This window comes from Vigna unguiculata, chromosome 1 (genome assembly GCF_037176805.1).
Source record: "Vigna unguiculata cultivar grain cowpea cultivar isolate G323 ecotype 2 chromosome 1, ASM3717680v1, whole genome shotgun sequence".
NCBI classification, from domain to species: Eukaryota; Viridiplantae; Streptophyta; class Magnoliopsida; order Fabales; family Fabaceae; genus Vigna; species Vigna unguiculata.
In genome coordinates this window covers 34,327,029-34,471,207 of record NC_140792.1, presented here as the reverse complement: position 1 = coordinate 34,471,207, position 144,179 = coordinate 34,327,029, and the positions used below count along the sequence as shown (strand labels likewise).

Here is a 144,179-nt window from a genome sequence, read left to right as displayed (position 1 = left end):
ATAATGAATGAATTAGGTTGTCCTGAGCCCGTGATTTTTCCCATCAAAGGTTTTCCACATTAAACGTGTTCATTCTTCCATTTTCTTTATTTGTGTATATATTGTGCATCATTTCTAACACGTTCCTTTTCCCTTTGTCTATGAAAATGAAACCTATTTCACCAAGAAAATAAAAAAATGGAGGTAAGAAATATGCTTAAAGAAATATCTACAGCAACACGGAAGTGAGAGTGCATATGAATGCACTGAATCTGTGTCACGTTGTCCATCTTTTTATTTCACCTTTATGTAATGGAGAGGCCATTAGGTTACTGAATTTTACTGGGATTCTTATAGTTAAAGTTCCATTGTGCTTTTATAATGAATATAAAAATTAGATGCACTTTTCTGGTAACTTCTGATACCCCACTTTGCAAGATGCAGTGGCAGCAAGCAAGCAATGGAACAGGACTTAATTTCATAACATATTTTTCATCCGAATCCATTGCAGGAATAATAACAGATGTATTATTATATGTGAATTTATACCAGTATCTTTATCTAACATTTAATTATTACACTACAGATGCTCATAAAGCCATATCAATATTCTCCATTTTTCATTTCGTATTTAATATTAGTCTGGGACCGTTTTTCATGTTGTTGAAACTTCTTTTAACCTCTTGTTTCAGACCCATCTAAATTAGGTTGCTTAGTGTTCCTACTTTCCCTATTGATTCTTTTGCATTTGGTTTAAATTCACGTGAAGACAACATTTCGACAAAACTTTTTGTTTGTTTCCATGTACTCTACTTCGTTAATGTCAATTCATTATTGTTCATTCTTATCCCTTTTTTCAAGAATAATTAATAGCTAATGACCTTGCACGGTAGCATTTAGACAATTAGATTCAAATCTTATACCTCAAGCCTTTTCGGAATATAAAACATCATTTTATGCCATAGCCTCAAATCTTCTTCTCCCCTCCCCAATCTTTATGAGCTTCCAAAGTGTTGTGTTGTTCTATGTATGATATGATATGATATGATATCTCACAATTTTTAACACATATGCATTAGTCTTGTTACCCTCCTACATCAAAATTTTGGGAATGAACGAGAACAAGGTTCATTGGGGAGGATTGATTCAACAAAGTCATGGACTAAGTGGGGATTTTAATTCTGAGTTTGGTAATCATTATTGTCAATATTTTGATATCAGACAGGCCTGGAATATGGGACCACTTACGGTGGTTGGAGGAGAAGCTACAGATCAGTTGCCAAACATAGGCCATGTCAAATCATCTGGCACCATTATCAGCCGTTTTGAGTCACCAGCCTCTGCGTTTTATGCTGCAGAAAACTGCATGGGATTTGCAGAATATGATTGCCAACTTGGTATTCAATCTCAGTTATGCAAGATTAATGACTTGGAATTCCCTCTGTATCAATCTCCCAGGGAAAATCTTTTCTTGGATTCAACAAACCAACCTGACTCCAGCTACGATTTGTCAAACACCTTGCAGTCAATAGTGAAATCTCAATTGAATAATAACCAATGTCGTGTATCCCCTGAAAAGTCCAATAAAATTTCATGTGGGAATTTTCCCACCACCAAGTTCCTCCCAATTGAACAACAGAAGTTGTTCATTGATGGTGTCATCAGGGGCTCCTCATTTCCTAACAAGGGAATTCAGGATCGCATGGTAAGTTTTCCTTTTGGCAAACCCCACAGGAAAGTGTTGCCATGTGTTCATTACTGAAGATTCTTTATGAAGTTAATTTCCTTGTTTGCAGGTTGGTCGTGGATCTTTTAATTTACCCGTTGCACATATGAGATTTTCTTCTCAGATCGAGAAGTTGTCTCCAACACTTTCAGCAGGAAGTGTGTCCACTGTTGGAAACTCTGCTTCTAATGGGGCAGTAGTCTCAAGCAAAACACGTATCAGATGGACTAAGGATCTTCATGAGAAGTTTGTTGAGTGTGTGAATCGCCTTGGAGGCTCTGAGCGTAAGTAACTTGACTAAATTTTCTAATTGGCTATGCATCTGTGTAACATAACATCTGATAATCCTCTATTGCTGCTTGATTATAGAGGCAACACCAAAAGCTATATTAAAGATGATGGACACAGATGGTTTGACTATCTTCCATGTCAAAAGTCATCTGCAGAAATATAGAATTGCAAAATTCATTCCAGAGCCTAGCCAAGGTGAATTCTAGTTTGTTATTTACCAGTTTTCATGTTTGGTGCTTGAATTTACTCACATTCATGTCACAAATGATGAATAGATGTTTTTGTTATAGTGCTTTTCAAGGCCGAAAATATGAGCTTTTCTTTTTCCCTTTGTTTTGATTCTTTAATTGTAGTTGAGACTTAAATAAACTAATGTAGATTGAAGAAGTTCCAATGCAGAATAACTGATTGTTCTCCTTTAGGATATGACTGATTGTTCTCCTTTGCGTTATTCTTCCCACAAGTTGTTCATGATCTTTGTTTTTCTTCTATTCTTTCAAATATCAGGTTAACACCACATACTGAACCCAAAACTTTCTTCTGTTTCAGGGAAATCTGACAAAAGAACCCACATAAAGAATGTGCATCATCTTGATGTCAAAACGTAATTCTACTTATTATTTCCTGTAATAATAGTAATTTCGTGAAGTTGCTTAGTTCGTTTTATAATCTACTAAATTAACACTGTTCTTGATCTTCAGAGGCTTACAAATTAGAGAGGCACTTAAGCTTCAATTAGATGCTCAAAGGTGTCTTCACGAACAACTAGAGGTATATCCATGCTATGTTATCATTTTTTCTGGCAAATTTTAATTAAATATGATAGTATATGCTCTTGTTCTCCAAACTTTTAAGGTTCTTACATTGTACTGACCATTTCCCCTCTTGTAAGAAAAACTTGAATACCGGCCAAACCAGCTGAAAGTTTCTTGAATCTTAAGCATTGAGTTTCACTTTTTTTACCTTTCAACCAGCTTTAGATTGAAGAAACGATGCAGAGATTTTAGTCACAGAAGAACAATGAAGTCCGATATCTCACATACTTATAAAATAATGCATCATTTTCACAAACAAACTTTTAGACATCTATATTTACATTTTGGCCTTTTTTCTGATTCAAGACATACCCATTTTGGCATAGGTGATGATGTGAAATTGCAATGTCATGTGCTAAAATGTGGATAACAGTTAGGCACATATTTTGAGGAATTGGATGCTAAAACTAATGAATGAGAGGGGATATTTTGATTCTCTTAACACTCTTTCCTCACTTGAAGTTTTCACATAACTTATATTCATGTTGCAGGTTCAGAGAAAATTACAGTTGAGAATTGAGGAACAAGGAAGGCAACTAAAAAAAATGTTTGACCAGCAACAAAAGACAACTAATAACCTCTCAAATACTCAGGATTCAGGCACTGATGAGACAACAATTACTCATAAAGATGGTGAAGTTTCTGTTTCCTTCTTCACTTCCAAAGCCTCTCCAAGCCAATAATCTGATATGGTTATGTGAAGAATAACATTGTTGTTTATCCTACAAATGCAAACTCTCTATATGAAATAGTACATAATTTAGAGTGATTATATTATATATTATTCTATAGAAACAAACAAGTAGCATTGTATTACAGTAGCTTTACCAGGGGAGGAGGGAATAAACTTTGTAAGCAGAGTCTTCTGTGTTTTTTCAGCAAGGTGCCATTGTTTTGCTCCTTCTGTGTTTCTTTGTTCTTTTGTTTTGAGCTGTTACATTCTGTGTTTGGCTGCTAAAATTTAAGAAGCAGAAAAGAGTGATGTTTTCTTTTCTTAATTACTGGAACCTACGAATTTGTTTAAGTCAAAATTTTCAGGATAATCCTAAAATATATGCAATCCAAAATTCATCTTTTTTTTTTTCATAAATTAAGTTGAATTTGGATAAATCAATTTTAACATTTCTAATTACTCTCATTGTATTAAAAATCTTTTTCCAAAATATTAATAGAAGAGATTATTACTTTAATTTTCTACTCTCTTTTTCTTCTTTTACTGAGTTTGAGCCTACAGTATGAACTTTTTATTTGTGTTGAGATTTTAGCCTTTTGTTTAAATGATCTGTTAAAAGTGAATAAGTAAAATAAGAAAGGAAAAAAAAAATGAGTGAAAATTTAAGTTGTTTACATGTAAAAGAAAAATGAGATGAGATGAAGAATAAGTGAATAATTATAATTGATTTGATAGAATAAAAAATAGATAAGAATTTGATTATTTATTTAATTATCGTAATGCTCTTATTTAGAAAATTGAATTAAACACAAATGTGTAGAACACTAGTTAAGATTTTTTTTTTAATCAATACAGAGAAATTTAATTATAACGTATAATCTTAAAATTGCATGACAAACCGATGTATTTTTTTTTTCAAAATAATTGGTTGTGAGAATTGAAGATCTAGGCCTTTACAATATATTTATGATTCTAGATTTTTTTTTTGTTGATTTTTGTGTATTACTTTTCTGTTGAGTTCTTAAAATACATTATATTAATATATTAAAATTTTTAATACATTTTAAAATATCAAAATTAGAGTTTATAGTATATTTTAAAGACATGGTAAATGGACAAAACCAAAATCTCACGATAAATCTAAATTCTATTTATATGTATCAATCAATATTTAAAAAATAATAATGAATTAGGTAATGAAGCTTAAGAAAAACCTTGTAATTGTGGTTATTATTCATGAGAGGAATGCTAAAAGTATTATAAATTAATGATAAAAAAAAAGAATATATTTAGCATAGAAAACATAAAAAGGGACGTATTGTATTGTTAATTAAATTGGAGAGGCTTAGAAGAGAACCTTGAATAGACCGGAATCTTGAAGCCTTGTTTTTATTGAATCTTATTTGTTATGGCCGTCCTTCTTTGGCATTTCATTTTTGGACCTTTATATATATATTTTCTTATTGTTGCTAACCATTTTCTTCTCAAGGTCCCAATAACATTTATCAATTTCTCACATTCAAATTTTATACTAAAATAACTTTTAAACTTGTTTAAACATGGTTTTACCTTTTTTTAATTTATCTATATTTAGTCCTTTTGGTTTCAAAGTATAATACTTTTAGTCTTTCAAATAGTGTTTTATATTAAAATAATTATTTACATAGTCTTCGAAGAACAATAATAAATTTCAAAATTAAAAGAGGGAGAAAAATTGAACTTATAGTATTTTACAAAAATTATAAGCATATTATGTTTGCAAAACTTAGTACTTCAAATTTAAAATATTTTATACTAAAATTGTGTCATTTTGATTTAATTTTTTTACAATGAAATTGTATCAAATTTGTATGTTTTATTTATTTTTGTAAAAAAATAATTAAACTATCGATTTTGGTAATTTAAAAAAAAAAATTGGACATTTGATGTTTTCATTATAAATTTTTCATTCAAAGTTTTTAAACTCTTGAAAATGATGTTGAATCGTTTTTGTTCTAAAGTTTCTTTCACTTTGACTCACTCACATTTACCTTGGACAAACTAGCAGTCACTTGCACACATAATCCAAAGCCTTTTGTTTTAATACATTATACTACACAAATTACAGTTCATAACAACATTCTAAACGGTTATTAAATAAATGATATAAAACATTAGTGTAAATAAATGTGCAATGTTTTAAAAAAAATCTATAATTTTTTTAGTAAAGAGTTAAATTATATAAATATAGATATAATGAATTCTTTGTCTTTTTTTCCAAAAGAAGAAAAACATAAAATAGAACAAAAAAATTATAATTATGTTGTATTTATACCTTTAAATTAAAAAAAAAAGACATTTTTTTCCTTTATGTTTTCTCGTTAATGTATATATTTATATACTGTTTATATTATTATTTTTAATTAGGTTAAGTATGTTTTTAGTTCCTGAACCTTGATCCAAAATTGAAATTTGTCCTGTCTGAAACTTTGATACATTTTGATCCCTAAACTCTAGAAATGAATAAATATAGTCTTTTTAACCCAATTATATCAAGTTTTTTTTAGGTATCAAGAGTATTTCTTGTTGGTATATATTGAACCAGGAATGTGTAAATTACTTATATTAAATTTTGGCATTATCTATTTTACATAAAATTGTATACTTATTATTCTATATACTAATATACTATGTTGTATATATATTATTTTATGAGTTTGGATAATGTATACATATTATAGCTGCAATTTTATGTGTTATTATTTGTCTTTTTTAGGTTAATGCACACATTTCACCTTACACAATGATAATATTTATTGATAAATAAGATTTTAATAAATTATGAAATAAATCATCTTTAATTATTTAAAATGATATATATATATATATATATATATATATATATATATATATATATATATATATATATATATATATATATATATTAAAGATCATATTAAAAAATTAATTATAATTTATGATTAGTGATATTATAAAATATGTCAATAGGATTCTTCTTATGTTTTGCATTTGGTTAGAATAATCTATTGAATCGTATAGTTTTATGGTCAAATTATATGATAAGTGGAGTTGAGTATACTTTAGTTAATATAAGTGTTTTATATTATTAGATTGAAGAATTAAGATATCTAGAACATGATAATTATTATATGATCAAAATGATAAACATGTATTATTAATGAATATTTTTCTATATAAATTCTGACATTTCTAAAATTAAAGAATGAAAACTATGAAAAAAAATCTTCATGATAAGGCATTTGATACTACTTATATCTTTAAAATTTTAAAACAATAGTGTTATGGACCTTTATTGTTATATAGTCACTACAAGAATGCGCGGTTTTAGCGTCGAAATTATGGCGTCGGATCAGTGTAGGACGCAAAATACGACGGCCAGACCCACGCAAAATCGACAGTAACCAAAAAGTTATTTAGAAACAAAAATTATATCTTCGTAGAAATGAAAAAAATATTAATTTTAGATTCTCATCGGTTTGGCCGACGCAAATCAACAATAAGTTGCGTCGGATGGCCCACGCATAACAAATTAAATTGTTTGCGTCGGCTAGCCCACGCATATACTACTGAGATAAAAAAAAATTAAACTTTAGGTTAACGTATAGAGGGAAAACATCAGATTTCACTTTTCCCCCTTCCGCTTTCCCCTTCCCTCGAGTCAGCCTCGACATTTCCCTCATTCTCTGTGGCGTACGTTTTCTTCCATGAGTGACGAAACTCCATCGAGGCAAGTGGGCGACAAGAACAATACTCCAATGAGGCTAGCTTCTTCAAAGACGCCACCTGTTGCGAGGAGGCGAGGTTTTGTTACGATGCGAGCTGCTCTCACAAGACGAATGTTGTGACGAGCGTGGAGGTTTGGGCGAGAAAGGGTGCGCTGACGAGCTTCGTCGCAGATTTAGGGATTTTCGTAAGTGCGGTTTACGAATTTTTGTTCGAACCCAACAGATTTTTGAAGCATCCAGGTTAGTGATTGTATTCTTGTTGATTGAACTTACTACATTGTTGATTGAATCCCTATTGATTGAGTAATTTTTTGGTTATGAGATCCAAATTAGGTTTTTAGAATAAGCTTTTTAGGTGGACTTGTCTTCTGTGGATTTTAGACTTGTAGATTTTTGTGCGACTGTAATTTGATCTAATTAAAGTCACAATTTATTTAATTTTGTGTTTGCAATTTCGGTTCTAAATGATTCAAATGATACCCTGAATTATTGTTTGAAATGTGTTTGGATGCAGGTTTTGGTATTGTTGGATGCAGATTTTGCGATGTGCCTGGAAATAAACATTTGCGTGGGCTAAGCCCACGCCAACAATTATAAGGGAAATTGTTTGCGTCGGCTAAACCCACGCAAAGCCCTCTATTTTAGATATTTTATTTCAATCATTCGTGGGCTTGGCCTACGCATAGGGAATCATTCGTGGGCTTAGTCCACGCAAAATTTTGAAAAATTTTCAGGTGTTCGTGGGCTTGACCCACGCATACAAACTTATTATTTTATTTTTTATGTGTTTTCGTCGGTTGAGCCGACGATAAACAAGCAGCAAATGTTCGTCTCCATTTGGCCGACGCAAACGAGTTTTGCATCCAGGAGATGGGCGTGGTCCATGTTACCGTCGCTGGACCGACGAGATCATGCTCTTTTCGTCGGTTTTACACTAGTAACGTCCGATTTTGGCCGACGAAAAAAACCTACATTCTTGTAGTGAGTGTTTAACTCTGTCTTTTCTATCTAACGTAAGACTTTGACTCATATTTACTATTCTCGACATATGATAGTGTCAAGAATTTATTGAAGGCCATGGATAAACCATTTACTAGAGCACATTGAAAGTGTTCCTTAAACAATATACACATAAACCCCCATAAGAATTAGACATTTAATCAAATAAAATCAACTATATATTTAATAATCAATACAATTATTAAACCCCCAAAGATTCAGAAGAGTACTACCTTAAATGGGTAGATGTGAGGGTGAAAGGTACCAACTCTACGTTTAATAAAGTAAAAACCAAAACAAAAGGAATACAAACCTTAAACCAAAACAAAAAATATCAGTCAAAAGCAGTATTCCATAGTGAAAAAGAGAACTGCGAGTACAAACAAGTGGTAGAAGATGAAGAAGAAGAGTGAAGAGAGGTGAGAATGATGAACATAAAACAAAGTCATCACGAATGAGGTTAAAGTGGAGTAAGTGAAGAGCACGAGAGTGACGACAATGAAGACAAAAAAACAAACTGAAAATGAAATCCTAAAATTACACTTATTATGTCAAATTAAAATATAACTGACATGAAAAAACAAAATTACTATGTTGTATGTTGGTATAAGTGATCTGTCATAGTATATATCTCTACGCTGTATCATTTTAACTAAAACTCATAATAAACTTGTAATTTATTATAAAATGGTCACCGTTTCACATCTAAAATTATAATCATCATATAAGTTATTATAGATTATTATAGAATTATATTTTTCCACAAGCGATTTTTGTTATTGTTTTTCTTGACGTAGTGAAAGAACTATTTATTTGTTCATATCATTCTAGTTACACATTCAAGTTGTAAGAATGACCTAATCAATGTATTATTTATTTTAATATTTGATAACTAAGTTATAATCTTATCTTCAGAAGACGTATAAATAAATTAGACATATATAAACTATGATTAATATATTAGAGGTGCAAAAATAATAATGTTTCACATCAGATATATGAACTGCAGTGTATATGAAAAAATGACTGGAAGGTTGGAGGGTACCGACCTGTCCAAAGTAATGCATTGTTGTTCTAAATGCTTATGAGTAGAATAAACAATTATGGTTGTTTTGCATCAATGAATTAAGAATGTTTGTCCATAGTTTCTCTGTGATGCTACAATGCTTGATACTTTTCATAGGTCAGAATGTACTTAGACAGAAACCATGTCCTAATGCATTCAGAAATTCGCTTTGTACGAGGACACAACTATGTCTGTATACATTCTTAACTTTTCCTCTCACTGTTCATCCCTTACATATTTTTATTCTCCCACAAATCCTTTCATTTTAAATAAAAAAACTATTTGAAGTCTTGTATAGGTAGGGACTGTTAATGCCTTTTTCTCTTCTTGCATATAAATGAGCATCACAGAATTGGAGTAACTAAATTTGGGCAAGAGTTTAGATCTTTTAGGTTAGGTTTTGAGAGTGTAGAGAAGCATGTATCAGTGTAGTTCCCAAATGTATGGAACTGATTGGGAATCCTACATGGGGATTACCAACCTAACCAAGGTTGTTGGATCAGAACAAGTGAGTGTTCTTGAACCAAAAAACTCACCTTTCAACATTGTCACCACTCCTCTTCAAATTCAAACCCCACAAGGCTTTTGTGCAACTGCAACAAAAGGGCTGGTGAGTTTTCAAGCACAACAACATGTTCATCAGCAGCAGCAGCAGCATCAGATTGAAGTTCCTGCTTGGTGCTTTGAGTTTCCAAAGACAACAACAACAATTGACTCTCACATGCTGAATATTCGCCAAGCCTCTGGGGATAACTTCACCACCAAACAAGATCCACCCTCATCTCAGTTCACAAGCCCCTTGTGCCCGGTTGCTGAATCTTTCTTGTCGTCCAGCACTGGTGCAGATTGTCCTTCTTCTTCTGAAAAATATTGTAAAATTACTTCCTATTCTGAAAAATATAGTAGTATGCAGCCTGATGGTATGCCATATTACGATCACTTTTCCCAAGAAGAAGATAAACTACTGAGAGATGATGCTGCCACGGATGAAAGGCCCCTTGAAATTTCCTTTCAGAGAAACCAGGTTCTTACTTTTTCAGTTTGTGGTTAGTAGTTTCTGATTCCATTTGAATATACATGATTTAATGTGAAAGCATCCTTCTTTTTTCTCTCACAAAAAAATGGAGAAGATGTAAGATGATGGGGTCCTTCACAAGGTTTATGACTAGGAAGAAGAAGGATCCTTTTAAGTATTTTACAATCCCCGACCCGAGTCTTCGGTTTGAAGGAGAAAAAGAGGCTCCATCATAACCCTTTTTTTTTTATCTTAGTTTCGTTTAGAGAAAAAAATTATCAGTCTTCCCTTGTACAGAAATTCATAGGCATGATCAATCGTTGACACTCAAGTTAATTTTTTATATATATGATATCAAACGGAAAACCCATTCATATGTTCTTAACTTAGTTTTGATGAACCCAACGCTTTTGTGTAGGATTTAGGAACTCCAACCAATTCTCTCGGATAGTAAACTCATCAAAACTTAAAAATGGATCATACAACAGACCCACATCATTATCTGCTAGTTTGAAATATCCCTTTTTTTGTTGTGCTGATGAGATTTAATGTCTTATATTAGTTGGAATCATGTACAAAGCCAAAAAAGCAAGCTCCTCATAGACTTTGTGGGGTTGCCTGTGTAACTTCTAGCAACTCTGCTTCTAGAAGAGGCAAAAGAAGAATAAAATGGACCAACGATCTACACGAGCCATTTATGATGATTGTTAACAGTCTTGGTGGTCCAGAAAGTAAGTTAACCATTGTTTACACTTAAAGTAAAAGACAAGAAAGAAACATCATGTTACCAGGTACTTAATTTGTTCATTGTTGATCGCAGAGGCAAAACCTAAGGCTATACTAGATATGATGAAATCAGATTTGCTGTCTATTTCTCATGTTAAAAGTCATTTACAGGTAAAATCCAATTCCAGTGATCAATTTTGTTACACCTAATTGTCTCACTAATGTTTCTAACATGTGCCTTGCAGAAATGTAGGTCTACAATAAACATGCACAAAGCTTTGCAGGGTAAACTACTTCTGAAATTCCCTAAAATATCTTTCTTTTGAACTGTACCATTGGTAAGCTCAATTGGAGTGAAAAGAGAAAGTGGAAATTGGAGAAATGAAATTTAGAAATGTATCTGGACACACCTTAAGTCCGGATACATCTCATTATGATTTCTCCTTTTCTGCATTCTGATATTTGAATATTTCTACCAAACACAAACAACCCTACAACATTCTTTGCTTGCTCTATGAATTATAATTTCATTCTTATTGGGGTAATCTTTCAGAAAAATCCGAGGAAGGACAGAGAATGGATGGGGTGTCTGAGCTTCAAGTGAAAATGTAACAACATTACTTAAACTACGACAATCTACACTTTTTGTGTTGTGATACTTTTCTATATGCAGTATAATAGCAAGAGATCTTTGAACTAAAATATCAAACAGTTAATCTGCTTTCTTAAATCTGCAGCCACATGCAAATTGAGGAATCAAGGCAACTGCAACTAGAGGTTCGGAGGAATATCTGCCAACAACTAGAGGTAATACATAGAATTTCTTTGATGAAAATATCTATTGACACATGAATGAAAATTTTTATGAAACTTAAACTTACCCTTTACTATGTTGTGCTTGTTTCCTAGATGCAACGAAATCTGCAAATGCTAATTCAACAGCAAAGCCAGCAATTGAAAGTAATGTTAGATTACCAAAAGAAAAAAACGAAACTGGACACAGAACTGGAAGCAACTGTCCCCTAATGATGGTTGAATTGTTTTGATAAGATACTCTATTTTTGCTGCCTTTTGTCTTGCAATAGACAATCGAACATGTAAGTGTGAGAAACGAGGTTTTGGCAGCAACTTCAAAATGTGAGCATGTCTATGTGCATTTTGTTCTGCACTTCCACACACAAATCTCACAGTATTCATTGACACATAAAGAGAGTTGTCACATAACTTAGAGAAAAAAACCGAAAACACTTTCACTAAGTGAGGGTCGTATATAAACACTTTGACACCTGTATTTATTATTATTGTATGGTTTATTTATTGTTAATTATCCTTTATATTGAATGTTTACGTTAATTAAAAATAAGACTAATTTAGAGTAATTTAGAGTATTGTCGGTAATGTGAAATCCACCTTTTAACATTTCACGTCTTAACTTAAACACATGTACATAATAATTATGGTTGTATTTCACAATTACTTTAAAGAGTTTAAATTGCACTGAATTCAATAACCCTTTCAATGTACAAACAACTTTAAAGATTAAGATTTTCCAATTTTAAAAAAAATTAAGATGCTTGAAATTGAAATTATTTTGATTTGAAATGTTATTTTTCAAATACTTTATTTAAATTATCAAGTCAAAAAAGGTGGATGGACAAATCTACTCCTCCAAATACTTGCACATCTATTCTTACAGCACCATTCATTAATACAAACAGAACTCTAATGATTTGATTGAGACGACCATTGTCTTAATTAGAAGTTCCAAGCGATGCTAAAGATAAGTTAAGAGTGATTAATTCACTTTAATAAAGAAACATTCTTTATAACTAACTTAATTAAGTCTTTGATAATTAAAAAATATAAAAAATTTAAGTATTTAATAAATGGAAAAAATAATTAAGTATTATGATTTATATTTTACATCTAAAAAAACTACATTTTTTTTAATATGAGTAATTGCTTCACCAATAATAAAAGAATATTTCATAAAATATTGAGTCCATGATATACCGTAAAACTAAATTTAAAAAAAATGTGATTAATCTTTTGCGATTATGTTATCCAGTTAACAAAATAACATAATAACTCATACAAATTTTCAACGGTTTCCTCTAGCACATGTATTAAAAAATTAACAATTCTTGTAATAAAATTATACAAGACCAATGAGACCTGAGCCTAACCACATAAGGCATTGACACCACTCTCAACCCAAAACCTTAAGGCAGTGGGTTTATGGGTCTTTATTCTTATATAATGCTCTACTTTCTCATTTCTAGCCAATGTGGGACTTAGACTCACACTTGGATTCCTAAAAAAAAGGAAGGTATCTTGAACTATAATAATCATTCACACTCACATAAAACAAAATGATTTATGTGGTGAAAGTGGCAGGAGGTCCTAGTCTTGGGACATATTGGGCCCAAGATATTAGAGGATTAACTCTATGTGTGGTTGGGTAATAACCCCTTGCGTCTACACTCTGCATTTGTTTGCTATCACATGAACTAGGTGCTTACTACTTTGTATGTTTATAACCTGATTTAACATTTACTTGCTTAATAACATGTTGAAAATTATTTTACTCTAGCTTACCCATTCTCTTTGTGTCTGTTCTCTTCTTTGACTTTTCCTTTTTGCGATGATCACCAAATCCTTGGTGTGAGCAGATGTGGAGACTCTGAGTGGTTGTGATGTTGACAGGGAGGATGTGGTGTAGTTAGGCTTCCTGGATCCTTTATTGCTCATTTGAGCATTTCTTCATTTGAGCAAATTTTCAGTTTAATCTAATTTGTGTTTAGATTCTATTCATGGTATTTGGGTTTCCATTCCAGTATAATTTATATCGGTGCCCTATTTTATACTATAAACATGCGACGTTCTATTTATTTGAATAATTCAATTAAATTGAGACGTTACAAACTTACCAAAAATACAAGAATAAATTATTTATATTTTAAATTTTTTAAAAGATTTTTGTAGGATTAACCATTCGTTTATTAAAACTATAGAAACAAATCAAAAGTACAATAACAAATGATTAAATTATGTTTTATATTTTTTTAAAAGATTTTGTAATTTTTTGTCCGTTAAACGAAACAAAACAAGTTACATTCTAAATCAGTTTTTTTTAAGAAATGTGTTTGATGAAAAATATTAGATTTAACTTATCGACATATTGTAGAAATGTTTTTCAAAAGTTATTTTTACTAAATCCTCTTTCCTTAGTTAAAAACGGAGTAATAACATCCGATATAAAAAAAAATAAAAAAATTGAAAGATTTACAAAAGATGTTTTTATATTGATTATTATGATAAACTTATATTAAATCCAACTTTTTATCAACAAAATCAAGGTTCACTTAAACATACTAATATTACAAGTTATAAAGTAAGTATTATTGAAATCTATTAATTTTGAATAAGCATGAGTGTTCTTTGGACTCAATTAGAGAAGATCACAAGTTGGATCAGACATGAATAGTGTCTATCTATAAATTGATCCGTAATAAAAAAAATTATGCGTTACTTACTTCCATATTTGTCAGATACTTGTTCAAAAAATATTCGTAAATTTTTCAAAACCTACATATATCCATGGATGCCACAGATATTTTTTAAAAATTCTTTTATAATTTTTAAAATAAAATATAAATGAAATTACAAAAAAAGCAATATAAAGTAAATTTTAATTTTATTTAAATTTTATTTAATAAAATATAAAATGATTTTAAATTTTCATTAAATTTAATTTAATAAAATATAAATTAAATTTTAATTTTTATAAATAATAAATATGGATAATATAATATTATACATAACTAATTTATAAATAGATATTAAAATATCGTGTTTCGTAGTTATCTATTGCGAATTTTATTGGTGGAGAGAAAAACATCATTTTTTTCCCACACTTCAACTACTTTAAAAGTACTCTTATCTCAATCTACTGAATTACATCATCTGAAATAAATGTTTTAAGAGTACAAGAATTTGATTTTGTCATAGTTATAATAGTTTCAACCCTATTTCTTCAGAGTCTTCTTTACATAGAGTTTGTAGAAAAGATTTAATGCAAATCCTTTAAAACTGTAGTGAAACAAACTAAAAGTCTTCTTATGTCTTGTGTTCGTGAATGTTGAAAACTTGTAAATGCATTAAATATTTTTTACTTAAATAGCAAACATTTATTAGCTGGTCACGTACATTTATGTATAGAACTCAATGTATTGGTAGAACTTTGATATTTAAAAAATCTTAGAACTTAATACATACATTACACAACTTTAATTTAAAAATATAATATTTACGATCTTATAGCTAAAATATATTATTTAATTTTTTTAATGCTAAAGATGTTTTCTATATTATACTTTAATATATATAATTTTATGATTCGGTAATTTAAGAATGACATTTTAATTTTTGTAAGGTTAAAATAAGTTTTTAATGAAAATAAGATATAAATAAAATGCGATGAGTGGATCTGATCTATATAGGAAACGATAAATAAATGAATGATATAATTAAGATGCAACATGAGTAAGTTTTTGGAAAGTTGGTCATCCCTAGTCATATAAATTCAAAAGTTTTGTAATGTTAAGAAACATTTCTAGTTACTCAATATATTTTTGAAAAATTATGTAGATATAATTAGGTAAAAAAATAAATTTACTTCAATATTGTTGAGTAACTTTCAAAATTTTAAGAATTTTTATAATTTAAAATAAAAAATAAAATAAAATAAAACTTGTAAAATTAAAGAGTGAGTAATTTTTTTATTGAAAGAATATAAAAAATGGAAGTCATAAACAAATAGAGAAAGATAAATATAAATATAAAGATAAATATTGACACATTAGAAATTATAATCTTAATCTAATCATTTTAATTTTGTTTAAATTACTAAGATAATTAAACATTGTGTTTGATCTTCAATAATTTTTAAATAGACGTAATTGTTTTTGTTATAGTAAAGGTAAATGCGTCTCTACACATAAAAATACATAACAGCAATTTTTGTTTTTTTAAGAAAATGACAAATAATTTGGTTATACATAGAAAGTATATTCACAAATTTATTTACGGTGAGGCTGGGCCGCCCACGGGCCTTGGAGTTTCTTCCAAGATAAGCCCGCACTGCATGTATAAGAGAGGCCCAATTAAAGACCTAATGCATTGGGTTCGGAGGTGTTGAGTGGAAGAAGGTGAAGAAGAAGAAGACATGGAAGATTTGAAGAAGAGAAAACTGGACGAAGCTGGAAACGGTGATTTTGCTTCCAAGGAAGAACTTCGCTTCCTTATTGAACCTCTTGCTAAACCCCAACTCGTTGATCTTCTAGCTAAACTGTGCGTTTCATATCCTCCATTTCACTTCTTTCCTTCTTCAACTTTTTTTTTCCTCGTCATCCTCTCCGTGCAATCAGTTTCCCCATGCTTTTTTGCTATTTTTTTTCGCTTTTATCCGTTGGTATTGCAGTTCTTTCCTTGAATTGTGTTAGGGTATTTTCATTTTGAATTGGCTCGTATGGAACTTGTATCTTGTGGTCGGGTCCATTGGGTGTAATATATAGTTTTTTTAACTTTGTTGGATTTGTGAGCATGTGGTAAAGTTTGGACTTGCAGGATTTGGCCTTAAAATTGTTGAAGCATGGTTCTTTAGGAATTAGTGTTGCGGGTGTTATTTCTTTAGGAACTAGCATTTTTTTTTTCACTATTTTCACCATATTGACATAGTCCTCGGAATAATTTCATACTCAATTTTGGTCCCTTTTTCTTAGTACAGATTGAAATATGGACAACCATAACAATTTCCTCCTTCTTGCATTCCATTAAGCTGTTTCACCCTCATTGCCAGATGCTTCTTCTTGTGGGGATGAAAGGTGGTGTTTGGCATATAATCTAGGCTCTAGTTGATGACTTAATGCTGACCCGGACCCAGTGCACTTTGTTGTCACAGTTCTAGAAAGGTGACCATCACATAGTGGGATTGGGGGAGGAAAGAAGTATATGGCATTATCCTTGCAAGGGGATAGTTTGTTTGAGGGTTTGAACCTTATACGTCTAGGACACAAGGCAGTGACCTTACTAGTTACTGCTGGTGTGCCAAGGCTTGTCATCTCAGGGCATCATGGTTGTTCATTGACAAATTTAGCATTATTATAATTATGACCATATGAAACAAAAATCGACTATTTGTACCTAAAACATTAAAATAAAATCAATAAATGCTTTGTGAAAATATTTTTTTTTCTACTTTGAGGCAGTTATTAATTTTCTGCCTCAGTTGTTCAGAACAGAATCCTTTTTTGGGCATTGCTTTATATGTGTGTGTATACAATGTGTAGTTGACATCTTTGAATTGTTGGTACCTTCTGCTTGCTTGGTGTGCTTTGCATAAAAAGGGGCCAAAAGAAATTGCTCCCACTTGTATGCTGTGTGATTGACCGTGTGCATGTGTGTTTGTTTTCATGTTGAGGCATAAAGAGGGTCCCAATATCCTTCAATTGCAGAAGAAATAAAAAGTATTGCAAGTGCAGATCCTGCCCATCGAAAGCTTTTTGTTCGTGGCTTGGCATGGAATACCACTTCAGAAACTTTGCGTGCTGTGAGTGCATTGGTGATTGTGTTTAGTGTGTCATGCATGTGATTGCTTCCATGTCACATGGAATGTGGCCAGCAAAATTTATTTTCTAGAGCGCCAATTTTATGTCCCTTTATTTCCAACCAGTTCCTTGTCTTTGGCTCAAGCCTTGAGACTGAAAAAAAAATTCTTTCTTCTCCTTATGTTGCCTCTTATACATTGCTTATTTTTTCAGGCATTTGAAGAGCATGGAGAAATTGAGGAAGGAGCTGTGATCTATGATAAAGTAACAGGGAAGTCCCGTGGCTATGGATTTATCACTTTTAAAAATATGGAATCAACTCAGCAAGCATTGAGAGCTTCTAGCAAATTAATTGATGTAAGCTTTACCCCATTTTATTGCTTTGGATCTTGGTCTCTTATATACATGAATCTGCAGTTTTGCTTTAGAAACATCATGGTAACTGAGTTTGCCTCTTTGAATTTCTTAACTTGCCAATCCCAATACATGCAAACTATGAGATGTATCAAGAAGATTATTTTGTATGTGGTTCTTTGTTGAGGGGGCTTATTTTCTGCTAGCAAACAACCTGTAATCAGGGTTTGTTCACTTTTCTCAATACTGTCTCATGTTGCAGAATCCAATTTACACTTACCTACCTTGTACTGTTGAGAAACAGTCAGGCCTAGTGACATTTTTTAAACATTAGAGCCTAAATACACAGGAAGATTATTTTCTTTATATTTATAGATTTTAGTTGTTTAGTTGTGTAGGTGCTGTCTGCAGCTGTCATTCCGACATTCCCCTGGTTGATTGTAGAAATTTGTGTTTTCAGGGAAGATTGGCTGTCTGTAACCTAGCCTGTGAGGGTCTAAGTGGAACAAGTAGTGCTCCTGATCTTTCCCTGAGGAAGCTTTATATAGGAAGCTTATCACCAGAAGTCACAAGCGAAATGCTGCTCAACTATTTTGCGAGGCACGGTGAAATAGATGAAGGTTCAGTTGCATATGACAGGGATACAAATGAGTCACGGTAAAAGTAGCAACAAGTATTACTTGGATACAAAATTTTATAGTCTTTTTAATTTCCATGAGAAAAGCTCGAATCCCTGAGAAAGATAGTTGTTAATTTGTTACCCCAGCTCACTTAAGTATGTATTCACCGGTGGAGAGCATCCAGTGTTGGTTTTGAAAAAATCTATTTGTGCTCACTGTAGCAGCCTAGAAACGGGTTGCCAGTAGTGGCTTTGATTATTTTTCTTTTAAAGAAAATGGTTTATATAGAGCAACGGTCATATATAGAGCTTTGTCTATACTATATATTTGCAACAGTCACAGAGCAAAAACTATATTTTAATTGTATGCTCTCTCAAATTATCAATTTCATATATATTTTTGTACCGATTTGTTCTGTCGAAGTCTCAATTTGAAGTTCCAAAATTTTGTTCTCTGAATTATCAACTTAAAAAAAATCATATTTAACAACCTATTTTATGTATGTTTTGGTAATGCTCTGAGTTGTTTGCTTACGGTAACGTGTTATTATTGTTTATTTCCAACTGTAGTGGCTTTGGCTTTGTCACGTACAAGACAGCAGAAGCTGCCAAGAAGGCCATAGATGATCTTGAAAAGACTCTTGGGGTAAGCAAACGCTTCATATTTTATATCAAGTCCGAGGTTAGCTGTTAGAGTGGGACCTGTTTATTTCTGTGCTTAAAAATGTCTTGGGATGTGACAATAAGAAATGAAAGATCAATGAAAAAGGCATCTTAGTTATACAGTAAAGGAAAAGTAATATTAAAAAATGGTGGTTTACACACTTTTAGGCTACATATTAGACTATAGGGTTAAATAAATTTTTCATACTTCCAAAATTTACCCGTATTGAAATCGGTTTCTCTTAAAATATTTTGGTGTTTTTGATTCTTAACCTTTAATAAATATGTTCTCTGGTCTTGATAGTAACTTTGTTGCTCTTAAACTAAGAATGTTGATATTTGCAGGGATGATAGCACGTGACACTAAAAAATTAGTACATCTACATTATTAATTTACAAATAACAGTATGAATAACTTTTAGGATTCAAATTAACATATTTATATTGGTAGTCAGAAATACAACCAAAATTTACTCAACCTACATATGAATCTGTTTTTTTTATTTTTAACCCTATTTATGACTAAAATACAAAGCTCCTATCATGTAGTATATTTAGAGGAGGTTCTTTCCCTAATCGGTAATTATCTAACTAGACAGTAATCTAGTATGATAAAAAACAATCTCATGTTTTGATTGCAGGCAGTTGTTATTTCCTCAAATGGAAATTGCAATTAATATGGAGCTGTATAAACTTTGGAAGTTCTGACATGACATGTTGTACTTGTTTTGATTGCAGGGAAGGAATATAATTGTAAAATATGCTGATTCCAACAAAGGTAAAACTGGGCAGCAGCAATTTCCCTCTGGAGTGGTTCCAATGGCTGCCTTAACTATGAGCACAGGCTATATGCAGGCTGGTAAAGCTCATGTAAGCTCTGGCCCCCCTATAAATTACAGTTATCCCCAAACTGTTGCACCATATTCTGCATCTCCGTATCCAAACCCTCACACTGTACCTTCTCCTTATCCAACACAAGGGCAGATTCCTTACCCTCCTCTTTCTGCAAAGAAAGACCAACATGGGTTTCCGCCTACCCAGCCTGTAGGAATGAACAACTACCCTTATTACTATCCCAAGCAATGAATGTATTTTTTAACTGAATGTGATGATTTTGATACTCCCTCTCTTTGCTTTTCTTTTCAAATCATTTTAGCTATTAGTTACCTCTCATCTCATAAGTCATCCCATCACCTGTTAATCAACCTCTGCTTCCTCTCTTTACAGCTTTTCATCTAGTTGATTTTTGACATTCTTATTCGTTACCTGTAATATTGATTAGAAATTTTTTATATGTATTTTTTCTTCTGAATATCTTGAACGGGAGCACCATTTTTTTTTTCTGCATTTTAGTTAACCCTTTGAGTTTGCTACTTTTGAGTGTGATTGCTTACATTTATAAAATTTTCAACCCTTCCTTTATCGACATTTGTTCACGAATCACACCACATGGCCACTGTTGCAGGGATGTCCTTCAGGTGGCTCCTACTTCGCAGAATCCATTCCCAGTCCTTGTTTTTGAACATTAATGAAAATATTCAGACGGGGAAGATATAAAATAGACATGGAAATGATTTATACATTCTGTAGTAAAAAAATGAAAATTTTAGAAATACTATAGTGACAAATCCTGAATGGAAAGAAATGAAAAAATAAAGATTATTTGGTCTTCTTTCGTCTTTTCTTTCAATCCAACCAAAAAGAAAAGTATCGTAAAACTGACAGATTTATGATATTTTCATTTGTAAATTATGATTAGGAGAGCTACACATGAGAACATATCAGAAAATTAAGTAAATATATGAATGATTGTATTGAGTAAAAAAAAAGAAATGGTTTTATTTATAACAAAAATTATAAAATAATGTTTATAAAATAATCAAATCAATCTTATTATTATTGTCATTATTTTATTTTAATAATAATAATTTTGTGATTTTATATAACATAATTATGATATATAAGAGAATGTTGGAATGTGAAAATCATCCTCTTCTAGCGTACAAAGGCTGGAGCTATTAGGATCTTTAATAAATCTGTTTTTGCATTGAATAAAAGGAGAATTATCAATTTTTTTCTTATCTTTATGGAATAAACTAAACTAGTAAGATAGGTATTACAATTTGGTGTTTTCATTTTGAGAAAAATTATCCATTGAACTCATGGGACAGCATGACTTCATGAAAAGATGTTGATACAAATTTGAAGTACTTAATACAAAAAATTGATAGAAACATTACATAAATTAAAATGGCCACTATATTTGAAATTAAATTAAGTCTATTATCAAAAAATTGATAGAAACATTACATAAATTAAAATGACCACTATATTTAAAATTAAATTAACATTTTTTGAATTTTGTTAGTACCACGAAAACAAGAATGATATTTATAACTAACCCATCTCCGCCGGAACATGAGTTGACTGTGGGCTTTGGCGTGGCTTCTGAAACACAGCAACATGGCAGTGGGTTCGCCCTAGCGGCGCCGTTGACCCAAAGATGTGTCTTCTCTTCTCTCTAACTTCACTCTCCACCTTTCTGTATTATCACCCTTCCAAAACGACGCCGTACCCACCATGTTCCCCTTTCGGAAACTCCACGCTCAGTGCTTCTTCTTCCTTCTTAAACCCTGCCAAAACCCTAGATTCCAGACCACCAAATCCGCCACTAAATTCGCCGGAAAAGCCACCGTAAAACAAGCCCAAGCCGCATTGCTCGAGTACCTCCACTCCACGCGCAGCCTCAACTTCTTAGACGCCGACAACATGTGCAAAAACTCGCCCTCCTTCCTCCAGGACCTCCTCGCCAAAACCCACTTGCACACTCCGCACGTCGACACCAAGCGCTCCATCTCGCGCTACCTCCGCTACCACCCCATTAACGAGTTTGAGCCCTTCTTCGAGAGCGCGGGTCTCTCCCCTTCCGAGTACGCGCCCCTTCTCCCGCCTCACATGATTTATCTAAACGATGACGTTCTGCTCATGGAGAATCACCAGGCGCTCTGCAACTACGGGGTTCCCCGCACCAAGATGGGGAGGGTTTTCAAACTTGCACCTCAGGTTTTTCGGTATAAACCCGGGGTCTTGATCTCGAAGCTTCGGGAATACGAAAACCTCGGTGTTTCGCGGAAGACTTTGATCAATGTGGTTGCTTTCAGCCCCTGCATTTTGGTTGGGGGTGTTGATTTTGATTTTGTTAAGGTTGTGGAGATGTTGAAACGTGTTATTGGAAAGGATTGCGAATGGATTGGAGAGCATTTGTTGATTAACAAGGGTTGTTGTAATTGGAGGGTAATGTTTCAGGTTTTGAGTTTACTTTCTACGGTTTTCAATGAAAAACAATTGTGTGATTTAATCACTCGTCACCCTGGATTGATTTTTGAGGAATCTGGAGGTTGTGTGTTATCCTTGATTGGCTTTTTGTTGAAATTTGGATTGTCTGTAAACCGGGTTTGTGTCATGCTGCACGAGTTTCCGGAGATTCGGGCTGTGAAATTTTTGTCCAATTTGAGGCTGTGTTTTCTGTTCTTGACAGAGATCAAGATGGAGGCTTCGGAGATTGGGAGGATTTTGCAGTCTCACTGCTTGGTGTTGGGATCCTTCACCATGAAGAGAACGATTACTTTGCTTACTAACTTGAATGTTGGAAAGAAGCGACTGTGTAGAGTTGTGAGGGATGATCCTGTAGTAATGAAGAGTTGGGCTTTGGGAAGGAGAATTGAGCCTCTGGTTAACTCGTATGTGGAGTATGAATCCAAGGCGCTGAAGAAGGAGTTCATGCTGAGGTTGGGGTATGAAGAGAACTCCAAAGCAATGAATGAGTCGATTAAGTTGTTCAGGGGTAGGGGAGCTGAGCTTCAGGAGAGACTTGAATTTATTGTTAATGCAGGGTTGGATTATGAGGTTGTCTGTAAGATGATTCGAGAGTCCCCGCGGATTCTTAGTCAGACCACGGATAGGATAAACATGAAAATTGAGTCTCTTGTGAATGAAGGATATTCAATGTCGGATTTGGCTAGTTTTCCTTCTTTCCTTTCCTATTCAGCTGAAAGGGTTAAGCTGAGGTTTTCAATGTATAATTGGCTAAAAAGGCATGGAGCTGCAGAAGCAGGGCTTGCTTTGAGCACTATAATTGCATGCTCTGAGAAAGCGTTTGAGAAGATGTACGTGAATCGCCATCCGTCTGGCCTTCAAGTATGGCGGGATTTAAAGGCACAGATTTCTTCTGAGTCTTAGTTGGTTGAAGAAATCCTGCACTTCGATTGTATTACTTGATGAAAGCAAATATGAGATAATAAATCCGGTCTTTCACTGAGATTAATTGCTTCGGATGTGGATAATAATGGATTAATCTTTCAATCTGGTTGCGGTTCTGCTTCAGATAATTGCGCATCCCCTGTTTTCACCATATTTTAAGGATGATTGAACTGCAAGTTTATTCATGGTGTGCGCAATGCAGATAGCCAATTGAAGATCAGCATGTCAGCAGGCATCGACTAATGTATGCAGGTTTTCATGAGCTAACATCTTGGGGATTTCTGATTGCAGATTGATGATATTTATCACACTTCTTGTAGATGGAAAGAACGTTGGCTAGATAGAACGTATGTTGTCAATATCACCTTCTTACCCCAGTTACATTGCAGATCACTAGGGTTTAATTTATAGTCTGACTAGATCTGTTCCTCAAGTATGAACCACACAGTGGAGCTGTTGAGGATGAGAAACTGTATTATTTCGCAATTGAAAATTAGATGACCAGGTTTCTGGGTTGAATAAAATTGTTGATATGATTATGTTTCCAGCCAAAGAAATTGTTAAGAGGAACATACATGCTCACCGTAGCTTGGCATTATGTAAAACAATATGCTTCTGAAATTAGACACTGCAAGTTTTGATATCTAGGAGTTGCAGAAAACCCACATGGCATCTGAGAGAATTTTGTCCCCTCTTCAACTATGCTGAATTATTATCCATATTAGAGCCAACCAAAATTATTTAGAACCTTCAAACACTAAGCATGGCAACTTAGCAAGACTATGAACTTTCTTAATGATGAATAGTGTAATCTTTAGATATTTGCTAGAGCCAATTGTTATCTTTTGAAAATCAGAAATTAAGGAAACAAGTGATCTTGAACTATATTAGTGACTAGTTTCCTCCACACTGATAAGTTGGAATTTCTGCCTTTCTTGCCGGGGCAAAAGTCCAGTATTTAAATACAAACTTTAAAGCAACCAAACTACTTTTAACTAACCACCGTTCAATCCTAACTTTAGAATCCTATTTTAGGTGGCTCCCTTCAATTGGCCATTGAATTCTAGGTTTTCAATTCTACACTTTTTTGAGCAAATATAGTGTCTAATTTGAATTGTCCTTTCATTAGATGATTAAAGCTTGGACTCAAGTTGGAACTCGTTAAATGGCATCATTACAAAGGGACAATAGCCCTATGGCGGCCCCAACTACCATGTTGCATTTATCATTTTGAATTTGATTTTGAGTAGGGGTTGAGTAGTATTTAATATTTTTTTTTTCTTTTACTGGTCATTTTAGTTATTCATAAAAAATCTATTAAATATTAAATACTTTATATGTTGCATATTGTAATTTTTCATTTTATTAAAACCTTTTATTTTTGTTACATTATGCTGTATCCTACGAACTTGGCGAGAAATTTGTTGGCTTTCTAGGTTGTTTTCTCAGTATTTAAGGGATTTATGTAATGTAATTTTTTAATTTTTTATCCAATTCAATCCATATTTTATTTAAAATGAGTCAATATAGTTATTTTTATTAAATTAATGTTAATACTATTTCAAAAGTTATCTTATGTTAATAATTTTGTCTGGACTTCTCTAACTTTTGATTCTCTTTGATTTTAGTCATTGCACCTTCATGATCACCTCCGGAAAGAATAAAAACATGTATGTTGTGTAGTAATAATAGATTGAAGGGTTAAAGAAGTTTATAATTATTAACATGCGATCACAGTGTTAACATCAATTTAATATAAAATACTAAATAGACTTCTTTAAAAAAATAGACACTGAATATTTGGTCCATAAAACTTACTAAACCAAAAAATTGTTCTTTAATTTTTCTTTGCTTCAATTATTAGAGTATTTTATTTTATATTAAATTTACAAAGTTTATTTTAAAGCAAAAGTACAAATATCACCATATTCAATAGTAAGGGTAATAATGTTTAATACATAATTCTAATTTAGTTAAAATTGTGAAGTGTAAGTTATATGTATACTTCTTAATTAATTCACTAGATAATTTGTAAGTTAAGCTTCAAAATCTGAGCCATATTGGGTCTCAATTAGAAAAATGTAAATTTATTAAAATGATTTTAATTTATTTTATTATGAAGGCTTTATAATAATATTTCAGGTATGTTAATATTTTGAAAGGGATGATACGATTTTTTTTTAACATTAATGAATATTTTTACTTATTTTTAAAAACTTGCCTAATTTAAATATATATTACCAAAATGATCATGATGTGTGAGCATGCATTTTTTTGGTATGGAAATGCTAAAAGTGTATGTATTGATCGTTGAATATGATTTGAAAGGTATAAGTATATGAAAGCGAAGTCTAACCAACAAAGTAGAAATTCCAAAAATATAATTCCTTTTAGTGGGTGTCCATATTATAATGATGCTACAAATTATAATTTAGGTTTTATAATGATAATAGGTATAAAATACAGAACTCATCAGTTATGAAATTCATATACATGTGTGCGGCAAAATAAATATTTGATACATGGCAAATAATATATATATATATATATATATATATATATATATATATATATATATATATATATATATATATATTCATAATAACTATTTTAAATTGAACTAAAAATTGTCAAGCTTAATGGCTTATTGAAATGTTTCTAGTAGTTGCAATGTCTTATAATTAACTTCTAAATATTGTAAGGAAACATGATTTTTGAAGTTAATATTTAATAAGGAGTAATGCTTAAATCCCCTTAATGGGTCTAAACCTAACGTGCTTGTGCTAAAGGAATACAATCAATATAAGTCACATTTTACTGGCAGACAAATATATATATATATATATATATATATATATATATATATATATATATATATATATATATATATATTTGAAAATAATAAAAATAATTTAAGTGTGAGTTTAAATCATAAAAATAATAAAGTTAAATATCATATAAAAAAATAATATACAAATTATCCTATAAGATTTTAGGTTGAAAGTAATATTAATTTTATAAGTGTGTTACGCTCAAGTCCATCCTAATGAATCTTGAAAAAAGTCTATTAATAGTATCTGAGTTCTTGGTTCATCTTGATAACTAATTTGAACCATTTGTGTTTTCGTGAAAATATGTACTCAAGTAGAAGAGAATCATTACCGATGAGAGATTGTTGAGAATAATTCAAATATGAGTCTAAATTCTATATAGGACATAAATAACAAAGTTGGACACCATATAAGAAAGAAGGCTCAAACCTATTATTTTAATATTTTGAATTGAAGTGATATCAATTTCTTAGTTCTCTTTAAAAACTTTTATATATATATATATATATATATATATATATATATATATATATATATATATTATAAAAATAGCTAAATGATTTGTTAAAAATGATTTATTTTTAAAGTCATGTTAAACATAATGATTCATTTTAATATCTTACAGTCATAGACAAAAAGAAAAATATAACAATCTTTAAGAAAAAAGTATTCTGAAAAAAATCAATACTATCCTGGATGTCGTAATATTATACAATTTACAGTGAATCTTATTTTCTGATCCTAAAAGATTTTCCACACTAAAAATATGAAAATCGTTAATCTCCACTATTTTACATATGTTTAATATTTTTCCAATTTTTAAGAGATTAAGTAATAATTTAAAAAGCAAATCTTACGGAAGAAAATCAATAGCCTCACTTTTAACATATAATATCACGAAAATCAATATTTTAGTTAATTCATTTAAAAAAAAAGTGAATCTTATTATAAATGAATGTGAATGTTGTATTTTAATGTGATCACTTTATGTGTATAATGATAAATGTAACATTTCATTTAAAAGATACATAGTCTTATGTGGCAAAAAAATTGAAGGCTGAATGATCCTATAAGAGCATGAAAGACTATTTTATTATAAGATTACTAGACATTCCTCTATTGTCCAACCAAATAAAATATCAAATGTCAAACTCTAAAAGCACAGTCTAATAATATATAGGTGAATGTAAAACTATTGTCTTTTAGAAAAGTTAATACTTTAAGACAAAGAATAATTGTATAGTAATGATCATAAATATTCATATATTCTTCAATAATTATAGAAATTTCGATAGTGTAACATAATTGAGGGAGGAATTAAATTGGGTGGTGAACAGGAAAAAAACAAAAACATTCTTCCATTCTTATTTGTTTCATGTTAGAAAAGGTCTGTGTACTGTATGTCTCATCGGGCCATCGATTACGTCCAGTCCTCAAATCCATCGAACAAGGCTGGGAGAGCTCGTACGAAGAAACATACCCACCGGTCGAACGGCCTCGCGGATGAACAATATAGGACTATCGGTCAATCGGGCGAACAAATAAACCATGTATATCTTAAGGAACCATCGGTCGATCGGCCTCGCAAACGAACCACGTTAGGAGCCATCGGTCTATCGGTATCACAAACGAGTATCAACTTAAAAGAACAATCGGTCGGTCAGCCTACATATTAATTACGCTTTACTCCACAACGGACCATCGGTCCTTCAGCCCCACACGAACAACGCATTAACTTGATAAAGGACAATCATTTGACCAGCCACCGGGTCAATCGGTCGATCAATCTCCTAAGGTTCGCGTAACGCTTTATATATGACCATCGGTCCATCAGTTATAAACGAATGATTCACTCGTTAAAATCAAGATATAACCAACCCAGTCAAGCGGCCATCGGTCGCACGGCCAAACAACACCAGTCAATCGAATTAATTAGCGTTAAACAAGTCAGTAATCTTGATTAGAGGATCATTGGGCCGTGATTAAGGAACCCTAATCACAGGCCCATACCGAAAACTATAAATAGGGCCCAAAGGTAGGTTGGTGAGGATCTTTAATTCGCATTTATTACGGTAGTTATACTGATACATCGATCGGTCCAGTAACTGACTTAAGCATCGGAGCCTTTTAGACAGGTACCCCGATCGTCCACCCAACCGATCGAGCAGCGCCGGGCGCTTCAATTTGTTGTTATCAGGGAAGACCTGTACAAGCGAGGCTTCACCGCGCCGCTCCTCAAATGCCTGTCGGAGGAAGAAGCGATGTATGTCATGAACGAGGTCCACAATGGCGTTTGTGGAATGCACACCAGTCGGAGGACGATGAAGGCGCTAATACTCCGGGCGGGTTACTACTGGCCGACCATGGAGCAAGACTGTGAGGCTATGATACACAGATGCGAAGGCTGTCAAGCTCATGGGAACGACGTTAAGAGAGCCCTGACCGAACTACATAGCCTAACATCCCCTTGGCCGTTCGCGCAGTGGGGTATGGACATCGTCGGTCCATTCCCTATCGGTCGAGCACAAAAGAAATTCATACTGGTCGCGGTAGATTATTTCACCAAATGGGTCGAAGCAGAAGCCCTGGCCAACATCACCGCTCGGCAGGTCCACTCGTTTGTTTGGCGGAACATCATCTGCCGCTTCGGCCTGCCCCACACCATCATCACCGACAACGGCCGGCAGTTTATCGACAAGAAATTGAAGGATTTTTATAAGCAGGTGGGGATATGCCATGTAACCAGCTCGGTCGAGCATCCCCAGACCAATGGCCAAGCCGAAACCATGAACAAGGTCATAGTGGCAGAGCTGAAGAAAAGATTGGGGGAAGCCAAAGGAGCATGGGTGGACGAACTGCCGCAGGTCCTTTGGGCCTACCGGTGCACTCCGCATGGGACGACCGGAGAATCTCCTTTCAACCTAGCGTACGGAACAGACGCCATGCTACCAGTTGAAGTAGGAGAGCCCACTCTTCGGCGGGAGATGCAGGACCTTGACATAAATTGCGGACGCATGCGAGAAGAATTGGACTGGACGACCGAGCGGAGAGAAAGAGCGGCAGTACGAGTTGAAGCATGCAAGAGGATGGTGGCCAGGAGATACAATGCAAAAGTCAAACCAAGGAGCTTCACCCGAGGAGATCTAGTGTGGAGAAAAACCAACGAGGCGCGCAAGAGATCGACACAAGGGAAGCTGGCTCCGAACTGGGAAGGGTCGTTCTGCATAATCGAAAACCTGCAAAACAGAGCCTATCGGCTAGAACACCTAGGCGGCAAGGAAATACCGAACACATGGAACGCCTCACATTTAAAAATGTATTACAGTTGACATTTTCAATAAAATGAGTGTTTCATTCAAATCCTACTAACTAACCGACGGGGCTCCCTACGGGACCTGGGCAAAAGCCTGACCGGTCTAGGCAAGGGCTTCCACGAGGAAGCCCTACTCGGTCAGCACCGATCCAAGCGATCTAGCGGGTAAATAAGTGACACGAACTGTCCATTGCGATCAAGGCACGACGCCCATGATCTAAAGGAATTAAAATTGAACGCGCAACAAAGAAGCAAACAGAAGAAAACAATGAGAAGAAATAAGTCACAAATCACGGGCCGATCGCCCGATCAATCGCTAATCGTGACACTTGCTCAAACACTAAGTTTACAAAAAGGATCAATGGCTGATCGCCAACATTATCAAACTACTATGGTAAACGGCCGATCGCCAACGATACCGAAGAATAAAGCAGAAGGTCGATCGCCAGTAAAAAACGACGAAAGAGAAACAAACCAACAGAAAAAAGAAAGGCTATGTGCCATTTACATATAAATGTTTGTAAAAAAATGGCCTAATAACCGATCGAGCACGATCGACCACGAGGCCGATCGGACTCGATCGGTTATGTCAAAATATACAATTAAATTAAAAAACTAAGAATTATCTGTAGGAGGATCGTTTACTTCATCGAACCGGTCGAAAACTCTTTCCAGCTTCCCATCCACCACCCCAAGTGAACATCAAACCGGTTGGGAAAGCAGCGATAATAGAAGACAGCCTGATCGACGACATTCTGGAAGCCCGTCTCATATTGAGCAAAAACTTGATCATCGGCAACGCGCAGCTCGGCCTGGTACTCTTTGGCTTTCTTTTGCCAATCTGTAACTGATCCGGCGGCGGCCAGGTGCTCGAACGTTAAGTCATTAAAGCGTCGTTAGAGCTTGCGAAGTTCGTCGGCCGCCTCCTTGGCTTTCAGTTGCTCCTCCTTCGCCCGATAGTCGGCGGCCTTAAGTAGACCGGCGCACTTGGCATGCTCAGCCTTTATGTCGTTCAGGCGATCGAACTGAGTCTTCAGGTCCGATGCGGAGGCTTTCACTTCTTGGAGCTCCATCTTCGCCGCTGCGAGCTCCTTCTCCAGGCTTTCCATCTTGCCCCGGTAGGCTCGGGGAAACTTGGTGTAAATTGCGGCCAGCCTGAGGGTCAGTTCCCCGGTCGTTCGCAGAGCTTCCTCTTCGGATACGTCCTTCAGCATGTCCTTGACGCGAGGACCCAAGTGGAAGGAGACCTCCTCGTCAAGCCGAACCTCGCCGTCGAGGAAGGCAGTGGCCAGCGACCCAGAAGCCTCAACCTTTTTGTTTTTCTTGGATGATCGGTCGGTGGGGGAGTCACCCCTCTTAGTCTTTTTTTCTCTATCTGCTGCAGCCCCGGGAACAGCAGAGCTGGGAGGCTTCACGACAAATCGGGATCTGATGACGACGCCCGAGGCATCGGTCGGAGCGATAGTAGCAGGAGGATGAGCTATCGAAGGAGCAGCGGGGACACTTTGGAGGGGCGCGACCTCCTCAGCGGCATCATCCTCCCTTCGTCGGGTCTTGGCGCGGGCCAGGAACTCAGCGTTAGAAAGCGTCGTTCGGGCCATAATATCTGCAAGCAAGAAAAAACACGTAAGTTAATTGCAACCCCTACGACGATCGAAAAGATCATAACAACTAACCATAAACCGCCCTCGACAAGTCCGGAGAGCGGAGGCATTGGATCAGCGGCCTCGGGGGGATCTTGTCGGGCAGGGTCTTGAGGACGGCCAGGTTGGCCCGCTCGGCGGGGGTCAAGCGGTTTTCTGCCTAGGGATCAGTAGGGAGAGGGAACGCCGTCCAGTACAAGGGGAACTTCGGTCGGCCCTCCTCATCGAAGATATACTTCCTGCCCCGGTCGGGTATCGCTACCTTGAAAAAATCGGTTTTGAAACCCTTATACGAGGCGAGGTAAAGAGTGAATAGGCTCTTGTTCGCCCCAAGAAACGAAACCCAACCTTTCGACATCGTGGGTCAAGTCTTGTAGAAGTGCAGGAACAGAGGCATAGTGACTGTTAGACCGACCGCTCGGCAAAGAACCTCGAAGGCCTGCATCGACACCCAGGCGTTCGGATGTATCTGGGTCGGCGCACATTGGATCTGACGAAGCACCGCCATCTGCCAGTCGGCGAACGGCACAGTCAGACCCAGATCGTTGAATAGGCAAGCATAGACATAGAAAAACTCTAGCTTCGCCGCCCCCTTGTCGTGGCAGACCCTCTCGTTACTGGCACACACCTTGACCCGAAGAAACCCATCCTCTACCTCGTCGCCAAAAACCTTGGTCCGCTCAACCAGATCCCCAAGGTCATTACCCGATCGGAATCTTGTCGCATGCGTACCGGCTCATAGGGGCCCAATCGTATCCCTGCACCTCTGGCAGAGAAGGATAGGAGAATCCGCTGAACTTGACACTCCCCCGAGCGAGGTCCTCACATCTGAGAAGCTAAACAAAGCAGAGATCGACCCGCCGCCCCCGGACACCTCGACCGCCCTGCCCGAAGAACCGTCTGAACTCGATGCACTGGAAGACATTTTTTACCTGTAGATAGAAGAAGACGATCAGTGGCTCGGGTAGAAAGAGAGAGGAAAGCGTGAAAATAACGACAGCCACACGTACCTATTTATAGGAAGACTTAGGGACACGTGGCAGCCCTAGAACCACACGATCATGCGCAGATCAACGACCCATACTTCGCGACGCTTCAAATCCTAACATATAGGCACGATCTACGATGTCAGATAACTGTCAGGGGACGCCATCGGTCCATCGACACTACAGTCTTAGTAAACCTTCTCGCTTCGCCTGCACCATCGCTCAAGACTGGGGGGCTTGTGTACGGTATGCCCCATCGGGCCATCGGCCACGCCCAGTCCTCAGGTCCATCGAACAAGGCTGGGAGGGCTCGTACGAAAAAACATACCCACCGGTCGAACGGCCTCGCGAATGAACAATATAGGACTATCGGTCAATCAGGCGAACAAATAAACCACGTATATCTTAAGGAACCATCGGTCGATCGGCCTCGCAAACGAACCATGTTAGGGGCCATCGGTCTATCGGTATCACAAACGAGTATCAACTTAAAAGAACAATCGACCGATCAGCCTACATATTAATTACGCTTTACTCCACAACGGACCATCGGTCCTTCGGCCCCACACGAACAGCGCATTAACTTGATAAAGGACAATCATTTGACCAGCCATCGGGTCAATCGGTCGATCAATCTCCTAAGGTTCGCGTAGCACTTTATATATGACCATGGGTCCATCAGTTATACGAATGATTCACTTGTTAAAATCAAGATATAACCAGCCTAATCAAGCGGTCATCGGTCGCACGGCCAAACAACACCAGTCAATCGAATTAATTAACGTTAAACAAGTCAGTAATCTTGATTAGATGATCATTGGGTCGTGATTAAGGAACCCTAATCACAGGCCCACACCGAAAACTATAAATAGGGCCCAAAGGTAGGTTGGTGAGGATCTTTAATTCGCATTTATTACGGCAGTTATACTGATACACCGATCGGTCCAGTAACTACTTAAGCTCGGTCGAGCATCTTAGACAGGTACCCCGATCGTCCACCCAACCGATCGAGCGAGGAAGTGGATTTCTTGGAGAAGTTATCTCAGTTGCGAGGAGAGGAAATTTCCAGAAAAGGAGTAAGGTTGAAGAGGTTCTTAGTAGACTCTTGGTCCCTACACCCGAAACAATTTGTTTCATGTGTAATTTTATATTTCTAAGAATTATATTCTCAAAAATATTATATCTAGAAAAGATATTTGTATATACAAGTTTTACAAGCATTTACTAGTTTTAGAAAAAGAAAAATATAATGGGAAAATGTATATTTTAAAAAAGGAAATAACTTTTTGAAAATAATATATATATATATATATATATATATATATATATATATATAAACATATTTTAGTAACAAATATTTATTCTCACCCATGTCTTGAAGAAAAAAAAATCAATTTTATAATAAAAAATCTTGGCATACTAAATTCAAACTTATTAATAATAAAACTTTAATTACCTTGTTAAAGATCTTACTACTCTAGAAATTAGTTATAAAATGTTAATAATAATAGATGTTTTGTCATTGGCTGCTATATTGGTAGTTGTTATTTAATTTAATCAAATTGATCTGTTTTTTTTTTCTTTTTAAAAAAGATGGCAAAAACACAATTCAAATTCATATCCTCATAACAATAAAGAAAGTTGTAATACAGAAGAGGTTTTAACCTTTTTGTGGCAGTATTTGGTTATTATTACAATAACTTAATACAGAATACTAGTTCAAAAAATATTATTATTTCTGACAGGTATTTATTACTATTAGAGACAAAAGTAATTAATTAAAAATAATAAAAAGAGAGAAAAATTGCACTCTATCTTGCTATCTTCCATTTTCTATTTTTCCACTCTTTTTCTGCTATTTCTCTCTGCATTCTTTCACTTCTTCCTTTGCTCACTGCATTCTCTCTCTCTCTCTCTCTCTCTAACCTAGTTCTACATTTTTCACTCACAAGTTTCTATCTTTAAGCTCATATTGCTCTTCATCACATAACTTCTCTGATCTGTATCTTCACTTTCTTTGACCCAGATCAAATTTTTGACCTTTTTTCCCTCTCTGTTTATGCTTTCCTTCTAGCCATTCATAAAAAACCGCTGCTCCCATCTGGGTTTATCCTCTTTCTGGATTTTTCTTATCTGATTTTGTGAAATGGGTTGTCTTTGTTATGCAGAAAATTGATTCAAGATAGGAGGTCAGCTTCATTTCTCTTCTTCTTTGTCTCTTACTTCATCAATCTCAATTCTGTGTAAATCTATAATGTTATTGCTTACTTTTTCTCGTTCTTTCTTTCTTTCCTTTTTTTCTATTCTGATGTTTATCTTCTTTTTGTTTTGATCCTTTTGATAAACTGGGAAAGTGGCTTGAATTCCTCTTTCTTGTTAGATTTCTTGTTGTTTGGAAGCAGAGCAGTTTATGAAGTCTGTTTTCATGAGCTTGAAATAGATCGAAGTTGAAAAACTTTGAAATATTTTACGCTGTTTACATTAAAATTGAGTTTTGTTATATCTGGGTTTCTCTTAGTTCTTGCCTGAAAGTGAGTCTGGCTTCATTTGTTCGGTTTAGGATTAGGTGATCCGCGGCGTGGTTCAGTTTGTTGGTAAGGAAAATGATTTCAATGCGATGCAATGTTTTCACTGTTTGATGCGTTTGCAATTTTTCTTTGGTGAAAGTTAAGATAACTTGGTCCTTTGGTTGGTTCTTCCGAAATTGGTTATTAAGAATTTCTGAAATAGTGTTTATGCATATTTTTTTGCTGATTATTGAATAAAGGAATCATCGAATTATCCTCTGGAATGAGTTTTCCAAACGGTGTTTAAGTTATTGGCTCACATCAGAATTCAACTGATGCATTCTGTATTTGATCCTTAAGTAGTAAAAAACTGAAGAGAAGTTATAATTTCAAACTTGGCTTCTGTTAATTTTGGTTTAGTACAAACAAATAATCGATGCAAGCAAGTGATACTCAAAACACAAAAGTGTATGTGATCAAGAATTGGTTTCAAGTAGCACATCACTCAGAATTTGTTTGAGTTATATGATCTTTGTTTGGCCTTTGAAGTATAGTTGTTTTATCTGCGCAGAATTTTGGTAGAGAAATTTTAGTTCATTTTTGTCAACAAGGGCTTTTAGCTATGGGTAGAGGCAGAGGAAAAGGGAAGAAGCAATCTGTTATAGCCGAGGATCCTGGAAGTGAAGAGGATAATAAAGTCCCAGCTTACAGAAGAAGAGGAAGACCTCTGAAGCCACTGACTGATGAGATTGAAGAAGTGGAAGTAACTGAAATTATAGAGAAAGATGAGGAGAATGTGAAGGGTAATGGCTCTACCAATGAGTTGAAAACTCAACCTATCACAATAAATAAAAGGAAAAGGAAGAGATCTACACAGGTTAAAGAAAAGATAGATCCCATGAAAGATGACAATGGCATCCTAGCAAAGTCAGGCCCTGATGATTCAATAAAGTCCACCGGATTCCGGCAGAACGGTAGCCGGCGTAAGAACAAGCCTCGCCGTGCTGCTGAGGCCGGGGTAGATTGCAAGTGAGCAGCAAGGTTGTGTGATGAAAGTTCTGTTCTGAAAAGCCCTTGGAGTTGATGGAGTTTTGTTATCACCAGAGACAGGGTTTGTTTGATTGTGTAAGGCTTGTTATGGTTGCTTGTTATTGCTCATTTTGTTCTTTGTAACTCCCATATGCTATTTCTGATATTAATTTTGATGATTCATATCAGACTGTGCTCTTTAGTCTTCTATAAAACTGTTGCCAAAAGAAAAGTCTGAAAAATTTTGTAGATATTATTTTTCATCATTGTTAGGCTCATAAAGGGGTTTGTTTCTCACTTCTTTCAAATGAACAATGTTCTTTTGTTGATAGATACATTTTGTTTCATCCACAAGCATGTATGTGTGTGATGTCAAGTAATGTTGAATGGTCCAATGGCACTTAAAATTTCTACAACTTTTGTGAACAATGAGCCTCAATGTCCTCCAATGTTGCATTGAAGTTTTCAACATAAAGGCTCTCACACGTCTATCTGGTGAACTAGTTATGATCAGAGATTGTGGTTTTGAGTGTTATTTTAGTTTGAGAGGAGGAAGAAGCATAGGTATGTGTAGCAACATGCATTTATAGAAGACAATGAGAGGAAGTAGGAAGATTAGAGCATAAGAAAGGAAGAAAAGAAAAGAAAGGAATGGGTACATGTGATGATTGTGATCGATCAGGAGTAAAGCTGAGAAAAGCATGATGATGTTGATATATAGGTATCCTTTTTTTGTAGAGAGTGAATCCCCAAACAAGGCCTAAGCTAGTGTTTGATCTTGTTGGTTGACTTGTTTGGAAGCTATAGACCTGCAATCTCTTTTATGAGCTTTGGTCTTGTCTTATTTCTTTTTCTCTCTTTTGGTACATAACTTAGAGTTCTGTCAATTCTCACACATGCAGGGTTAGGAAAAAGATTTTCGACACCAACAACTACAATTTAGTATAATTTTTATAAGTCAATTATTTGAATATAAATAACATAAATTGATTAACCTATATAATAGTATGCTTTACTGGTATACTTAGGACCTTCTAAAAAAGTGTTTGAATTGAATTAGAATTGAATAAAGTTTAAGCCCCGCCTAAAATGTCTTATGATAATTAAATAAGTGAAGTTGAAGTCAAAATCTTGAAATGTGTAGACCCACCTATCTTATTTGATTAATGGGTTATTGCAGGTGCAAATGAAAATGTGCATTTTTAAATAACATGAGGGTTTAGGGTCTGTAAGAAATTTTTTCGCATAGAAATACATAGAGTTTTTTTTTTTTTTTTCATTTTTCAAGCATATTCATTTCGCAACTTTGATATCATCATCTTAATAATAACGTAACAATAAAAACTTTCATTTATTTCATAAATATTCAAAATAAACAAAAACTGTCCAATTCAAATCATTTAAAATATATTTTAATTCTATATATCGTTCTTTAAAATATATTAAATATATTAATAGATACTGATTTTGATAATTTTAAATATATTACAAAAAATTTAAGGTATAACATCGATGTATTTTAATGAGCACACAAAATCACATAAAAAATCTCTAGAAAATATGGACTAGTTAAAAATCCAACTAAATTCTTTCTTAATACAACAGGTACATTGGGAATGAATACATGTTTATGTAAAGTCATATTTTCTTTTTAAACCTTAAATAGTTGTTTGACTTTTATTTCATAAACATGAGGTTTAATCTTCATCTACTTATAAAACTTTTTTAAGGCTAATTTAGTCAAGATTCTAGCCAAACTTGTGTTTAAATATAAACGTAGAAGACCTTTGAATGCAAGTTAACAAGCCTAAAACTTTAAACAAGTTAACAAGTATTTGATAAAAATTTAACAGAAAAATTATAAATTTTATTATTTATATTTACTTATTATAGATTGATTTACCACGTTTGAAAAAATTATTTTAACGATGTAATATTTTTATTTTGTTGGATAAACTTTCAAGAATTCTTAAATTGTTTTATCTAATAAATAAGCATTAATGTATGTTAGGTTGGGTTATAAAACCTGACATATTTGACCTGACACTAACACTAGACTCTTACGTACTTACGAGTCGATTCACTTCGTATGGTTTATGTTTACAATTTTATTTTATCATTATATATATATAGTAAAAGAAAAATAATATAGAGGTGAATAAAATAAAATAATATACTTCGAATTATATTGGTACAAAATAATAGACTAACTTATTAATTTTATCCTCAATTTTGAGGATAAAATATTTGATATTTTAATTTAAATTTTATAAATGTTTTTATTCTTATGAAATTTTATTTGATATTTTAATTTAAATTTTATATGATTATAATTTCTTTTTAAATATTTGATACTGAAAAATTAACTCTTCTTTTAATATTAAATATCGGATAATATTAAGTTTTCTTTACCGTAATTTTTTATTATTTTATAAAAGAGTTAATTATGTTTTTAATCTTTAAACTTTGATGCAAAATTGGAATTTGTTTCAGTCTGAAACTTTAATACATTTTTATAAATTTTAAAATGAATGGATATAATCATTTTAACCTAATTACACTAAATTTTATTGACATGTCAAACACATTTCCCAACAAATATTGAAGCGGAAACATGTAATAACTCAAATACTAGCATGAAACGTGTATGGCACATAAAAAAAGTTGAATGTAATTTGGTTAAAAGAACTATATCCACTTATTTTGAAAGTTCGAGGACTACAATATATCAAAGTTTTGGACATGACGAATTCCAATTTCGCATTAAAGTTTAAGACTAAAAACATACTTAACTCCCCACTCCGCCATCACACCATCCCTAATTGTTCGTTTGAGTTAAATATATAGGTATGAATTATTCATTTAATTAAACATTTTAACAACTTTCAATATAAAATAATGTATCTAAAATAATATAAATATTGTTTAAATACCTTTTTTGTTTTAATTTTTGTTAAGTTTTGTCAAATAAATTCTACTTTATTTTTGTGCTCAAATATGTCCCATTTTTCATCAAATTTGTTCAATTTGGTTCTTTTTTGCTAACATTATTTAAATATCATGAATAGTGACTATCACATATCACTTCGTGGATTTTTATTTTATTTTATAATTTTTTTAAATGTTCACTTGTCAACCCAACAATGTGTTATGTGCCACATGCCAAAGTCAATGTTTTATATTCAATTTAGCGCCTATATTTGTTATTTTTGTTCAATTTAATCTCAATTTTTCTTAACATGAACCAATTTTATCCCTCTCCAAATTAAAATCAAATTTAATTTTTATATTAAAATTCACATTTTTTTTATTAAATATATTAAAATTCACATCATTATAACTTTTATATAAAAATTAAATTTAGTCCCAATTTCGAGAGAGACAAAATTGCTCAAATTTAAACAACATTGGGATTAAATTGAACAAAAATAACAAATATCAAATACAGGAACTAAATTAAATATAAAACATTGGTTCTGACACGTAACACACGTGACTGAGTTGACACATGAACATTTAAAAAAAATAAAAAAATATTAAAAATATTAAAAAATTAAAAAAAGTATAAAAATAAAAATAAAAAATAAAAAAAACTACAAAGTGAAATATAACCAACAATATTAGCCAAAGAATTCCTATTTGAACAAAAAACAATTAAGATTGATTTAACAAAATTTAACGAAAATCGAGAAAAAAACATATTTTAACTTATAAATATCAATAACAAGTTTAATATTAAAATAAACATATTTATTCCTTTAGTTTGAGTGATAATATAGAAATTAACATATTAGGAAAACTTGTACGAAGTATTATTTGTGGATTATCAGACAAAATAAAAATTAAAACAAATAAATTAACTAATTTAAACACTGTTGCATATTTATTAATTATATTTTTTACTTTGACATTTGAGGTTAATTTAGATTTGGTCTTATAAATTTGTAAAAAGAAGTTTATCTTAAATCTAAAAAATTACATTATTTACCAAGTAAAAATTAAGTTAATACATTTGAAATTTGAAATTTTGAAATCTGAAGGTAAGTATACAGTTTTAAATTTACTCAATTACTTGAATAAATATGCTATTATAAAAATAAAATCATAATTAGTATACCCAAAATAATATTTACTTATCTAGGAGATTCTCTCTTTTGTGTCCACATTTTAAAATACCAGTTTTATCCTTTAAAATACAATTATTTATTAAATATTTAAAAATTGACCGTTATTTTTATAAACATATTTTTTCTATTTATGAACAATTATTCTCTCATCTTTTCTTATATACTTCACTTTATTATATACTTTACTTTATTTTTAATAAATATAATTTTATTTTCTTTATTAACTTAATAACATTATATTATCATCACCTAATAATATAATATCACGCATATTTAAAAAATGCATACACACAGTCACGACGCTAGTATAAAATAATGGGCTTAGTATTAAAAAATCGTTACTCTTTCTTTTGAGTAATATAAAAGAAAATATGTTAAGAAAACTTAAACGTATTAGTATTTCCGAGTTATATATTGTTTGTGAAATATGTAAAGCCGTCAAAATAGATTATAACCCACGAGCCAACCTGGCTCATCACGAGTTGGAGCCGGGTTGGGTTGAAAAATACAAATTTTAGTACAAGTTAAAAATAAATCCAACCCATTAAGAACCCGACTCATTTGAGTTGAATCCGTGATGAACCGGGTTGGCTCACCAACCCGCCAATAAATTTTAAATATTAAATTTATATATATATATATATATATATATATATATATATATATATATATATATTAAAAAAATAAAGCCCTAAACCTAAATGCTATAAAATTAGGTTTTGAACTAACAAGTACCATTATTGTTAGTACTGTAAAATTAATTTAATTATTTAATACTTAATCTTTTAATATTATTAGTTAATATTCTTTGTTTCTTGTTTTATTTTAGATGGGGATAAAGAAGATGCTTCAAGAGATGAAAATGTTTTGGATTTATCCATTCAAGACTCTAATACTATAATTTGATAAGTAACAAGAATGATTTGATGTTAGATAGTAATTTATATTTTTGTGATTTTGGTTTGTATTTGGAGTTTAACATAATTTGAGATTTTATTTGGATTGTATTGAAATTTATTTAGATTTTAATCATAATTATAATTTAATTTTATTGGGATTGAAGAAAAAAATTGTGTTTTTTTTTTAATTAAGTGAGCCAGTGAACCAACCCGTTTAACCCACTAACCCGTGGTGGGTCGGGTCAGGTTCTAATTTTTTTGGTTCGCTAATAAGTGAGTCGGGTTTGGTTGACCCACTAAGTGACTAACCCGTCGTGGGCCGAGCCGGATTGGATCGGATGACCCGTTTTGATAGTTCTAGAATTATGTTTACTGCTCTTAATTTAAGTTTTTAAATGTTTAATAGAATAATCCTTTTATTTACTACGTAATATAAAAAAATTATTTTCTTTATTTTATTATTATTAATTTTTCTTTTATTTTAAAAACTTTTTTGTTTCATTTAAATAATTTTTGTTATTTCTTAACCATGGACTAGGGTGATATTTAATTTTTTTTAGATTGCTAAGGTATTTTCACCTTATTATATTCTTATATTTGTTTTTCTTTGTACGATTTCATTCAATAGTCTCTTAAATTATTTTTAAGACATATTTTTTCAGTTTTTAAATATTTTTATAATATAAAATACTATTTTGATATTTTTTATATAATTATTTTTTCTCTAACTATTATCATACGTGTAATTTTATCATTATAATTGAATAAATAAATTTTATTTACCATAATATAATAATTTAATGTAATTGTCATGAATTTTTTTATATTATTCAATTTATTAATTTTTTTTTATCTTAACATATTTTGAAATTTCAGGATTATTTAGATTCGATAAGAAACCTTTTTGAAAATTTAGTTGCTAAAATATAAAGTAATTATATATATATATATATATATATATATATATATATATAAAAGATAACATAAATTATCTCTATATGTTTTTAGATATTGGTATAATGGGTTTGTCATACAAACAATAAGTATAATATATAAAAAATAATGATATCATAATAAAACAACTCTAACTCAATCAATTTATCACAGTAATAGATTGATAATTCGATTCGGTTCATCCTGATTTCATCACAGACACATATATAACCTTTTCAATAAGTACCATTATGACTCATCATAAACTTGTTAATAATTAATGATAAATGTAAAATTTGGTCTTATGTGATCACCTAAATGTGTGATTGATGTATCCTAAGCCTTTAAACCAAGTTGTTCAAATAGTGTTCTCCATAGTGCGTCCTTTTGTATATCTATCAAAAATATTTCTCTTGCAAAACAACTGCTTTCTTCTCATATTCTCAAGTTAATTTTTTTAACATCATGATTTTGTACCATCGGAACAAACTCTTTTTCAACTCATTCAATAATTTCTTAAGACATACATTGTAATAAATTTTTCATTTTGCTAAAAAAAATTACGGAGGAAAAATATTTATAACAAATTTTTCATTAATTTGCAAAAAAACAACGAAAGAAACAATTTATAGTTTCTTCATAATAAAATAACTACAAATTTACTATAATATATATTTATAGTTAATCTCTCATTAATCTCTCACTAATTTGCGATAAAATAATAAATAAATAAAATTATAATTTATTCGTAACAAAATAACTACAAATTTACTAGAAAATATATTTGTAGTTAATCTTTCTAATTAAAATTATACTAAAATTAATATAATTTTATTTATTTTTAATTTAAATATTTTAAAATTACTTTTTAAAACATCATCGTATATATTAAAATATAAATATTAATAAATAAATTAAAATATATAATAAAATAAGACAGGAAATTGGATATAAAATTTTAATTTTAGTAAAAGAATTATAAGTTTAAGAAAAATATAAATTAAAGAAAGAGATAGCTTGATATATACTTTAACTAAAAATGGTTATCATTTTTTATTTACTAAAACAGCCTAAAAAAATATTAAAATTGTTTTCTACTTTTTTATTTAGATTTCTCTATTTAGAAAGTATGTTTTTTAATTTTTTTGAAAGAGATGAACCAGTAAAGTCTTTGTGCCCTTCTCTCGCATTTTCAAACACTTCAAACATTCACTTTCTTCTTCTTGTCCTAGGTTTTCACTATTTCGGACCTTCATTTTCTTAAGGTTTAATTCAATTGCAGATTTCAATTACACTAATTCATTCTTCTATTATCTTTACTAACTTCTAATTTTCGTTTTTCTTCTTCCTCGTTTGTGTTTTCGATCATCCCCGTTCACTATCTATCCCTTCTCCTCACTCACACTCCAACCCCCTAGTTGTAGGTACGTAATTTCCTCATCTCATAAATTTTCCTTTCTCCTTCAATTTTCCATTTCCATGTCTTATTATACTCATCGTCTCAATTTCCAAGGAGAACACTCTTTTCAGTAATGGGACTAGGGTTTTTTCGATATTGAAGGTGAAAGAAGCTAACATCATGTATTTTAAGTTTTAGGATTTTCATTCAGAAAACTATTTTAGGGTTTAGGTAGTGATTGAATCATTGTTTCCATTATTGTGTTATAATCACGATGTTGAATAACAAATTCCAATTTAGTCTCTTCAGAAACAAATTGGATGTTTCCTAACTAACAAAGTTTAAGGGAATTTCAACCCATAATCTTTATAGTTTGGATGTTTAGATTTTGGATAATACATTTGAATCAACTGAATGTTTCTATCAAACATTTTTTTCTTTGTTTAGTTATAAATAAACTATTCACTATTAGGACAAAAAAAAAAACCCAAAATTTGTTTTGTGAAGTTCATATGTCAAGTTTCTATCATATGTGAAAATATGTGTAATTCTCTAAAAAGATTTCGAAGATTCCTTTTGTTCATATGTACTTATTTATTTAATATTAATTAATTAATGTGTGATGCTAATATGTTATTACTTTTTAATTTGTTATATTTCTTTCCATGGATTTTTAATTTGTTATATCAAAGTAAAGGAATAAAATATTTTGTTTAGAAAAGTATAAAGAAAAAAATGATAAATTCAAGGAACTAAAATTTGAATTTTATGATGTGTGACACCAATTTGAAGTGACTTTTATCTCTATTGAATTTTTTGATACAATGTTTTTGAGTAGATTTTTATTTTGAGACCAACTATAAGTACAATGAGACCTGATAAAGGATGGATGTTGCGAAGAAATGATTAATTTGGTAGTGTTATTGAGGAATTCAGAAATGACATTGATGACTTCATTCAAATAGCTAAAAGAGATCTGAAATTGGTTGATGTAACATGATACATATCAAGTCCATGAGGAAAATGTGGGAATAGTTATTGGGATATATCATTTAACGTTGAAGAGCACTTGTATCACCATGGATTTATGGATGGTTATAAATGCATGTCTTAATCATTGTATACTATATTACAAATAATTACGACAAATTAACTACAGATTAGTGAGAACAAAATTATGACAAATTAGCTACAGAATAACATGAACATAATTGCGATAAATTAGCTACGTATTTGTAAGAATAGAATTGTGACAAATTAGCTTCAGATTAGCGAGAACAAAATTGCGACAAATCCGCTACAGATTATCAGGAATAGAATTGCAACAATTAACTACGGATTAACGAGAACAAAATTGCGACAAATTAACTACGAATTAGCGAAAATAAATTGTGAAAAATAGTTATGAATTAGAGAGAACAAAATTGTGAAAAATTAACCACAAATTAACGATAAAAAAATCGCAACAAATAAGCTGCAAACTTATGAGAACAAATTTGCAAGAAAGTAACTACAAATTAGTTAGAATTTATAAAACTTTATGATTTCAAATAACGAGGGATTAAGGATGGATTAATTACATAATAACAAAAAATTATATCTTTCTTTAATTAACTACTTAGATGTAGCTTTAGAGCATTTCGTGACAATTTGATAATTAATCTGTCACAAAATTCATTAACGAAGGATCAACTAAGGAATAGTTAGAAAATATTTTGTAACTATAATATGAATTTTTTTTTGTAGCGATAGATTTTCTTTTTTTCATAATCATCAACAACCTTGAAGTTATTCCAATGTAAATAGTCTCCCCCAAATGTTGACGTAGAAAGATTGCCTTGGAATCCAATTGTTGAAACTCAATATTATATTATTAACAATTAACATCAAATTCATGAAAAGTATTTTATCTCACTTGAGATAATATTATTATAATAAATCACCTACCCTTGGACAAAATATTCACCACCAGTTTTTGTGAATCTTTCCTTCTGCACACCTAATATTCCTTCCTTTTTTGTTAATGTCTACTTACATTCAATCACTCTATGATTTTTAAGTAGGTCCACTTGTATCATGTGTGATTCCTCTCCAAAAGTTCTAGCTCTTCTTTTTGTGGAATGTTGTAATTGTTGACTTTGTATACTCTTGTTTGAAGTTTATTGGGTTTTGAGTCTACATAATTAATAATATTTGGAGTTCTTAGACTTAACAATAGATTAGTCTTAGCAAGAGATTAAGAGGGTTTGCTACAAGTGGCTTTGTGTATCTGTGTTTGTAATAATAAGGATTGAGGAAGAGATCGTATATATATATATGACCATTACTAAAAGAGATAAATAACGAGAAAAAGCACAAAAATAACATAACAAGGAGGAAACATTATATTAATTAACCTTGAAAAGAAAAAGATTATTGTGTTTGCGTCTATTATAGTTTATCATATATACACATCTTAAAGAAACAATTTTTTTTTTTTTAAATGTAAACAGTACGTAAAATTAACTTATTTTGGATAATGTCATATATCGTTGTTGTAAAGTTACTTTGTATATGATATGCTTTTACGGAGGAGAAGGTGTGCCAATGAATTAAATGCGTATATACCATTTTGTTTTTTCATCACTGTAACCATAACAAATAACAACAGTAACATAGTGGCTCATATTTTAGACAATATTTTTTCAACAGTAAAATGATTTTCTTGCCTCCTATCTAATTCACTTTTTTTTTATTCAACTAAAAAAAAAATCTTCTCTATTTCTTAATTATTTTTTTCATTTTAATAACTTAACACAATTTTCTTTTACCTATTACTTTACTACACACCATGTCCATCACTGATAAGGATGAAGTCAAATTGATTTAAACACGTGATACAATTGACACACAGAATTTCATTGAGCCCCACTGTACCATCACGGCGAGTTATTAAATTTGGTAACCTTAAGAGCCTTTCACTTGAGTGGATGAATAAGAGGAATATAAATTGGATTGTTCGGATCGGATATAAAAGTGAATTGTGTGTTGTATTTTTAAGAAATTTTGAGGTATTTGTGAGTGAATAGAAGTAAAATATATGGAAGTTTATTAGTAATTTAATTGATGTGATATATTAAAAAGATATTTTAATAGAGGTAAAATATAGATTATTATATTATCCATAATGTAATAAGTTGCATAAATTATTATTTGTATGAGTTATAATTATTTTGTTACTTTTTTTACTACTAAAATTGAAAGAAATAAATTATAAAAATTAATAAAATAATATATTTTTTTCATAGTATATTGTAATAAATATGTTCAGTTACCGAGTGGATCGATTCTAACGAACGAAGATCGTATCCGATGAGTAGGGAATTGGATCTGCACACAAGGGATCTAATCACTCTCTCCAACTTCACCCATTCCTCCAAGCTAATGTTGGATTTGATCTTGTATGTTGGGATTGGTTCCAACAATCACGGATATTAATCCTCTTAACCATGCTACATTGCAGCATGTGAATAAAACATAACCCAGGGTAAAATGATCTTCATTTCACTAATCTTTCAAACATGCTTGTATTACGTGAGATCGCAAAAATGATGTATCTCGCTAATCGTTGCTTTCGCTCGCCCTTAATTCAACGCAAACGAACGTCAAAATCACCTAATTCATCTTTTCTTTTTCTCTCAAACAGGAAATGAATTGAAGCGAACATAACATAAGGGTTGGGTAAAAAAATTCAATTTTCTTGATCTAATTTACTTCTTCTTCGATCTAATCTATTTTATTAAAAAATCCTAATCTATTTTATTAAAAATTCAATCCATTTAAAAATTATTTTATTAAATCTGAATTATTTAAAAATTTCAATTTGATCTACATTTTATATATTTTATGGATTCAATATCAATTTTCTAAATTTAGATTTTCAAATATGGATAATCCAAATTTTCAATCTAAATTTTTAATTGAGTTAGGTTGAAGGTCAAGATAGACTAGTCCAAATTTGACCAGTTGACACAATTCAAATTTGCTTGCATTTAATAAAATTTGTCCGATAAAAAAATTGACCAAATTCAATTAAGTTGGTCCTCGTTAAAATTTGGTCAAGTCCTCGTAAACTAAATTTGATTGTATTTGACGAAATCGAATCGGACTGAAATTTGACCATAAGCTTATTGTGTATTTTTACCGGTGGGGTAAATTATAAGAGTGATGAAAGCAAGAGTAGTTTTAGTTGATGTTGCGTCGTTATTAATGAGATACTGTGCAGACTCAGATCTTGTCTGTGTGGTGGTAGATAGAAAATGCAGAAAAGCGTTTTTATGAGAAAATGTGGGTGGTTTCATAATCTGCCACGATTCGTGATACTTAACCACTTTGGCATCTTATGTTGGGTTGGTATTGATAATTGCATAGTATGAAAAGTTGCGGATATATTGGTCATCCATTCATAGGACCTACTTCACAAACACTTGGCTGCATTCATGTCTCACTTTTACCATCGACTACTGAATAGGGTAATCATATACTCATACACCTTCTTTATTACGTACTTCTACCCACCTACATGCAACTCATTCAATATATCACTACATTTCCATGCATTTTTTAAATTATTTAAATCGTCTTCGCAGTACATACGTTGCATTGTATGTAGTTTCTTTACGTTTTATTCAATATCAAAAGGGCTAAAACCGTTAGAAACGGAGTATAAGTCTTATCTCTAGTCGATAGTAGATGAAATAGAATGTTCAACAAATTTTATTGGGATAGTCTTTTTTTAAAGAATGACACTGATATCAGGTTAAAAGTAGAGTTTAAGTCTAATTCAATTCCATAAATTACCGTGTAAAGTGATGTTTGTATCACACTTATATATATATATATATATATATATATATATATATATATATATATATATATATATATATATATATATATATTATAAAATTGTCTTATCTTTAGTCAATGTAGAACTTTCAACAAAATCTATTATTACATTCAAAATAATACTATGATTATTTTTCCGTTAGATGAGATTATTAACCAAACTTAAGTTGAAAAAAATTACTTGCAAGAAAACTTAACTTTTCGGCTTAAATTGAAACACACCCATAATTTGGTGTGAGTTGAATTGTAGGGAAGGTGTCTAACAATAATGAGTGATGATGACCTTTTTAATGCATGAGGCAACGTGAGATCTCACTTTCATTAGATATAATAGGTGAATTTATCGTATATAAATACAATTGTAATCTTATAAGTTAATTTCATAAAATTAAATTAAATTTAAAGTCTATTTTAAAAAAAAAAAGAAGATTCAGATTCTACAAAAAAATATTTTAAATCTTTTAGTTTGTATAAAAAATCTTATTCTTAAATCTGTATTATAATTTAAGACCACGGCAATATATTTGGTTTTATGAAATTAAATTAAATTAAACTTTACTTTATCTATATTTCGGTATGCAAACACAAATCATATCCTCTATACCATGTAGTGTGTTTGGTTTTTAAATATTAAGTCTCCCGAAAATAAATTATAACTTTTCTTAACTTTTCAGGTGTTAGAATATAATTTCTTAAAACACAATAAAACATAAAGAGAAATTAACATAAAGTTATAAATGAACGTGGTTTTGATTGATAACTATGAATAGATTAAAATGTTAGAAATAATAATATATTATAGGTTAAAGGATAATTATGGAATTTGTTGAAGATTAATATAAACCTCTTATTATATAATATTGTTTGTTGTTGTAATTAAATATGGGATTATATTTAATGCTGTGATAGAGTATGATCACTCAATCATTAATTCAGTGGATCCCTGAAGCAATGTAAGTTACGATTGAAGCTACATTTGGTTGTTTGTGTGAGAAAGATGTGAAGACAAATTTTGTCTGTTTTTAGACCCCATAAATGCTAAAAGGACATTGAAACACATTATTACATTTAAGTAAGAAAAGAGAGTGAAACATTTCTATATTGTGGCTAAGGGTTGCTCAACTAACATCTTGTATTTGAAATCATGTTTTGTGTGATTTAATGAACTATTACTTGAAAAGTATACTATGGAAATTGGTTTGAAATTAAATTCATTTAAGAAGTGAATGTTTGTTGAAGTTCCAATTTTGTCGGTTATTTAACAGTGTCATTATATGTTTTTTTTTCTTTTTTTCTTAAGTCTCTTTGTGTAATCTTAATATTTGAAAATTTTTAGATGTTTTTATAAATGAGTTCTTTATTGATTATAAAACAATTGAATTATTTTATTGATGATTTTATCATTTGTTTTGATTTGAAAATATAATTATATTGATTTGATTTTGAGCTGTAACTAAAAGAAGGAATGTAATATATGGATAATGATAAATTTTTTTTATCAAAGTTACAATAACTATTTCTATTATAAAACTACCATCATAATAAATAAATATTTTAACTACAAAATTTCACTTAAACTTATATAATTTATTTTAATTATTAATATATATTTTTAAGAAAATCAAATTTAATTTAGAGACGGAGATAAAAAAATATTATAAATTGAAAGAATTTCACTTAAACTTATATAATTTATTTTAATTATTAATATCTTTTTTTTAAGAAAATCAAATTTAATTTAGAGACGGAGATTAAAAATATTATAAATTGAAAGAGATAAAAGATGGTGGATTAAAAGATATAAAAAAGAAAGTCAAATGTAAAACAAAACAAAAAAAAGGGTAATTTGAAATAGTTTTAAGATAATTTTTTTTTTATTTTGTATTTTTCATTGACCTTATTAGGTAGCGACTGTTTGAAAAAAAAAATTAAGACTTTGTTCCTTTGAAGAGATGAATTTTGAAAAGAATGTGAGAATGAATTTGGATATATCTAAGTGTATGGATATGTGTGTTTTTTCAGTAGATTTATAAGGTAAAGTGAGTGAATTTGGAGATAAATTTTATGAGAATCAGTGAATGATTCGAGTAATGTGATAGACAAGACAAAAACAATTATAATAGATAAAATTTTAAAAATACCTAACTACCCTTCTAATAAAAAAAATTAAATAATTTTTAAATAAGTTAAAAATATTATATTTTAATTATTATTAATTATTATATACATATATATATATATATATATATAAACATATAAATAAAATGATAATTTTTTAAACTTAATATAAATAATATAATAATATATAAATGTAATTTTAAATTATATTCTAATGATATTCTGCCGCTGATTATAGGTAGAGTTATTAAGAGGATAAAGTTATTATGACAAATATTTAATAAAATGACACATTTATATTTAAGTTAACTTGGAATAGTTTTACGTTAATTAAATATTATAATCGATAAAAATTGAATATATCTTGTTTTTATAATAACTCACCTTTTTTTTTAAATCAACAAAACTATATATTGATTTAAGTTGGGTGTTTATATTCTATATCATGTATTTAATTTTATAAGATGAAATGTTTTTGTATGTGTGATTAATATTAGTAGACATAATTAAAAATATACGTGAATTAAAAAATAATATATTTTTTAAATTTGTTAAAGTTTACTAAAAAGTACTTATATTTTATCTTTTGAACTGTACGGACCTATGATGCACAGATACGATACGTGTATCGAATACGACACGTATCCGATACGTTGATACATTTATTTTTAAAATAATAAGACACGATATGTGATAGATACATGATATATGAATAATGAAAAGTGTACAATAATTCTTCAAACATAATAAATATATGATTGTTAATGTGTGAATCCAAATTTTATAATTAGAGACCAATTATTTTGGTAATCAAAACCTTGTAGCTAATGTTAGTGACCAATTTAAAAATCAATTTATCATTAAAATTATATTAATTATCAATTTAGATATTAATTATAATTTTTTGAAACTATTTTAGTTGTCAATTTGGTCAGTATATAGTGACTAATTATTTTTTGTCACTAAAATTGGTTACTATTCAAAGATTTTATTGTAGTGTATTACTATTTTATAAACTAGATACTTTATTGATAAATATCGTTAAAGTATCCGACACGTATCGTGTCGGATACGGATACGTGACCGAAGTTGAAGTATCGGTGCATCATAGATACGAACTCATTATTTAATAATTCATTATATTTTAAATTATATTCTTAATCTCATTTAGAAGCTGTACAAATTTTTTTTAATAAAAGTTTAATGAGAAAAGAAAGAATGAAGGTACAACATTTTTATTTAATTTAATTTATATTTTTTGATTGAATTTATTTTTAAGGAATGAAGAGAAAATAAGAAGATATGGAATATCTTGATGTACTTATTTAATTTGAATATTTTTATGTATAATTTTCCTTTTCATTATTTTTGTATTGATTAGGACTCGTTGACGTGACGGTTATGAGGGTACATGTGAGAATGATGACACAGATTATAATTTCTAACTTACAACTATTAACAAACCTAACAATACTTACGAACTAAAACTAAATAGTAGAAAAATTTTCTAAGTACACAAATCAAATTTAAAATATTCATAGAGTTTTTGGGATATGGAACTGTTTGGGAAAATTAAGTGTTTGATATTTATAGTGATGCACTTTGGCGTTACTTAAGCAACCCATAACGCTGACTTGCATTGTACAGTACTTCCAAAACAATGTAAGAGAAGATTGAATGGCATGAGTTTTTTCAATGACATTTAACCATACAAAACGTTAGCAGTACTATTTTGATATTTTCCTTTACTTTGTTGTGCTAGAGAAAATAGGTGCGAAAGGGAAAGACTCTCCACGGCGAGGAAAACGGAGGAGATCCTCTACGGAGAGGGTAAGAATTGCGAGGTTAGGGTTAATTATTATTGTTGTTGTTGTTAGAAGTTTTGATTCTGAAATTATTATGTACATGTGAAGGTATGTGTGTTTGAAATTTAGGAAGGGATGGGTAGAAAGATGCGTTTGTTTTATTGTAAAATTTGGGTGGATGGATACATCCCTTTCGTATGTAGAACCAGCTAGCATAGCGAGTATGTGACAGGGACAGAAAAAGTTGCACAAAACGACAGTTACACTTGTTAGGGCCGGGAATGGTTAAAACTTGAAACGTTGGATTTGGATGTGGAGGCAGTGAGGGAAATTGAATTGTTGAGTTGAGAAGGGAAGGGAAGAAAAAGGAGAAAAACAAAAGAGGGTACAATCTGTCTCTCGTAGCTGGCGCTTTACCTCCATTATTTTTGGTTTTGGACAGACAAGGGTGTGTTTGGTTCTCTGACTACACTCACTCACTCCTTCTCTCTTCTCAGTGTACCACACGCTGCCACTGCCCACTGCCACTATGGCCCAGCGTCAACTCTCTCCTTTTCCCCCCTACCCTTCCACCTCCTCTTTTGTCTTCCACTTTACTCTCCCACTACCACTCCTTTGAATCAAACACAATACTTTCACATTCACAACTTCACAACCAACCCCTATCTCTCTTTCTCTCTCCCTCTATCTCTCTCTTCTCTCTTCACTCTTCACTCTTATTCTTGTCAAACAGACCACAATGAATAATAACATCAATAACAATACACTTTAGCCTGTCACCACACCTCTCATCACCAACAATGGGTTCAGACGCTGCTGCCACCAAACTCTCCTCTTCTGAGTCCCTCAACGGTTTGAAATTCGGCCAAAAAATCTATTTTGAGGATGTGGGTCTGGCTACTCCAGCCACTTCTCTTACTTCTGCTGCTGCTGTTGCTGCTGGTGTTACTTCTTCTTCCTCTTCCTCTTCAAGGAAAGGAAGAGGTGGGTCTGTTCAACCAGCTCAGCCTCCAAGGTGTCAAGTTGAAGGGTGTATGGTAGATCTGAGTGATGCTAAAGCTTACTATTCTAGGCACAAGGTCTGTGGCATGCACTCTAAATCCCCTACAGTCATTGTTGCTGGCCTTCAACAGAGGTTTTGTCAACAGTGTAGCAGGTCAACCCTTCTTTCATTGTTGTTATTACCTGAAACAAAAAATTCTTTCCTTTTCTTCTTCTTGCGCTCTTTTAATATTTTACTATAATAGGTGAGGTAAGATAAAGTAGGGTAGGGTGTTGTTTATTTTATTAAAAAAATTGTCCGTTATTCTAAGGTTTTGGGGTGCCTGTGGTATAGGTTTGTAGGTGAGATATGTTATCCTGTTTTGTCGTTGCAATTATAGGCTTGTTATTTATTTGGTGCTGTTGGTTTAGTTCCTTAATCGTGGTTTTGCTTTTGTTCAAGTTTTGGTGTGATTCTTTGTGTCTGTTCTGGAGATGTTTTGTTCAGTTATGATTTGGTTGATTGTGCACGGTGTACTTTGCTTTTTCCTCTAGCTCAGCTTTAAAGTGCTTATCTGAACGGCTGTCTGATAACGCGTGTGAAATATTGTTTTCCTTTTGAGCGAATTGATTCTTGCACCCCAGGTGTGTTTGGTATTAAAAATAATAACTTGGTTTGTACGGAAAAGGTTTGAAGTGGGTGTGCAACTTGTAGTCTGAAAATCACAATACACTACACTACTCTGCTGTTCTACCTCTAGCCTTGTGGGGTTGGGGTATGTGCTGTTATAATTTCTGATTACTATTTAGTGATTGGATTTCATGTTTTAGGGAAATAATGATTGTTTTTTCTATTTATAGATTACTGAAAGATCCTTTGAAGAAAACCTATTATTTCTCAAATATAATATATTACCTAACGTGAGCAAACTTTATAGGTCCGTATCCGTGAAAAGATGAATCCAGGTATTTCAGTTTAGTGTTATGAATCAAGTGTTTTATCATGTGTTATTTGTGCTACAAAAGCAATCCCTTTTGATCTTAGTGAACCTTGGGTTGTTGGTTAAGGGCTTGCATTATTATCATAATGATAGTTTTCTGCTAATTGGACTATGAGAGTGGCCACAACCTTCCATTGTCTGGCCATCCATAAAGTGGGTCCTGGTAATAGATAATGAGATTTTATATGGCTTAAGCTTGATAGATTGTCTAATTGTTCATGTATTGCCTCCAAGACTCGTGTTACTTTTCATTCTCTGTAGTTTTGACTTCATTATCTCTTTATTGAGAATGAGTGCAATTGGTGTTGCTGGATCATGCAATCCGAACCACACGCCTTGCTTATGTGCCTATTTTCTTTCTATCATGTTTTATGATTCTAGCTATGTAGACTGTTTTTGTCACATCTACTATCCATTTCAATTTGACTCTTTTGTGCTAGAGGATGCTAGGATAGTATTCTATTGGTTAATAATCTTGTACTTTGGAGACAGATGACCATCATATTTGGAAGGTTTCCGTCTGCATCACATTATTCGATGAATGTGGTTTTCATTTGCAGTATTTTTCTTGGAGCAGGGATAGCTTTTGGGTATCTGCTCCAAGTGTAATTTTTGTCTTTTTTGGTCTCACGGTTCTTCAATGTTTCAAGAGGCTTTTCTTGCTCATAAGTCATAGTTTTGATCTGTAGAATTTCTAGTGGAGAAGCAAGCTATTTTTCGTAGTGAGAATAATCAGAAAATGCTGTAAATATGCTTAGATAAAATACATTTTAATATCAGTGATAATGCAAATATATTTTTGAATATGGATTATTCTATCATCCAAACTGAGTTAAGCATTTCAAATGGTGCTATAGGAGGATAGGAGGATCTGTATTGTGGTTTATCACCTATATTTAAGCTTGTTAACTTCTCTTGATGCTACCCTTTTGGTAATAAAGAACAGAAAGAGTGTTGTTGGTATTGTCCATAGTTTTATTTTACGAATATGTTAAAGCCACATGATGTTATTTGAGCAATGTTTCAAGGATTGTTTTTGTAAAGCAGGTGTGAAGGAACATCTTATACTCTGCTAATATGCTATCTCATTCACTGTAAGACATGCTCACATGATGTGCATCATTTCAAAATGTGAAAGTGATGGAAAAACACCGTTCTTCTATTGTTTATACATATTATATTGCTTGTGCTCTCTGCTATTTGCAATGATGACTATCTAGCCCGTTAGAAATTTCGTCTCATTTTTATTTGATGTAATAATAGATACTTCAACATGTGGCTACAACACGATAGCATGGCTTGCTAGGAAACAATAGTCTTGTCATGTTAGCATAGCTGCACTCGTTCATCTATCTTTGACTTAAATTGGAATAATTTACAAGTTATAGCTATAAAAACTAATATCATGTTTCATAGCCTTGCCCAGATTTCACCAGCTTCCGGAGTTTGATCAAGGAAAAAGAAGTTGCCGCAGGCGACTGGCTGGCCATAATGAACGTCGGAGAAAGCCCCCACCCAGCTCCCTCTTAACCTCTCGCTATGCCAGACTTTCTTCATCTGCTTTTGGTTAGAAACTATCAGTAAAACATCAGTTTCATGCCTCTCAAATTTTCTATAGGGAAGCATGTGTAGTTTCAGCTTGTGTCATTCTTGGCATTACATATAAAACACATTCTAATGTTTGGCACCTTTTTTGACAGATAATAGTGGCAGAGGGGGCAACTTTCTAATGGAATTGGCTTCATATCCTAAGCTTAGTCTGAGAAATTCACTTCCAACTCCTACATCATCCGAGCTAGCTCCTGGAAGTCAAACCTCCACACTTAGCTGGCACGGCAACTCAGAGACAGCATCTGACATTTTCTTGCAGGGTTCTGTGGGTGGGACAAGCTTTGCCAGTCCCGGTCATCCTCCAGGGGAAAGTTACACAGGTGTCACTGACTCGAGCTGTGCTCTCTCTCTTCTGTCAAGTCAAACATGGGGTTCTAGAAACACAGCACCAGGTCTTGGGTTGAATAACATGATAAATTTCAACGGGACACCCATGACACAACTTACTGCTTCATCTCATGGTTCATCACTCCATGAATTTCCAAATACCTCGTGGTGTTTCAAGGGCATTGATTCTGGTAACTGTTCGCCTGAGGTTGTCCCTGATCTAGGTCTGGGTCATATTTCACAGCCTCTGAATGGCCAGCTTCATGGTGAGCTGGATCTGTCTCAACAGGGCAGGAGGCATTACATGGATCTAGAACAGTCCAGAGAATATGAATCTGCTCATTGGTCACTTTAAATGCACTTTTTTTGTTGTGGTTTGTAATAACATATAGCACAAACCTGTGCCTACGTGGTTACTTCCCAGACTGATATCTCGCTTGTTTTGGTTTGTTTAAACTGATAATCAAGGCTTGGGTGGCCTTGCTTCTTTTGTGGAACTTTCAGACTCCAAATGAATCACCTGAAAGTGTGTTTTGTTACTGTTTTAGCAGCATAGGCATGGTGTCATCTGCCATTGCTATCTCTGGAATTAATTGTGATTGGGAGGACAATCTCTGTTATTTGCTACCACTACTCAAAGCTATTTGGTATTATCATCTTTTGACTATTTTGAACAGTGTTGCGCTTGCACACATTGGTCACCTGAGAATGTTTTGCAGTGTGTTGAGTTGAATGACTTAGATAACAAGGCATGTGATTTTCAACTGGGAGGTCCTATCGTTCATTTCAAAAAGTAAAACTAAGTTTCATTTTTGATTTTCCAATGAAGTCAATCTGTAAACTGCGCTGTCATTTGTTTTTAAACCAAGTCTCATTTAAAAAAAGAAAAAAGAAGTTGCTCTCTATAGTTTAGGTTGAACCGGGTGGTAGCACGTGATGACGTTGGTTGCTGGATGTCGTGATGCTTTGGTGGTTGTGGTCATCACGTGTTAACGCTTGTAAATATTTTGCACTTGCATTTTTTTCTTTCAATGCTAAATCATGGCTTTTACTTCCTGCACCCTACAGTTTCCCACAGTTTCTTCGCTCACCCCTAAAACTTTCAGAATGCCATTCTTTTTCTCTGAAAAAGTGATTTCTGATTGGATTTGGATTTTTAGCTGGGTTATTTTATTTTATTTTTTTACTTTGTCTTCATAATATACTAATTATTAATAGTTTTGATATTTTAAAATATATTTAAAGTATTAAATAGTACATTTTTAATGTTAAGCAGAGAACAATACTCAAAAAATCAGTAAAAAATCTAAATTATTTTCGATTACATATTCCGAAAAAGTGATTACATATAGGTAATTCAAGCAGTTAAGTCAATTAGTCTGTTTTTGTATTAATTGAGTGACTCTATAAATAGAGTTACACACATTGTACAATTTAATATAGTAAAAACATTTTATGAGGCATTGAATCATACAGTTTGTGTGCATACATGTAGTAACAGTTCTCTTCCTCTGCAGTTGTGATACAGTTGTGGCGGTGGTGAAACTGGTGACAGGGGTTGTGTGATGTGGTACAGTGATGAAGGATACTGAAGTTGTAAAATGCTTTTTAATCTTTATAACAGGACTTTAACATCTGGAAGAAAGAATGTACCCAGTGTTATTTGACTTGATCTATTTGGGTTTTAATGTTTGCAAGTCAATTTAATCCAATTATCAGCAGTCATTTCTCAGCAACACTTCTAAATAAAACTTTTATTTTTATTCAATTGTGTCTATTACACTTTAGAAGCACCATTCTCCTTATTGCATTTCTGATTAATGTATTCAGTTAATTTTTGTGAAGAAAATTAGATAAAATGACCCAATTAAGAAAAAAAGGTTCAAAATCTAACTTAAAAAGAAAATAGTTACAAAAGTTATATTTTTTCCACGGATTATTTATTTCAAAGTACTTTTAATTAATGACTATTGAATTTTTCATTTTTATAATAATTGTTTTTTTTTTTTCATTTGCAAGATTTTGGTCCATGGCGAGCATTTTTATTGAGATAGACAATGTAACTTGATTATGTTTTTTAAAAAATAATGCTGTACAAAAATTAAAGTAAATAAAAAGAAATTAAAAATATGATAAAGAAAATCGTGATGTAATATTGCAGTCGAGGGTGTTCCTGGTTTATAGTGACGATCTTCTCGCTTCTCAAGTTCTCGGAGGTAACTATTTATCTTCTCACCGCTAACCCTTTCTTTTTCTCTTCATCAATATCGCATTTGTGCCCCAATTTCTCTTCTATTACTTCGTTCATTCCTTCTTCACACATCTGTTTAGGGTTTCCATCTGATTTCCTTTCCAAGTAGCGCACATCCTCGATCTGAATGTATGTGTGATTCTTCGTACTCGTTTTTATGATTGTTAATAATTATATGAATCTTTCTGTTGCCGATGTTTCCAATGTTATTTTCCGGTTTGGAATCCTTTTTCTTGGATCGGTTATCACCGGTCTTCCCGTAGAATTGGTTCGGCGTATTTATACTGGTGGTTGATTCCACCGCTGTTTACTGTAATTGTGTTTTCTTATCAATGGAGTGACATATATGCTGTGTGTGTATTCTGAAAGCATTATTATACTTGGAAACTTAATCTCGTTTATTTGGATTAGTTTCCTTCAAAATGTTCTTGTTAGGAGAGATTAAAACTGTCTTTCCTCTTCTGTTTAGTGGTAATTGGTTGTAGTATGAAATGCTGTGTTTATCTCTTGACATGATTAATGAGTAGTGTTAATTTTTTGATAGTGTGTAGAGAAAATCATGGTGGACGCAGCAGAACGTAGGTACTTGGAGGATGAGGATACCCCACTCATGAAAACTATCAAGGGTGCAACAACTGGTTTGGTTGCTGGCACTATCTGGGGTACTGTGGTTGCCACCTGGTATGATGTCCCTCGTGTTGAGAGAAATGTTGCCCTTCCAGGGCTGATTAGGACTTTCAAGATGATGGGCAACTATGGTTTGACCTTTGCTGCCATAGGAGGAGTCTACATAGGTGTGGAGCAGTTGGTGCAGCATTATAGGATGAAGAGGGATCTAGTCAATGGAGCTGTTGGCGGATTTGTTGCTGGTGCAACTATTCTGGGTTACAAAGGTAGCCCTTTTTCCTTAACAAATATTTATCTTTGAGAATTTATATATTTAATATCTGGAGTCTAAAATGTTTGTTATTGACCTATGGATTTGTCAGTGATTTTGGAATCACGCAGAATAACTTGATCCATTTCACTATGAAATTAGTATATTTGAACAATGTGGTTTTTCTGGCTTTTTGACATGGTTATGTCATTGTGCTAGATGGCTTTTGGCACTTTTGATGTCCGGCTTAGGAAGCCAATCTATAATGTGGTCTTCTTTGGCTTTCGAGAATTAATCTTTTTGTGGTGTTGTATGTGCGTTTCTATGTGTATGGATGGGTTATCTATGGCCAACCCTTTTGTTGTTCTTGTGTCATTTTAGTCTGTTATTGAAATCTTGGTCTTTTGTTGCTTTGTGCTTTTCACTGTCATTGAGGGATCCTTATATTGGGAACTTTTTTGTCCCAAAAAAGAAGCTACAAGTTTTTTGCTTTCATTCAATTGTGCCTTATTCATTGATTGGTTGTAGCATGATGTGTTTGGAGAGCATAAAATAGATTTCTGTTGGATCCAGGGGAGTTTCTATGCCATAACCTATGTTATATTTTTTTTATGATAACTTTTTATTGTACCCGCATGTTATATTCGGAACTGAATGCTAGGCAGGAAAAAACCGACAAATGAATACGCTCAATGTTATAAAGTTGAACATGTTGCAATAGATTAGTGGACGAGATAGAATTAGGAATGAATGCACTAGACAAAAGCTTGGGGTAGCGCCTACTGTAGAAAAGATGATAGAATGTTTCCTTCGGTGATGTTGAAGCCCTATAAGGAGAGTAGATCTGATGGAGGGTAATCTAGTGGCTAGAGGCCGAGGTAGACCAGGAAAAGCTACAGGTGAAGCAATTAAGGACTGGAGGTAAATAATGTGTCTATAGATATAATTTACGATACAACATTTTTTGCATCATGTGGTATATGTAGTGCAGCCAATCCCACCTTGTGGGAAAGGCTTAATTGTGTTTGTCTATGTAGCACGGATTGGGACTCAAGAAACTGCAAAATATAAAAGTAATTAGACACGGGGTCACAGCATAATAACTCCTTTATAATAGTAAAAGAAAAATTGTAAAACTAAGGAGAAGCAGTGAAAAGTCAGTTATGTATGGCAGGCAATGAATAGAATAAAATAATTGAATTTGAGTAGCAGTAGAACGAGAGAAAAATAGATAGTTACATAAGTGGGGAGAAAAGGGGACAAAAGAACTATTTGTCTGAAGGGAATTACTCACTACTCGCCGAGGAATGGTGCGTTGCACATAAGGCAGTTGTGTTATTCTTTGGTTGCAACTGATAGTAGCAACCATAGTCTTGGCCACTGCTACACATTTCTTCTCTTATGTGCCACACTGCTTGACACCTCTTGGTTCATTCTTAGAATTATTCTGGTTGGTTGTGAAGGTAAAGGAAAAGAGAACGTTTATCTTTTTTTTTTTTTAACATGGTTTAATTTTTTATTTTAAATCAAAACCCTAATGAGGGTTTGTATCCTGATGGAGATTGGATCTGTCATTGTTGGTGTGTCTGGTAATTGGGCCTGTCTTTATTAGCATGTACTGGACTTTGTCGTCACTGACGTGTCCAGTTACTGGGCTGCGTCTGTTTTCAGGGGCCGTGTCCAACACCACTTCCATGTCTTGTCTGCACTATGTCTGCGTTAGAACCAGTTCTGACACATGGAAGTGCCTATTTCAAGCTGTGTTGTGTCTCATGGACTGTTGTTTAGAATTGTTGAAAAATGGTAATTTTTGTGGTTAATTTCTTTTCCTGATATATGTTTTAAGCTGTACTTTGAGTTTGTTTGGACTAACTTCTCTCCAAGAGTTTCCAGGAGAAAAAAATGAGTTTATCCAAAAGTCAAATTTAGCGTATGCATAAGCTACTTTGTAAAATTTCTCACATATCACTTTAAAATTTTTATTTTTCAACTTGTGCATGAGTTAATTTTAACTTATGAAGAAACTCGTTTTATTTTTATTTATACTATAAGTATGCATTCATGGATGCTTAATTTCTGCTGCTTTTTGTGTTTATCTTTGTCTTTCTTTATACTGTGCTACTGGTTTCTTCTGTCATTGGTGTAAAGCTGCTCCATTTTGTGTAAGTTTATGCATTGTACTTCGCTCACTTGTTGAATTATTTAGCTAAACATGTGCCTGAAATTTTTACAAGGAAATGTTTGTGGTTGATGGTTCTGGCTACTACACATTGTTTCTTCTTGGCTATTAATCTTGTATCGAGTTATTAATAATTGTATAATGACTATTTTTGTTGGTCGCTGCTCCATTTACTCGCTGCAAACTGAAAGTATGATATATTGGGCTGATATTGGTCTTAAAATATTTTGTGGAAATCCTTTACTTCAAGTTATGACATATTTATCACTTGCCTTGGGTTAGTGGTTCCATTCCATTGTTCTTTCTGAGGGTTTTTATAGAGAAAGAAAAGGATGGTGGTATTTTTGAATCAATAAAGTTTTGTAGTGTATAAAATCAGATAAAGAATAATTGAAATATTTTGTGAGAATTTACTATTTTATTTCTTTCATTCTAAAAGTTTCCTATATTATAAAATATTTACTTGAGATGAATGATTTATCCTCCATTTCCTTTCATTTCAAAACCCTCCATCCCAAAACCCAATCATACTTATGTTAGTTTCATGTCATCTCACTGCTGGCTGGCTTATTCGCCAAACTTTTGAGTCTCCCCATTTTTAATTTTTGTGTATGGAAGAGCCCATGATTTGTATCCTTATGCATATTTGGTTGTTGTCAGGTATAGTGGTCTAACTTAAATATGATTTCTCATCATGAAGTTGTTGTTTAACAGTTCAGCCTTCCTTTATAACTTTCTTAAGAAGTAATTTGAGTTACCTTTCTGAATCTGATATTAATTGCGAAACCAGGATTATCGATGTTATAGTCTAATTAAGTCACCATGAATCTGCTGTTTTGGAATCAAGTTTTATGTTGTGTTCCTTCTATTGTAGGAAGGAGCATCAAAACTGCACTCTCTGCCGGATCGGCATTGGCATTCACATCTGCATATATTGATTTGGGTGGTCAAACATTAAAACATGACGAGGGGAAGGAGTATGCCGCTTACACAACAAAGAAAAGAACCAGCGGTGATGAGTAATTATTAATTTATGCACTTTTATGACCGAAGACGTTTCAAATTAATAGGAAAGAGTGGATCACTCTTTTGTAGACCCCTCTGTTTGTTGAATTGGAATTTCATACTTCGCAGTTTTTTCCATATTGCTGAACCGGTTGAATTCCAATAAATGTCCTATTCTGCTCTCCGTAAAACCACTAATTATCAGAGGTTCTTCCTTGAAGATAGTTTTGAGATTCTCAATACAATGACATTCGGAGATGATATTTTTAAATTTGTATTTAATTGTATTTCAAATGTTGTTGAAGAGTTGTGTTTTAATTGTGTTACCCAAGAGGGATTTTGAAAACTTTATGAGCAGAGACGATAGAAGTTCTTGGAAAACCCTTATTTTGTAAGAAAAATGCATTTTTCTATAACGTCAATAACTCGAAAAGCAATTATAAAACACGTATAAATAATATATTCAAAAGTAATTGTAAAATTTGTAGGAATAATATAGTTTGAAACTAAGTTTAGATACACGGTGGATAAGATGAAAGAAATGATATATTATGAAATATTATAATAAATATCATATATTCTGAAATTTATATTTCATAACAATGTTTTTGTGTTAAAGGAAATATATTTCATACTTTACTAATAGGTGATGTTTTCTCGTAATACTTATTTTGTACAAAAAGAAATTGTTATATTTTAAGAATGTTCATTTTGTACTATATTTAAGTATAACTATTAACGAGATGTAAATATCTCTATAAGTTTTTCTTTCAGAATTATGATCTGTAACACACGTGTGTTTTACTGATATGCGTCCGAAGATTTTTTTTTTTTTTTCATCTAGTGAGAATGTTCAGTATTGTAAATATCAAAACTATCTCCATGTTTCAGTTTCATGGTTCTTTTCACTCCATCCAATTAAGAACGTTGAATATTGGATAATTAGTGGATATATTATATTGTGTACTCTTCCTTCAAACTAGTTAGCAGAGAGAATTTATGATTATCAGTGTTTTTACAAATTATATATGATACTTCTCCAATACTCGTTGTTAAAATAATATCCGTATAAATATACTTACATTTTTCTTATATGACATTAATTGTTAAACTTAATATATTTATTAAATTCCATTAATATAATGATAATATGTGTATATTAATCGTATAATTTTTAGTTATATATATTAAGAAAGAATTACTATTTAAGAAACGGTTGTGAAAAAGTATTGCTAAATCAATATTTCATTAACTATTAATGTAGTCTTTTACAGAAATATCCAATATAATATTTTTGCTGACTCTTTTTTTACGGCTTTGGCATAATGTGGCTGGAGTTAATGGTTCAGTTTCTTCTTTGGCATATGGTATTATAATTGTTTCTATTTGATTCAGCTTAATTAGAAGCAAAATTGTTTTTTTTTTCAAATTTTATTCTGAGAACTAGATCTACAGCAACAACAAAATAGTAATTTAAGTGCTATGAAAAAAAATGCATACAATATTTTTTCTTCATAACCATTTTTTTTCTCACGATACAAATTATTCGAAACTTTGGCATCAAACTTTTGTAACACATTGAAATCGTACCAAATCGTACCAAATGTTCATGACTTCATAAACAAAGTGATCTTGCAACAAAATCACTTTGATATGGTACGACTTTTTTGTTACGAATTCATATTAACATGACACAACTCGTCCAACCATAAAATTTTTAAGAACTCGTGACACAACTTGTTCAACCTTAAAATTTTTAAAAACTCATCCCATTCTAATAATTTCATAATCAAATTTCCCCATTTTGATAAAAAAAAAAGGCCTCACCTTTAGAACTGCACTACCGTGACCTTGTTACTAATTGGCCCTGTGCCATAATTAAATATGCTATTCCTTGCAACTACCTACATGAAAAACCAAAACTATGGAAATTTCATAAACGTGATAATGTGGCCTTTTTCGTGTTTTGAGAATTTCATATTCCCCTACATTGGGTGGAGGTAGCACGTGGTGACGTTCAGCAACAGCAACTAAATGATTTAGAAATAGGTCCAGTTCCCCCACAAAAGCCCAGTGGAGCAGGCCCAATAACTCGTTTCGCGCCAAAACCAATATAACGGACTAAGCTACGTGGATCCCATGACAACAGAAAGTAACCCTGCGCACAGAAACAGTTGAAAACACCATTCTCACTGGGACACTGTCACTACAGTTTCATGCAATCTTGATTCTTTTTTCCTTTTCTTTTGTTTTTCCCTTAAAATCTTTTCTTCTATTAAGTTCTGTTCCGAGTTCCATTAACCAGAAACAAATTGTATTCTCAACTATATTTCTGTGTTTTTGTGTTTTCCGATTCTCAAGAAAATGATTAGCCACTTTCTCTATGTGCACTTTAATCTCTTTGTATTCTCAATTTTGATTTCTCAGAGCTTGGCGTTCACGCATCCATGTGAAGGTAACTCGGATAAATAACTGTTCGTTCACTCCTTTTTTGATTTTTTTTTTCTTGGAAGCACATTTGAAACATATATTCGTTACAATCATACTAAGCGTTTGGTTGTTACCAAAATTTTTAGACTATGTTATAGACTTCTTGGTTTTGTTGTCACTGAATCCAGTTTGATATTCTTGATTTGTAATTCTGCCATCGTTAATTAATTCTAAAACCTAGTTTCATCTTTTAAACTTATATATTCAGGTTTTATTATTATTATTATTATTATTATTATTATTAAATGTTATCACAATGTTTGACAGTGGACTATCTTTCTTCTCATTCTCTAAACTATATATTTGTCTTACTTTTTTTTGGATAAATAGTGTCAGCTCTGCAGGATCTATACAGGACCTTTAACTACCCACCTGTGCTCAAGGGATGGAATGGTAGCGATCCTTGTGGAGAGTCTTGGACAGGAGTTGCTTGTTCTGGACCATCAGTTATACAGCTGTAGTGCACAAAGTCCACTGATTATATTCCTATTTTTGTCATAGTCATTGTCACTAATTACTGTTTGTAATTCTCTCTGTCTACATGCAGAAAACTTCAAGGATTAAACCTCACTGGGTATATTGGAAGCCTGTTACATAATCTACCTAACTTGAATCAATTGTGAGTGTTTATACGGTATTAGTCTCTTATCAGGATATTCTATTGTCAAATCTGCTATTTGTTTATTTCCAGATTTTGTTTCTTTAGTGATGTCAGTTCAAATAACATAGAGGGCGAAATTCCATTCGGTTTACCCCCCAATATGACATATATGTAAGTCAGCTTCTCTTCACCTTGTTCCTGCAAAATTAAATTATATGCTTGTGATAAGCATGCCGGTATATAGGTAGCAGAGTTGTTCATATGATTCTGTATTGTAATAAATAAAGCTTCCACTAGTTTAACTATTTGAATTGAACCAAATATCCCAGTTGTAAAAGTCTATGACATCTGAGTTGCATTAGAGTAAAATGGAATTTCGTTCGTCGGAAAGTTACCACGTTTGAAATTTAGTCCTGAGGAAAATTATGTGTTTGATTTTTGTCTTTAAATTATCTAAACCCTTTTCTCAAGTTACTGGTCATCAGAAAATAATTAAAGGAGTGACACGAAATGGGTTTGAACGATTTACCTACTGATCATGCAAAAAAATAAATTTAGAACTAAACTGTGAACAATTATACTAGTTTACTTGCTATATTATTGTTGATTTGATAGAGACGGTAATACAAGGAAATATGCTTAAACATTAATTAAAGTTTATTCTTCACATTTTCTCTTCTCTTAAGCATGGTAAAGTTGTCCAGCTTTACTAATGACTGGAATCATTGTTATTGGTATCTTGTCTTGCAGGAATTTAAGCCACAATTTACTACATGGACCAATCGGTGATGTATTTAGTGCTTTAAATAATCTCAAAGAAATGTATGTCTTTAAACAGTCAGCTTTACTAACGATAACATTATTTTTTGTTCAAATATCATTTTATGGAACCTCGTAAAGGATTTTCTTTTTTCAGGGACCTTTCATACAATAATTTCTCAGGAGATCTACCATATTCATTTGGTTCCTTAAGAAACCTTGCCAGATTGTAAGAAAACTTTCCTTATATATTTTTCTAAATTTGATTTTTGTTTCATCATATACTCAAAGGCATAACTGTACTTTATTATAGGGTCTGCTTTTTTATCTATAGGGTGGTTCTTTCTTATGTGCAGGTTCCTGCAGAATAACAGATTCACTGGATCAGTCACCTACTTGGCTGAACTTCCGCTAACAGATTTGTAGGGTTATCATTCACATTTTCCCAATGTATATCTTCCGTTCTATTACTTGCTCATTTGCCTACATTGCCAGGAACATTCAAGATAATCTGTTTAGTGGCATTCTTCCGCAGCATTTTCAATCCATACTGAATTTATGGTCAGTGAAAACTATTTCAAGTGTGGTTCACCACCTCTAGTTTCTTGCATCAAATTGAAATAATGAACGCAAAACATTGAGTAATCAACTCTATACCTTCACTTAGGATTGGAGACAATAAATTCCATGTGGCCGACAACTCTCCTCCCTGGACTTTTCCGCCTGATACCGTGTCAATTGAGCAGAACACTAGTAGCCCACCCACGACTCAGGCAAATGCCATCCAGAATTGTTCTCCTTCCAGTGAGGCTCCTCCTCGAGTAAATGAGACTCATCCCAGGGTAGATGAGGCTCATACCAGAGTAAGTGAAACTCCTCCCAGAGTACATGAGGCTTATCCCAAGGTAAATAAGGCTCCTCCCGGATTACGTGAGGCTCCTCCTAGAGTAAAGGATGCTCATCCCAGGATAAATGCGGCTCCTCCCAGAGTAAATGAGGCTCATCCCAAGGTAAATGAGGCACCTCCCAGAGTAAGTGAGGCTCCTCCCAGAGTACATGAGGCTCCTCCCAAGGTAAATGAGGCTCCTCCCGGAGTAAGCGAGGCTCCTCCTAGAGTAAATGAAGCTCATCACAGGGTAAATGAGGCTCCTTCCCAAGTACACGAGGCTCCTCTCAGAGTAATCAAGCACGAGAAAAATCATGTAGGTCCAGGAGAAATAGCATTTATGATTGGTGGAGGAACACTAATGGCCACAGGGGTGGCTCTCTTTGTTGCAATCCTTTTGAATAAATTTCGTCTAGAGAGCCCGAACTTGAAGAGCTCAGAAAGCAGCCATGGCTCATTTCCTTCTCATCCGACCAGTGCAACCATAGGTAATTCACACAGAAATAGATATGCTGTGAGGCACTTTATATGCCATCTGTCATGGTTGTAAACTCTTGATCTTATTGAAAATCACTTCTAGTACGTTAGAAGTGGATCTCAGGGTTAGTATTCCATTCCACTTAGTATTTCTGTGAATTCGTTTGTATCGTTAATCATGCTTATTTCCCCCCTCTGGGTGATAGGGGTATCTTCTACCGCACTCGAGGAGAGCCCAAGCATTCCTCCCCTCTTTAATTCTGCATCCTTTTTGGGTCCTGTGAGATTACTTTCCATGAACCATAACAATACCGAGGAACCATTCAGAAAAGGTTTTTCTAAAAGTGACAGATACACCGGAAGAACGAAAATTTACACAGTAGCAGAGCTTGAGTTAGCTACTAATTGCTTCAGTGAAGCCAACATTCTAGGAGAGGGATCTCTTGGCCCTGTTTATAGAGCTAAATTTCCGGATGACAAAGTACAATCGTAATCTTTATTTTGGATACTAATCTTTTTATCACGTTCAGGTTTCAAATTGCTGGTTTCAAACTGTATAACATGTTTTTACATTTTCTTTTTTGTTGAAGATTTTGGCCGTGAAGAAGATAAACGTGGCGCAAATGTCTTTCAAAGATGAGGAAAAGCTCTTGGACGTCATTTGCACGGTTTCCCGACTGAAGCACCCCAACATCGTAGCACTCAATGGTTACTGCTTGGATAAAGGAAAGGGTCTACTTGTTTACGATTATGTTGGAAATATCACTCTAAACGACGCCCTTCACAGCAAGGCATGCGAACCTCTACCATGGGTTCACCGTCTCCGGATTGCTCTAGGTGTTGCTCAGGCTCTAGAGTAAGTTCAATGTGCACCCAAATTTATTACTCGTTATTGTGAGAGTACCGTCTTGGTATTGGGTCTCTGCCATTATATGTCTCAACTCTTAAACCTGACGCAAATGTTTCCAGCTATTTGCACTCAGCGTTCTGCCGTCCCGTGGCCCACGGCAATTTGAAGTCTTCCAATGTTCTACTGGATGAAAATTTGATGCCTCGAGTTTGTGACTGTAGCTTGGTTATTTTGCGAACACTTATCAGTCAAGTTGAAATTCCGGTTAGTCATTGCTAAGGTTTTAGTTGCTGAAGTTATTCCTAAAATTCAGCAACAGTTCATAACTCACTGATGGATCACGCTCACACCTTACAGCTGCTTTATCTTTTGGTTGGTTTTAAGTTCTGACAGAATACATTCTGTTTCAAAATCAAAACCAAACGAACAGCAATGTTTGATAATAAGAAAATGGGCTCTTATTCATGTTCGACTGTTGCTATAATTTTTTGAGGAATAATGGTGGTATTTTTTTTTTTTACAAGTTATAGTATAGCTAAAAACAAGTTAAACTTTGTAAACCAGCTATTGCATGTGAATCAGAAGTTTGTTAACAATCTCAATCTTCCTAAGTATGCCCATTGCAGGCATAGGTTCACTGATCGCTTTGGTGAATATTGGAAACAGGCTAATGAGATTGATATTGAAGAGATGGGCTACTATGCGCCTGATCATGGCCAACCAGGAACCAGCAGCAGAAAGAAAGACGTTTTTGCCTTCGGGGTGTTGCTGCTGGAACTGTTAACAGGAGAGAAACCTTTTGATAGGTACGTTTTGTTTTCTATATCTAGCCGTGTTCTTCTTCTTTCCGCCCACTCACCTAGCACATAGGTATTAATTGAATAATGGACCCTTTTTTCCATTTGTGTTTTATCAGAACCAGGTCAGTGGAGGAGCAGTATCTGGTGAAATGGGCTCCGCCGATGCTTCCTTATAGAGCAAGTTTGGAACAGTTGGTGGATCCCCGCATGAAAAGAACATTTTCGTCCAGGGCTCTTTCTCGTTATGCTGATATCATCTCCCTCTGTATACAGGTATTATTAACAACTGAATTTTTAAGCTAAACTTGAATTCACTCAACGGTTGCATATTTGCCATTTTGGTTCTTGCATGGCAGCCTGGAAGGCAACTCCGTCCTGCAATGGCCGAAATTATGAAGTCTCTTGAATCTTTATACCAGATGTTCGACATTGAAAAGAACGATGTAGCAGATGGTACTGAACTTGATCCATTTTAGAGGTCTTTCTACTCAACCAACAACATCAGCATGTGAGTGTGATTTCTGTTGCGGTATGCTTTCAGTTCCAACTAGGTGACATTAACGGGATATAAATCTTAGGTTGATTTCTGTTGTGGCATTTTTCTCTTGTAAATCTGATGAACGTGTTCTCGCTCCGTTTGTACGGACTTCCTACATGAATTAGCTTCAGTCGCACGACGAAACTCTAAACTCACCCAATTTTTTCATCTTGCTTGGCATATACCATAAAAGGCATCACCCGGCCAAATCTTTAAATAAAAACAGAAAAAAAAATTAAAACAACTACAAATATGTCATTTTTATGGCTTTTAAGTGACCAAAAAAATCTTTAAAAATAAGTTTGTTTAAAAATTACAAATTTTATCACTTTAGTTTGTAAAAGTGGAGATCTAATTAATTTAATCTAAGTCGGATAAATTAAAAAAAAAAATCAAAGATTCAATCGAATATGGAATTTCTTAATTAGGTATCATAGATAATTTCTAAAAAAACAAGGTGATATCAAAATAATCATAAATTCATTTTGCTAACTAGTTTGGAGGAAGAGTACACAATATAATATAAGGCTAAAATATTTGTTTTTATTATTCAATTAGATTCTCTAATTTTTTTTTTTCAATTGAGTTGTTATATTTGAAAAATTGATTAAATTTTGGTCTTTTTATTAAATTTGAGTAAATGCTAGAAAGAGCGTGAACGGGTAATGTGTGACGAATATGTGTCACATTTGTTAGTTGTTGATGTGATTTATATCTAAGTGTCACTCATTTTCATCTTGCACATTAGTCTAGTAAAACCATGTCTTTCCTCTCATGGTAGTTAGCAAAATGAATTTATGATTATTTTGGTATCACCTTGTTTTCTTACAAACTATATATGATATTTCTCCAATAATCGTTATTAATATAGTATTCGTATAAATATTCTTATATTTTTCTTATATGACATTAATTGTTAACATAATATATTATTAAATTCAATAAATATAATGGTAATATATGTATATTAATCGTATAATTTTTAATTAAATATATATTAAGAAAGCATTACTAATTAAGAAACGATTGCGAGAAAATCATTGCTAAACAATATTTCATTAACTATTGTAAAGTCTTTAAAGAAATATCCTATATAAAATATTTTTGCTTACTCTTTTTCGGTTCTCGCATAATGTGGCTGAAGTTAATGGTCCAGTTTCTTCTATGGCATGTCATATTATAATTGTTTCTATAGCTTAATTAGAAGCAAAATTGTTTTTTTATTTTATTTTGAAAATAGATCTACAAAATAATTATTTTTAGAAATTTAGGCGCTACAAAAAAAAAAAAAAACTCAAAATATCACATGTGCTAAACAAACAGCTATCACTGTTAGCCAGCACCACCAGCAAGGGTACCCACGATGAGGTTTTAGAATCTTCACGGCTTTAAGATTTCTCAGATATTTGACACGTGGCAGAAAACCATTGCTGATTTCAAATTTCATGGCCCACTAAATTTAACAGGTGGCATGAGTGAGTTCAACTTCGAAAGAAAACTTGAGCGGATAGATGAGTGTCAATCAATTTTCATTTTCATTTTCTTACAATGGCAGGAACTGGTTTCTACACCTCCTGTCTTTCCTCTACCAGGTAACTATCTCTTCTTAACTTGTGTTTTTGTTTAACATGTTCAAATGATTATTTATAGTGATAGCATAACAAATTCACAAAAAAAGTAACTTTACTTTATCTTGGGGTTTCCTTTCCTAGATTCTCTGCATGTATATATAACTTTAGATTCTCGCTTTCAAAATTAACCATGTTGGTGAAAGTAGCCAAGGGCAAGTTCAGTTAGTGTTTGAAAAATCTATGTGGACATGGTTGTGAGGGATTAAGGTTGTTTTTTCAGCAACTTGGGGACATGTTGGTTGGTATTAAAAACTCACAATGCAAGGGCACTGCCAGGGAAACTACCTGGAACTGGTATGAGAAGATTGGCGATAAGAGCAGAAGTGGAGTTTGTGACCGCTGACAAGGCGAGGGAACTTGTAGAAGTGAATGGGTATTCTGTTCTTGATGTGAGGGACAAGAATCAATTTGAACGAGCTCACATAAAATCTTGTAGTCATGTGCCTCTTTTTATTGAAAACAAAGACAATGATCCTGGTATGGAGTTTCTCCTTCCGAAAAACTTTATTTGGGCATGTTCTTCTGCTTCTGTTTTGTTACTCTGCCACTTTCGCTTTATGTAGGTACTATTATCAAAAGACAACTGCACAATAATTTTTCTGGGTTGTTCTATGGGTTGCCATTCACTAAGCCAAATCCTGATTTTGTACAATCTGTTAAGACCCAGTTTCCACCTGAAAGTAAACTCTTGGTTGTGTGCCAGGAAGGACTGAGGTTTGTTTATGATTTCCTACCCAATTTGACTGCAAATTATTTACACCATCTGGTTATATTGACGGGAAGAAGCTTGCATTCATATGTTTTGGTCCTTAACTTCACCTCAACATTCATGTTTTTTTTTTCGTTATATATGATTGGCTTCCAAAATTTTATAGAAGAAGAGCAAGGTCATTTCCTATATATACTTCAACGTTCTGCATAAGTGCTTTTAGTGTCAAACTTCAAGGTCTCACCTCTCTAAGTTCTTCTAAAAGAAGCTGATAGTCCATCATCCAATATTTTACCTTGCAAGAAAATTATGGTAACTTCACTAAAATTGGAAAGAGAATGATACCACAGAAAATATTATATGCATTCTTGCAGTTCTATGGTGAAAGTTAGGTGGACTAAGTTACAATAAAATTGTGATGTTTGGATTGTTATCTTATGAGTTTGATTTCCAGCAGCGGGACAACTGTTGAGAAAGAGATTGATGCCACCTAAATAATTTACTACTATATATAAAACCAAAGAAAATTGTGTTTTAAGATGTTAGTAGTTGTTCCAGTAAATAATGTTTGTCATCGCCTCAAGGACTTTTAGATGTCTGTTGGACAAAAAGAGACATCAAATTCCTATAGATTGGCTTGAACTTACACTGTACTTGTATTGAGTTTTAATAGTCTAATGTAAGAGTTTGAGATTTTCTTTGTTCTTTGTCAAGGTCTACTGCAGCAGCAGAAAAGTTAGAGAAAGCTGGTTATGAAAATATAGCATGCATAATATCTGGCCTTCAAACCGTAAAACCAGGTTTAGTAATTGTTTGACTTATATTTAGAAGTTAACTTATGTTCTAGGATAATCAATTAAAGTATTTATATTCTGTAGGGACATTTGAGTCTGTCGGGTCCACAGAGTTGGAGAATGCAGGCAAAGCTGGTTTGGTGACAATCCAAGGAAAAATCTCAACTGTGTTGGGAACTATTCTTGTTTGTGAGTTTTTTTCTTTTCAACACATTTCTATTACTACTTTTTGTGGTGGCATTGATTTGTTTAAATGAAATTTTCAGGTGCATATTTATTCGTTACATTCTTCCCTGATCAAGCAGAGAAGCTATTCCAATTGGCCCCTACAGGATAAGCCTAAAAATTCCATTATAGTCTTTCTTGATTTTGTTCTTTCCCACTCTTTATGCATGTAGAGTAATTAAGGAACGTGTGATTAGAATGAGGAACAAAAAACAGAAGATGAAATATGAAGAAAGTGATGGAAGAGTTAGTAGCGTGAGTATGGCTATAATTGTTTAGTATTCTCCGTTGAGAAATGAGTATACACATTTGGAATGTTAAAGATACCAGTTATTTAGAAATTACACTGCTACTGTAATTTTCCTTTGAAGATAGTTCTTTTTCTTTTCTTTGAGAAAAGAGTTCTCTGTATTGGACAAAACATGCACAAAGTTTTCTTGGGGCCATTCCAAACATTTTTCTGTGTGCATGAACATGACCTACAAGCTATAACCTTGTCACTCTATTCAGACATCTTGAGGGTATGACAAACCTCATTGTAGTTACAACGAAGAACCTGCTTTCTTAGAGACAAAACACCAAACACCTCACAGGCATAGGTAACCAAGAAAAGAAAGACAAGAAGAAAGTGAAGAAAACTAAACCTATTGTGATTGTTTCTAAGCCTGGGCTATTTTCTATTTGTTTAAAATTCAAATTCTTGTATATCAAAGTCAAATTCACAAATTATGTTTGAGCTCACTTTTCTCGATCAATTATCTAAAGATATAATCAATGGTTTTTATTTCTCTTCTTACATTTCTTTTTTGTGTTTTTTTTCTTACTTTCCACAGTTTTTTTATAATAATAATTGAATAAATGAAAACATTCCCAATAAAATAAATAATTATATTTATATTTTAAAAATTAAATTTTCAATCTACTTTTTTTATATTTTCTCTTTTTTTTTCATTCAAATAATATTCACTGTACTTTTTATCCATTCACTTTCTCACTCCTCCGTTCCCCATCAAACATTCATAAAGAAATGAATGTTTTAAAATAAATAATTTGAATTATATTAAAAGACTCTTTTAACACATTTGAATGTTGACTCCTTTTAATCTAAAGTTATCACAACAGTAGTGAAGGGAAAATTTAAGAAGAGATTAATGAGTTGCATTAATTCGCATCAAACTATGCAATCAATCAATACATGTGTGTAACAAAATTTTACAGATTGAATTTCAGGTTCACATACATGAAATTGTAGATATGGTTAACTTAAACTCTATTATCCCTTCTTCATAAAGCATCTGATGTACAACAATAATGAAGAAATATACAATAAGTATCTTTAGCAATAAATAATAATGTTTGTCCATACACAATTCAATTAATTATGTCTATAATCTATTTTTCCCTTAGTTCAAGGTGTGTACTTTTTGTGCAATTGTATACATGAATGAAAAAAGAAATAAAAAGATTGATTATTTAGAAGTCTCCAACCATTGCTCGCCATCTATAAAAGAAATGTTGAGGAAAGCAGAAGCTTGTGTTTCATTTAATTTCTGCACATAAGCTGCCCTCAAGTTCGTGTTAGCCCCAGACCCTGAGCAGTTATATTCTCCATAGAAGATAGTCCTGCATGCATGCACGCACGTGTTCAGTGTATATATACAATATAGGATATATATAAACCTTAAAAGTTTGTTTTGAATACGATGTTACAAGTTTGTTAGGTTTAGATAGGGGTTTCACCGAGGAGATACAACATCAATGAGACCTGAGTTCAATCACATAGGACATTGAGATCACTCTTAACTCAAAACCTTAAGATAATGAATTTATAGGTTTTTATCTTTATAGAGTGCTCTACTTTCTCATTTTTAGCCTATGTAAGATTTAAACTCCTACTTAAATCCTAACACGATTGGATGAATTTTTTTTTTAAGTAATAACCAAAGTTGAAGAGAAGAGACTCACTGGTCTCTGGAAGGGTCGTTGAAATCATTCCAACCTTCAGGAGCAATGATATCAGACATTGATGTGAAGGCAAAGACAACACGAGAATAAGGTCTCCATGCTCGACCCAACCATATTCTACCGTTTCCTCCAACTGTACTGTTCACAAATGCAAACCCTGTGTTTTCATCACCTGAAACTCTACCATGAGCTGTAACAGCACCATTTATGCTCCTTTGTCCCACTGGTACAGGGTTCGCTATAGAAACTATTTCGCAGTTCTTTACATACATAACATCTTTTTATCAGTGTTTGTAAATTGCAATTGCTATCAAGAGTAGTGATTGAGATAAAGATATATACCCTACCTCGTAGAGGGACCTTGCATTGCCGAATATGAAGTCAATGGAGCCTTGAATATAGCAATCTTTGAAGTAATGGCGACCCTTATCATCGTGAAGGGTGTCTTGTGCTCCGAAGAATCCACAGCCCCTAAATTCAGATTGATCTCCGGATACCCTAATAGCTACTGCTTGTGCCCCTACGGCTCCAGGACTTGGCATTGGTGCTAAATTCTGTTTTATGTACAATGTTTCTTGTGTCAGTGACTAGGGATGGCAACGGGGCGGGGACGGGTTTCGCTATCCCATACCCATCCCCGCATAAAAAATTCATCCTCATCCCCATATCCAAACCCAACGGGTATCAAACTTTTTTCCCATCCCCATCCCCACTGGGTAACGGGTATAATCTCGTACCCATACCCGTACCCGTGTTCTAACTACTTCACTATTAATTTTTATAAAAGAAAAAAAATTACGGTAAAGAAAACATAATATTATGAAATATTCAATATTAGGAGGATTTTCTTTGATGCCAAATACCTTAAAATAAATTATAATTGTTTACATTTTATATTAGAATACCAAATAAAATTTCATGTGAACCAAAACATTTATTAAATTTGCAAACTACAACATTGATGAACTTAGTTGATAAAATTAAAAAATATTTCAAAAAAATATAAAAGGAAAACAAATATTCAAATTAAAATATATTTTAAATGTTTGTTTACTTCAATTTTTTAAATTCTAATGAATCTCTTTTTTATACACTAATAAAAGTTATAATATATCACTTGATCAAAATGACACAAAGAACAAATAATAAACATAATAATAAAAGGAAAAAAAATATTCAAATTAAAATATATTTTAAATGTTTGTTTACTTCAATTTTTTAAATTATAATAAATCTCTTTTTTATACACTAATAAAAGTTATAATACATCACTTGATCAAAATGACACAAAGAACAAATAATAAACATAATAATAAAATTTTGACATAGATTTTGTATCTTTTGAACTTCAATATATGTTGGATAGTGACAAAAAAATATTCATAGCAATTACATTAAATTTTTATATTGTAGTAAATAAAAGTTATTTATACAATTAAAGTGAAAAAAATTACAGTATGATTAATAGTGAGTTATAAAATAACAAATAATTAGATAGAATATATCGAAATATTATTCTACATGATGAAAATAAACAATAAATAAAAATATTAAAAAACTAACAAATGTGTGTTTTAGAAATAATTTGAGAGACTATCGAAAGAAATCGCACAAAGGAAATCAAATGTATAATTAAGGTATGATAAAATAAAAAATACATTAGAGAACTAATTATTAAATTACGTTTGAAGTGGTTAAAATTAAATAGAAATATCATTAGTGACCAAAAAATTTGTCATTAAATTACAAATAAATTAGTAATTAAATTGGTCATTAAATCAAGTATCGATTCGATCATTAAATCAGTCACTAATTTAGTCATTGATTCAGACAATAAATCAACTACTACCACCAATGATGAAAAATAGTGACTGATATGGGTTACTGACTAAATCAGTCACCATTTCATGTTTTTCTTGTAGTGAATTATCATATACTATTCCTAAATATCATTATATATATATATATATATATATATATATATATATATATAATTTTAACCACTTCAAACAGAATTGAAAGTGAAAAAATTACATTATGATTAACAATGAGTTATAAAATAAAAAATAATTAGATAGAATATATCGAAATATTATTCTACATGATAAAAATAAAAACAATAAATAAAAATATTAAAAAGCTAACAAATGTGTGTTTTAGAAATAATTTGAGAGACTATCGAAAAAAATCACACAAACGAAATCAAATGTATAACTAAGGTATGATAAGATGAAAAATACCTTAGAGAACTAAGAAAACTTTTCAAATATCAACATATATACTTAATGGTTGAAAAATAACGAAAATTATTTCAATGAAACAAAAGAGTTCTTCAAATTAAACAAAAATTAATAATAATAATAATAATAATAAGTAAAGAATTTTTTTATATTATCTTAAATTGAGAGTATAAACATTCTTATGTGAAAGGAAAATTTATAATAAATAAAAATATTAAAAAATAATATAAATATTCAAATGTGAGGCATAATTTTTTTTTTTATTAACATACATCATTTTAACATAATTACATAAAGGTTATGATAAGATAAAAAATATATTGGAGATGAGAATGAGTTTCATGACAAATGAAATAATTAAAAGAAAAAAAAAATAGAAAATATATATATATATATATATAGGAGTTACTTAATTAATTGTGAATATTTTAATAATTTAAACGAGAATGGAGATATGGCGGGGACGGGTATTATGGCGGGTATATGTACATCCCCATACCCAACTGAAAAAGTCGGGGATTCTCCATACCCATACCCATACCCAGTCAATGCGGGAATTCCCCATCAAAACGGGGACGGGTTCGGGCAATACCCACGGGGACGGGTTTATTTGCCATCTCTATCGGTGACGGTGTGTAATGTGTTATTTATATTTTCTTTCTTCTGGACGTATAAGAAAAAGTTATTCACCATGAAGCTTATGTTCTTAGCAATGAAATTGGAGGCGAAAACTTGTACGGAGCCACTGTAAAATGTTCCATTCGCGGATAATGCGGTGTCGTTCCATGCAATTGCGGTTGAAGTATAGCCTTGTCCTTGAAATGTAATGTTGGGTTTTGTTTTAGGCACCATAACCTTCTCACTGTCCAAAAATAGATGGCATCATAAAATTTTATCAAACTTTTCAGAGAATTGTAGAAAATCAAGTGTTTTGTTTGATGATGAGGATCAACTTACTAGTACATGCCACTGTTTATCCATAGAATGGTTCTTTTGACACTAAAATCTGGAACTGCATTCACGGCTGCTTGTACTGTTGTGAAATTACAGCACCCTTTTCGATCAACACAGAGATACGAAGTGGTGTTGGTATTTGGAGGTGGAATTCCTGGTGGGAAATCATCACAAATGGATTCTGTGTTCCCACTATCAGGGTGTTTCTTGTGATGTCTTTGGAAGTTCCCTGTTAAAGGTTTTGCAAAGTATGCAGATGAAGGTGACAAGACATTTATGAGGTACTGTGGAATTGGATTTATGAAAAACTTTGGAATTGGATTTATGAGATACAAAGATGAAAAAAGTGCGGCCAGAGCAACCAAAAGAGATAGAAGGTTGCTTTGGGGACCCATTTTCTGATTTTTGAGTGCAGGAGATGGTGTGAAAAGGGATGAGGTTGAAAATTTGGAAATCTGTATATATATGAAAATAAAAATATGTGAAAAATGCACTTGAAGGGAAAGGTTTAATGGCATGTCTTTCAATCTACCCCATCCTTATTCTTTCTTAGGGAAGTTTCCAACTTTCACCAAACTTTTTAGCTGGTTGGTTTTTCTTCAACCTTTTTTATGAGATTGCAGACCAATTAAGACAGTCTTTTATATCAGCTTATCAAATATATTTTATGAAATAAGATCAAGGTTATTGCCTATATATGAATGATTTCCATACTTTAATGTTGTTATGTTATGTGTCAGTGAAAAATTGCTTAGGTCTCATACCTCTGTGACTACTTGTACAAAAAAACTTATATTTCATCATCCAAGATTTTTCCAAAGCCTTCCACGTACAAGAATTTCATGGTAACTTCATTAAAATGGGATATTAAAAGAACATATTCTGCTTCTGAAACTTGGTTGAATTTACCTGAATAATTTACCAACAAGGACAAGCATTATGCGTGTTTGAAAATTCTTAGCAGATCTCGGCATATTTAGACAGATTTCTAATACTTTTAGCAAAAAAATCTTTTTTTTTTCATAAATTGAAACCAAATCATATACCTGATAAAAGTTGAAAAGTGTAATTGTTTTGACTTAAGTAGATACTGAGTCAACACAATGTTCTGCATAAATAATTAAGAATGTTAAGAGTTTGACGTTAGCAAATTATGTTAGCTATCACCTCAAGGACTTCTAGATGCCTTGCATTTAGGGACAAAAGATGCATAAAATTCTTACATATATATGCATTGACTTGCATTAAGTGTTAATAGCCTAATCTAGTTGAGACTTTCTTTTTTCACTTTCTATAGGTCTACCGAATCAGAAAATAAGTCAGAGAAAGCTGGTTTTTATATGTAGCACAGGTAACTTTTCTCCTCCAAAACTGCAGAACCAGGTTTTTTAATTCTTTAGGAACATTGATTCTGTTGAGTCACGTTTTTATTGTAGTCTCTACTGATTTTGTTGTGTGTAGCATGAATAAGGAAGGTGTGATTAGACTTGAGGACCAACAGATCAAGAGAAGTAAATGATGGAAAAGACCAAACTGTTTATCCCAATGTTACTATTATCCATTAAGCAAGGTGTCATCTCATCTATAATTACGTTTATGGATAGAAACTGAAAAGGTGTGAATAGGATTAGAACGAATTGAATAATACATTCTATAATTAATTTTTGTTTTTTGGTGCCACCGTCATTTAGATTATTTAAAATACGATAAAAAACAATCTAGTGATAGTCTTATTCAATTGCAACCCCTCACTGTATCTCATCCTCACCATTTCATTTAACAGATATTCACAGGATAAGAGAGTACAGCTTGATTTGAAATTACATGCAAAGTGCACGTGATTCTCTTTTTCAATTCAAGCATTCTCTAGGCTATGGAGACATTCTAGTGTTACATAACAATCACGGGGTAAAAGATATCTGAAGATCACTGACAGCATACACCGAGGTCGACCAAACTGTCATTTCCAGATCAATTTAAATCAAAGATAATAATATTTTAATTCATTTTTCTTTATCAACTTTTAAATCACCACTTCAATATCCTTAGATCATTATATCAAACCATTAAAAAAATCAAAATAAATAATTAAAATTTTGAATTAAAAGTAAATAAATAAAATAAATCAAAATATTATTATCAAAACCGGAATAATGGTGGAGACAAACAACGGGTTAAAAAATGAATCAGTTCTGTACAATGACAGCGACTGAGATAAGCCCACGAATCTCAATTCCACCATTGCTATTACTACTAGTAAATCATAAAACAACACAGTTAATTCACAAGAGCACCCAACACAAAGTCACGGGATGTTCAATTAAATAGAACAGCTCGAAGTTGGAAGACGTGCAATGCAGTACACTAGATGTTGGCATATGGAATTTTTCACAAAAGGCCATTAATTTAGGCTAACAAAATATTACAGTAATTATTTTCACAAACAAAAAATATTACAATCAGATTAGCAACTGTATTTTTCATTCGATTGTGTGCCCCTCTGATGTCACGGCATAAATAGGTGGGCACTCTGATCTCAGCTACCCGTGCAGCCAATAGAATTGGCGAGAGGAATTGAAGAGGAAGTTCAAAAAGGAAGCCAGAAACCTCGTTCCTGTACCATCATTAATGCTAATTGTCTCATTGCACAATCCGCCAAAGATCAATCGCCTTGTAGACAATAAAGCTGACGAATGTTTCCAGAAGCTGCCACAACACAAAACAAATATATTACCACTATCTGTATAGCTGCCTCTTGCCAATATCTTAAACCTATGTTAGGCTATAAATATGAATGCATGTATACTTAAATCATTAAATCAGGGAAGGTGATTATTTCTGGATGTGCTTAAATGGAAGCAGGTGTTAATTCAAAAAGACAAAAATCAAACCCATTAAAAGCCACGTTACTTGATGAAACATTGACCGTGAATAATTGAATATAAGCATCGTCGCTTGATCAAAACTTAAAAGATTATAATCATTTATCGGTGCCGTTAAATTGTGTTTCCTCCAAGGCAGAGGAAGACACACCAAACAGCCAATGCTATTAAGAAAATGGAAAATTCTGTGGTACCATCGCCCAATTGCAGCAATATTGACTGTTCCGTAACTATTAAATGTAACTCACTATTTAATTCAGTGGTCATTTGCAGAAGGTTATACAATAAAACGTATCAGTGAAATCTCCCCAAACCATTTACCAGAGAAATCATAAGCCTGGTAGAGAACTAGTTCAAAGTTCAACCTCGAGGACATACAAAAAAATATTTGCTTAAATGGGAAGACAGTGTTCATTCTAAAGGTAAAAGTCACATGTGTCGGAATAAAACACAACAATAAAAGACAGACGATTACCATATAACCAGTCCTTGAAGTACACATGGAGTGCAGATGACAACTCTCGTTTGCGACTTTCTTCTAAAGATGCTTCCCTTATGAGTTGCCTTATCTCCCCTAAATTTTTGTGCTGCAGAGAAGATACAGCTTCATTCAAATGAAAACATATTTCAAATAAAATACAGCACTTTACAGTTTGATTGCTGTAAAATTTGGAAATCCAATCAATATATTAGTCAATTGACACTACACATACATTTTTATGCTGAGATGCCTTGTAAGCATCTGGTAGAGTGAATGGATTGCCTTGTGCAGAACCAGTGGAGTCTCCTCCAAGCCAGCTCGGAATCTGTGTGCCAATAGCATGGACCAAAAACAAAGCATATAACTAAATAAAGAAGAAAGATATATGAACCTTGAAGATTCTTCATCCCAAAAAATATCGGAAACAAGATACCAGCCATGTATTGAAATCCATTAAATGTGACTCAATTTCAAAATAAAAATATTAATTTTCCCTAAAAGTCAGTGTAAAAATAACGTCCTTACCACAAAACTAGTGAACTGATCAGGGTCCACCTGGGTAGCAGACTCGGCTTGAACATCAGAAACACCTGCTGGATGAGATAATGAATCATGAGGATCAACCATGCCCAATGCAAGAGGTTCATCCCACCGGTTCACTGTAGGAACAATTCCAACTTCATTCATATGCTCCTCCAATTGGGAGTAAAATGTATTATAGGGAGCCACCTGTTAATAGTGAAAGGAAGTTCTTATGGAATGAATCCAAGGGAGTAGGGTGAGGATAAATTATAAGCCAACAAAACTAGAAAAAGCAGAAGTGTGAGCAGAAAAATTAGACCCTTCTTAACAGACCAAATAGCATTTTTTAAACCCAAAACCACACTTTAGCATTCTAAAATAATGGTAAAGAAATCTGTTAATAGATTTTGAAGATAAACTCCATAGCTTGTTCTTGCAAAGAATCAAATATACTAATCTTGTAAGACTTTTATAAGATTATGCATTTCATTACTTAAAGCTTAATTACTGAATTAACCTTTTCATCTATTTCTCTGCTTTAATTAGCAACACCTTATAAATAACATATTGGTAGAAGACTGATTCCTGAGTTACTATAATTTAAAAATTAAAAACACTAGCATAAATTATAACTATAATCTCTCTCTCTATAATCAAGAATTCAGAGCATTTTTGCAGTGCTCGGTTATAAAGCTACTTATGATATATAAAAATCAATCAATTCATATTTTATATAGGTGCCTCCCAAATGAGACCTAAACAATATTCAAAAATTAAAGTAGCATTCAAATGTAAAAAACACAGAATGAGCAATGCAACAGCTTCATAAATCATGCAACAGCTAATGAAGAAGCTCACCTGCAGCTTATGGTTATCACCAAGCATAAGTGGTTGCTGATTCACTCCCAAAAAGAAAATACATTCACGGCAATTAGCAATACAAATACGTTTTGCTGCTACAATTACATGAACACGTTCACAGTGTTCTACTCTCACAGCCTGTCAAGAAAAAAATGGTGGAGATCAACTTCCTTCCTGCTACTTTAAGTGCCAGCTATGCTAATGCTTATGATAAGCATAAGATCGGTAAAATGTTTCTCAGTTACCAAGTCTTTCCAAACATAGACAGCTCACGTATGCATAGGCAATGGTTTCTAATACAAGTAAATAATTTTATCACCTCTTTTAAAGCACAAATTCAATTGAAAGTACTTTATTGAAAGGTTTATGCGATGCTTGCAAATCAGATAAATGTACATACATAAGAGCAGGAACATCATTAATCACTATCCCATATACCTGGAAATGCTTCACCAAGCACAGATTCACTGAAGTGAAACCAAATGAGAATAATACTCCTTCCAAACTTCTCGTAATGAAGAAACAATGACAAAAGAAAGTTTAGGCAACAACAATCATCCACTCACAAAGTTGAAGTCTATACTTTTTCACATTTAATTTATCTGATTTAATGCCACATTTCCATCTTTTCACTTTACCTTTTCTGTTATGTTACCAAAAATAACCTTGACAATATGTGGTTATAGTATTTTTTTGAACAGTCCCATATGAGAGCCGATGCAAAGGTTAACTTATAGGAGTTTGATTTATTTTATTTTACTTTGATCCATATTATTTTCTCCTCCATTAAGTACTTCATTGGGAGATTTATCAAAATTGGCTCCTAAGAGAAAGAACCAACTCTATTTCCCTAGTCTAATAGGACTTATAATCCTAAGGAAATCTCATTCACTCCAAGGCAAGCCCACTTGACAGTTATCGTATTAGTATCATCTATCGTCTAGCATATATGTCCCCATAACATTTAGAATGACAAGACAATATTGTTTCCAATATTCCAGTAGAAAAACACATTCCCAATTATCCTTCAACATGCATAGAAATTGCCACCTTGCCAACTGCTCCAAGAACTATTGTTGCATCCGAACATCCATAGACAGTGGCGTATCTCAATGGTGCTAGGATGTAGATGGCAGACTCGTGGCAATTAAGAACCTGCAATGATCAAACATTATTTTTATTAGCATTCCTGTGGTGAAAAATTCAAGATCTCTCAGTTTCCAAAACTGTATGATGTAATATGCATAAGCAGACTGGGTGAGAGCAGAAAAGAATGTTTAACACAAGCACTCAACCTAAACTTCAAATATCAGCTTTCCAGACATTAGTATTCAAGGAAATTTGTCTCAAAAAAGCTTAAACTGCCTGTATTAACTCATCCTGAACTAACAATCAAACCCAATACAAACTGATCAGCAAACATTTATTATTTTAACCGGTTTTCTCAAATAAGTTTATATTACCAATATCAATATGCATATAAAGGTTTATAGGCATTCCAGTAGAACAAATGAGTCAAGATAAATAAAGGAGATTGTATTTAAGGGTACTTGAGAGCTTGAATACTCCTCTCATATGTTCTCATATTTATATTGATAGAATCATGATACAATGTGTATAGAGAAGATCAAAGATCAATCATAGATACTTAATTACAAAGTTAGGTGGATCTCATAGGTACAGCATATAGCATTTCCCGATACAACTACTTACTTCCTACCTATATTTAATATTTAATGCTTATTCTAACAAAATGATTAAAATTTAAAAATGTCTCACTTTAAAGCTTTTCAGTGTAGGCCCATTTGACCTACAATCTGTCTCTTATTTAGTTTGAAAGGACTTTGAAATTTTTATTTTTCAAAACTCAATTGTGATGATAAATCATTTAAAAGAAAATATAATTTTAAGAACTTGAAAAGAGAAATGGAATTTTATAGAAACAAAGGAAATGGACAATTTTATTGAACTGAGGATATGAGGAATATAACTCCAGCAAGGTTTCTCTTTCCTTACAAACTTTCAACTTCTTTAAATGGCATATTCTGAGTTCTTCTCTTCTTCCCCTTATTCATCTAATTGATCCCCTTTAACTAACTACTCAACTCGCCACTAACTGATTTTTCCTTCCCTTTCTTTTACTGTAAAACCAGTGCGGCAATTAGAAACAAGGTACAGGTCTTTAATGCATGTTAACAACCAGATCCACACAGAATATGGAAACAAAGATGTCCAACACTGGTAGTTCCAAATATACATGTACATAATGTTCAGATATTAATGACACTAGCAGTTCCAAATTCAAACTTTCAGACAAAACTATGGGAATTCTGCTAACTGAATTCGAAAGACTTGCTAGTCTAAGAGAGATTGAACTCATACTTCCAGAATTCTCAATAGTCTACCAGGAATGCCCTAATGAGCGTTATGCCTGAACTCATATTCTGTAGAGTGCCTATTGGATCACTTATGCCAAGGAGAGAGCACCATTAGGGGAAAGTTCAATTATTGGGAAGGTCAGACACAAGAAACCCGAACTGCCTGAAAGGTAACTAGATTGTAGGGATCATCTCTGCTGCTAGCTCTTCTTCTTACTAGGTTCTACTTCCTCATAGTTCTCTTGAACATGATTCTCTCAAAAGCAATCCTAAAAGCAGTTAGGAACCAAGATCTGATCTGAGTAGTTATGGTAGCCAATGAGTGCTTGTTTGGTATCCAATGCGCTCAAGTAGTCCAGTAGCTAAAGGCTTTGGTTGCCTTAGAGGAAAGTCCTATCTTTGGATAGCTTCCTACAGCTGGTTTGGTATCAAATGAGCTCAAGTAGTTGACTAGCTAAAGGCTTTGGTCGCCTTAGACTAAAGTTCTTAATCATACCCAAAATCAAGCACCAGTCATTTTATTACATTAAGTTAGAGCTAAATAGCTATTCATTCGGAGTAATATGTTTATATGGAAATGGAATGCAATTGCACTTATAAGTAGTTATATATGAAAAATATAAAATAAAGAGTTGAAATCTTACATAGGAATTCTATAGCTTAAATGATATATCAAAAATTAAAATCAAATTACAAGCAAAAAGACACTAAAAAAAAATATGTGAAAAGTGTAAGACAAACCTTCACAGAAGAACCTTTAATGTCAGATGCATTCTTCGTATATGATGACTTAGATATCCCTTCAATGAAACTAGCACCTCTATTACTTGTTGAGACCTTAACTGACACAGTACTTGCATCAGTCATGGCAACATCCTGATCAGAGGCACTAGATGGGCCATTTTCCTTAGAAGAAGTTCGTTCAGAAATATATTCCAAAGTAGCCACTATGTTTTGCAGAAGCCAATCATGAACTTGTGCAGCAGGAACAGGAACAGCAGGCATGTCAGGGTCTGAGTTTGCAAAAAAAGGAGAACATTGACTAAAAGAATTTCCTTCCAATCCCTTATCACCAAACTGAAATAGAAACCCAAGATGCTCGAATCTATCCATTGTTAAAACCTATCACATAAGCAATACAATAATAGAAGTAAGAACTACAAGAAAAACATATGTAAATTTTAATCAATGAAAACATAAATCATTCACCAAATTCCTCATATTTTGCTATTAATAGCAAACAAATGCTATTTAGCCTAAAAGTCAAGCTCACTAATAAAGGGGTGACAGTCTATGAGGCTCCAAACTAGTGGAATCTGGAAGGTATAGGCAACATTATTTCAGAATGCACAGAAACTATTTCCAGGATTTGGGGCAGTAACCTTCACTATTGTACTAAGCCTCGCTATGTTAAAGCTGAATTCAATAGATTCCGAAAAAGGAAGTTCACAGCTGACTCAATATACTATTCCCCAAATGAAAAGGTCGGCATATGATTAACTATGTGATATACTGGTATGTGGAGCCTTTGAGTAGAACAAAGAATATATTCTCAAAAATAATACCACATAAGGATGAAGACATGGCCAACAAGCACTTGCCTTTTTTTTATCCCCCAAGTCAAAAGAAAAGGCTGCTTGTACGTAAAATAAAAATGGCTTGTTATGTTACTCCCTAGGCATGCATAAATAACAGATGGATTTCACCGATTATTAGTGCAAACTGTCAGCTGACACATCCATAACTCATTGGACCAAAGCTCTCACAGCAGATCACAACCCCAGCCTCATTCTCAACGACAAATAGATCAATGATAAATTGTGTGTGACCCACAAATAACACATGAATTATACACAAGAATTTTGACCAAATGTAGTAGCAATTGCATGATATCCTTACTCTTAGATGTAAACCATCATGACCCCAATTAAATCAAATTAGAATCAGAAAGGGACATACAATACAATCATGTTTTTGCTCTCCACAATGCAAAGCTAGTGAAACGTCATAAAATCAGAGTATAAACTTGTGACCGTACTGTAATGGAATGCAAAAGGGTATCTATCTGCACTAAATAAACAGCTGATGTCTAACTGTAAGCACATGGATTTTGGATGAAATGCATACAAAATGAGTAAAGAATACACCAATATGACTAAGCGAAAAACAAATAACATCATTTAACTGGAGCTAAGGATTTGGGAGCCGCAGCTGTATGCGAAAAAAACATACAACCAACAATGCAAAATAACTTCAATGACACTGGACTTTGGTCACTTTCAGGTTAGTAGGCAACCTCAACAGGAATGGATCCCATATGCTAAGTCTGGTATTGGGAATGTAAGAAATAATGAACTGCAGCTAAAATCAGCAACAAAGGTCGCATACAGTAAATTAACAAACCAGAGACTCTTCGCCTTCTCCCTCTACAGGCTCTGCTAAAAGAGACATTATGTTAGCCAAGTGTTTCTGGAGATACGACAACTGATGTGCCTCTTCATCGGCCTGAGAAGGCATAAACCGCCGACTGTTGCTGCGTACAAGCTGCAAAACATTCACCGAATCAACAAAAGAATCACTCAAAACGAAATAGACAGCAGCTTAATGAAGAAGTCAAATAAAATGGAATCACAATAAACAAAAAAGTACCACATACCAGCCATAAATCCAAAGTTTAAAATATGAAAGTAACCAAGAGAAATCAATGAAATATTATAGGAATTATGCAATGCATCGGTCCAGAACAGCACCTCCATGCCTGATAGCGCTAAACAACATCAAATTACATCACAGAGAATTGGAACGATGATTCACCTGAAGCGGCGAGAGAGCGGATAAGTAGCCATCGAAGGCGGAAGTAGAAGGCCAGACATCGGCGATGGCGGCGGAGTCCTTGTGCGTCCGCGGGAGGAGTCTCTTGTAGGATTGAATGTAGAGGAACAATACCAGATCATGCACGTCGACGCCGACGGAATCGATTTCGCCGAACTTTGCGGCGGTGAGAGGTTCGGAATCGGAGTGCAGAATCGAGGCGAGGGTATCGAGGACGAGCCTGGCGTGCTCAATGGAGATCTGAAGTGAGTCGGAGATGGCCACCGAGTCGACTCGCTGGTTGGAGGATAACTGTAGAAGCTTCTGCTTCAACGGAATTAGGGTTTGCGCGGGGTCGGAGAAGATGAGTCGTGGGATTGGCAAGAGACCGTGTTCGAAGGGCTCGCGCCTTGGGTGAATCACGGTGCCTGGGTCCCTCGCCAATGAAGATGAGGTGGATGGCTCCGTTGGTTCCGTCATGGTAAGTCAGAGAGAGAAAACATGGGAAAACGAGACAGTGAGAAAGAGAGAGAAAGAGTTGCAGATCTTTGATTCGGGCACAAGAAGAGGGAGAAGAGAGATGCGTGAGCGTTCTGGTGGGGTTTACCTCACGGTCGTGAGGTTACGTGGCGTAGTATGATTGGTGTCCTCTAAACAGTGGTAATTGGTAAAATTTTAATCACATTTAAAGGCATTTGTACTGGAACCTCAGTCCTTACTTACTCCTATCTCTCTTCTGGCACGGAATTCTTCATTGAGGTACAAAAACACTGAGAGCGAGGACTGTAAGGAGAGCCTCCGTGATTGCTGCTACTACACATTTTGCATTTTTTCATGTTTTATGTAATGCTTTTTTTTCTCTTCTACTTTTCCCGCTTTAGTGAAGAATTACAAGGCGGTGTTAAATCTAGCTTGGAGAGGATCTTTGGTTATGCAAATACTAAATCTAGTTTTGCTTCTCTCAGAGATCTTCAACTTCTTATTTTGAGAATCCACTTCATAAAGCCAAATTATTGTATAAATGGGATAGATTTCAGTAAAATTGAATTAGAAATAAGTATTACTTCCTTAATATGACATTAAAATTATAAAAGTTTATCCTCGTCAAAAATTATAATATTTTTTTCTCGTATTTAGATGTAGATTTTGTGTTACATGTTATTCTTTTTCAATTTTAATATCGATTTATTGAAATTGAATTAAACATAAATTACTCTCCCTTATTATGGTTAATTTATGAATAAAGATATTCATCGAACAAAACACATTTAACATACTTTGATATTATGTTATGTTAGGAACATATTCATCAAATTGTTTGTTACTCAAACTTTAAAACAAATAATTCCTTAACATATGGCTAAATGAAAAAGTAGGCGGTTAATGAATTATATTCATTACATCTTTCATAGCAGTATACGGTAAGAAAACGACTTCATACAAGTTCAGAAAACAGATATTAGCTATTTGTACAAAAGCAAAATTCAGCCATTTACCAAGTGTGTATGGTTTGTGTCCAATACTCTGACTCACTTTTTCTTTTAAATAGAAGCTACACCCAATGACTTGTAAACCAGCAGCGTTAATATACGAAGTGAATTCCTAAAGCGATAGAACCCAACAGAATTCTCAAGTAAACGAAAATCGAAGTTGGGAGATTGACAGTACACTAGATGTTCGCCGCTGGAATTTTCAGAAACGCGCCATTAAATTAGGCTAACAAAATATTACAGTAAATTATTTTCACAAACAAGAAAAAAATATTACAATCAGATTAGCAACTGTATTTTTCATCGATTCTATGCACCGCTGATGCCACGGCATAAATAGTTGTCACTCTAATTCACCTCATCTGAACTCAGCTACCTATGCCGCCAATAGAATTGGCAATGGGAATAGAAGAGGAAGTGCAAAAAGGAAACCAGAAACCTCGTTCCTGTACCATTAACTGTGCCATTGCATTGTCTGACAAAGATCAATCGCCTTGTAGAAAATAAAGCTGACGAATGTTTCCGGAACCTACAACAACAGAAAAAAGTTATTACTATTATCCGCTTAGCCTCCTCTAGAAAATAATTAGAACAACCAGCTCTGTACCAGACTTCTTGTATAATATATATATATATTGTTCATCAGTTGACTTGTGATTGAAACTTCTATTTAGAAGTTTGATTCTTTTAATTTCTTAAAGCTGATTTTAATTTCTTAAAGAAGTTTGATTCACCTTACTTTCTACGCTCATTTTATTTTCTCCTTCAAGTACTTGTAGAAAAAGCCCACTTACATTGGGCCTAAAAGGCAAAAACTGATAGTTACCATATAACCAGTCCCTGAAGTAGACATGGAGAGCAGATGACAATTCTCGTTTGCGACTTTCTTCTAAAGGTGCTTCTCGTAAGAGCTGCCTTATCTCCTCTAAACTTTTTTGCTGCAAAGATAAAATCCATTCAGAATGAAACATATTTCACATCCTTAAAAATAAAACACTTGATTGGAAGTCCAATAGTTCATATACTAATCAATTAACAGCATATGCATACATTTTTATTCTGAGATGCCATATAAGCATCTGGTAACGTGAATGGGTTGCCTTTTGTAGCCCCAGTGGATTCTCCTCCAAACCAGTTGGGAATCTGCATGACAACAAGCGGACAGAGTAAAATCACGACTAAATAAAGATTAAAGAAATGCACCTTGAACACTGCTCATACCTGAAAATTTACTTATCATACACACAATATCAATGTTTATAAATACCAGCCCGTTCCATAAACATTAAAGCGGGATAGAGTATAGAAGAGTAGCCACTACTTTGAATTAATTTACTATATGAATTATTAATAATGATAAAAATTACTAAAAATTTATAAAATTCATAATTAAAAATAAAGTGCCACAGGTGTCTTAACTCAAACAAAATATACAAATACCAACAAATTCAAATAAATGTCTCCTAGCTAAAAATTATCAATTATCAATTATCATCTTCTAACTCCAAGTCTTTTAACATTATCGCTATTTGTTAGAAGTGGGTATCTAACACTATTAATACATCTCTAGATTTAACTTTGGATATTAAAATCCCAAAATCGCCCTAATGTCTTCCATCAGAGGAATTCTATTGGAATCAACACAAACTGTCGCTATAGTGCTTGTTATGGCTGTTGTTAAGCCCACTATTTGATCGGCTATGGCCACGCTACAGCAGCCTCTGTAGCAGGTAGGGGCCGCTCGCACTACTTAATACCCTGGACGATATATTATCTAATGGCAAACATGAATATCCATTAAAAGGCTGCCTACACCAAAAAGTCCACTTGTCATACAAGTCAGTAACAAAGAAAAATTCATACCACAAAATAAGTGAATTGATCTGGGTCCACCCGCATAGCAGACTCAGCTTGAACATCAGAGACACCAGCTGGATGAGACAATGAATCATGCGGATCAACCATGCCCAATGCTAGAGGCTCATCCCATCGGTTAACTGTGGGCACAATTCCAACTTCGTCCATATGCTCCTCCAATTGGGAATAAAAAGTATTATAGGGAGCAACCTGTTAACATTATAAGGAAGATTTCAAACAAGGAATTCGGCAGAGAAAAGGGAGAACTATAAAGAAAAATAAGCATACATTGTAAGAACAAAAAAGCTAGTAGTGTCACTAGAAGCATAAATGTGGTCAGGAAAACGACTTCAGTAAGATGCTACTTAGAGACCATATTGTTTTTCGAATTAAACAAATACTATATTTGTAGTCATATAAAAGAATAGTTAGTAATCTGTTAATAGATTTTGAAGACAAACTCAAAAGGCTTGTTCTTGCCAAGCACCAAATATACTGATACAGGATGACTTTTAAGGATTTATCCATTTCATCATTTAAAGCTTTCTTATGGCGATTGGGTTAACCTTTTTGTTTCTTTCTCAACTACTCTTTATAACTATGAATGTACTGCGTTTTAAAAATTAATAATCAACACATTAGAATTAAAAATTGCAAATAATACCAGTACAGCAACAAATTACGACCCATAAACAAGCTCAAAGTAAACCTATTTACAGTCTAATTATTTCATCCACTCGTGTATCAGTCACTTACTAATAGCTAGAGAAACTATTTTATCCACTCATGTGTCAGTGTCACGATTCAAAAGCACTAGGCTGATAGTAATTTTATAAATAGTAGCCCAATATTTTGCAGTGATTTCATTAACTCCTTTCTGCACATTTGAGGAAAAAAATGTAGTAACAAATAAGGCTAAATGACATCCCAATGATTAAAAATACAAAGATATTGCCGCTTGACACTAACCCTGTAAAGGGTAAACTACATTTTTCTTTATCGGCAAATGTTAATTGTTAGTTTTTTTATCAGTGGAGAAATTGAACCCACAACCTTTCTCATCCGCACTTCTAAACCCATCAAACCAACCTTATTTCTCCAAATTGTTAGCAGAGGATCGAACCCACGACCTTTCCCTCCCTTCCTTTCCATCTAACCACTAAGTTACCTTATCACTCCCCTAAGAGCAAACTACAGTGGTACAAAAATAATCTAAGAGCTTTCCGTTACAATTTCTCTCTATCTCTCTGCTTGTATGTGTAAAGAGAGAGAAAGAGACTCAGATGAAATTAAATGTGAGGAGCAAAAGTATAAAACAAATTATTTAAATTAATAATTAAGCTTAGTATATTCATTTTCATTCTCTTTCTTCCTATAAGATATTTATTGAGTCACAGTCAACACAAGTGTACTCACCTCAAAAGAACTTGTAAAGTTTTACGTTTCTTTTTATTATAATCAAATAATGACCTTCCAAAAAAAAATGAGATGCATTATTTTTTAATATTTTAAATATTTTCAACTGACTCGTGAAGTTGTTTAAAATATTGAACATTTTTCATACTTTCCCTGAAGTGTTGAACTTAGTCTCCAAGTGTATTGAGGTGTTGGCATGGAACAAGTATCTGAGCTAAGTTTCAAAAGAAATAAGTAGGCAGCTAGTGAGGAGTGCCTAATATGTGTTGTATAGCTACACTGTCAGAGACATGTCCAACACTACACCTCAACGAAGAGCACCATGTTCTGTAGGTACCAACCTATATTCTGCAAAATTATACCAATTAAGCCACAAAGAACATCACAATTCAATCTTTTTAATTCTTCAGTACAAACATTTCATGATGCTTTAACATAGTTCCAAAATCTATTGGCTCATTTTCATGCAGAAGCCAACCTGGAAGGCCAGAGTACCAACTTCACTAAAAATGCAACGGTAAATGAAGAAGCTCACCTGCAGTTTATGGTTATCACCAACAATAAGAGGTTGCTGGTTCACTCCCAAAAAGAAAACACATTCCCGACAATTAGCAATACAAATGTGTTTTGCTGCTACGATTACATGAACTCTTTCACAATGTTCTACTCTGACAGCCTGGCAAACAAAAGTACGAACCCAGAGAGATCAACTTCTTTTCTGCAAATTAAGCGTCAGCTATTCTACTAGTAGGCAGAAAATCAGTAAAACGCCTCCCCTCCCATTACCATGTCGTACCAAAAGAATTCAAAATAATGAGTAAATAGTTCAATTGTATCTTTGAAAGTAGTAGAATGCAGTAAAGTGAATCCAAAAGGATAAATCAGTATAAATAAAAAATAAATAAAAAATTGACACCTAAAAGTACCTTATTGAAAGGTGTTATATTAAATGATGACAATTATGGCCCGTTCCAATTCTCCATAAATACTTCCAGGGGAGAAAAATAAGAGAAAATGAAACCAGCTCCTCCACAGGTAACATTAGCTTGTGCATATGTTACAAATAAGATTCTGAAGAAACTGAAGGGAAATAACTCATACTCATAGATACCACAAATCCACCATAAAAGTATGGCAGATGGCATTGCGGCCTATGGCAGAGGTATGGGGCTATAACATGCACAAAAGACATAATAACATAAACTGCAGACTCGAACTAGAAAGAAGAAAAAACTTATGATAAAAAAACAATAGACTAAAAATAGCATATTTGATAAACTTTGAAGACAATGTCACAGATTCAATAGTTCACTCAAAAGTAAAAGAAATCAAGTTCATGTAACAACCAAAAATAAAAATAAATGAGCATAAGAGAAGTAGACTACAAGGGGGAAGAATGCAGTGAGGTGGAGCACTAGGGCCAAAGAAAAAAGCAGAGTAACAGAACTAAAAAAACGGAGACAGAATCAATTGAAACAGAAAGAGGTGGGTCGCTGGAGAAGCTGGCCAGAAAATGGAAAAGAAAAGGGAAAGAAACAAAGAAATAAACCAATAATGGAGAGAGAGACGAATTGGCAGCCAGAATATGGGTTGCTGCCAGGAGGAGATGATGTCAATGCCTTCATAAAATATACATGGAAGAAGAGACTCAAAAGGAGTGACCAGACACACTGCTGGATGGCTAAACAAGTATTTTACTGCTTTAGGGTTTCAAACAACTTTTGGTGATGGGTTATAACATGAAAATCTTTGGGTCAGTCCCACCCATTTCTGGGCGAAGGTTTCTCATTTGTCAGAAAGCACATTTGGCACCACGGACATTGCAGGCATCATGGCCTGCCATAACAAAATGGTCATGCCATAGCCTTCGCATGGGAGATATCAATTCTCCACCCCTACATACTGCCATTCCGACATCATGCCCACCGTTTAACAACAATGCATTTTGGTACAAAAACAAATTTCATAATTGTTCATTCCTTACAGAATCATTATGCTCCTTTCACAAGCAGGACACAAAGTTACTAAGTATTACCTTGCCTACTGCTCCCAGAACTATTGTTGCATCTGAACACCCATAGACAGTAGCATATCTCAAAGGAGCTAAGATGTATATGGCAGACTCGTGGCAATTTAGAACCTGAATGATCAAACAGAATTTCTATTAGCATACTACATATATAGTTATAAACAGCAATCTAAACTGACCTCTCAATTTACGAACACACATGAAGTAAGATGCAAAAGATGGTGATTCAAGCAGTAAAAACATATATTCACTCAAACAATACCATACCATAAGATGGTGGCATATCTTTTTTTAAGGAACTAAATTTTTGAAAAGTTTGGTAGAGATGCTCAAAAACTAAATCAACATGAAAAACCAAACCCTCTTTTCAAATATGACTATAACAACCAATATCAATCAGAGTTGTTAAATAGCAGCTATAGTGGTGATATAGCTCAATGCATAGCAGTATCTCTCCCATCCACAATTTTGAATCCATCTTCTATTACAACCTCTATCATTGTTGTGGTTAAAGCAAGCATCCTCTTGTCATCTTTGGCGAGTACCCAGCCAAATGAAATTTAGGGGGGAACTTGTTTTAGGTTATATAATTGCAATACCAGAGTTGAGAAATAAAAGAGACTAATATTGAGAGAGTTAGAGAAAGCTTAAACACTCCTCTCATATGTTTTCATATTTATATTGATAGAGTTTTGATACAATGAGTATAGGAGAGAGCAAAGATCAACCTAGATCCTCAGGTACTAGGTACAGCATATAGCAAATTTCAAATACAACTACTTTCTACCTATATTTAATACCTATTCTAACCCTCTCCCTACAGTTGGAGCATACAAATTGTAAATACCAAGCTTGGAAAAAATAAATTTAGTTAAGGGTCCCCTAAAGGATTTTGTTAACATATCTACAAGTTCATCATTGAATTTGACGAACTCAGTACAAACTTGTCTAAGGATCATTGAATCCTTAGACAACTTTTCACCAACAAAGTGACAATTAATTTTTGTGTTTAGTCCTCCCATGGAACACTATATTGGAAGCACCATGAAGAGCAACCTCGTTACAACAATACATTTTCATTTGTTGAATCTCACAAAAGTTACGTTCTTGAAGAAGTTGTTTCACCCATAAAAGTTCACAGGTAAGAGACGTCATTGTCCTATATTTGGATTCAGTTGTTGATGGGACAACTACTTTTCCAAGAAATAATATTTCCTATAAGGAAAACACAATATCTTGTACTAGAGCATTTGTTAGTAGGGGAGCCTGCCCAATCATCACCACAATACTCATAGATTTGGGTATTTCCTTTATCTTCATATAGCATACCTTGTCTTGGACCTCTTTTGAGGTATCTTAAGATAGGGATAACAGTATTCCAATGGTCAAAAGAAAGAGCCTACATAAACTAACTAACAACACCAACTGCAAAAGATCCCTATTGTTGAGAGAAGAGGACAATATTCTATTAATAAGCATTCTATTAATAAGCAGGTTTAATAGCCCTTTTGGTCCCAATTTTTGTCGAAAATATTGAATGCAGTCTCAATTTTTTTCGTCTCAATTTAGTTCTCATTTTTGTTAAAAGAGTCAATGTGGTCTTGATCCAGACCGCCACAAACAAATAATATAAAGATAGAAAAAAACTAGGTAAAGGTGGAATGGATACGGTAATAGTATTATTTATCGCTGAAATCGGCAAAAAAGAAGATGTACTAGAAAGGATACGTCTTTCTAATACCCCAGAGCACTGCTCCTTACAGAGTAGCGTAACAACTACTCGGTCCAACCATAACACGTTCCTCTCTCCCCCTCTACTCTTGTACCTCCTTAATAAAAGGGATTCTATTCTCTCTCTATAACTAATTCCTTTTGCCAGCTCATTTTTTTCCTTTTCTTTTGTAAACAATCCACTCTTTGGGCTTTGTGGCTGCTTCTTGGACAATCCTTTCTTCCGGCCCAATGCTTACTACTCGATCCCCATCATTGCCCCCTCCATTAATAATAATCTTGTCCTCAAGATTCAAATGAGGAAATTGGCTACGTATGACCACAACATCTTCCCAAGTGGCTTCTTCAATTGGTTTTGCAGCCCACTGTATCAACCACTGTTTTACTTGTTCACCCTTTTTAACCACTACTCGCGAAGCCAACACTGTGATTGGAACCCATGTGTCAACACAATCCCCTCCCAAGCCTGTAGGTAATTCAGACTGCACTTGGTAGTTTCCTATCGCCTTTTTTAGCAAAGACACATGAAACACAGGGTGAATTCTAGCTGTCTCCGGTAACTTCAAGCGGTAAGCTACAGTTCCCACACGACCAATGATTTCAAAAGGCCCATAATACCTTGCAGACAATTTGGCATTAATTCTGGATAGGACAGATTGTTGTCTCTGAGGTCTCAATTTCAAAAACACCCAATCTCCTATGTCGAAATTGCGTTCTTTCCTTTTAAGGTCAACCTGATTTTTCATACGCTCCTGGGCCCTCTGTAAATGGTGTTTGAGCTGTTTCAAAGCCTCATCTCTGTCTAAATTCTCCCGTTGAACAACTTCCACTCGTATTTCCCCTTGAGATCCCCGTATTAACGATGGGGGCTTCCTGCCATACACCACTTCAAAAGGAGTGGTTTGTGTGGACTCATGGAAGGTAGTATTGTACCAATATTCCGCCCAAGGTAGCCAATGACACCATTCTTTAGGTTGATCAGTCACAAAACAACGCAGGTATGTCTCGAGGCAGCGATTGATGACTTCCGTTTGACCATCCGATTGTGGGTGATAAGTTGTTCCCATGTTTGGAGTCGTGCCCTGCAACCTGAAAAACTCTTTCCAGAATTGACTCATAAAAATGGGATCTCTGTCGCTCACAATTGAGATAGGAACATCGTGTAACCTCACTATTTCTTTCACAAACACCTCAGCCAAAGTTTTTGCAGTATAAGGGTGTTTTAACGGAAGAAAATGAGCATATTTAGAAAGTCTGTCCACTATGACAAATATAGCTTCATACCCTTTAAATTTTGGCAGCCCCGTGATGAATTCCATCGAAATATCATCCCATACTCGCGCTGGAATGGGTAGTGGCTGCAAGAGCCCTCCCGGGGACGTCGCAAGATACTTCTGCCTCTGGCACGTATCACAAGAGCGCACATACTCTTGAACTCTTTTTTTCATGCCTCTCCAGTACAAATTAGCTGCCATCCTTCGATATGTTCTATAATACCCCGAATGTCCGCCTTGAGGGGTTGAATGGTATTCTTCCAACAACTTTGGGATCCAAGCAGAATTTTCGGAAAGCACCAATCTGCCCTTGTAGAAAAGAGCCCCTTGTCTATACTCAAATCCCGCCGCCTCTCTTTCTCCCCTATTGATCTGGTCAATAACTTCCTTAAGCTTAATATCATTATGGACTTCCGAAAGGACAATATGGCAATCCAACCACATTGGAAAATGTGTTAATACTCGCAATTCTCCCTCGTCTATCTTCCGAGATAAAGCATTCGCCCCTTTGTTTTCACTTCCCGGTTTATAAACAATGTCAAAGTTGTATCCTAACAACTTAGCCATCCAATTTTGTTGATTGCCTGTGATGACCTTTTGCTGCAATAATTGTTTTAAACTTTTATGATCTGTAGTGACCAAAAATTTTCTGCCCAACAAGTAAGGACACCAATGATTTATAGCCAAAGCAATTGCCATCAACTCTTTCTCATAAGCTGATTTGCTCAGATTTCTTGTTCCCAAAGCCTTGCTGAAAAAAGCTATTGGGTGTTTATTTTGCATGAGTATGGCTCCGATCCCCAACCCCGATGCATCACACTCCACCACGAATTCTTCTTCAAAGTTAGGCAAGGCCAATAGCGGAGCTGAGGTTACCCTCTTCTTGAGTTCTTCAAAAGCTATTTGGGCCTCCGCGGTCCACTTAAAAGCATCCCTTTTTGTAAGGTCTGTTAAAGGTTTCGCCACCTTCCCATAATCTTGAATAAATTTCCTATAATATCCAGTCAGCCCAAGGAACCCCCTAACTCCTTTAACACTCTTAGGAACCGGCCAATCAACAACTCCCTACACCTTTGCTGGATCGACTGCCACTCCTTCTCCAGAGACAATATGGCCAAGGTATTCCACACATCTTTGAGCAAACCAACATTTTTTCTGATTTGCAAAAAACGTATGTTGCTCCAACACCGACAACACCTCTTGTAAGTGTTTCAAGTGATCAATCCAGTTTGGACTATAGACTAAAATATCGTCAAAAAAGACCAACACATATCGTCTAAGCTTCCCCCGGAACACCTCATTCATCAAAGCCTGAAATGTCGATGGGGCATTCATTAGGCCAAAAGGCATTACAAGATACTCATAATGTCCTTCATGGGTCCGAAAAGCGGTCTTGTGGATATCCTCTTCTCGCATCCGCACTTGATGGTACCCCGATTTCAAGTCTAATTTCGTAAAAAATTTGGCCCCATGGAGCTCATCCAATAATTCTTCTATCACTAGAATTGGGAATTTATCAGGTATAGTTGCTTTATTCAGTGCCCTATAATCAACACACATGCGCCAAGATTGATCCTTCTTGCGAACAAGAATGACCGGGCTGGAAAAAGCACTATTGCTATGCCTTATAACTCCATTATCCAATAAATCCTTGACCTGCCTTTCTATCGCATCCTTCTGGTAGTGTGCATAACGATAAGGACGAACATTCACTGGACCCTGTCCTTGAAACAAGTTTATACAATGTGACTTGGCGCGTATGGGTGGAAGCCCCTTTTTCTCTTGGAACACTTGCGCAAATATATCCAAAATGGCATCGATTTCTTCTCGCTGTTGATCATTAAGATGGCTTAATCGATCTTCTTCTTCCTTTGGGCGACGAATATCAAGGCGCATCATAAGCCCATCCACCTGCCTTGAATTGCTACCAACCAAGCCATGCAGTGTTGTTTGAGATGTCCAATGTTCCCCAATTCCGCGTAGAAGTACTACAGTACCTTGAACATTTATTTTCATGGTCTGTAGCTTCCAATCCACCACCATTTCTCCTAGAGAAGTCAACCACGCAATCCCCAACACCATATCAATGTCTTGTAGATCAAATGAAAAAGCATCCAAGACACACTGCAACCTACCCAACTCCATCGGGAGATTACGACATATGCCACTTGTGTCAGCACGATGGCCGTCGCCCATCAAAATGCGCATGCTAGGCGTGGGCTCCTTCTTCCACCCCATTGACTCCACTAATTTTCTTGAGATAAAGTTGTGTGTTGCGCCGCTATCCACCAAAACGCAGACTCGAATCCCGTGAATCCTTCCCTCGAGTTTCATGGTTTGTGGTTGTTCCCCCTGCCGCTGCGAAAGGCATTGTAAACTGAGGGTACTGCATTCACCATCGTACGGGTCTGCGGCAGCATCTTTGCCCTTCTGCAACTCTGGGTCATCCTCACTATCGTCCAACTCATCTGCTAACATAATCTTTAGATGTTTGTCAGGGCAAATATGTTGTGGACTGTACACACCGCCGCACTTAAAACACAAGCTTTTTTGTCTTCGTTCTAACAAGTCCCCATAGAATAAATGCTCGACCCCTCTATCACGTGGGCCATTCTTGGGTCGGTCAAACGTTTCGTTTTTTGAGTTGGGCCCATGTCCACTTATATCTCCAACGGACCCATAATGCTTGACACCTCTATCACTGGTGTGTGAAGGTTTGTTAGGAAATGTGAAATTAGACCTCATAGTGGCGTGGGACCCACCACGTGAGGCAATTCTCCCATGTGTAGGGTTTACATTGTCCTTTCCCTGCAATTCTGCTTCCACCGCCCTCGTTACATTCATGAGACGAGCCCTCGACAACGTGCCCAAAGCATGTAAACTGCGTACCTTCCTCCTTATGTCTTCCTTTAATCCATGCAGAAAATAGGCAAAATATTGTTGTTCAGGAATTTTGGGTATTTGAGCTGTCAAGAATTCAAAATCCTGAATATATTGTTCAACGTCATTTGTTTGTCGTAATGCCGTGAGCTGGTCATAAGCATTCCCTTCACCTAATCCGCCATATCTATCCAACAAGGCTTGTTTGAATTGATCCCACGATAAATCTTCTTCCTCATTTATCATGAATTAAAGAAGTGGATGGTTCCTCCCTCCATACATAGTTGCGCCAAATGGATGCGAACTTCATCGGTAGTCTCTTGCACTTGAAAGTAAACTTCCGCTCTAGTTATCCACCCCGCAGGATCCTCTCCCATGAACATGGGAAGTTCCACTTTCTTGACAGATTGTCGAAATTCATCCAGTGAAGCACCCTGTAACTTCTTTGGGCCTCGACCCCCGCTACCCATTGTGTGCGTCGATGATTTGGTTCCACCGTCTGGGGTTTTGTCCATCTTCGGGATAAGGTTCCCCGAATTCTCGTTGTCAGTTCGCCATGACCCACCCACATTTTTGGAAAGGATTTCCAACAACCTTGACTGATTGTCAGCGTTCTCTGCCCGTAAAGTCTCCATTGCCTTGTGATTCTCGAGCGCCTGAAGACGCATAGCATCCATGGAATATTTCAGGTTGGTCATTTCTTTTTCCAACATATCTAAACGTGAATCCATGGCTATTCCCGTTTCCGGTGGCTCCGACGTTGAATCGCTGTCGTCTACGGTCTGTTTCTTGCCGGTCTTCTTCCTCGGGGGCATCCACAGGGCAGGTCGGACCACTGATGCAGACCGCCACAAACAAATAATATAAAGATAGAAAAAAACTAGGTAAAGGTGGAATGGATACGGTAATAGTATTATTTATCGCTGAAATCGGCAAAAAAGAAGATGTACTAGAAAGGATACGTCTTTCTAATACCCCAGAGCACTGCTCCTTACAGAGTAGCGTAACAACTACTCGGTCCAACCATAACACGTTCCTCTCTCCCCCTCTACTCTCGTACCTCCTTAATAAAAGGGATTCTATTCTCTCTCTATAACTAATTCCTTTTGCCAGCTCATTTTTTTCCTTTTCTTTTGTAAACAATCCACTCTTTGGGCTTTGTGGCTGCTTCTTGGACAATCCTTTCTTCCGGCCCAATGCTTACTACTCGATCCCCATCAGGTCTCTTCCATTTAGAAGGTAACAACATGGAAATGTAAATGACACTTTCATATTTTGATAACCTACTAACAAAAATAGGAATAAACACCCTAACTTTCATATTCCTGAGAATGCAAAAAGATTTCATGAAACAAACACCTCCTTAGAGTTAATATTATGCCAATTTTTATGCACCTTACTTTCATTTGTGAACAACATAACTTTTTTCAAATACATCATTGATATCATACAAGATATTTCAAACATTGAGTGACTTCTGCTATTAGCCTATGATGCTATTTGCAACATGACATAACAGATTATTGGCTTTCCTCCATTTTCCAAAATCCACAAATTGATAACACTAGCTGATAACTAAATTTCTATATTCTCATACTAAGGCTTATTACACCCCATTAGGATCTTTATGTTTTATCTTTCACTATTAGCTTGGTTTTTCAACTTTTAGAAAGTTTAAGAGCTACAGCACCACTTGGCACCATTTTATTCGTGCCCTGCACATTTTAAAACCATGCTCTCTATGTTGGCACCATTGAGTGGCGCCAGCGCACATACCGCGGCGCCCAACGCAGCCAAAAACGCAGGATTTTCAGCTCTGACCTTTGCTAGTTATTTTTCTCATAACTTTCTTTACTAGTGTCTAATTGAATTTATTCTTTGTGTGTTGGATTTTAGACTCAAAGAGCTTTAATTTGAGTGCAATAACATATTTTTTGGAGTTTTGAGCTAGATACAGTTTAATTTGGAAAATCGTGGACATTTGCAAGGATTGGTTGCCAGCGTTGTTTTAGCTTTTCTTGTATGTAGGGGTAATTTTTGTATCCTAGGGTGTATTGTTCTTTCTCGCAAACTTGTATTGTGGGCTGAACATGGAATAGCCCAAAAAGAAAGAAATTAGGTTAATTTGGTGCTTTTGGAACGTGAGACAGCAGCCATAGGGAGGGAGGCAGAACATACTTCACTGGGTTTTTTTTTCACGTTTTTCTCTGCTTTTGGGGTTTGGTGTTCTGTAATCAATGGAGTTCCATGGATACTCACTTTCAAATTTTCTTTGCAATGGAGTATTGTTGATTCTTATCATTCCTTTAATCTCTATGCATTTCCATGCGTCTCTGCACTAGCTCTCAATTCCTAATTCTGCTTTACTTCCATTTCATTTACTGTTCTTGCTGTTCTGGCTTTGCTTTTATAATTTCTTGCACTTCTACCAATTGGTATTAATTTCTAAGCATTTTCTACCAATCAGAATTTCATTTCCAGCTATTTCTACGGATTAGAATGTATCTTTGCATTTGTTTCATTTCATTTCAGTCTTACACATTTACGTTCCTTGTTTTGCATTTTCATTCACGTTACTGCACTGTTAATTTGTACTTGCATTTTATTTTATATTTTTGCTTTGTCGTCACATGTTTATGTTTCTGGACAATTTCTATTAGTGCACCTATGTCTTTGTGTTTCCTTTACTCAGTTTCTTGCATATTACTTTTAGTTTTTAGATTACGCTTTGCTTTCTATTGTTCATTTACTTTTCATTGTTTCCATTCCCCAATTCTTGTTTTGTTGAGAAAGAAATTACTCAATGAACTCAATTGAAATGTTTTCCTTGGATCGATACCTAAGTTGACCTCTATACAACATTAGTTAAGGGGGAAAATTTAGTTTTATTTGATGAGGCTTGTGTGACACAAAACTCACTAAGCATACCATCAAATGCAGACATTGGTAATACATGCATTTCACACTTTCTACAATTTAAAAACCAATGCAATAATATATAATAATGATAATAATAATAATAATAATAATAATAATACAAAGTACAAAGTACAAACAAATCTTTCATGCATACAGAGAGTGGAAATATGATAGGATTAAGATTAGCTCTGGTTCAAAATAGAATAGGCAGAACAGGGAAAAGGTAGAAAGGAGAAATAATGAAAGAATTTTGTTAATTCTACAAACATGAACAAGGAGTCTGTAGTGCCACCTTAAAGGGTTCGTTCGCTCTTAAAACAGAAAGTTTTAGTTACTACAAAATAAACTTCCACTGCCTTCACAGCTGCACCCATCTCCCTATTTAAATACATGAACCCTAACTGTCTGTTTAACTAACCTGAGCAGCCCACAAACTCCAGTGTTTCCTCCACCTAGTATATACCCTCCAAACCTAATTCTCAAGCTGGAGCTCATGCCTAACATAATGCATCAAGCATTTAGAATAATATTCAAATCGTGAACCTAAATCTATAAGCAGATAGCTTGTTCAGACATAAACAGACAAACCCTGGCAGTTTCAAATTGCAAACTTTCAGAAAATTGCATGTGACCAATACCAAAAGACAAATTTTAGTCATTTTTTATTACATCAAGTTGAAAACTATGAGCTACATAGCTATTTAGAAGCAAATGTCCATCTAGAGTATGCTGGAACAAACAATACTTACTTACCATACTTAAGAAATAGTAGATTCATGTGCTCAGGAAATTGCATATTCAAGTACACCAGTTGTTTTACTCGTGTATCAAGGAAGTTGCACATGTTTTACACTTTAGCCTAGAAAATAGCCCACTTAGACAATTAAGAGTGGGTTTGTGAGGGTGTGCAAGCTCTTGTGTGTATTAAGCATAAAAACCAACTAAATGAGGTCATTTCGTTCAGAGTTTCTCCCTAAAATATTCTCTTCATCATTTAGTAATTTCATCTTAAATTTCTTCTACAGAATATTCTCTTCATCTTGCCTACTACACTTATCAGCATCCCTATATGAAAACATAATATGAAGGGTTAAGTAGCTATTTAGGATCAGTAGCCTCAATGATATATCAAAATAATCCCAAATGTGAGTAACGTTATACTTGAAAAACAGATAAATATATGAATATATGTATTAGAAACAAACCTTAACAGTAGAACCTTTAACGTCGGGTGCATGCTTCATATATGACGATTTGGAAATCCCTTCAATGAAACTTGCACCTCTAGTACTGGTTGAGACCTTATTAACTGAGGGACTGGATGCATCAGTCATAGCAACATCGTGATCAGAAGGAGAAACTGGCCCATTTTCCTTAGAAGAAGTCCGTTCAGAAATATATTCCAAAGCAGCAGCAATATTTTGTAGAAGCCAATCATGAACTTGAGCAGCAGGAACAGGAACAGCAGGCATGTCAGGATCTGAATTTGCAAAAAAGGGAGAAAATTGACTGAAAGAATTTCCTTCAGATCCCTTGTCACCAAACTGAATTAGAAACCCAAGGTGCTCAAAACTATCCATGGTTAAAACCTATCAATTAAGCAAAACAATGTTAAGATAATAAACTAAAAAAACATAAATTTGATTCAATAAAAATTAAATTGCTGTAATGAAACATTTAATCAAAGACAAGTTAAAAAAAGTTTGAAAATTCCTATACCTTTCCATCCAGTAACAAACTGTATGATCTTAGGCTACAGAGTCAATTTTACTTGGGAGGGGAAAACTTAGAAATGCACCACTTCCTAAAACTATCATGCCCCAATTAAAAGGTGGTACCATTTAACCATGTGATAATCAATGGCTCAGTAAAAGAAATTGCATGTTGATGTCACTCTAAATCTAGCATATCCTTTAATTGTTATGATTACTAATCACTAATGACATTGACAGCCAAACAACAAGGTTATATACTTTGCCACGTGCATATACAATAAGAAGCGCACAGAAGTGAGGGGACTGGCATTAAAATCAAGAGATGTTGGCTTTGCATTAAAAAGAAGGAGAACATGCTGGCATCCTAATCAAATTAAACTATAAGTTGTGCCGTTAACAAATAAGAACAAAGAAATGGCCAGCAACCAAATTGCCTGTTTTTATCCCTCACCTCAAAACAAATAAATAAATAAAAACTGTTGCTTTTTTGTCTGTAGAGATTGAGCAATCATGCTAACTCTATACTGCACGATGCATGACATGTATATGAATAGACCAATTCAATTTCACTCATTATTAGTACAATTTGTCAGTCAGCACATCCCTAACTCAGTGGACCAAAACTCAATTAGAAGATCACAACCCCGGGCAACTCTAGAAGATCACTCAATTGGAAGATCACAACCCCGGATAACAAAAGCAAGAATTTCAACCAACACAGAGGCACTTGCACAATATTCTTATCTTACATGAAACCCTGCACGGCCTAATAAATCAAAGAAGAGTGAGACAAGCTACAGAAAATTGGTTTTTCTGCTCCCCATGAGGATATTGCAATGCTCACAATATATCACAAAAACAGAATAACTAGTTGCAATCATACAGGATGGTGACACAGGAGGGAGGGTACCTATCTACTACAAAATTCTTAATAGCCGATGTCTTCAGAGTATATGCTCAAAATATCAAGTTCAGGGTTCACACAAAATTAATAGCAACGAGAAAACAATGTAGTAATATGATTAAGTAATAAATAAACAGTATCATTCTACAGGAGCTAAGCAACAGTTGATCACAAGAACAAGCATACAACAAGTGATGCAAAACTATTTTCCATGGCATTCAAGAAGATCTCTTTTCTTGGATTGCAAGGAAAATCGCCAAAAGCACTATTTGAATTACAAGAATATATCTCACAGATGAAAATAAAATAAAAACAAAACTAAGAAGAATAAACACACAATGCAGTTATAAACCAAGTATTTTAAATTGAGAAAATCAGAAATAAAGAATAGCATTCAAAATCAGCAACAACCAATAACACAGCAAATTAACAAACCATAGATTCTTCGCCTTCTCCATCCACAGGCTCTGCTAGAAGAGACAGAATGTTAGACAAGTGTTTTTGCAGATATGACAACTGATGCGCCTCTTCATCACTCTGCGATGGCATAAACCGCCTACTGTTGCTGCGAACAAGCTGCATACCACTTGACATCAGAATCAACACAGTTTGTACCAAATCAACGACAGAATAAATCAAAACAAAATTATCAGCAGTTTAATACAGTAATCAAAGAGAAACTAAACATAAAGAACGAAACAGCAACGAACATCTGCTACAAAAACTAATCCAAGGCTTCAAATGTGAGAGTCACCACCATAAAATTAATCCTACATTACAGTAACTAAGCAATGCATTGGTCCGGAACAGCACCGTTGTAGCTAATAGCGCTTAATAACAAATCGAATTACCTCACAAAAAATGGAAGAATCGAAGGAAAACGTAGAATTCACCTGAAGCGGCGAGAGGGCGGACAAGTAGCCATCGAAGGCGGAAGTGGAAGGCCAGACATCGACGACGGCAGCGGAGTCCTTGTGCGTCCGCGGGAGGAGCCTCTTGTAGGATTGAATGTAGAGAAACAGTACCAGATCATGCACGTCGACGCCGACGGAATCGGCTTCGCCGAGCTTTGCGGCGACAAGAGGTTCGGAGTCGGATGGCAGAATCGAGGCGAGCGTATCGATGACGAGTCTGGCGTGCTCAATGGAGATCTGCAATGCCTCAGAGATGGCCGCCGAGCCGACTCGATGGTTGGAGGATAACTCTAGAAGCTTCTTCTTCAACGGAATTAGGGTTTGCGCGGGGTCGGAGAAAATGAGGCGTGGGATTGGCAAGAGGCCGTGCTCAAAGGGCTCCCGCCTTGGGTGAATCACGGTGGTAGAGTCCCTCGCCAACGAAGAAGACGTGCATGGCTCCGTTGGTTCCGTCATGGCAACACAGAGAAAAAATTCATGCGAGAGAGAGGGAGAAAGAGGGAGGGAGAGTTGCAGATCTTTGAATCGGGAGGAAGTAGAGGGAGAAGAGAGAGATGCGGGTGCGTTCTGGTGGGGTTCACCGCATGGTGTGTCGATACGTGGCGCCTTCTTATTGGTTCATCAACAGTTACCATTTGAAGAAGCTTTGCCCTTTTACTCTGAAATGGCATTGATGCAATTGTACTTTGAGGCATCCCATCTTACATGTGTTTTTCATTAATAGATGTGTTTTTCAATTTTATCCACACTGCGTTTTTCATTTAATAACTCATTCAACAATTTATAGAAGAAAAGTGTTCCTCATGTAACTTTTATTGTGATTAAACAAACTCTATTGAAATTATACATTTTTAAGACATGTTTATTGAATAAGTTAAGGAATTTACGAATTGGACAATATACAACAATGTAAAACTAGTTGCTTTTTTCTTTGTAACATGATGAAGTTAATGAAAAAATGACAAATCTTAAAGTTTATTATAATAACAAAATTAATTAATGAGAATGTTAAAAAAATAAAAACTCTTTTGATTTTAATAATCATACATTCTATTTTTTTTCTTACCTAAATTTCTATTTGTTCTTATAAACACATTTTCCAAACCACTTATGTTCCTAACTTTATCCAATAAACTACTTATTTTACTATTTAAATTTTATGAAGTTGATATAAGAATGAAGTTTAAATTTTATTTTTAACAAAATATATTTAAAATTGAAGGTTATATTTATATGGGTTATAGTCATGGTCAATGTTGTTATGGGTCTTTATTTTTATATAGTGTTTAACTTTGTCTTTTCTATCCAATGTGAGGCTTTGACTCACACTTGGACTATTCCCACCAGTTTTATCATTTAAACAAAAAATAAAAACTTTGTAAAACAAGTTTTAAAGTGATACGAAAGAATTTTGAAAAAAGAGTACATTTTTGTCTTGTCATTGACTAAAGAGAATTAATCTGACTCATACTTAACAAACTCAATAGAATTAAAATTTGTTATTATGTGTTATCATAAAAATCTAGTCGTTTGTGTCTTAACATTATCTTCTTATCTACATGAAGAGTATATAAATTAATTGTTGGGAATTGCTCGAATAAAAATTTATCTTTAGATAAGAAAAAGTATTATTGAGCATTAAAGTTTTTGTACTATTAAAACTAGTAGGTTGTTTATTGTAACACCTCATTTAATTTATAGTCATAATTAAAGGTAACGTTATACAGAATAATACAAAAGCACAGTCTTGGATTTAAACACGCCTCCTTACAACAACCAAGGCACCCACGATGCCAAAAAGAAACAAGATATAAAGTTTAATAGTATCAGATAGAAATTTAAAGGACAGACTAGTACAGGGGCCATAACACTAAAGAAAAGCCCAAAAAATAAACATGAAGTCCAGTCCAGGTAGACTATGCAGCGGAATCATCTCTTTCCTGTTGACCTCGAGTACCTCTCGCATCTGTTCCCATAAATAAATTGATGATCATCGCAAAAGTAGAAAAACAACATACAAAGGATAAGCTAAAGTAGAAAACAGTTTATCATGCAATCACATGCTATTTCACAATCAAAGTAGTATATGTCATCCAAACATGTTATGACTCCTCAAGCAATAACTAGACTCGACACAACTCATCCGGATACATATAATCTGGTCGGATTCAGCGGATGCTTGCACTTGTGGTGGATTACCCTGCTCACCCCGAGCTAAGTGTTACAAGTGTTACAATGTTTCAATCCCCCACACACAAGGTTAGCCCTTAATGAGTTTCAGGTCTCCTGCTACTCTCACTACAGGAGTCGGTAGGAGTCAATCTATTCTAAGTGAGACTAACTGACTCCTTAGAATGTTAGGATGCTTACCAAATTATATAGATGGGGCACCACCATGAATCCTCACTAACAAGGGTCATGGAATTATGTCCCGACCACTGAAGGACGACTAGGAAGTCTCACCTAGAGACTCGTGGATTTACGTACTAACAACATACCAATCACATTCCAAACAAACAAATAATATTGATCATGCATTTAACACCTCATGTCATCCTTTGTAACCCATCCTCATTCATATTCCATGTTGATTTCATACCATCCCATTCTTCCCAATTCGGGGATATAGAACTTCACCTCATACCAATACCATGCCATCAATGTAACATTATTGTTCATACCGAATTCATGACCACATATATAACCAACCATTTCATTGAAATCGCATGCCAAGATTTATCCAAGTTCATCATTCACAATCCATGAATCACATCACTCATGCAAATTCATTCATCTCATACTTTATAAATACATACCAAGACATACATATATCACAAAATAATATTCATCCCAAATAAATGAGTGTCAACATTTAAGTACCTATAATTCCATACAATCAAGCACAACCCACAACCATAATTCTTACACCAAAATTCCAAAGAAAATTTATTATCACAAAACCAAAATCATTGTAGTAATGCGTGACACATTTTTCAAGCTACAGACATCTAATCGACGATCCAACCGATCAAACCATAAAAGAGAATGTTATGAACCAAATATCAAAATTTGAGCTCAATCCAACGATTAATGAGTCGAGAAAGTCAATTTTACTAAAACTGCACATATCCGTAAAATACACAGTCGCCCAGCGACCAAGTCAACTCGCCCAGCGACTATGCAACGCATCCAAACGTCAAATATCACAGTTTCATGAATATTTGAACCCCTAACTCAGAAATATACCAAAAACTAACTAACATTTTCCCCAATCTTTTCTCGTATTTCACAAAACATTAATCGCATAAAATAGAAATAATGTGAAACCCTAGCTTCCCTTAACTGGAAATAAGCTAGACACTTAAGCGGATGAGCACTACAGATTTAAGAACTGAAAATCTCAATACAGAGGGAGCACGATATTATTACGAGAACCTAACGACAAGCACACAGATTAAACTAAATGGGAATAATATGCATCGAAAGTTGTTGAACTTGGATAAATCCCAAACCCTAGCAGAGCGTTATGTTGAGAAAGAGAATAAGAAAACTGTGTTTGCAAGAATGCAAGAGGGGGTTTGGCTGCCTTAGGGGCCTTGGACACCCTATGGGTCAGTCCTTAGACCCATTAAATTAGGGACAACCCTTTAAATTTATGGCAAAAAAAAAAAGATTTTACATTTATGACTTTGCACAATTGATATTAACATCTCATACATTCCTGCCATGCATAACTAAAATAATTAAAATCTCATAAAAGTGTAAAATTTTTATATCACAATAATTAAAGAAACAGAACATAACACCACGAAGAACGAAAATTATTTAATATAGAATAACAAATGGGATAATATGACCTTGGTCCATATGAGAACATCATATCAGAGTAAAACGGATTATTTTATAAAAGTCACAATTTTTTAAACATAATCTAACCTAAGTCATAGGTACCATTTATCAAACAAAACCCATTTTGTTAGTCGTAATGTCGTTTAGCATTGTGTGACTGTAATACAACAATATTATAAATTTAGTATTTTAAATCAATCGATTAAATTGGGTTTAAATTTTTTTTGATATGTCATTTGCTTAATAGAATTTGTTGTAATTGACAAAAATAAAAGTTATCCATTACAATTTTAGTTTCATAAAAAGAAATCAAGCATAAATTAAAATGGGTAATTAGTAATAGAGAAATTTTTATTTTGAAGTTGTAACATTTTATTATTAAGCATTATTGAGTAATACTTTTTATCTTCAACTCTCTAATTATATTAATTACTTAAAATGTACATTTTTTTAAAACAAATAGAAAATTTTAATTATATCAATCAAAATACTTAAGCTAATTATTTATTGACTTAAAATTTGTAAGCTATTATAGTGACATCTTGTCAAAGAGTTCTTCTATATGAATAATAAGTAAAAGCATTAGGGTCTAATAAATAACTATTGGTTAGATATTTCATATCGGCTAAATATAACATCAAATTATAATATATAACCGAGAACAAACTTCAGTTTATTAAATTAATTTTGTAAGATTGAATTAGGCTAAAACATCATTACAAAAATAATTATTTTTAGCGGAAATTATATTTGACGTTTATGGGATTTTAACCCCACTAATGGTTTTGCCAGATATTTGAAATTTCCCTAAAAAAACAAGTGTGGCTAACGAATTATTAGGGAGTTTTAGCAACCTCTAGAAGTAACGCAACTTACTGGGGTTTCGAAAACCCCGAGTATTAAAGGGGGTTCTGAAAACCCCTATTAATGCACATGGTTCCAAAAACTCTCGTTAATGCATTAGGTTCCGAAAATCCCCGTTAATGTTTGGGGTTTCGAAAATTCCCATTAATGTCAGGGGTTCCAAAAACCCTCGTTATTGCCTGGGGTTTTGAAAACTCCCATTAATGTATGGAGTTCCAAAAACCTTCCTTAATTCCTCGAAAACCCCATTAATACGAAAAAATTAGTGCTTATATTGTTATGGCATTGCTGTAATGCTAAAGTTGTACTTTCCTGATAATTGATTTGTTTAGTTAATTTTGTGAGTGCAAAAAGAACCTTATTTTATGGAATTTCCTATTTATTGCTTAACATTTTGGTTTTCATTATTATTTTGGAGGATCATTATGTTTGACAATACATCATTATCATAACCATAGATAACATCGACATTAAATGAGTAGTGATTTAAATATGATTTTTCTATATTTTGTTTAATGTGTTTGGGTAGGTTGGATTTCCATATTTTCTTGTGCATATGTAAAATTTAGCATCTTTACTAGTGATGGTAAATACATAACTCAAACTTAGTGAACCTGTTATGGACTGGCCTACTAGAAAACAAGTGGCCTTGGGAACAGCACAAGGCTTAGAATATCTTCATGAGCATTGCAATCCTAAGATTATTCATCGTGATGTGAAGGCAACTAATGTAATACTAGATGAAGATTTTGAAGTTGTTGTTCGTGATTTTGGCTTGGCATAGTTAGTTGATGTTCTGAAAACCAACATGACAACTCAAGTTCGTGGGACGATGGGCCACATAGCTCTAAAATATCTGTCCATTGGAAAGTCTTCGAAAAGGACTAACATTTTCGATTATGGGATTATGGCTCTTAAAGCTTGTTACAGGACCACAATCCCCGCATAATTACTTGGCCATTAATGTATATCAGCTTATAAAATCACCCAACAAACACTCACCCCATCACTTTCGTTCCACACTATGGCTTCTTTTGGGAACCAATTATCTTTCTTTTTGCTCTTTATGCTTCTCATCTCACCCCAAATTCAAGCCAGAGAAAGGCAAGCTTTTCAGTTTGTTCTCCCACTTCAAAACCATTTATAATGTCAAAGACGCTCTCCACAAAGACCCTTTCCACACCATTAATACATTCTCATTTGTTTTTACACATTTATTTTTAACCTCATCAGAGGAGCATGAATCACAATCACATCACAACAAAGAAAGGAAAATATGCATAAGAAAAAGAAAGGCAAAGTGCTGAATTGAGATGAAAAAAATATAAGAGGATAAAATTTGATATGAAGCACCTGAACATAAGTAACAATCACAATTACGATGATTATCGTGGTTTTTGTGGATGTGGCATCACACTACGGTGGCTATGACACGATGGCAAAATAAGCAGTGAGTTAGGGAAACAAAATTGAAAGCAATGATGCAGAGAAACAAAATCAAAATGAAAATGAAATCGAAATCGAACAAATTAATAAAGTATAGAGATCAAATCGAAGTCGAAATAAGGAGATTGATAAAATGTCGGGAGACAAAATAGGGAGACGATATTGGAGGGAGGGAGAACGATCTTTGTTACCTTAAACTTCATACGTTGAGACAAGAAGAATGGTGGAGAAGAGAATAGTGGAGAAGAACGGTGGAGGCAAGTGTAAAAGAACATATTCGTCGTCTAGGTTAACATGGTCAATCACACAAAATAAAGAATGAGGTTTATCTAATTAAACATTAAGTTGGGATTTAAACTTTACGGGATTTCTTGAAAAATCCCTGGCACTTAACGAGAGTTTCTTTAAAAATCCCTGGTACTTAACAAGTATTTCTAAAACCTCAGGTATGCCATTTTTTACTGAAGGTTATTATACCCCCAAATAAAAAACCTCAACTAAAATTATGTTTTTTTGTAGTACATGTTACCTCAATAGTATCTAATATATGTTCTTCATTCCAATAAAAACATAACATGGTACTTGCCAAGTGTAAGTTTTAGAAATACTTGGACTATTTATTTAATACACAAACATAAATTTGTTTGTTTTCTATAGAAAGTTTGTGTTTTAAAGATTTCCACAAGTTATCCTTTTTTTCCTTAATTAGTCATTGAACAATAATAAAAAATAAAGCTAATAATTTATTTTCAAGATCAATCTTGTTTTCATTTGTTCCTGCGGAAATAATTACTCAATGTCAGGGAACATAAATCACATCTTACCTCAATCACTGACTTCTTGGACTGATTTCTTCATGACTTATATGTGTCTTTCTCCTAGTGTTGGTGGTATGGTCCCTTGAGGGGTTACTTGCGGAAATGGTTCTGACGATCAAGTCAGCAGGGCTCTCAAAAGTCAAATCTTGAATTTAGCAAATTAATGAAAGCGTATCTTTAATTGTTGGGGTCCACGTGTACTTATAGAGTCATTAATTGTGTTTATCCCTCCTTGTGGGATGAGCCCCCTTTAGCCATTTTTGGGTCAATATTCAGATTCTCGATGGACCTGACTGAGCCCAAGTTCTGAGTATTTGCGAAAGGCCTAAGTTTGGAGTTAACAACTCTTCATTACACTGTATCTTTTATAGTAGGCGGCCTAGACCATCATTTATGTAATCTTGCTTGGTTGACTAACCATCTACTGTTTTTATCATAGGACTATATATACACGGTTTAACCCGAATGGTTGTCTAAATTTGGTACATCATTTATACAAGCCTTTAATATTTCATTAAAGATCAATAATCATTGATACTTTTATAATTTTTCACCGTAATATGGGTTATAGAATCATTTATAAGTGAGTTTTTACATTTTTTTTATTAGGATGGCAACGGGTTAGACGAGTGTAGGTTTGATTATCTTATTTTGGTTTTTGCTGCAAAAGTTCATTTTTATTTCAATTCTTATCCCCGTACACAATAAGTATAGTATGAAATTTTTGTTTCTTTCTCATCGTAAAAAGAATATACATGTATACGTGTTTTAACTATTTTAAATATTAATTAAATAGTTTTTTACAAAAAGTAAAAAACATATTACAAAGTATCGAATGTCAAAAAGAAAAACATTTTTTCTTCCAATATCTAATATAAAAAAAAATCATGAGTATATAAGCATGAAACTTATAAAAGAGTAAAAATAAATGTATGTCTTAAAAATAAGATCCGTAATTAAAGATAAGAAAAATAATATATATTTTTTAGATTATTTAATAAATTAAAGATGAATTAATAATTTAAATTAAGGATATAGAATGATATAAATGAAGAAAATGATGCAAATATATACAGACGTTTCCATGCCTAATTCAAAAAATCAAATATTATATTTATATCTAATGCAATAAGTTTTGTTGAAATTATTATAACTTAAACCATACCCGCTTAAAAACATTCATTTATCTTCCCTAAATAATATCACATTTTAATTTATTTTTTTATGAATATCACTGTATTACATATTTTTGAAGACTTTTCTTTAACTTTTCAATCAATACAAAACTCTTATCTGATTGACGTTTACCTTACAACTCTTTAAAACTTAAAAAAATTAATTTAATTCTTATATTTAAACATTGTTTTAATAATACTCTAATATATACAAATTATACTATAATTAAATAAATGAAATCATTATTCTATAAAATTAATTAATTAATACGATTAATACTTTATTTACAAATAAAAGTAAAATATATAATCATACATTTTGCAGAATCCATTTAATGATAACAAGATCCTTAGAAAAAAATAAAAATCAAAACAAACGAGAATTTTTCTCGTAACTTAAAATCTTAAATTTTACATAATATAAGGAAGTATTTTCTTGCTTTACTTTTATTCAAATATATTGCATATATCCGATAATAAAATCACTTATTATACTCTTATTTAACTATTTTTTTTTATCTATTGTGTTATTTAGACTCAGACTATATAATTTAAAAATTTCTTTTGTAAAACACAAAATGTGAACTTGTGAATCAGATAAATATGCATAAAAAACGAAAAAGAGATCTAATCACAAAGTTGACTAAGAAAGTGTTTTTCTTTGAATTTGTGGAACCCTCAACACTCTTCTGTCTTTATAAATCTATTATGTTTTGCTTGTATAATAGTTATTTAAAATTATTATATTCTCTTTTTGATAGACTATTAGTGTTGTTTTTTTTTATCTCTGATTTTGTTCTTTGTTTTTTTATGTGTAAAAACGTTAGAGCATTTCAAGTATTTCTCTATTTGTATATTTTTATTATCGATAAAAAATAATCTTAAAAGATAAAATTATAAGAAAATATGTAAAAATAAAGTTATATATATATATATATATTTTATGGTTATTAGAAAAATGGGTATATGTGTTTTAATATAAAAGTACGATTGATATGTGGAATACGATTATTAAATGATTGTATATTTAAATGAGATTTTGAATGGATTCTGAAATTTCAATCAACCAAGGATTTGGGGGCAACAACCAATGATAGAGGGAAGAAAAAGAAATCATGTCATCGTAGTCCTTTGATAGCAACCGGAAGTGACAGATCAACAAAATAACTATTAATAATACGCCTAAAAAATAGGTACATAGAACAGTCACATTGTACAATTTGGAAACAACGGTAAGATTAAGAACACACAATCTCTCAAGTTAGGAATAATGACCAAAAATCACTTTCACTTCATGTTAATATGTTATGATTATGAAACAAAATAACTTCACTCTGTGTGTTGTTGAATCTTATTCAAACAGTGGAAATTAATTGCACAACCTTCTGTCGATTGCCATATTCAATTTCAATTTCTTCGCTTTCAAAGTGGCTTTCTGTTATTTAATGAAAAATAAAGCAAGCTAAAAAGATGGAACATTATGTTTTAAGTAACCATAATTTGACATGAGTTAAATTCATATTAAAGAAAATTTATATTATAAATAATTTAAAACCTTGAAATAATAAATATGAAGATTTTAATTTTTATATAATATTTAATGTGAAACTACAGAAAAAAAATTAAAAAAAAGTTAAATAAAATACGTACTCCAAACGAAAAAATTAAACTAGCCTCGATCTTTTTCTCGTGTAACATAGCATGCGTTGAACAACATGGAAAAACAGGAAATAGAAGCTCCAAATAGTTGAAATCATTGCTTATTTATATTCTGGATAAAAGAAAGTCCACAATACAAAAGAGTGAAACCCGAAACTAATATCTGAATTCATAACTTCAACTCAAACTTTAAATACCATTTTCTTTATTTTTTTTTAAGTGGAGTAAAGATTCCACATTAAATAAATATGTAAGGAAGTTATAATGTATAATTATAAAACAAAATTAATCTATGAGATTAAATTAAATTTTGAAAGTGATAAATCTTAAAAAATTGTTTTGGTATTTATCTTTCTGTGAGTCCGATAATCAGTATAGTTAGGATAATATTTTTCAGAGTTCTCATTCAATACACATTCTAAAATTATGTAATATAGTATTTCTTCCGTGAAAATAACAACACTCAAATCATGCAAACATTTACAAGATTAAAAAATTTCACTAAATTATGGTCTAAACTCTAACTTTACTTAGTCCCAGTAGATTATGACATAAGACTTGAGTCTACTCGTTTTAGCATATCTTGTGCATTTTTATCTCAAAATTTAAAACATATTTTATATTCTCCCTTCTTTCACTCAACAAGCTTATAAACTCGTCTAACTTGATGATTTTAGGAGTTTTGAATATCAGCACTCATCTAATAACCACCATCTCTCACCCAATAAGTCACACTACGAGAGATGCTTGCTCAATGAATATTTGGCTCACTCACCAACTAATCCCTTTATATGAATTTAAAATAAATATTTTTTGTTCAACGAGGGAATTAATTTGTCCGACGAGAAAACATTGGGAGCAAAAACATTTTTTTTTTGCCCAATGAGATTAGAGTTCATCTAATGACCTAATCACTTTGAAGTATTTAGATTATAAAATATTTTTTCTAAATTACAATATCACTCACTTAACGATCAAATACTTTAGGAGTCATTTTCATTTGGCTCATCCAACGAATGAAACATTATAAAAATCTCTCTATAATTTAACTTTTTCATTATCACTCAGTCATTCTCTAACTCACCCAAGACACACCCCCCTACACACACCCACCCACCCCTACACACACAGACACATCAATTGGGTTCAACAAGTGTTTTTTAACATTATACAAATCATGTGAAATTCATTTATAAAACAGGTCATCACGAGTCAATTAATTCAAGCTAGTATACCAATCCTAAAATTATTCCTTAATCACATAAATTTGTTCAATTCACCATATCAACCAATACTTAATAAAACAATCAACATTATCACATTTCAATATGAAACAACATCGTTACTCATCATATGTATTCTTCACACAATCAAATCAACCAATCATAATAAAATAAATAATTAAATGGCTAGCTTTCCTTACACGAATTTGAATTTTATACTCACTAAACTCTACAAGTTTAACTATCACAAGTTACTCCACCTTTATATGGAAAACTTATATCAATGACACAAACGTACCCTAGCAATTTTACTTAAATAGAAGTTCATTTTGAGCCTTATAAAGCAAAACCTTCAAGAGCATACATGTGAACCTACTAAATTAACTCATAAGAAAGATAAAAATTAACTTACGCAAAATAAAATTATGATTAGTCGAAATTGTACTACTCTATACATGTCAGTACTCTTATAATAAAACTTGATCTTCAATAATATGAGTCGGGAAATTAGAAACTTAGAAAAAATATAAAAAAAAGTTAGAAAAAATATAGAAGAACAAAAAATATTTTCCAAAGAAGTTGTAGATGTTTTAAAATAAAACTCAATTTATAACTCAAGCTTTTAATAATAAAATAATAAAGTATCAATTATAAAAATTACTTTTATTTTTAAGTATTTTTAACCTTATGACTATCACAATATTTTATATTAAAACTAAATTTAATATTAAAAATGTTTTGCTACTTTTAAATTAAAATTAATCTTGATTTCAAATAGAAACGCCGTTACAACAATACTATAATCCCCGCTTTAATCATATCAAGCGTTTGTAACTCTTATAAGCTATTCATTAAAAATATAATTAAGTCTGTTTAACTTGTTATTATTAAAACAATTGTATGTAAAAATACGTTTAATTTTTGTTTTGTTATAAGTTTTTCTCAACACGCGCGTATATATTACAAGAATTAGGTCACGTAGTTTACAACGTGCCCATAATACATGCATTATTTGGTGTGTTTAGGTCTAAATTGATTAAACGCCAAAGACTAATTAGAGCAGTTGAGTAAGTTTAGTGTTGGGGTTCATGGTTTGTGCAAATTTCGAAAGAATAATAAAAAGCCATAACCGATTCAGAAATAATGCAGAATAAATGGTGAAGAAGCTTGTCCACTCAATTTCTTCAATCGCTATTGTTAGTTCAAAAGAAGCATGATTAGTGGGTCACCCAAGACGCCATTGTTGCTTTATCTACTCAATGTAAATGCATAGCTTACCCAATTTTCCAGCGTCGTCAATAAATAATACTCCAATACTCTCACCCTTAAATTTCATCCTTATCCTTCTCCATTAACTTTTTCACTTTTACTTTCAAACCATTTATGTGGACCCATCACAATTATCCTTCCATTTTATTTGTTTTTTCAAGAAAATTTTATTATGAAATAGGTTTCTGTATTAGAAAGAAAGAAGTCTATGTAACTCACGTAACTTATGTAAGCTTCCAGGAGTTTCAAACAAATACCACTTCATTTTCAACTGTGTTTCCTCATACAATAAATGTTATTTTATTAAAATATATAATAATAAATAACTGTTGATGTATTAATGAGTCATTACTGTTTAATTATAAATAAAGTGTAAAAATAGATAAATAAATGTTTGTAATGGAAAATAACCGCATAGATATAATTAAATGATTAGTTTTTATTATTTAAAATATCGTTTTGGAAATTGTAACTTCTTTTGATTTGTCAACAGATTAACTGTTTTCAAAATTGTTTATTACTTTTCACACTATCTTCCAACTTTTTTATTCAACCTCTATTCCCCATTGTATTTTACATGAATTTTTTGGTATACTTTTTATTAATTGTTTAAAACCATTTCTCTTATTTAGCGTTTCTTTCTCTTCTTGATTTTCTAATTTGAAAAAAATTTTAACGGTAAAAAAGAAAAATTATCAAGGTGTATCTTAACATTTTTACGAATAACTAAAAAAATACCTCTTATCTTTCGCAAGGCTTAGTAATCATAAATTTAAGATGTGAAAGAGCTATTCATTAAAGTACAACGACTAGACAGTAATGAACTTTAACTAAGATATTTTTAATGAATTGTAAATTAACCTTCTGCACTCAAACTTGTTTAATTCATTTGAATATATGTTATTTAAATGACAAGAAATAGAATTCAAATTTACGTACCTTTTTTTCTAATTTAAAATAATATACATTTTTAAAATTTTTACATTTAAAAGTAATAAGTTTTAATTTATTTTATATAAATTAATTAATTTTTTTTTGTCTAAATTATTTTCAAATACTATTTTTTTAATAAATATGACGTTTTATTTTCAATGAAGAGTAAAATAAGAAAAATGAACAGATATGAGTGAATTGTGATGGAGTTACTTAGGGAAGCGAACACACGTGTGAGTACCGACCGTATTGGTTGGCACGCTTGAGGCGGGTCCACCGCCCCTCCACCACCCTGTACAACAACAGAGGTCCAGCCAGCACTGTGCAAAAAGCAAAGAGGGCAACTTCTGTGTATATTTTGCATAGATTCATTAGATCCTAGCCCCACACCACCACCAAACGCAAAACCAAAAACCAAAAAGCACACACCCTCTTTTCTCCTTTCCTCTTCTTCACCCTCACCCCTTACCCTTCACCCTTATCTCTTCCATCTCACAGACACCACCACCATTTTTCTGCTTTATTTGAAAAAAAACCTAACAAACCCATCCCCATTTCTCAAGAAACCCATCTTCTCAAAGGTAACAACATCTCAGCATTGTACTTCTTAAATCTAAAAATCCCTCCTTTATCTTTCTCTCTTCTTCTACTCCACCAGTTGGGTGCTACCCAAAATTTTCAAGGTTTTTTCTTTTTGCTGAACTAGAAGCACCCATTCGGTAAAAAAAGTTATTGTAAAATCTCTCAGAATGAGAGGAGCACAAACCTGCGTATGATCAGTATATAGATATTTTTTCTACTTTTTTTTTCTTGTTTTTTTTTGGTTAAAATTTCTGTGGGTGAGTTGGGTGGTGTGGAAAGTGCTGAAACTAGAGAAGTAAAGGTAATCCGATGGTGATGTTTGTTTCCGGAAAATAAGTTGTTGAAGGAGTGTCTCAGAATGCAGAAAGTGTGAAACTTTTGAGTGGAACTCCTTCGTTTCATGGTACATTCTGTCGGCAGCTACCTGGGATAATCTAGGTTCAGAATTTTTGTGTCCGTATTTTATGGATTAAAGTACGTTTTGGTCTCGTGATTTTTGTGCTTTTACTAAACACAATCCGTCCGATCTACAATCTTAACCTTCCACACACATGGTGTTATCGTAGATCTACGCTTGCAACTCTGTTTATTTATGCATTAATTATTATATTTGAGTTCTCTTAACTAGTGTGGTTTGTGTGTTTTAAAGTTTCCCAAATATTTAGGCTACTCGATTTGCCAGCCTGTAACGGCTATTTGACCGTGTTTCTCTTTTTTAGGCTCCTCGGAACCGTTGTGCTTTTATTTCTTTTAAAGCACAACTGTTCCTTCCTACGAGTGGAAGGAAGTGTGGAACATTGAAGATTTGAAATAGTTGTGTGTGCCACAGCTTCCGTTGTTATTTTGAGAAAAAAAAAAGGTCTTTGGGTTCTTTGAAGCCAGAAGATGCAGAGGCCTCCACCGGAAGATTTTCTGTTGAAGGAGACCAAGCCCCACCTTGGTGGGGGAAAGGTCTCCGGCGACAAGCTTACAAGCACATATGACCTTGTCGAGCAAATGCAGTACCTTTACGTGAGGGTCGTGAAGGCTAAGGATTTACCTGCAAAGGATGTCACCGGCAGTTGTGACCCTTATACTGAAGTGAAGTTGGGGAACTACAAAGGCACCACACGGCACTTCGAGAAGAAGAGTAATCCTGAATGGAACCAGGTTTTTGCTTTCTCGAAGGACCGCATTCAGGCTTCCATTCTGGAGGTGACTGTGAAGGATAAGGATGTTGTGAGGGATGATTTCATCGGTCGGGTGTTGTTCGACCTGAATGAGGTTCCAAAGCGTGTTCCACCGGATAGTCCTCTCGCGCCGCAGTGGTATAGATTGGAGGATAGGAAGGGTGATAAGGCAAAGGGGGAGCTAATGCTTGCTGTTTGGATGGGCACACAGGCTGATGAAGCATTTCCCGAAGCATGGCACTCCGATGCTGCGACGGTTAGTGGGACTGATGCTCTTGCCAACATTAGATCGAAGGTGTATCTGTCTCCTAAGCTTTGGTATTTGAGGGTTAATGTGATAGAGGCGCAAGACCTGCAGCCGAGTGACAAGGGTAGGTACCCTGAAGTTTTTGTTAAGGCTTCTCTGGGAAATCAGACCTTGAGGACTAGAATCTCTCAGAGCAGGACCATCAATCCAATGTGGAATGAGGATATGATGTTTGTGGCTGCTGAACCATTCGAGGAGCCTCTGATTTTGAGTGTGGAAGACAGAGTTGCCCCTAACAAGGAGGAATCGCTTGGGAGGTGTGCAATTCCTTTACAGATGGTGGAGCGGAGACTGGATTACAAACCTGTGAATACCAAGTGGTATAACATTGAAAAGCACGTTGTTATAATGGAAGGAGAAAAGAAGAAGGAGATCAAGTTTTCAAGCAAGATTCATATGAGGATCTGTCTGGAAGGTGGTTATCATGTTTTGGACGAATCGACTCACTACAGCAGTGATCTTCGCCCAACTGCGAAACAGCTGTGGAAGTCCAGCATTGGAGTTCTTGAACTGGGGATATTGAATGCTCAGGGTTTGATGCCAATGAAGACAAAAGATGGTAAGGGAACAACAGATGCATATTGTGTAGCAAAGTATGGGCAGAAGTGGGTGAGGACAAGGACAATCATTGATAGCTTTGCACCCCGGTGGAATGAGCAATATACTTGGGAGGTTTTTGATCCTTGCACTGTGATTACAATCGGTGTCTTTGATAACTGTCATTTGCATGGTGGTGATAAGGGCGGAGGAGCAAAAGATTCGAAAATTGGGAAGGTAAGAATCCGTCTTTCCACCCTTGAGACTGACCGTGTGTATACACATTCGTATCCTCTTCTAGTTCTTCATCCAAATGGGGTGAAGAAAATGGGTGAAATCCACTTGGCTGTAAGGTTTACTTGTTCTTCTTTGCTTAACATGATGCACATGTATTCACTGCCTTTGTTGCCTAAGATGCATTATATTCACCCACTAACTGTTAGCCAGCTTGACAATTTGAGGCATCAAGCTACTCAGATTGTTTCAATGAGACTGAGTCGTGCGGAGCCACCCTTGAGAAAGGAGATAGTGGAATATATGCTGGATGTGGGTTCCCACATGTGGAGCATGAGAAGAAGCAAGGCCAACTTTTTCAGGATCATGGGAGTTTTGAGTGGACTAATAGCTGTAGGAAAATGGTTTGACCAAATCTGCAATTGGAAAAATCCAATCACAACAGTTCTGATCCATATCCTGTTCATAATATTGGTCATGTACCCTGAGCTTATCTTACCTACAATATTCCTATACCTCTTCTTGATTGGAGTTTGGTACTATAGATGGAGGCCAAGACACCCTCCTCACATGGACACTCGTCTCTCTCATGCAGATTCTGCTCACCCAGATGAACTTGATGAAGAGTTTGACACATTCCCAACCACCAGACATTCAGACATCGTGAGAATGAGATATGATCGGCTTAGAAGCATTGCTGGGAGGATTCAGACAGTGGTTGGTGATTTGGCCACACAAGGGGAGAGGCTGCAATCTTTGCTCAGCTGGAGGGACCCAAGAGCAACTGCACTCTTTGTGATTTTCTGTCTGGTTGCTGCCATTGTTCTCTATGTCACTCCATTCCAGGTTGTGGCACTTCTCACTGGAATCTATGTATTGAGACACCCCAGGTTCCGCCACAAGCTTCCTTCGGTGCCTCTCAACTTCTTCAGAAGACTGCCTGCAAGAACTGATTGCATGCTCTGATTCATGGATACTGCACAAACTACATATGGAACCTGCTTTGCTTTCATTGTTCAGCACCAGATTTTGTGGATTTGCATTTCATTATGTCATAGGATTTTCTGTTTTTGAACTTTTGAACTTCGTGGTAGTAGTTAAATTTGTAATTTTGTAGGCTGTGAGTTGAAATTAACTTGTGTTCAATCAACTTGGTGTTTAATCAGATGCAGTGAAGTTTCTCAAATGGGAGTTTGAACCTACCCTACCCCCTCAAATGGTTTCTGATATTGAGGTGAAGTGATTACTGATTTATGTTACTACTTGTTTTTGTTTATTGATGGAGACCTTGTTATGGAGTTTTCTGAACATTTTTTATAGTCTATGATTTGGACCTCTGTAATGTTCTGACTACACTATGGTATTTTTGTATAAAGATAGATAACGAATACATGTGGGCAAAGATATCTCTCTCATTGTGATACTAAAATAAAGATGCATAAATTAGTTGTTTTATGACATTTGTTTGGACCGCAACATTAAAATAAACAAGTTACATATTATAATGTATGTACTGTACATGTTAGTGTATGTGTGTATGTTGATGTGCAATATTTTATTTGTTATTAGAGATTATTTACTACTTTTGTCTGAGAGGACAATAATTCTATCAGAGGACAGACATGAATGCTTCCGCAATAATTGGGTCTTTCTTTTATTTCTGGCCAATTGTTTGAACTGCTATTATTTTTTTGCGAAAGATGTTTTGATGGTTCAATAGCTGGATTCACTTGTTTGTAAATAGGATTCGAAATCTGTTTATTAAATTTATTTTACATGATTGCTACATTACAAAAACCAAGTGTGAGTGTGTATTTATCTACAGATTTGTTTTATTTATGCATCTGGATATTTTTACAGGTAACATGTATAATTTCATATTTTGATATTGACGTAACTGTTTGTTTCTCGTTCAAGATATTTATTCCATTTGAGTGAATATAATGAGATATACAGAAAAAAAGATAGCAATTGAAGTTTGGTCTTGTTAAACATGTAAAATGCAAATTTTTGAGTGATTAAAAAAAATAATTAAATATGTTTTTTTGTCTTTTAACTTTTAGTGAAAATTAGTATTAATCTTTTTTAGAAATCTTGAATCAATTTACTACCTATTTTTATAAATGTGTGAATTTAATTTTTTAAACTACATTTTTTTAAGTGTATTTAACGTTTTAAATATGTTTTTGAACTGACATTAAGTGAATATATATTAAATGCAAACATTAAAAAAATTTAATAAAAGTTGATTAGAAAGATTAAAGTCAGACATTCACGTAATTGAGTGAGTAAATTGATTTCTAATTTTCAAAAAAAATTAATACTAATTTTTACTAAAAATTAGAAGATACAAAACATATTTAATTCTTAAAAAGATTACAAATTAGAATATACGGAGGGAAACGTATTATTTTGTAGCGACGTGAATTTATTTTTAAGGAATATGTATAAATTTTCAACTTATTAAAGAATATGATTTAATATCTTAGAGATTAATTATATACTCACTTAGAGATCAGATTCAACATATCTGCTCTTATATTTAATATATAATTTAATTACAACAGCTTGATATATAAAAATCAGCTAAACTTATCCAATAGCATGTTTAACGGCATCAACGTCATCCTTAATAAACATTTATTTAGTGTTATATTTATTTCTTGTTATAATTGACACCTTAATTCATAGTAAAGATATTTATTCTCACATGATCATTCAATTACAAAATAATAATAAAAAAAAGGAAAAGTTAATTATTTAAAAAAAAATCACGCTATTTAACTTAACATTTTAATCAATCGTTCCATTGCCTTTAAAAGATATCACAAACATAAACACTTGGGTATATCTCTTGTACGTTTAACAATTGTATTCACTATGGTATAGATCTTACCTAGCAAATTCTTATAATAGAGTAATAATGTATACAAAAGTTTAAATTGATTTCCAATACCTTTTTACTTTTACTTATATAACTTAGGTTATCATAAACTTAGTAATACTAAATTTAAACATCTTATCATAACAATTCAATTTAGTAATTCGTAAATATTCACATCTTTTCAAACAAGGAATTATTGAGTAATCATTAGTCATTCAAACAAAATTTTCAATTTAAAAACATAAAGAATTAGTTTTGCCCTTTCTCATTCAAACTACCAATGATCACTTTACCATTTAAATGTTATTGCTTGAACAATATATGAGGAGTTGACTAAGGAGTTGGTGACACAAATAATTTTTCCCTATTTCAATATTAATTGCACAAATAACTTGTCCCTTAAGCAATATAGGCATGTAAAAAAAAAAAAAAAAAACTAAACATCCCTATTTCAATACCAATGGAGTGACTAACTTATTTCTTAAGCATAATAGGTAAATGTCAACAAAACACAAACAAACTCAATTTGACCTAAAATTCAACTCTTTTCATTCACAAGTTTTTCCATATAATTTATTGTTCAAAATTAAACATGTTTTAGATGACCTAAAAAACTTCTTTAAACAAAAGAAGCAACATAAACTCAAATGAGAATAATTTTAAGTATGTTATTTCTAACTTAGTTTTTTATATGTCTTTTCCAGTTTCTGATTTTTATAGACGTGGAAGGACTTGTTGTTCTCTCCTCTTTGTTTCTTCTACCCATCTCTTACTTTTTTTTTCAAAGAAATCTTTGTTTATTTCTTTTTCATATCTTTACATGCTGTAAATTAGTTTAAGTTATTTGTGTTTTTAGGTCAAAGTACATGTATGGACAAAATGTGGCTCTTGTACTCCTACTCCACTCCACTCAACTTTACTCTTCCCCAACAAAGCAACATGGAGCACTTCTTCCTGCTTTTCTCTTCTTTTCTCTTCATGCTCCTACAAACTTACACTTATGTTAAAAGTAGATACATATAAAGTCACTTTTTTCTTTAATAATTGAACCCATTGTGAACAAATAATTACAACTATCTACACATATCATTCATAACAATCCATATCAATCAAAAGTATCATTATACACACAGGTTTTTTTTTTCACCTTATTTATACAAGTCACAATCTTAAGCATATTTTGCTTCATCTAAATTAGAGTCTTAGTTAGCATCATCATATCTATAAGTTTTTGATATATTTTGATTTTCAAATTTAAAATATGAGTATATATATATAAACATAGTTTTTTTAACTTAAAAATACTAATGTTTTTTAATTGTTCAAACTAACAAGGGATTATCACTCAATCAATTACAAGATTAATTGTAGTATGTCTCAGGCTCAAACACTTATCAAAACTAGGATATTCTGTCACTCTCACCATATAATCACTTTACTCTATGTGAGTGTGAATGATTACTAAGAGTTAAGAATACCTTCCTTATCTAAACATCTCTTATATCAAGGCATACACTAACCACACCATGATCAAGAATTTTTCTCAAAACTCTTTCATCATTAAAATACTACACATTATCTCAAAACAATTATCATCTCATACTTTATCATAAGTTCTTGTCCACGAGTCGTCGGTTTTTGTTTTTTCCTATTTTAAAAATACATTGTTAGGCTACTTACAAGCAAAAGAGAACAAAATAATTTTTTAAAATAAATCAATTTAGTTAGAGGAGGTAAATATTTTAACAATTTAATTTGAATTTTATTTGAATATAGTCTTTTATTAATATTAAAAAATTAATTCTATAAATAAAATAAAATATATTTATATTTTGATTTTTAAGAATAATATAATCTTAAGAAATAATATGATAAGAACATTGAACTTAATAAAAGGCAAGTTGGCCAGACTAACAGGAATATCGGGTGAAACACCTAGCTGCATAACTCATTTTTGCACCTTTAATGAAAACGTAGTTTAGATAACTAAATTATTTAGTTTTTTTAAAATAATTCAACTTTAGGAATATATAGTGTAGTTAATTGAAATAAAAAGTATAATTTTCAGCATAATTTTGTTTGGGTCAATTTCTCTTTTATTTCTTTATTTCAGTACAATTTTATATAATTTAGATCAAATATATTCTTAATTCTTAATTTCTAAAGTGAAATTCAATTTTGTATATGTTTCGAACCTTATTCGGTTTGATTTTTAAATTTTAAAAATAAATAATATAATCATTTTAATATGATTGAGTTAATTTTTTTTACGTCATATGTTGATTAAGATGTTTGACACATTCCAACTTCCAACTTAAATGTCAACAAAATTATTTAAGTGATAAAAAAAGTTGAACATTGTTGAATTAAAAAATATATATTTATCATTTTTAAAATTTAAAAAATAAAATGTATTAAATTTGAAAATTTAAACGAATTCTAATTTTACATAAAATTTAGGATTACAAACATATTTAATTTTATAACGGTTACATTCAATTGTTTATATGAGAAAAAAAAATGTAAATTCTTTATTTTTTTTGTTTGTTATTTTTTTTCTGAACATTTATTTTATTAACAAAAAATGAAATTACTAAAATATTTTATTTGAGAAAAAAAAAATATAATTTAATAACTACAATGGTTTCTCTTAAAAAATTTATATTTATTTACACTAATTTACTTCTATTTTCTTTTTCTATCCCCTTGTTACACAGGAATAAAAAAAGGCTGTTTTATAAACTTACTACAATTTTCTGAAAATATTATTCAAAATATATTAAAGAATTTATAAATTACATGTTTCATAATTATTCTAAAAAAAATTAAATATTCGGAATTTCAAAGGAGAATTCCAAAATGGTAACTCTGTCATGCGGTGATCCAATATGAGCTCCTATGTTGGGTTAGAACCCACTCGTTCATGGGGGACTTTCTTTTTGCATTCCTTAGAGGCCCATTCCATGTTTTTAGATAAAAGAACGGTTGTTACTTTCTGCACCCCCATTAAATTTCTTTCTGCCACCATCATTCCAGATTCTATTTTCTGCAATGGATTAAATCAATTTCTGGAAAGTTTTTTCTAAAAAATACTCACTATTTAGGAAGATTCTCACCCACTTCTATTTTAAAAGATTTTCTAAATAAATTGTAATTGAAATATAGTTATGTGAAAGATATATATTAGAGTTTTAGTTTTTTTTTTAATTTAATTTTTTCTTTTTACTATTGGAACAAAACTCGGTAAAGGTTTTCAGAAAAGATATCGTAATATGGAGACCATAAGAAGTGATTTGATGATAAGTTATTAAATCTTAGTTTAGAAAATTAAAGAGAGTGGTTAAGTTTTTCTTTGTTTTGAAAATCGCATTTATTTAATTACTACGAATCGCATTTATTTAATTATCATAATGGATTAAAAATTACTACGAATCGTATTTATTTAATTATCAAAATAAAAATACATAATTTACTGGGAAAATACTTAAAGTTCTTTATAAGACAATAGAGAGGATACTACCACGCACAAACTATTCTCTTCCCTTTTCTCTTCCCTTTTCTCTTTTTTAAGCTTATTTCCAATTCTATTCAACAATACAATTCAAAAACAAGGTTCACCAATCATAATTATCATCCCTGAACAAGATTTACAAACATGACACGTGTAAGGTCAAAAAATTCTATTTCTAAATGCGCACACATTTTCATTCAGATTTTGTAACAAATCTAAGACTAATTTTTTCTCTTCAATTTATTCAAAAAATTTATTTAAATTCGTAATTTTTATTATATGCAATTAAAATTTTTAATTTTGAAAAATGATTTAATTTTATTAGATTGACATTTTTTGTCCGTACTCATGTATTCATTAATAATATTTTAAATTTTCTTTTTGATTTTTATAATTTTTTCTGTCAGATGTTAAGTTAATATTATATAATATGTAAAAAAAGTTAGATAAAAATCGAAAAAATAAAAATATTAGATATAAATGTTAACATTAATCTAATAAAAATAATCAAATTAAATTCTTTTTCAAAATTAAAAAAATTAATTACAGAAAATACAAATTACAAATCTAATTGAATTTTTCCTATAAATTTTAGAAAAAAAAAAAGGATTTTAGCCTAAATCTAAATTTGTAGTTAAAATTAGCAAATAAAATTTGTGTTGTAGTGTGTAAAGGTGATGTATATCTTGATAAGAATCTGTCTTGAAAATGATATGAGAACAACACAGTCTTCAAATTTGATATGGTTACAGAAGAAATGAATGCTTCCTATATTTGGAAACTGAGAAGGGTAGCTGAAGGAACCACTGTGGAAACTTCAGATTTTTATTTTTTTAATTCACATGGAAAATTGGTCTCATTATTTTTCCATAGATTTAGGATCTATCCAACACATAGATGGAGCAGATTATGCTAAATTTGACATCTTTTTATTTTTCTCCATTCTGCTTCAAAAACATTCATTTTGTCTGGTAGAGGTTGAATAAAGAAAAGTATGCAGATAAAATAAAAAGTTGTTTGTCGAAGAAAAATTGAGAAAAAAATGTGAAAAAAAAATATTGAATCGCAAGTAGAATTAATTAATACAGTAAGTTCTATTTTTGTTTATCCTTTCAACCAAATTCATCTTAAAGTCAACAAATTGTTGATACATAAATGGAGTTGGACTCATCTTCTCCAACAATATATATGGTTCAATTTTTGTAGATAGAATAACGTGAGTAAGGAGGGTAGTCAAGTTTTTTTTTTTAAACTAATTATCAACAAAAACTGATAAATATGTCGTACTGATAAAACTAATTTATATTAATTAAATATTGACATTTTTTGGGCTAAATTTAGCAATTTTTAAAAGATATAACATAATGTAATAAAGATTCCTAAAATTAGTTTGAAAAACTGAGATGAAAAAGATATATTTAAAATTGATTTTATTTTTAGTGAATGTGAAATCTTTAACCATAACCATAAGAACACAACCAAGTTTTTGAAGTTATCCCAGTGAGTCCTTGTCAAAATTTGGTTTTGTTTTAGGATTTTACAATAGAAGTTGAAGGAATACGTAGGTTAATTTGATTTCACTAAATAATCTATTCTTCTCGATACCAACTAAAGTTCATCTAGGGTTTAGTTTCTACATGGTGCCAACAAGTTTAGGTTTAGACATTATTGTCATGTCGCTATGCTATATATTACTCATCTTCAAAAAGAGGAATTAAGATTACAATGATGACTTCAAAACTTGGCATTAAGTTAAATGGGGATGGATCATTGACCTTTTATATTGAAAATAACATCACTTATTTCCGGCATGGAAGGTTATGCAGACCATGCCCTTTGTTGACATTCTAATCTAACTCATCAAATAATATCATAATTGTAATTATATATTTAAGAAGCCAGTTACCTACTAACTGAATATTACAGGTAAAACTATTATTTTATAAGCAATTGCAGAAAAAAAAGTTTCATAGTTTACATTAGAAAAAAATTAATGGAACTATTGCTCTCATCGTGTGAACCCCTTGCCAATTGGAGGTATATACGAATACTTCAAATGTTACATTTTCATGTGTCAAAAATGTTAATATCAGAATCTGTGAATTATTCTGACTTTTTTTTGTCTGTTATTAGTTGTGTTGCAGGTGATATCAATTGTTCCGTGATAGAGATCAAATGGTCTGAGTCATAATCAAATGTGGCTTGGACTGTTACGCTATTAGTAAAAGGAGTTACGTTTTGACTAACTATGATTTTTGGCATAGTAGTAAGCGTTTGATCCTAAGAATTGGTATCAGAGCCAAGATTATGAGTTTGATTCTTGGTGGGTAATTTTTAAGCGAGAGATTGCTACGGATTGCACAATTATCTTGTGGCAGAAGTTAAGTGGATCAGGTCACAATCGAATATAAAAATAAAAAGTTTTTTCATTAATCAAAGAATATAAAAATAATAGAACTTATCTAATACTCTCATATTATATACTAGTAGACATGCGAGAAAAGAACTCAATAAATAAAATAAGAATTTTGGAGCAAAGTAAATGGAGATGACAAGGAGTGTGCTTTATATACAGTGGCCCAGAGTTTAATATTTTAATTAAGTCAGCTTAAAAGGCTAATTGATAATATGTAGAATCCATATGGTATCATTTTCAAATTAAAAAAAAATGGTATAATTTGTGCATTATTTAATTAAATGTTGGATGCATTGAACTTGATCAGAATTAAGGGTAACACGTCCAAATCATATAGTGTAGAAAATAGCAGTAGCATAGACCAGAGAGCATAAGATAATGAAGAAAGAAACTAATTTTAACACTTAATATTTTAACTTAAAAGGAGCATCTAAGTATTGAAGTTGTTAAATATATGTAAGGAATAGGTTATTTTATTTAGGTAAAATGATTTTTTATGTAATATACGTAACAAGTTGAAGCACTGATTCGTGGCATCTGTTTTCCGTTGGATTTGAAAGTAGTAGATGCTTCCTGTTGAATTTTCACGTCGGAGACAATCACTTATGTCAACGTCCAAACGCAATGAACGTTTACTTGCGCGCATCATTTTGGTGAGGTGGTTATGTATAATCTCATTAGCTTTTACAGAATAAAAATGTTTTTCTTCTAACAAATTATGGGTTTTAATATTATCAATCCAACTTTATTGCAATTTTCAACGTTTTTAGCATTTTGTTTTTTTTAACCATTATCTTTTAATATAATCGTTAAGCAATAATCTTAATTTATTTTTCTTGTAACTGATTGATATTAGTTAGTTATTATCATAATATATAAGAGAAATTTCTTTACTTTAAGAGTCAGTAAAAATAAACACTCTTAATTTAAGTCTTTAATTCAATTTTAACTTAACAACTCAATTAATTAAAAAGATTTTGGTGTAATTTTTCTCTTAGAATAAATAACATCTGATCAGAATGTGTGTTATGAATAGTAATCGATTTTGACCAATATTTTTGAGGAATCAAAATAATTCAGTTAAAATTTGTATATTTAATTACGGTTATTAATTCAGTCAAATTGAAGATGATATAGATAATGGTAAGTATAAAAAAGTTATATATATATATATATATATATATATATATATATGATTGTTTTTCGTTTTTTTTATCCTTGATTTATTAATAATTGAATTAGAACTAAAAATTTCAACAATTTCTTTTTTAATGTAAATAATCATAGTGTCGACAAAAAAAATGTTTTATTGTAGAAAATGATTTTCTGTTACGTAAAAATAAGAAAAGTTAAAATAAGACGAATTTATCAAGTAAAATGTTGTTGACTTTTCTCTCCCTATCAAAGATTAACATGGTTTGATAAACCAGTTATGAAAAAACATATACTATAATATTTTTTTTTCTATATTCATAAAAAATGAATATACAAAAGACTTATGAGATAAAAAATAATAATAATTATTAAAATAATATTTTACTATCTAGTAAGATTTTTCTTTGTAAAGAATGGGAGAGAATATTTGAAAAATGATAACAAAAATAATAAGTATTTTTCTTAAAAAAAGAAATCATGTAAGAGGAAAATGAATATAATATATAAGAAACTCAAAAACAATAGAAAAGAAAATAATAAATATTTTAATATAATTTTTTATTTTTTATTATATTTAATTTTATATTTTAATATTTATTAATATTTAATATTATGTTTTGTAAAAAATATAAAAAAATACTTAATTTAATTTAATTTCTATCATATATAATTTGAAAAATTCTTCCAATATATGACATGTAATTTAAAAAATTCAAAAAAATTTGGAGATCACGTTGAAAATTAGTTTATATATATATATATATATATATATATATATATATATATATATATATATATATATATATATATATATATAACAATATATGTCAACATTTCAAAATTTCAATTTTACTTTTTAAAATATAATTATTTATTAAATTTTTAAAAATTGACTATTATTTTTACAAACTTTTTATAAAATCGTCTATATCTGCTTCTTCTCTTTTTCTCTATTTATCAACCGTTATTCTCTCATCTTTTCTGATATATTTCACTTTATTTTTAATAAATAATTTTATTTTATATATTAACTCAATAACATTACAATATCATCATTTAATAATATAATACATATATTTTCACTTTTACACACACAGACATATATATATATATATATATATATATATATATATATATATTTATATATTTATATATATATATATATATATTTTTTTTTTTTCTAAAAGTCATTGGAGTATGTTATATGATTATTTTTGTAACCTTTTAAAATAAAAATGAAAACTCAATTGGTTAAAGTCACGTTACTTAGATGTGTTGTTTAATGAGGTTTCAATCATTATTTTTTTTCGGAGAATTTAACGACATAAAAGTATTATAATGTCGATTTAGTATAACTATAAATTATGAGTACTTGAATTTTTAAAGTTGATTTTAACCATCTTTATATTGATTTTAAAATTTTATATTTAATATTTAGGGAAAGTTATAAGCAAAATCATAACTTTAAAAAATTGTTAAGGTTAATTTTAGACTAAAATACTCTTTTAATCATTATTTTTGTTAAAAAAAATCAAATTGGTTCTTTATTTTTTTTGTCTCAATTTGATTTTGGTTTTTTTAGAAGTAATTCAATTTTGTTTTTGCAGTTATTTTTCACAAACAACGTTAAAATTAGTGTCACAAGTTAATTTGTGATTTTTTTAAATTTAACTCTGTTTATAAAAAATTAATAACAAAGACCAAATTGAATCACTTTTAAAAAATATCAAAACCAAGTTGAGAAAAAAAGAGGATCAATTTGATATTTTTTGCCAAAAGACAAGAAAATAATTTAATCACTTATAAGCTAATTTAAAAAAACAAATTGTATTCAACAATAAAGGTTGTGTTATTATGCAATCGTTTCACTCCATGTGCTTTAATGATTTGGAGTATATGTTTTGGGAGAATTTTCACCTAATTCAAAGTGTTTATAGAAAGGTTATAGCTGATGTTATTGCAAAATATTTGGATAAATTCTTGCGAGCTACACTTAGCAAAGTCATCACTTAAAATTAGTACATTTTGCCTTGTTATACAATTTACTAAAGGGATAAGAACCCATATTTTGCAGTGAAAAGTAAGAAATAAACAATATTTGCGGAGGATCTGCCTCAAGGAACACAAAATGCAACCATTAATCAATGCTAACAAACAATGATTTATCACTAGAACATAGAAATTGAAATTAAGATTAAAAAAACTGAAGTTAGGATTAAGGTTTATGACAAGCTGAAACTTAAAATAACCTATAGGAAGAAAAAACAATTGATAAGAAGAAATGATTACTTCAAGAACACTAAATAACAATTAAACACATTATATACATTCAAATAATAATATTCTTAAAGTATAGATTCTTTTATTTACCCGAATAAGCAGCATTTAAAAATACTGGACCAACCTAGTCGGTTAAATTAAATAAGTCCTAGTTTGTTATTGTTCACGAATAATTCACTGAGTCAACTAGTAGATTAGTCCGTAGACTAAATAATAGTAAAATAAAAAAAAAAAAGATTAAAATGGTTGGATTGGAGAAAGAAAAGTTATACGTACGAATTTGATAAAAACTGAAAAAAGCGTGTAAGGTTAACGGAAAGTGCAACAAATATAATATTGGAGTATAACTCATATTCAAAATAGTGAAACATTAATCAATAAATTAAGCTATATTCAAAAAATATTAATAAATTAAAAGGGGCACTTTGTTATCAATTTTTGTAATTAATAAATAATAAATAATAATATTATAATTAATAAATACGAGAAGTAATAAATACTAACATATTATTAATATATTATGCTTTAGATCTATATAAAATTGTGATTAGAGATGTCAAAAAAATTCGTACCTGCAGGTATCTGCGGATAAAACCCACAACAATTAGAAAATTGATATTGTAAATGGATACTCGCGAATAACGGGTACGAGTATTTTTTATACTCGCATGTTAACGGGGCGGGTAAGGGTATCATAATACTCGTACCAGTGGATACCCGTACCCGTGGATATCCGTACTCGCTATACTCTAATTTAAATTAAAAAAATAGAAAAACATGATTAAAAAATATTAACATATTGATTTTCAATGAGTTATTTTTTTTTATCAATTAGGTTTAAAATAATTCTATTTCTTTTTTAAAATTGTCATTCAACACTAATTAAATGAGTTATTTAGACTTTGTTTGAAATTTATAAATGTTATGTATTGTATTTTATTTGAATTTACAACTAAAATATATTGTAATTATTTTTATTTTTTTGTAAATACTCGCGGGTACCCGTGGATATCCGTAGATATTAAAAAAATATACGAGTTCCCGCATAACGGATACCCACACGGATATGGGTACGGGTACGAGGTTGATATTTATCGAACAGGGAAGGTAAAGGGGGCTACTACTTGTCCCGTTGACATCCCCAGTTGTGACTACAAAATTGGGAAATCATAATTGTATTAAATTTTAATTGAGAAGTGTTGTGATGTGTTACAACCAGATTTTAATTGTATTAACTTTTTTTCTAGAAATGAATTTTTATTGTATTATTTAATTTAATTAGGTGAAAGATGATTGTGTGACTCCGAACACATATAACAATTTTAAATTTTAATTATTCACCAAAGAATATGAACAGACAGTGCAATAAAAAATTCAAACAAAAAAAAATGACGATTTACAAAATTTTATGATTTTGGTTGGATTTTGCGTGAGATCTAACTTGTAAATATTATATAAATCGTAAAATTTACGATTTAAATCGATCTGAACATGTCCATATAATTATATATTTAAGTGGACGATGATAATAATTTAAACGATTCTTTTTCTCATCTACAAATATGACTAAGACATATATTATACTAGCAAATAACCCCACTGGCTAATTTTTATTCATTTCTTTTTATTGTGTAGTTTTATTTAAATTATATTTTAGAAATTTTATTTGTAATAATTTTATTATTTAAAAAATATTACAAATATCTAATACACTCCTCTATAATGATGCCCTATGATGAACAGATACAATACGTGTATCGGATACAACATGTATCTGATATGTCGATACGTTTATTTTCAAAATAATAGGATACATAATATATGAATAACGAAAAGTGTACAATAATTCTTAGAAACATAATAAATATATGATTGTTAATGTGTGAATCCAAATTTTCTAATTAGAGACCAATTATTTTGATAGTCAAAACTCCTAATGTTAGTGACCAATTTAAAAATGAATTCATTATTGAAACTATTTTAATTATCAATTTAGAGACCAATTATAATTTATTGGAACTATTTTAGTTGTCAATTTGGTCACTATTCAAAGTTTTTATTGTAGTATACTACTACTTTATAAATCAGATACTTCATTGATAAATATCGTTAAAATATCCTAAAGTATCCACAATACATGTTGGATACGGATACATGACCCAACATAAAAATACGGATACCTTTACCGTAATTTTTTATTATTTCATAATTGATATTGAAACAGTCAGAAAACCAGTATAAATACATGTACAAGTATATAGTTGTTATCAAGTAGAGATGAGGATGAAACAAAAAATTAATACCCTCCATTATACTTGAGTATGAGGTTGAATTTTTTTTTCTAATAATAAATATAAAATAACAAAACTCGTCGTCCACCCTTCTCCTTACCATCTCTACACAAATCTAATCCTTAATTCAAACAAAACCTTAGAAAAAAAGTACATCTTAAAAGAAAATTGTATATTAAAGTAAAACATATTTCATCATATAACCTCAACATCATGTATTATCACAAAATAAATAATTACCACTAGTGTTAACTTTATAAGTGTATTTTCCTTCATGTGATTATCTCCCGCTAGTAGTATATAGTAATAAAAAAAAAATTCAATTACTAAAATGAAGATATGAAATGTTCTATAAACAAATATTTCATTGTATTTTAAGTTTATAAACTCTTTGATAGTTTTTTCTTTTCTGGAATTCATATGCCACCCATTATTAATTTATTTTATATAGAGAATAAGAGCATTTTTTTCCCTTACACAATTGTTGGTAGTGTAAAGGAGTCAATATTATATATATCTTTCCATATTACTTTAAGATTTAATTAATATAGAATTAGGTTAATTGATGTAATATGTGACATCTTTTAAAGAAAATATTTCAAATAAAAAAAAAGTCAATTTTTATGATTGGGCATCTATAAATCAAACATAAATTTTGACAATTAATTACAAATTTTCATTGTGTATTTTTCACATCTGATATCTATAAATTAAATAAATAAAGTGATCGTAATAAACATCTTTTATATTATATATATATATATATATATATATATATATATATATATATATTTTTTTTTAAATTATATGTAACATATATTTAAAATTGATAGAAGTTAAATTAGGTATCTTTCTAATGTTAATAAATTATAAAACATAAAATCAAATGTATTGAAGAATAAAAATATTTATTAAGATATTTTTTATTTTTTTTCTCATTTTATTTTTAAGTTTTCCATAACTTATTATGATTTCACACTCTCACATGTTTTTTATCTGTTTTGAAAAAAAAAGTTAAATACAAATTTATTATTTTTGCTTTCATTTCTCATTTGTTCTTTTTTATTCATGAAGAAAAAAGGTAATTATCTTGTATCACTTAATACTGAAATATTTGTTCAATAATTAACATTATTATTTACCACATGAGCCTTATATTCATTTTTTTTATGATTATGGGAGAAAATAAATTGTACTATGTGTTTTTTCATAACTATCTTTTAATTGAAACTTGATTGTCATTGATTTTTTTTAGTGACTCTTAATTTTTTATTTGTTAATTAAATTATGATAAATTATTTTTTAATCTTAAACTTAAAAAAGAAATAGATATATTGATGAAGAATAGAAGAATATATTTATTTTTAAAGTGATAAAAATAAAGTTTTTCGTGATGATGAAAACAATTCAAATTCAATATCTTATCGTTACGTATCCTGAATCATGATACAAATGATCATATTATTCAATTAGAGGAACATGCTTTATATTAATTCCTTGGAACGTGTTTATATTTACATTGAAAAATAAATAGTTAAAAATTTTAGTTTTGATTCAATTATTGATGAGTTTAAAAATCTGAAAGAACGAAGGACAATCCTTTGTATATGTGTGATTTCTTGTATAGGTATGGTTATACTAAATTATTTATTTACTTATATTTTTATTTTTATTGTATTAATGACAATAATTAAAATATATAAATTTTGAATTTTGAGTATATTATTTTACCTCCTCCAAAATTATTGGTCAAGGTCCGCCACTGTATACATATCAGGGAAGAAGATTAATATGATTATTTAGACTTCTCTTTGATTAAAAATATGAGATGTGACTAACAATTTTCATTAATTAAGCTTATAAGCAAGGGTGGAAACTTGGAATAGTGTTTCTTTAACTTGTACTTAGTTTTTTTGACCCAATTAAAATAAACAAGAAAAACATTAAGTTGGTGTCACTTTCAGATAGGAAATATTATTTTAACCTACGGAGAAGTTGGTGAAGCCTTTACTTGTATCACCTTAGGGACCAACTTCTTCAATAGTTATTAAATTCTGTATATAGTTTTTCTTATTATCATTATTGCAAATATATTATGCCCTATTGTATCAACCTTTTTATTGTCATTTCATTTTAATGAATTAAAACTTAATATTTTTATTAATTTTAATATATATATATATATATATATTAGTTTCTAATTTGATATATTCTATAATTTTAAAGAAAGTAATATTGAAAAATATATCGATAATATATTTATATAAAATGCTGAAAAATTTGACTGCATTATAGAATAGTATAAACCGTTATTTGTAATGAATAAATAATTTATCTTCACTTTTTTTCTTCATTTTTATATACATAACAAAATAACTTTTTTAAATATAATTAAAAACGAAATAAGAATAGATATCTGTTATACATTATTTAGATTATCTTCTCACACCTAATCCATTTTATCAACTGTTATAAACAATTTTCAATAGTGGTTATAGTTGTCTCTTTCGAAGAGGTTGGTTAAGTAGAATTTATAAAATAGTAAGTTTCATATATAATAACGATCTAGAATGTTGCTATGGCTTATTTTCTTTTAATTTTTCTGTATTTTCTTAAATGTGCTTTTGCAATTAATATCGTTTTATGTAAATATTTGACACTACTACAAAGTAATCGATTAATTATGTGTTGTGTAATAAAAAGTCATTTATATAAGTTACTTATATACACGTACCCATGAAAATACATTAATAAAAGAAAAAGGCTTTTAATACACATTTAATGTGATATTTAATAAAAGTATTTTATTTATTATCCTTTTAATTAGAAAAACTCATCATTTTGTAATCTTTGTAACAAACCTTGTTTGCATTCAACATATAACAGCACTATTCATGTCTCATAAATACATGGTGTGAACGCAATAAATATACATTATTAAATGTTTTGAATTATTTAAAACGTAAATATTAAATATTTTTGTATTTTCAATGCCATAATTTATTTGCCTGGAACAACACAAATATGTAAAAGAAAAAAAAAAGAAAAGAGAGACGTGTTTTCTTTTTGTACAAGTTTGATCTCCAGTTTGGTCCAATTGTTCAATCTATAATTATGGTTTCTTTATTTTGAAAACATTAAGTCTATCTATTACTTTTTAAGATCAATAATTTTGGTTAATCTTAAATTTTTGTATTTATTTAATTAATTTATTAACTAAATCCTAAATTTATGATTTACATATATATATATATATATATATATATATATATATATATATATATATGTTTAGTCCCAATAAAATGAATAAGGTTTAATTTCTTATGATTTTTTTAAATAACATATTGAAACTATTTTTAGTCTGTGTTATTATATGATACTTATAATTTTTATTTAGTTTTTCTGAAAGTAACTTTAGGTGCATCTTCATTAATTATCTCAAAATAATACATTCAATACATAATTAATATGCAATTAATAAAGCATATCATATACTTTTTCAACTTTACAAAACATATTTATAAGATGAGTTTTGTATCCGTTGTAAATTCATTTTATTTCTAGTTGATGTGAGATCTCCAATACACCCCTTCCTCAAATATGAAACTAAATATTAATTGATGGTCTAATATATAATACCTGATAGCTAGTAAGTGACATGATAAATCCAACAAATAATAAACAGGAAAAAGGTTGTTTGACACCGTTTGACCATTTGACAACTTGTATAAGGATAAAATAGTCTTAACAAAAGTTGACTTTTATAATTTTAGAAGAAAGAGAAAGTAAATAGTTAAGAGAGGTAGTGTCCTAATAAATATTCAAATGAATCTAATATCACATTAAAAAATACATTTAAGTCTAACTTAACCTTATATACAATCAACTTTGTAATATAATATTGCAATTACTTATATAATGTGAATTCACTTTATATCTAATCGATTTAAAATCCTTAACAATAGCACAAATACATTATTATAAAATATTTTTTTTTATTCATATCCTAAATGTGTTTTTCTATGAATATCTATGGTAGGTCATGATGTATATGATCGAAAGGATGAGATATATTGTGAATTCAACTCTTTATATTAACATTTGAGAGATATAAGATTAATTTGAAAGATTTTGAAGAAAAAATGAGAAAAATTATGGATTCAACTAACAAAAACTAACTATACTAACATTTATATTTAACTATATATGTATATAAAAAAAATCTATGTGGGTTATAATGTATATATGTTGAGAACTTGTAGTTTATATACACAGAAAACAAGATGCCATGCATAAAGGTACTTAAAAAAAATGTGTCTCCCAATTTGAACACATTAATGAATTTTGAGGGTCAATGCACGTGACTCTGAGAAAGCCATTCTTCACCCTGTGAAGTTCATAGCAATTGATAATGGCTACTCCTACTAATCAAAACATACATAAATTTAATACATATATAAGTGGGACACGTCGCTGAATCCTGCCTTCAGCATTTTGAACAGCCTTCAATGTTTGAAGTAATGACAAAAATATGTTTTAGCTAAACAAGTTTAGTGCCAAGAATTTCAAGAGCTGTTGACTTTGGTGGGGTATGTATGTATATATTTTTAGCAATCTTGATAAATAGAAAAAAAAAATCATCATATTCAAAGAAATTCAGAAAAAGACATATAAAAAATACAAACAATGATTGATTTGCCCCAATGCAACTTGATGATGGCCTTCACATAGCAGAATGATTCTCAAAGTCAATGTTTTCCCTTAATTAATTAACGTACATTTTCAATAGAGACCTTGGTATACGAACTATTTTATAGTATATATTATTTTTAGTCAATCTTTAAGAAATACTTAACTACCAACATTTTTTTATCGAATAATTGTTATAATTAGTTAGCATTGTTATTATGACTTTGTGTACATAAATAATTATCACCTGACAGCTATTTGAATCTTAGCAAATTTTAAACGAATTTTATAATTTTTTATTTATTTATAATTTTTTTCTTTTTTTGTACTGTTTCTTTAATTTACTCCTTTCGCTTGTAACACCTTTTAGGATTACATAGTTGGCTTTAATTAGACGCCATCTTTGGGTGTGGAGATATGCAAACTTGAATCATATTTTCTTGTGCCTTGAATTTGTATTTTGTGATTATTATTATTATTATTAATAAGTCAAAGTTTTATGTTTTTCCTAAGTCAATTTTGTCTATATGTTGAGAAGAACCCTGAAATAGATTACAGAAGTTTTTTTCAACCATCCGCCATTGAGATAACTTACGTCTGAAAACTCCCTTCATATGACTGTAACTATTCATTAGATGATTTTTCCAGCCTTGAAAAAAATTTACAAGATTCAACCTGTGATAAAATCATTTTCAAAATTGAGGAATACCACTATCTACTATTTCTACAACGACTTGATTAATTAAGAAGACATGTGGAAATATTATTTATTATAACTCCTTCCAAGTCATTAAGGTTAAATATTAATTACCTCTCCAAGGGATTTCAAATTATATAAAAAAAACCCCTCTATTTATAAATGTGTGATTATTAGTTATTAAATATCCATCATAATTATCTTGTTTGATTTGAAATGGGCTCCTACAAGACAAAATAAAATAAAAGATAGAGAGAAGAATATTAAAACGTATAGTCTTTGTTTTGATTATTAAAGGTTTGAAGTAAATGCTATTTGTGCTTGTAATAATATTTATAGAATTTATATTTTAGTCTCTATATATAAATATTACCCATTTTAATTATTTTCCTTTTACTTCTAATTAGTTTTAATATATATGTTAAAATTTATAAGTATTAAAATAAAATTAAATATACATACAGATCAAAACCAAATTTAAAAAATGTATTAGTAATAAAATAAGTAATTTTAAAATGTAATATATATGTTAATGTATATGAATGGAGAGAGAGAAAGGAGTAAATGTCTGAAAACAGATGTCACCATGTAAGAAAGTAAATGATAGAAAAAGAATCAATGTTTAATAAACAATAAATGGTATTTAATCAGTATTTAGTTTTTATTTTGTCCGGGTTGCTTTGGCATTAATTTTCACAATTACTTTTTTTTTTATTCTGAAATTGTATATTTAAGAAATTGTTTAAGTTCACTCGCCCTATATAAAAAGGATGTATAAATTAAAATGCGTGTGCTAAATATGTTAAAAGAAGAGAGCCGCCTGAGGGATCAACGTGTAAGCGTGTGCATGAATGTGAATTGGAAAAGTTGAACACAGAGCATGACTTTTTGGTCATTTCACTCTATAGAATAAGTAGGTTTCGCACGGAAGCTCTTAATTTTAAGGTGGTTTTACCATTCCA

General features: G+C 32.2%; 14 protein-coding genes across 18 annotated transcripts in view; 11 read left to right on the top strand and 3 right to left on the bottom strand.

Moving 5' to 3' along the window:
• The first annotated feature begins 681 nt into the window (after window positions 1-681).
• On the top strand, window positions 682-3,712 carry LOC114174466 (uncharacterized). Its single transcript, XM_028059308.2, has 6 exons — window positions 682-1,684; window positions 1,776-1,989; window positions 2,075-2,191; window positions 2,546-2,600; window positions 2,698-2,767; window positions 3,303-3,712. Exons 1-6 carry the CDS (start codon window positions 1,091-1,093, stop codon window positions 3,492-3,494), a joined length of 1,242 nt encoding a protein of 413 aa, XP_027915109.1. The 5' UTR covers window positions 682-1,090; the 3' UTR covers window positions 3,495-3,712.
• A 3,411-nt stretch (window positions 3,713-7,123) lies between these two features.
• On the top strand, window positions 7,124-12,353 carry LOC114194271 (uncharacterized). The gene is made up of 8 exons (XM_028084400.2): window positions 7,124-7,470; window positions 7,745-10,319; window positions 10,873-11,041; window positions 11,131-11,207; window positions 11,282-11,321; window positions 11,590-11,644; window positions 11,774-11,843; window positions 11,946-12,353. Exons 2-8 carry the CDS (start codon window positions 9,714-9,716, stop codon window positions 12,060-12,062), a joined length of 1,134 nt encoding a protein of 377 aa, XP_027940201.1. The 5' UTR covers window positions 7,124-7,470; window positions 7,745-9,713; the 3' UTR covers window positions 12,063-12,353.
• A 3,850-nt stretch (window positions 12,354-16,203) lies between these two features.
• Window positions 16,204-20,594, top strand: LOC114192743 (UBP1-associated protein 2C-like). Its single transcript, XM_028082580.2, has 6 exons — window positions 16,204-16,388; window positions 17,526-17,646; window positions 17,858-18,001; window positions 18,459-18,655; window positions 19,188-19,263; window positions 20,019-20,594. The coding sequence occupies exons 1-6, from the start codon at window positions 16,264-16,266 to the stop codon at window positions 20,364-20,366; spliced, it is 1,011 nt and encodes a 336-aa protein (XP_027938381.1). The 5' UTR covers window positions 16,204-16,263; the 3' UTR covers window positions 20,367-20,594.
• Window positions 20,595-21,680: 1,086 nt separating this feature from the next.
• Window positions 21,681-24,097, top strand: LOC114190655 (transcription termination factor MTEF18, mitochondrial-like). The gene has a single exon (XM_028079625.2). It carries the CDS (start codon window positions 21,861-21,863, stop codon window positions 23,517-23,519), a length of 1,659 nt encoding a protein of 552 aa, XP_027935426.1. The 5' UTR covers window positions 21,681-21,860; the 3' UTR covers window positions 23,520-24,097.
• Window positions 24,098-34,162: 10,065 nt separating this feature from the next.
• On the top strand, window positions 34,163-36,098 carry LOC114173652 (uncharacterized). Of its 2 annotated transcripts, none has more exons than XM_028058161.2 (2): window positions 34,163-34,502; window positions 35,392-36,098. In XM_028058161.2, the coding sequence occupies exon 2, from the start codon at window positions 35,443-35,445 to the stop codon at window positions 35,851-35,853; it is 411 nt and encodes a 136-aa protein (XP_027913962.1). In that variant the 5' UTR covers window positions 34,163-34,502; window positions 35,392-35,442; the 3' UTR covers window positions 35,854-36,098. The 2 variants fall into 2 exon arrangements, with proteins under 2 accessions (XP_027913962.1, XP_085528077.1); XM_085671951.1 differs by lacking the exon at window positions 34,163-34,502 and adding an exon at window positions 34,543-34,907.
• A 16,236-nt stretch (window positions 36,099-52,334) lies between these two features.
• SPL9 (squamosa promoter binding protein-like 9) lies at window positions 52,335-56,561 on the top strand. Its single transcript, XM_028049508.2, has 3 exons — window positions 52,335-53,170; window positions 55,423-55,562; window positions 55,697-56,561. Exons 1-3 carry the CDS (start codon window positions 52,815-52,817, stop codon window positions 56,287-56,289), a joined length of 1,089 nt encoding a protein of 362 aa, XP_027905309.1. The 5' UTR covers window positions 52,335-52,814; the 3' UTR covers window positions 56,290-56,561.
• Window positions 56,562-57,999: 1,438 nt separating this feature from the next.
• OEP16-3 (Mitochondrial import inner membrane translocase subunit Tim17/Tim22/Tim23 family protein) lies at window positions 58,000-62,517 on the top strand. 3 transcript variants are annotated; one of them, XM_028049489.2, is made up of 4 exons: window positions 58,132-58,150; window positions 58,266-58,314; window positions 58,730-59,078; window positions 62,116-62,517. In XM_028049489.2, exons 3-4 carry the CDS (start codon window positions 58,745-58,747, stop codon window positions 62,262-62,264), a joined length of 483 nt encoding a protein of 160 aa, XP_027905290.1. In that variant the 5' UTR covers window positions 58,132-58,150; window positions 58,266-58,314; window positions 58,730-58,744; the 3' UTR covers window positions 62,265-62,517. The 3 variants fall into 3 exon arrangements, with proteins under 3 accessions (XP_027905298.1, XP_027905290.1, XP_027905281.1); XM_028049497.2 differs by lacking the exon at window positions 58,266-58,314 and having other exon boundaries at window positions 58,000-58,150; XM_028049480.2 differs by having other exon boundaries at window positions 58,141-58,314.
• A 3,903-nt stretch (window positions 62,518-66,420) lies between these two features.
• On the top strand, window positions 66,421-69,762 carry LOC114182060 (protein STRUBBELIG-RECEPTOR FAMILY 2-like). The gene is made up of 8 exons (XM_085671931.1): window positions 66,421-66,657; window positions 66,764-67,470; window positions 67,666-67,940; window positions 68,050-68,315; window positions 68,429-68,573; window positions 68,976-69,115; window positions 69,226-69,382; window positions 69,466-69,762. The coding sequence occupies exons 1-8, from the start codon at window positions 66,545-66,547 to the stop codon at window positions 69,583-69,585; spliced, it is 1,923 nt and encodes a 640-aa protein (XP_085528057.1). The 5' UTR covers window positions 66,421-66,544; the 3' UTR covers window positions 69,586-69,762.
• A 1,351-nt stretch (window positions 69,763-71,113) lies between these two features.
• LOC114176774 (Rhodanese/Cell cycle control phosphatase superfamily protein) lies at window positions 71,114-73,376 on the top strand. The gene is made up of 6 exons (XM_028061937.2): window positions 71,114-71,239; window positions 71,499-71,755; window positions 71,842-71,992; window positions 72,702-72,787; window positions 72,866-72,970; window positions 73,048-73,376. Exons 1-6 carry the CDS (start codon window positions 71,196-71,198, stop codon window positions 73,116-73,118), a joined length of 714 nt encoding a protein of 237 aa, XP_027917738.1. The 5' UTR covers window positions 71,114-71,195; the 3' UTR covers window positions 73,119-73,376.
• A 942-nt stretch (window positions 73,377-74,318) lies between these two features.
• LOC114162808 (Pectin lyase-like superfamily protein) lies at window positions 74,319-78,583 on the bottom strand. Its single transcript, XM_028046786.1, has 5 exons — window positions 78,169-78,583; window positions 77,902-78,073; window positions 75,319-75,525; window positions 74,972-75,231; window positions 74,319-74,629 (listed from the first exon to the last, which is right to left on the bottom strand). Exons 1-5 carry the CDS (start codon window positions 78,558-78,560, stop codon window positions 74,476-74,478), a joined length of 1,185 nt encoding a protein of 394 aa, XP_027902587.1. The 5' UTR covers window positions 78,561-78,583; the 3' UTR covers window positions 74,319-74,475.
• A 1,859-nt stretch (window positions 78,584-80,442) lies between these two features.
• On the bottom strand, window positions 80,443-88,772 carry LOC114183147 (uncharacterized). Its single transcript, XM_028070065.2, has 9 exons — window positions 88,104-88,772; window positions 87,693-87,833; window positions 86,031-86,411; window positions 83,962-84,066; window positions 82,909-83,049; window positions 82,054-82,257; window positions 81,761-81,853; window positions 81,523-81,634; window positions 80,443-80,871 (listed from the first exon to the last, which is right to left on the bottom strand). The coding sequence occupies exons 1-9, from the start codon at window positions 88,578-88,580 to the stop codon at window positions 80,828-80,830; spliced, it is 1,698 nt and encodes a 565-aa protein (XP_027925866.1). The 5' UTR covers window positions 88,581-88,772; the 3' UTR covers window positions 80,443-80,827.
• A 1,017-nt stretch (window positions 88,773-89,789) lies between these two features.
• Window positions 89,790-107,889, bottom strand: LOC114192097 (uncharacterized). The gene is made up of 9 exons (XM_028081682.2): window positions 107,209-107,889; window positions 106,751-106,891; window positions 104,902-105,285; window positions 94,899-95,003; window positions 93,399-93,539; window positions 91,454-91,657; window positions 90,641-90,733; window positions 90,417-90,528; window positions 89,790-90,119 (listed from the first exon to the last, which is right to left on the bottom strand). Exons 1-9 carry the CDS (start codon window positions 107,683-107,685, stop codon window positions 90,076-90,078), a joined length of 1,701 nt encoding a protein of 566 aa, XP_027937483.1. The 5' UTR covers window positions 107,686-107,889; the 3' UTR covers window positions 89,790-90,075.
• Window positions 107,890-120,799: 12,910 nt separating this feature from the next.
• Window positions 120,800-124,480, top strand: LOC114177460 (FT-interacting protein 3). Its single transcript, XM_028062810.2, has 2 exons — window positions 120,800-121,046; window positions 121,767-124,480. The coding sequence occupies exon 2, from the start codon at window positions 121,933-121,935 to the stop codon at window positions 124,258-124,260; it is 2,328 nt and encodes a 775-aa protein (XP_027918611.1). The 5' UTR covers window positions 120,800-121,046; window positions 121,767-121,932; the 3' UTR covers window positions 124,261-124,480.
• Window positions 124,481-144,175: 19,695 nt separating this feature from the next.
• LOC114162753 (bZIP transcription factor TGA10-like) overlaps window positions 144,176-144,179 on the top strand; it is an 11,624-nt gene continuing 11,620 nt past the window's right edge. Inside the window, exon 1 of one of the 2 annotated variants that reach the window (XM_028046723.2) lies at window positions 144,176-144,179. This exon is cut by the window's right edge and continues 693 nt beyond it. The gene's annotated coding sequence lies outside the window, so the exon portion shown is untranslated. The other variant, XM_028046732.2, reaches the window with a different exon arrangement.

What these genes read in the sequence shown, in the direction of transcription:
- SPL9 (XM_028049508.2), top strand. Translation starts at nt 52,815, where the DNA reads ATGGGTTCAGACGCTGCTGCCACCAAACTCTCCTCTTCTGAGTCCCTC. An exon ending in TTTTGTCAACAGTGTAGCAG is followed by an intron (nt 53,171 to 55,422) that starts GTCAACCCTTCT and finishes AGCCTTGCCCAG; the next exon opens with ATTTCACCAGCTTCCGGAGT. An exon ending in ACTTTCTTCATCTGCTTTTG is followed by an intron (nt 55,563 to 55,696) that starts GTTAGAAACTAT and finishes CTTTTTTGACAG; the next exon opens with ATAATAGTGGCAGAGGGGGC.
- LOC114194271 (XM_028084400.2), top strand. Translation starts at nt 9,714, where the DNA reads ATGTATCAGTGTAGTTCCCAAATGTATGGAACTGATTGGGAATCCTAC. An exon ending in CATGCACAAAGCTTTGCAGG is followed by an intron (nt 11,322 to 11,589) that starts GTAAACTACTTC and finishes GTAATCTTTCAG; the next exon opens with AAAAATCCGAGGAAGGACAG. An exon ending in ATATCTGCCAACAACTAGAG is followed by an intron (nt 11,844 to 11,945) that starts GTAATACATAGA and finishes CTTGTTTCCTAG; the next exon opens with ATGCAACGAAATCTGCAAAT.
- OEP16-3 (XM_028049497.2), top strand. Translation starts at nt 58,745, where the DNA reads ATGGTGGACGCAGCAGAACGTAGGTACTTGGAGGATGAGGATACCCCA. An exon ending in AACTATTCTGGGTTACAAAG is followed by an intron (nt 59,079 to 62,115) that starts GTAGCCCTTTTT and finishes CTTCTATTGTAG; the next exon opens with GAAGGAGCATCAAAACTGCA.
- LOC114183147 (XM_028070065.2), bottom strand. Translation starts at nt 88,580, where the DNA reads ATGACGGAACCAACGGAGCCATCCACCTCATCTTCATTGGCGAGGGAC. An exon ending in GTGATAACCATAAGCTGCAG is followed by an intron (nt 82,258 to 82,908) that starts GTGAGCTTCTTC and finishes CACTATTAACAG; the next exon opens with GTGGCTCCCTATAATACATT. An exon ending in ATCAGTTCACTAGTTTTGTG is followed by an intron (nt 81,854 to 82,053) that starts GTAAGGACGTTA and finishes ATTGGCACACAG; the next exon opens with ATTCCGAGCTGGCTTGGAGG.
- LOC114192743 (XM_028082580.2), top strand. Translation starts at nt 16,264, where the DNA reads ATGGAAGATTTGAAGAAGAGAAAACTGGACGAAGCTGGAAACGGTGAT. An exon ending in AGGGATACAAATGAGTCACG is followed by an intron (nt 18,656 to 19,187) that starts GTAAAAGTAGCA and finishes TTCCAACTGTAG; the next exon opens with TGGCTTTGGCTTTGTCACGT. An exon ending in ATCTTGAAAAGACTCTTGGG is followed by an intron (nt 19,264 to 20,018) that starts GTAAGCAAACGC and finishes TTTTGATTGCAG; the next exon opens with GGAAGGAATATAATTGTAAA.
- LOC114190655 (XM_028079625.2), top strand. Translation starts at nt 21,861, where the DNA reads ATGTTCCCCTTTCGGAAACTCCACGCTCAGTGCTTCTTCTTCCTTCTT.
- LOC114177460 (XM_028062810.2), top strand. Translation starts at nt 121,933, where the DNA reads ATGCAGAGGCCTCCACCGGAAGATTTTCTGTTGAAGGAGACCAAGCCC.
- LOC114182060 (XM_085671931.1), top strand. Translation starts at nt 66,545, where the DNA reads ATGTATATCTTCCGTTCTATTACTTGCTCATTTGCCTACATTGCCAGG. An exon ending in CAATCCATACTGAATTTATG is followed by an intron (nt 66,658 to 66,763) that starts GTCAGTGAAAAC and finishes ACCTTCACTTAG; the next exon opens with GATTGGAGACAATAAATTCC. An exon ending in GGTGTTGCTCAGGCTCTAGA is followed by an intron (nt 68,316 to 68,428) that starts GTAAGTTCAATG and finishes AAATGTTTCCAG; the next exon opens with CTATTTGCACTCAGCGTTCT.
- LOC114173652 (XM_028058161.2), top strand. Translation starts at nt 35,443, where the DNA reads ATGGGTAGAGGCAGAGGAAAAGGGAAGAAGCAATCTGTTATAGCCGAG.
- LOC114192097 (XM_028081682.2), bottom strand. Translation starts at nt 107,685, where the DNA reads ATGACGGAACCAACGGAGCCATGCACGTCTTCTTCGTTGGCGAGGGAC. An exon ending in GAGAAGGCGAAGAATCTATG is followed by an intron (nt 105,286 to 106,750) that starts GTTTGTTAATTT and finishes CTTAATTGATAG; the next exon opens with GTTTTAACCATGGATAGTTT. An exon ending in TTAAAGGTTCTACTGTTAAG is followed by an intron (nt 95,004 to 104,901) that starts GTTTGTTTCTAA and finishes TTGATCATTCAG; the next exon opens with GTTCTAAATTGCCACGAGTC.
- LOC114176774 (XM_028061937.2), top strand. Translation starts at nt 71,196, where the DNA reads ATGGCAGGAACTGGTTTCTACACCTCCTGTCTTTCCTCTACCAG. An exon ending in AAACAAAGACAATGATCCTG is followed by an intron (nt 71,756 to 71,841) that starts GTATGGAGTTTC and finishes CGCTTTATGTAG; the next exon opens with GTACTATTATCAAAAGACAA. An exon ending in GTGTGCCAGGAAGGACTGAG is followed by an intron (nt 71,993 to 72,701) that starts GTTTGTTTATGA and finishes TTCTTTGTCAAG; the next exon opens with GTCTACTGCAGCAGCAGAAA.
- LOC114162808 (XM_028046786.1), bottom strand. Translation starts at nt 78,560, where the DNA reads ATGGGTCCCCAAAGCAACCTTCTATCTCTTTTGGTTGCTCTGGCCGCA. An exon ending in CTAAGAACATAAGCTTCATG is followed by an intron (nt 75,526 to 77,901) that starts GTGAATAACTTT and finishes TACATAAAACAG; the next exon opens with AATTTAGCACCAATGCCAAG. An exon ending in AACGACCCTTCCAGAGACCA is followed by an intron (nt 74,630 to 74,971) that starts GTGAGTCTCTTC and finishes GCATGCATGCAG; the next exon opens with GACTATCTTCTATGGAGAAT.
- LOC114174466 (XM_028059308.2), top strand. Translation starts at nt 1,091, where the DNA reads ATGAACGAGAACAAGGTTCATTGGGGAGGATTGATTCAACAAAGTCAT. An exon ending in AGGGAATTCAGGATCGCATG is followed by an intron (nt 1,685 to 1,775) that starts GTAAGTTTTCCT and finishes CCTTGTTTGCAG; the next exon opens with GTTGGTCGTGGATCTTTTAA. An exon ending in CATTCCAGAGCCTAGCCAAG is followed by an intron (nt 2,192 to 2,545) that starts GTGAATTCTAGT and finishes CTTCTGTTTCAG; the next exon opens with GGAAATCTGACAAAAGAACC.